This window comes from Callospermophilus lateralis, unplaced genomic scaffold (assembly GCF_048772815.1).
Source record: "Callospermophilus lateralis isolate mCalLat2 unplaced genomic scaffold, mCalLat2.hap1 Scaffold_83, whole genome shotgun sequence".
In the NCBI taxonomy this organism is placed as follows: Eukaryota; Metazoa; Chordata; class Mammalia; order Rodentia; family Sciuridae; genus Callospermophilus; species Callospermophilus lateralis.
The window spans coordinates 3,347,574-3,491,752 of NW_027516368.1; the positions used below are offsets into that span (position 1 = coordinate 3,347,574).

Genomic DNA, 144,179 nt, shown 5'->3' on the forward strand with positions numbered 1-144,179 from the left:
CGCTCTGCTGATTGTCCAGTCCCGCGCCCCGAAGGTAGGAAGTTGCGGGCACTGCGGTTGCAAGCCCCCGCTGGCCCTGAGGAGTCCCGGCGGGGAGCTCAGCGCAGCGGCCCCCGCCCCCGCGCGCCCCACAGCTGCCGGGCGCCCGCTCACCCTCCCTCCTTCACCGTCCCTCACTTTTCTCCTCAAGTCCTGAAGTTGAGTTTGCGAGGCGACACGGCGGTGGCGCCGCGCTGCTCCCGCTCCTCTGCCTCCCCATGGATATGCACTGCAAAGCAGACCCCTTCTCCGCGATGCACCGTGAGTACCGGCGCCCGGCTTCTGCTCGGGTTCCAACCCTGTCTAATCCCAACGCAGCCCGGCCCCTGCACTCAGGTCCCATCTCGGAGGCCACGCTGGCTTTTCCCGTTCTCTCTTTTCGTTCTACCTCTTTTCCTTTGCCCGGTGTTTCTAACGCCTTTAGCTTCTCTCCCTTCTTCCTTCTGTAACCCACGCTTATTCCTCTGCCTGCCTTCCTACCTTCCCTGGTACTCATCACCTGCTTTTGCTCCTTCCACCTGCTCCTTCTTAGGTCGTGGGACCCACAGCCCTAGGCGGGGGTTCCAGCTCCCTAGTCAGCCTCTTGCCCTAGACTGGAGGACTAATTGACAGGCACTTTTTAGGGTGTTGTGGTTTTTCTCCCTCTCTGTTTTCTCTCACTCTGTCACCCTCTCTCAGTTTGTCTTCTTCTCCCCACTCCCTCATCTCTACCTTTCTCAGACTTGGAGTTGTGGGTGTCAGGGAGGAGACTTCTAGCTTGGACAACCTGAGTGTTAGGACAGTTGGTCAGAAGAGAGTGGGGGTGGGGTGCCCCCTTCTGACCCTCCGCTTTCAGCATCTTTTTGGCCCTTCCAGCCTAGTCAAAACTTCTCCTGGGCTGATTTGAAATATTTCCTTCCTCTCTCTTTCCCATTTCCCTTCCATCTCCTTTCCCTTTGAGTTGAGAATCCAAGGTTGGCAGGACGTGGCATTGTCTTTCCCTACCTCTGCCCTGGGAGATGTTCTAAAACAAAAAGGGGTTAGAGGAGAAATCGAAGTCAAGAAGAGAGCAATCAGGGCAGCCGTCCAAGCTGGCCCCTGGGCAGAGTGCAGCTCTGCTCAGTTCTGAAGCCTTCTTGCCTGCCTCCCACTCCCTGTTAAGGATCTTTCAGTCAGTGTCCTGGGTAGGGGGTCAGCAAAGAAGGAAAAATGAGGGGGAAAGAACAAAAGGAAGGCAAATCCCCAAAACTGGGGGAAAATGAAAGAGAAGTCAAAACAAGGGAAAGGAAATCAAAGACAGAAAATTGAAAGGATGATACAGAAAAAAAAGAGAAAAGGAGAAAAGAAACAGGAAAAAGAATTGTTTTAATGAAATTTAAATTTATCTAATTCATATTATGTTTTTTAGCTTGGAAAACCATGAGATATTTAAGCAGACATTTAAAATAAAAAGATAAATAAGATTCTAAGTAGAAAACCCCTCCCCATCTGTAAATTAATAATTAAGATAATTTGCAACTTTTCACAAGGAAACTTTTTAGACCTGGCTTACCTCTGTGCTTAAGACAAGAAAGCCAAGAAGAAAGAGCTGTGTTTCTCTAGGCATATATTTAGCTTTTGGGGGGGGGGTCTTTGAAAACTACTCCTGGGATAAAATATATTTCCCTAAATAATTTCTGAGTACAGGAAACCCAAGCCGAGGGTTTCAGGCAGTTGCTTTTCGCTGCAAGCCGGGCCGGAAAGCCTTGCTCCTTTTCAGGAGTGGAATTAGGTCCTCACGCCGTCTTCACCCAGCCCGCCTGTCTCGCAGCCGGCTGCCACAGCTTTGGCTCTCTTCTCTGGAAGATTGCGCCTGGGCCGCGCACTGATAGCCACTTTGAAACCCAAAAGGGAGCAAGGACAGCAGAAGGTGGTCAGAAGAAAGGAGAGAGTCGCCGCGCAGCCGGCGGGCTGGCTGACTCGCCGGCCAGCAGCTACAGTCCGAGTCGTCACCGCCGGCAGTGGCGCATTCCAGGCCTGACTCAGCGCCAGCCCGGCAGACCTCCGGCCTCCGGTCGACCACCGGCCCGGACGTCTGCCGTGCCCCCTTCCCATCTCCACCCTTTAAATTGGGGCTGAGGGGCCAGGCCCGGAGCCCGGGGAGGCTGAATTATTCATCTTTAATCTGCCCGCAGCTGCCGCCTTTTCATGCTGGTAACGCGAGTTCTCCCGGGGCCTAAATTATTGATGGTTGGGGTTTGGAAGGAGGGAAGGGGTGAGGAGTGGGACTAGAGATAGGGAGATACAGGAATGGGGGCAAAATAAGAGGTTCTGGCCTCCCAAGAGCTACCTAATCAGAGGCCTCTTCCCAGGTATTTCACCCGATTTCTTTTGGTTTCCCCAGAAGGGGACGGGAGAAAAAGCGAAGGGGGCACAAGATGCCCCCCGCTTTTTCCGAACTCGCTTGAGGCCAGCATGGCAGGGGTTGCAGGTTGCTGGCCCAGTCTGGCCTAAGCTGCTACAAGTCTCTGAGCTTGGATTGCTTGCTAAATGCCGCTGCAGGTTGATCGCTCTAGGTGCAGGATTTCTAGTCTGTGGTAGGCCAGGGAGAATGGGGCACCAGGGCAGAACCCTCAAGTCTGGCACCCGGTGACCACCTTGCCTCTTGTATTGGAAACCCAGCTAATAGGACTGGAAACCCAGAATCCTCCTTTTGGCCAGAAGAGCAAACGCTCTTGTTGCTGGGTTCCCTGGGCTCTCTGGGCGGCTGGGCTCTAAGAGGTCAGAGGGACTGGTACTGGCTTGGGCTGGCTATAAAGGGTGCCGGGTGAGTCCTCAGCCGATAGGGCAGCCTGTGTTGTAAGACCTGGGTGAAATGGTTTGCACCAAGCCCGAAGCAGTTAGCGACTGACAGGCGAACCCAAACAGCCTGTGTTCTCGGCTGCAGCGGGGAACCGCGCAGCTCTCAGGCAGCTCTCAGGTCATCATCTTGTCTTTGACAGCATCACATGCCCGACCCCTGTCTCTTCCACTCTCCCTTCTTCAGCTGGTTTTCGTTCCACTTTAGACACTAGGGAGATGAGAAGGTAGATTTTCTCCCAAATATCTAAAGATAGAAAACATAAAGGGAAGAAAAACTCCCTGCCAAAAACACACCAAACAAAAAGCACAGGGAAAGAGGTAGTGCAATCCCGATTAAAAATAAATACAAAGGAAGAGGTAGAGAGGAAAGGTGTGTGTGTGTGTGTGTGTGTGTGTGTGTGTGTGTGTGTCTGTGTGTGTCTGTGTGTCCCTCTCTATGCTTGGGGTTCGGCTGAGCAGAGTTAAGCGGACCCGGACCTCCCATCCGCTTCCAAGCCTCGCACGCACTGAATCTGCCCCTTGCATGCGGCGAAGGCGGGATCCCTCTCCAGCTAGTTCCGTCTTACCAGGCACTTCATCTCCTCACTGTCCTGTATTTGTTCCCAACTGGCATTAATCCCTTTTACCTTATTTCTCCTCCTTCCCATTCTTTTTTCTCTCCTGACTTCTCCATTCCTTCCCTCACTTTCTCCTTCGCATAGACCTGGTCTGAGAGTCGCGTTCTGCCCAGCCCTCTGTCCAATGTCTGCGCTTTCCTCTCTAGGGCCCCTGGAGTTCCAACCCCTAATCCTCCGCATTGTGGTCAGTCCCCCCGCCCCTTCCTTCTCGAGTTCAGGAATATGCCCCACAGACCTACCTGCTCCTTTAGCAAGTCTGGGGCCACGGACCCTGACTAATGGTTGGTCCCTGCTGTGTGTGGGGTGTTGTGTTTTTTTCTTGTCTCTCCCCAGCAGGGCACGGGGGTATGAACCAGCTCAGGGGGGTGTTTGTGAACGGCCGGCCCCTACCCGATGTGGTGAGGCAGCGCATCGTGGAGCTGGCCCACCAGGGTGTGCGGCCTTGTGACATCTCCCGACAGCTGCAGGTCAGCCACAGCTGTGTCAGCAAAATCCTGGGCAGGTGAGGGCCGGAGCTATCCCTGGAGACGACCTCCTCCTTCCCTGGCCCTAGGACTTGGTTAAAAGTGGAGGATGCCAAACAGGAGAGGGAGACCCCCAGCTAGAAGGGATCTAAAGAGCTGTTTCATTTGGAAAGGGAAATCAAGTGGTGGCACAGCCCTAGGAGGAAGAGTGGAGCAGAGTCAACCCAGTGCCTGCCCTGCTTCAGGAACCTCCAAGGGGAGGAAGCTCCATTTGTGGCTTCAGAAAGGGAGGGACACTTTTCCCAGCCAGTTAATGTGAAAGATGTTGGAGGAATGGGGTGGGGAGCAAAATGGGTCCCCAAGAGGAGAAAAGACAGCATTCAGGAGTCAGGAGGGTCCTGGTTCCCATAGGGCATTGTGCTCAGTAGGAAAGGGCTGGAGGTGGTGCCTCAGCCCTGGCTTTACCTGAGGCCTCTCCTGGCTTGCTCTTCCCAAGTGAAAAGCTGAGCTTTCACTCCCCCGGTGCTTATTCTGACCAATATGCACCCTGGTGTGGCTGTCTCCTAGGAGAGAGCATTCCTTAGTCCTCTGCCTCTGCAGCATTTCTCACATTAGCCAAGTTTCCTCTGGAAGTCTCGACTCAGCCACAGTGGTCCATTTCCCTCCAAGCTGCTGCCTCAGGCGGGAGAGTGGCTCAGTGGCTTCAGAGCCTGCAGCCCCCCTGCCCCTGCTACCACCCTGCTTCTTGCTGACCCTGCCGGCCTTCCCGGTGCAGGTACTACGAGACGGGCAGCATCAAGCCTGGTGTGATCGGTGGTTCCAAGCCCAAGGTGGCAACGCCCAAAGTGGTGGACAAGATTGCTGAATACAAGCGACAGAACCCGACTATGTTCACCTGGGAGATCTGAGACCGCCTCCTGGCTGAGGGCATCTGCGACAACGACACAGTGCCCAGCGTCTCTTTCATCAACAGGTGAGCAAGCTCCCTGGTCTGCAGATGGGACTCCAGTTCCCAGTTTTTGCCTTCTGGGGTGTCTCCCTGAACCAGGTCTGTCCAGCCTCCACCCTGTCTTCCAGCTCCCAGCTTGAAGTCCTTTGAGTAGGGAGAGGATTCTTGGGAGACAGAGAGATAGACAAACAGACAGGGTTGTCTCCAGTTCAGAGCTGGGTATTCCCTGCCAGGCTTCTCCTGCCTGCGTCCTGGAAATGAATCCAAGTGTTTGTGGTAATTAAGACTCCAAGATTATGCGCCTCGGGATCTAGAGACAATCACAGCCCATAGCAAAGCCTTTAAAATGACCAGTGTCTATTCATTGCCTTCAACAGACTTCCCTTTCTAAAGGCATGCACTCTTTCCCAGGGGCAGCCACCAGTCCTGGCTCCCCTGCCCTCTTAGCCAACCCCCACAAAGCTTGCCTCCCAAGAGCCCAGGTTTTGCTAGCAAGCTCTGCACAAATTTCTGGCCTAGAAGTACTGGCATCCAGGTCTGCAGAGCAAATGCCAACCACCAGACAGTTATTGGCAGGATTGAGGATCTGGACAAGGAGTAGGATGCCACGCAGGGAGGGAGAAATCAGACCTTGAGACTGAAGCTTTGGAGATGCCCCAACCACCTAGGGTACATATCTCCAGGATGAAGTCTTTGCACTGATGACAGGTTCAAGAGTAGGGATGACACAAGCCAGAGTAAGCTTAACATGTAAGATAGTTAGAACTCTAATTCCCAAACTCCTTCAGTGTGTTCTCTGGGAGAATACATGGGCATGCTGCATGCATATATATCACAGCCAGTATGTCAGCATGCCTTTCTTGGGTGGCTGCAGAACACACAAGCAGCAGTTGGGCTTAGGAACCCCAGGACAGCTTCACCGTTGTGCAACTGTACAACCTGACAGTTATACACAGAGATCCTGCACAAGTCATTCACCAGTCAGAAGTAAGTTTCAGATAGCCTTGGACCTCCATTTTAAGGTTCTTCCCAAAAGAGAAGAGGGCTAAGAATTCCACACCCCATTATTCTTTGCACTCTTTTAAAGGCTCACTATCAAGGTGACTAATAATTCAGATGGTGCCTTTTTCTGAAACTGGCATCACCAATCACAGGGTTTTTATTAAAATATTTTGCAAATGATATGGAATTATCCCAAATCATCCTGAAAACAGCAGGTAGAATTAGCTGGTAGAATGTACCTTGGCTAAAGAAGATTCCCTCTGCCACACTCGTGCTGTAACGTACTGCAAGGCGACCCCAGAAATTATCCCAGTGTGTGCCATCTGTATTAAAATGGTTATTCAGTTATGAACAGGGTAACATAATACTGATCAGCTAATTATACACCCTCCGAAACCCTCCAGCTCCCTGGGTCTGGCTTAGCCAGGTATTGAAAATATGATGGTTTGACATTCAGATACCTTCCAAAGAAGCTGGAGAAAAAGGCTGGGTGGTTTGGGAGAGGAATAAGTCCTTTGCATTTGAAAGTCAGGAGGAGGCTAAGGAAGCTGAGGGCTGAGGCAAGAGTGCTGGTTAGGGAAAAAAGGGGACAAAGCATTGTTTTCTGAGCCATCTGAGACTGTCTCAGCTGGCTACTGGCCCTGACAGTGAGTTGGAACTGAGGTCTTAGGAGGAGAGCAGCTGGAGCCAAGAGTGACCCAGTAGAGGACCTGCGTTGCTGAACTAGGTGGTGACATCTGGGTAATATTTCATAGAAATGCTTGTTGTCAGTGATGGGATTTTCAAGCATTTGGAAGAACCCAAGATGTGTATAATTAAGGTGATTCGTTTCCTTGTGTGGCATGGAGGAGTGGAACAACAAAGTAGTTGTGGTGGCAGCCCTATCTAACACAAAAGATGTTTTTGGAAGCTGGCTTAGGCACAAGTGTGGGATGTTTCATCCTCAAAAGCCATAGAGTGTAGGCAACAGGTGACCTGAGAATCAAGCTCCGGAGACCTTGAGGTACACTCACCAGAACTGGGGGAAAAAGTAGACAAGCGAGCCATCTGTGAGATGCATGGCCTCACATGACATCTCTGACAGCCTCAGAAACTACCCAGCAAAGGGCCCTATCACCAGGGGGGCATAGAGGCTTCCTTGGGTGCAGAGAAATAGCTAGATTTTGCTGGAGATGGAGAGGGAATATGAGGAAGGAATGGGGAAGCCACTGGTAGCACGGTGGCAAGCCCTGGGTATAAAATTAGGCTTCATGGCTTCTTTTGTCAACAAGAAGCAGTCAGGTTATTCTTGATTTTGCTTTGGGCAGAATTCTCCCACAGTTCATATTTTGGAAAGAATTCTAGGAGCTGCTAGGATACCCCATCCTTAGCATCCTTCTGGTATGTGCTCTGCTCTTAAGGAGAGGGTTTTTTTGAGATGTGCTTCACCCTAACACTTGATAATGACAGGATGTTTCTACTGGTGCTTTTTTTTTAAACTTAGCTCTTTCTCAATTCTGAGAATTCTCAGTCTCTGTAGGAAGAACATAGAGATTTTCCTCTGTGCGGAGACTAGTGCATGGGAAAATGGGGAGTTTTAAGTTCAGAGATTTATTGTTGGAGAGTTGTCCACTTAACGGTCCTTTCAAACAGTTTTGAGTAAGGGTGGCAGGAGCCAGCATTGGCAAGAAAAGAAGTTCACACATGCTCACCCACCTGAGCCAAAGGTTTTTCACCTTCTCCTCCCCAAAACAGATGCTGTCGCCGCACTTGAAATATGCTGTTATGGCGATAAATTAAATTGCTTTTTGTGTTTAAAAATGGTTTTGGCATTCTCTGATCCTGTCGCGATAAAAGCTTAGTGTCCAATCTCCATTCTCCATCAGCAAATCCTCTTGGAATTGCCTTTTTGGGCCAAAGGAGTGTGCCAGGGAGGCCTCTGTACTCCCAGAGAACACTGTCCAAAACCTCAAGTTGACTGGGTCACTTAACACATGGAATTTATCCGAATCATTCTTAATATTGGGTTACTGATCGCTGACACAGAATTGCCAGCTCTTCAGCTTGTACGCCACTGCTGTGGAGGGCTGGTGTTTATAATCAGGTGACTTTGGATTGAAACCTGGCATGGGAAATTGCCTGGAGCAGGGAGAAATGGAGGGAGATCCCTGCTACCAAAGGAGGGAAAAGTCACTAAGTTACATGGCTGAGCAAATGACTAGGCGGAGAGGATTTCCCTGATTATGTGCCAGAGTCTTCTGGTTTGGCTGTTGCTCTGGTCAGGGAATACAGCTCCTTTGAAAGAATAACATGAACTCCAGATGAAGTCTAGGGTTACTGGAGATCCTCTGAGGGTGCATTCTTGGAGTGAAATGACAATAAGGGCACCACTTTCTAACTTTTTGAGGCTGTCCTACACTCTTTGGAACCAGTGACTCCTCACCCCTACATTTTTTGGAGTGGACCTTTCCAGAGTCTGCTCCTTACTGCCCACCAACCACTGGTGCTCTCCCTTAGCTTATTTGGTTCAAAATAAGCACGTTCCTTCTAGCTGTGGCAACGCTCGCTGCAACAAGGTGATAGCCCCAGCACACGTGTTAAAAAATTCCAGTCTGTCATTCAGGTGTTTTCTGATCCCTCCTAACACCACTGTGTCATTCTCAGGTCTTTATCAAAGGTCTGGCAGTGGGGGTGACAGTGGTCTACCAGTTGTCCTTTCAAGTAAGCTGGGAGTTAGTCATTCCAGGACCTGAAATGTTGAAGATGACTTCAGGGCTAGGGTCTGTTTCTCTTTCTCTGAAACTCACATTCCAAAACATTGCATGTTTGATTCTGGCTTAGCATGGTGGCATTGCCTGCCATATCTCCATATCCTCATAGCTGTTGGTGGTCAGTGCTTTTGGACTCAGGGCAAAAAGCCAGAGTGGATCAATGAGTTAAAAAAAAAAAGTCCACAGAGGAGTGAGAGAAATAAGGACAGAGAACCTGCTTTTGGGGCACTAGGCTTAGCACACTGGGGCCGCAAGTAACAGTTTATTCTCAGCAGTTTCTAAGAAGCCATGCCCACCCCAGAGGGTGTCTCCAGCTGTTAAGGTCTCCTATCCTTAGAACATGCGAAGCAGGCATGACTATCCATCCTATTCTTTAACTTGAGCTGGAGTTGACTCTTGAAAAGCCCATTTTGTTTCCTCAGTTGTTTTAGCCTGGACTTCTTGGCCAGCAGTTGTATTTGTCTGTCTCCCTATTGACTGGCTTGTGGATGTTCAGGCTACAATATCACCTCTGGTTGAGGGCAATGACTAGTCGCCTTGAGTTCTATGTCAGCTGGCAACTTTTAAGAAGAGGCACACAGGAAGGGTTATTCCTAACAAAAGCCCCAGGTGGGTTTTGGAGGATGATGCAAAAAAGAAAAGAGAGAGGGAGACCCTAAATAAGTAAATAAATAGTGTCCCAACTGTTCCGAGAACTCAATAAAACAATCACATCAAATATGAAGAGGCATAAATCTTGTGTCTGCACAGGTAACCTACTCAATTGCTTTTATTATCGCTCAGGCTGCCTCCATTTATTACCGTCCATGACCCCGGCAAAGGAGACTGCATGGAGGGTGGTCTCCAATGCAATCCTACACCCAGAGAGGCAACAATCAGCCCATACAGCCAGGTATTTCGATGGGAACCCAGGAAGGGCCCATCTGTCTGCATGAAAACCAATCAATAACTCTGTAACCAGAGCCCTTGTCACAGGGAAATGGATAACACAACAGTTCAATAGAAGGGCCACAAGGGGAATTAGCCAAGTGGAGATGGGGCAGGGCAGGAATGGCTCCTACAGAAGGGAAACAGGGGTGACCAGAGAAGAGAAGATTGGGGAGGCAGTGAGGATGAGGCAAGGGAGAGCAGTAGCCTCATATGTCTATTGACATAAGGTGGGGGCTTGTTGTGCAGAGTAGAGTCAGGGATAGAGAAGCAGCATTGGAAGTTGGGGTGGTGGGAACCTGTTTTGGAGGGCAGTTGGGAAATGGGTATTTTTGGGGGGCACACAGGATGGTGTAATTGTAAATGTGACAGGATATGCTCACGGGCTACATGATAGCTTCTAGACAAAGAGTAGCAATCATAGTAACTGGTGCAGAAGATTAATTACACTTCCCCCAAAGCCTGTATTCTGAAAAGGGGGCTTCTTATAAACCCATGTGGGATGGGGGTCCTGCTCCCTCGTCCTCTTAGCAAGGCTAATGAAGGAACACCTTAATCCAGGTGCCCGTTGTACATTCCCAGCTTCCTAGACCTGCATCTCTAGTTGCATCTCTAGCAGTTTTGCCTCTTGGTGCTCAGGTCTGGCATTACTGCTAACTAGGGCTGCAGTTCTTATATTAAGAGGAAAATTAATATACTAGAAAGAAGTCCTTCTTCACTTCCTGTTCCTTAAAAGAATGCAGTAAAGGATACTCACCTGACCTGCCAATTCTCTGGCTCCCTACTTGCTTTCTCATACCTTCTGACCAGCCAAGCCAGTGTCCAGAGCTCAGATTCCTGCAAGGGAGACAGCTGCAGGCACAGCTCACTCACTCTGGGTGCATCTGGAGAAGGCAGAGTGAGAACTGAGATCTGAGGAATGGGAAACAGTGTCTCCCAACCAATCTCCATAGCACAGGAGGCATACCAGGTGGGGAAAAGTGACATCACCTAGGATTATCTATCTACCACTGAACCTCTGGGTTGAGGTGTTTTCTCCTGTTGGTCATGTTTTCTGTTGTGGTACTACCACTGCACAGCTTGAATATATTCATGATGGATTATAGACATAAAGGTCAATGTCTTCTACGTGTGGGTCTTCTGTGTGCCCACCAGTGTCTGCTGTTAGGTGCAGACCTCTGAGGCCAAGAGGAGGAAAGGGAGGAAGGCCCACAGGACATGACCTATAGTCACAGGCAAAGGCCTGGTACCTTGTACTTGGGCCCAATAAGTCAGTGGGCTGTGGGCAAAGTGGTAGCAGTAATAAGGCTGAGCTAAGGATGCCTCATTTCAGAAAACTGGGACCAGATTTTTTTTAAAATTATTTGCATAGTAATACTCTATAGTTTAATTAGCTCCCAATCAGAGGGAATTTGCTGAACTAATGCCATATCACTGTCTGACATACAATTGTGTGACCAGCTGTCCATCATTGCTTCAACACTCCAGCCCCAGATCCATTGGCAATGCTAGTTAGGGACCAACCACATCAGCAACCAAGAAGACACTCTTCCAGTATAACTCTTCCTCCCAAGCTATGGTCCAGTGACTCACAAGCCAGGTCTTCCAACAGGAGGCATGGCACTGGGACATAGTCATGGGCAGAGCTCTCCCTAGGACAGGCCCAGGCCTAGTCTTCAAAGCCTCCCCCAATAATCCAGGTGCCAAGAAATGAGGAAGAGGCTCTGGGTCAGAAATGCATGATTGGACCTGGCTAAGAGGCCAGGCAGGGCATGGTGGCAGAGGCAGCTGCTTTGGGGCCTCCTGAGGAGGGCTGGGCACAGAGAGCTGATGAGCATATGGGAAATAAGAGGAAAATGGCCTTGCCTGGAGGAAAAGGAGCAGGCCCCACGTACCAGGGAATTTTCTGGTAAGAGAGGAAGGTGTGTAGGAGGCGGATGAGAGTGCTCATAGAGCTAGGATCACCTTATAACTTGTCCTCAATCATAAAAATAGCAGGACCCCTCCCTACATTTCTTGAGAGATGACACGATGAGAAGTTTTGTGTTTAAAGAGAGGAGCAGCACTGAGTCACTGGGCAGCATTCTATTCATTTTATTATCAGGATGTCGGGGAAGGAGGTTAGTGCCCACAAGTCCAGACTGTCAAGACTTTTATTTGCCAAAAGTGGTGAAGGGGCAGCTACTTACAACACAAATGTCTTCCAGATTCTGGCAAGGAGGGTACATGGCTCTGGGAGGATCCATGGCTTATGGGAGCCTGACCTGTAGGCATTGATATAGGAAAGCTTGAGGAGGGTGCTGGGGATGGAACCCAGGGCTTTGCATACATTAAGCAAGCTCTCTCCTGCTGAGCTACATCCCCAACCCAGGAAGACTCTTTTGATAACTCTGTGCTAGACATAGGGCTTGATTCATCCTGGCCCTAGATAGGCAGCCTCTGGTCTATGTAACTCAATGCACTGACTAGTCTTTCTGCTTTAGGCCAGAGCAGTAACCTCAGTGCAAGTGCTAGAGGATAGGACATTTTCTGAGCCCCTTAGTCCAGAAGGTCATGGGGAAGGGAGTATGGGAAGGAGAGGAGAAGAGACGTGAATGGGAAGGGGACAGGAGGTGAGGATGTGGACTGCAAGAGTGAGGAGGGAGGTGGGAAGCTGAAAGGTGAAAAAGAGCTGTCTGGGAGCTGCTTTGATCTGGCTGGGGTTCCTTAGGACAGGAGAATGTGGCAGGGTCAGAGAATGCATCCACAGAGCTTGAAAAGGAGAATTGGATCCTGCTCATCTGAGCCAGAGTCCTTGATATCCTTCAAGGTCTCTAAGGTGATTGAAGGGAGCAACAGCTCCAGGCAGCTGGTCCAGGCTGATGAGACATTGAGGAGCAGTTCAGAGGTGATAAAAGAGTAGAGGCCAAGGAAGAGAAAGTAGGAAAGTTTCTGAAAAGAGAGTGGAACAAAAGAAGTGACATTGGGGGGATAAACTTGCAGAGCTGGGAGTGGTGTAGTGCCTTCTGTGAGGGACTCACCGGAGCTCTGGAGGTGGATATTGCCCCCTGCCCCCTCGGCACACTGCACAACACCAACAGTATCCACGGGGCTGCTGCAGTGCAGGCGCTCCAGCCTGGTCCCTAGCAGGCTGAGAAGGAAGAGTGAGAGAAAGGCCCGGAAGAAGAGGGGGCAGCCTAGCTTCCTGGGGCTTCCACATTAGAGGCCCCTCAACTCAGAGCCTCTGGTAACTTCTCTCTGGACTTTTGCTCTGCCTGCTTTCAGTCCTGCTCCACTCATAGCCATCTCCTTTTGCAGCGATCAGGAACAGAGGAAGCCAGCTGATATGCTGGGCAGCTCCTGGAGGGAGGCAAGACAGGGCAGCAGGCTGAGAAGGGAAAAGTGGAGTTAAGAAATCAGAGAGGAAGGAGAAGAGAGAACTGGGAGAGAACGAAGGGGTAAAAAGGAAGAACAAAGAATCCCCAGAGCTCAAGCAAATAGAAGCAAGTGCTGGGGACAGCGCTCCATAATACTGGTGCTCCCTCTTGACCCTGGAGTCTTGGCTGGGCTCTGCTGCCCTGCCCGTGTCTGGTAGGTAAATGAAGGAAGCTGAAGAGGCCAGGAGCTTTATGGACAGTACTGGCCTGATGGACCATGGAGATGGTCAGGGAGGAGCCCCTCATTTGGCCCCTTATTCTGCCAGCTCTCATTATAATTCTAGAGGGTGAGCTCTGGTGTGTGCCTTAGTGTGTTACCCTGAAAGAAGCTGGTGAACATGTGGTGGGGGCCTCTGTGTAGCTCTGATTTAGAAAATGTATATGGGCTGGTGGCATCTAGCCAAGCTTGGCTTTTGTGCCCATGTCTAAATGGCCTAGCATTCCAGGGAGCTCCTGGAAGGAGTCACTCTGGTCAGCCCAAGTGGTCTACTATTCAGGTTTCCAGTTCATAGGATTATTTGGTCCCCAAACAAGAGTCCTTGCCATCACTTGGAGGGCCTGCTTGTTTGGGTGTTAGCAAATGCAATACAGAGAGCACAGGGTCAAAAGGACAGTAGACATCCTGATGGGTCAATAGGTAAGGGTCAGGGCAGGTCCACATAGGGTCCTGACACTGTTAGTCTGTGGACATGCACATGTCTGGGGGTGTCCACTGGTGAGCAGCATGTGTTTTCTTCATTGGAGGTGAGTGTCAAGTTGTGTATGACGGCTGGAGTGGTAAGTGTGTATAATATCCTGCTAGGTAAACTGGTAGCAGTTGTATTATTTTATCTGCCGTGTCACCTCAAAGGGAGACAGTGCTTTGGACAAGGGCTGGGATAGTTATCTCCTTCTAACATCAGCAGAGTGAACACCCCCTTTCCACAGTTCCTTCCCTCTCCTTCCTCTCTCTCCTTCTCTACACTCAGGAGCCAATCTCGGTAGATTCTAATTGAAGAGTGAGGAGAACTTGATAAGATAAGGAAGGCCATCCTTCCTCTAGGGACCAACAGAGGTTTCATGTTCCCTCTCCCCTCTGCTTCTCTAAGGGCAGACAGCCTTCCGACTGACTGTGACTGTCCGGCCTCGGGGAGAACCAGAGGGACAGAGGTATACTGAGGTTGGGGCTTGGCTTTCTGACCCCAATCACTGTGGTTCTTGGAAGGAAAGCCTAACAGGATCCTGAATAAGGGTTGGGGGAGGTAGAAGACAAACAGCAGAAGACAGGGAGAGAGAAGTGAGAGCCTGCTTGGAGCGACACTGACCAGCCACACTGTCAGTTTGGGCCACAAAAATAGACTGGGAAGGGGAAAGCATGCACACTCTGAAAGCTTTCACCTAGATTTCAGAACTAAGCACTCAGCTCCCTATAGAGGGGACAACCCCAGTTCAGGGCCAGCTGCTCCTTAGAACAGTGTTGGCCCTCACTCTCAGCCTCCTGCCTCCCACTCAGCAGATGACATCTGCCTCTTCCTCCACTCTCATCGCCCGTTAACTTGACTGTTAAGAGACAGCTCGGAAGGTCATGCGGACTCCTTAAGAGATGACCTCCCAGGGCAGGTACAAAAAAAGTTGAGAGAAATTCATTTCATGGCTAGTGGCTGCTTAGAAAAGGCGATTCCAGCAGACGAATGTGATAAATGTTAACTGAGCATTAATCGCATTAAAGAGGGCCCTATAAACTTTTCATTTCTAATTAAATTCGTCCAGTGCAAGCAAGTACTCTGGCCTTTGTTTATGTGGAAAATTAGAATGCAAATACAATGGGATTTATTTCCAGGAGTGGAGTGATGGGCTGGCCTCTCTGGCTACTGGTCTCCAGGCCTGTCAGGCCAGGTAACTGCTTCTCTGGAGGTATTGTGCCCCTTGTGACAGATTTTTGTGTGAAGGGAGAGACCAGAATCCAAGGTCAAATAGAGTTAGGAAAGGGGAAAAGGTGTAAAACGAATTAAAGAGAAGGAAAAAGGGCAATAAGTGGCCCAGGATAAAGAGAATCATGGTCCTGTTTTCCCTCCAACTCACACCTGTAGAATAAAATCCCAACACCTTGCTTGTGAATAATGTCATTGCAAGCCTTCTCTGAGATGAAGGAGTGCATGGGGGAATTTGGAGGAAGTGGCCCTATAAGCTATATGTGGATCCCCTCCTAAGAGGACTCAGTGGTCATCTATAGGATGGGCCCACCACCTGGATTTGTCTCTGGAATTTTGGGGCTGCTGTCTACATCATGGTTTTGCTGGGCTCTTCCTGCCAGTGCCAAGTGGCATTGACACGGAGCAGTGGAGCATAGAGGCACAAACTGAAGAGGACATTGTGCATGCACACTCGCACGCACTCAGCCTTCTTACACGTAGGGAGAGCCAGTTGCTCATGAGAATAAACAAATGTCCCTTGAAAGGAGTCTTTTAGTGCCCTAACCCCTTTGATAAAAGCAGTAACCCTAAATGTTATTGAATAGAACAATCTAAAGTTCCTATTTGCAAAAACATAAATTAAGTCCAGGGGAGAAAAAACCCGAGTAAGAAAAATCATTTGGCTGTATCAGAGATACTGAAAGATAGCTCTGCTGCTCTATGATTAGGGAAGTTGTAAACAGCATTAAAACACAGAGGAGAAGGAAATGGAGGTAGGAGAAGTGGGAAAAGGCAGAACACTAAATCACAAATAGAGGTACATATACAAAGTCACAAACCAGATTTACGCCAAGCTTTGCAAAATCTACAGCCTAGACTGCCAATGTGTAGAGACACCGAGTACACAGACACACAGGCATTTGGAGAAGAGGCAGTGTGGAGAGGGTGGATTGGTTGCACCGTGGGCAGGCTGCTTGCTGTGCTGGATGCTGGGATTGATCCATCAGCTTTGCTGTGCAGGGATCTGATTGATATGGTTCTTTAGACAGCCAAGGATACAGCTTTATGAGGTTTTTAAAGGTCTTTAAGCACATGAGTCTCTTGTGAGCTAGATCCATGTTCTAATGGATCTCCAAGGTAGCAACCCATTCCCACAATGCCATTTGCCTGACTGATTTTTCGAATAGCTGCTACCCCTGTCCTCTTTAGTCTGTTTTATTCTGGGTTATTCTTTTCCTCTTTAGTGTTCACTTACGTGTCTTGGAAATGCATGAGCACTTGCTGACAAACAGGTTAATGACTGTGGCAACTCCCAAACATCTGGATGAAAACAAAAAAACTTTAGTCAATCATCTATAAAGGTTGTCCATATGATGCCAAAGATCTGGTATATTAGAAATATTCACCTAATTGATTGGATTTCCCAGTTTTTATGCAGGCACAGAAACAACACATTGGGAAACACCTGTTTTCAGAGAAAAATGTTCTAGGAAACTAAGTGTTGTGGTTAGTTTTTCTCCCCCCAGTTCTGGGCATGGAATCCTAGGACTCAAGCATGCTACCCAAGAGCTCTACCACTGAGTTACACCCCAGGCTGATTTTATTTTATTTTGAGATTCAGTCTAAGTTTCTGAGGCTGGCCTCAAACTTGCTATCCTTCTGCCTAAGCCTCCTGAATAGCTGGGATTACAGATATGCCCCACTGTGCCCAGCTAGAAAGTATCTTTGCTGCATTTGGGTCTGATTTCTGGTTTGAAAGAAGGCTGGCATTTACTGGGTAGTGGAAGAAGTTAGTGGGGGCAGCTGAGAGGAACTTTGCTTCCCCAAATATTTTGGTCAGGAAGATCACTTTGTACACATAAGCTGAAGCTTATTTGTCATTCATCAGGGGGTCCACTTTGCCATCTTAAGGAGACAATCAGGTTTTTAATAGATTTGATTTTTTATTGATTTATTCTTTCATTTATACATTCAGAAAACCTTTGCTAAGCACCTACTATATGCTAGGCAATTCACATACAGTTGTGTGGCATAAAGTAAGAAAGGAAGCTCTGGGGAAAACTTTGAATCTAACTTCATTACTCCCTGGCTACATGGTTTTGAGCAATTTCATTTCCTCTCTAGACCTCAGCTTTCTCATTCATATATCATGGGTATAATCATGTAGGTCTCTCATAGGTTGTCATGAGGGTTAAATAAACTAATCTACATAAACCTGCTTAGACTTGCACTTGGCCGATATTAAGGGCTTGACAAATGTTATTCTTACTGTAGTAGTAATTGTTAAGTGTGTGTTTCTTTCCTTTTATTATAAGTTTTTTCTTTTCTTGGTACCAGGGATTGAACCCATGAGCACTTAACCACTGAGTCACATCCCCAGCCCATTTTATGTTTGTATTTTGAGACAGGGTCTTCTTGCTAAGTTTCTTAGGAACTTGCTAAGTTGCTGAGGCTAACCTTGAACTTATGATCCTCCCAAGTCAGCCTCCCAAGTTGCTAGGATTACAGGCATGTGCTGCCTCACCCAGCTAGTGTGTATTTCTTGTTATGTGTCTATATCAGTGTGTGTGCATTCTGGTTTGTGTTTGCATAAACACTGAAATCTTTTTAAAAAGAAAACTTGAAGAACCACAAGGATATTCTATGAATAGTGTTGTGTATCATAAAGGCCAGTGAGAATTATGGTATCCTGTGAGCCCAGTAGATTTAAGAAGCAGATCTGTTCTGTGTGCTTTTTAATGGCAGGAAGTGGGGGGGTCTCTGCAATTCAGTTCTCTGACCATTGAACAGAATTGGGCAGGTAATTGTCCCCTTTGTTCACTTTGTGAGCTCAACCTGTGTGTGTGTGTATGTGTGTGTGTGTGTGTGTGTGTGAGTGTGTACTGTGTATAAGTGCACACTCCTCCTCTGGATGAGCCTGCTGTGGCTTGAGGAGTTGAAGGTTGGCATTTTCCCAACTGCATGGCATTTTCATGGGTTGTGGTGTTTTGCATTTTGTAGGGTGTTTTTTTTTTCTTTTAAAGATAAAATGAAATGATAGTAGGAAAAAAATCCTCTTGTGATGGGTTTGAACGGTTTCTATGATTCTTAAATGTCACAGACAGGAGAGGAGAGGGAGGTAAACAGGAAGAGTAGGGGATTAGAGGGCCGAAATGGAGATAAGAGAAAGGATGAAAAGGGAGAGGAAGCAGCAAACAAATATTTGATGAATTCAAGCTAAATCTGTCAACGAGGGTCTTGCATATCTGGATATTCCCAGGGAGCGTGGGAATTTGATAATCATTGTAGTTATTTTCATTGCTAAGGAGTAAATAATTTTAAGAAAAAAAGTCAAGAGCCAGGTGCACCTATAATCACCTCAACTCAGGAAGCTGAGGCAAGAGGATTGCAAGTTCAAGGCCTGCCTCGGCAACTTAGTGAGAACCACAGCAACTTAGCAAGACCGTCTCAAAATAAAAAAAAAAAACAAGAAGAGCTTCAATGTAGCTCAATGGTAAAGTGTGCCTGGGTTCAATCCTCAGTACCACCACCAAAAAAAAAAAAAGAGTTCAAGAAACAAAATTTAATTTGGACTTAATCTATTTGCTACGCCTATTTACTCTGTGTCTGGCAAGAATAAAGATCAAAACAAAGGTTTCCCAAATACACAATGATGTTTCTTCCAGCTCCATGGGAAATTCTATAGAATGAGTCTGAGTTCTAGTTTCATTCTTGCCTGAAATTCTCCTTGCCCCTTTGGCTTAGTTAACCAAGTTCAACTTGGGGAACTTCCAAGGATCCTAACAGCTCTAATGGTCATTTGTCTGATGTCTTAATGGTTACTTTATTACCCTTTTATTTGTTGTCAAATTTAATACCTACATTCTACTATCTCTCATTTATACCCATTAACTGGTGAAAGTTCAGATTTTTTTAATTAGAAAAAATTTTAAATGAGCTGAATTGGAATTGTGAGAGCTGAATTATCCTCAAAGTATATTTTTTATACGTGTAAAATCTGCATGAGGGCTGTCATCTTCCTTTCAGCCTATTCATCACCAAAGGGCTGGCTGCCACCTCAAGACGGAGATGGGCAATGGTGGCCTCCACCAACCCCTAGCCCCTGCATTGCCCAAATAGACCAGAAACCAGAAAGGAGCTGCTTCCTTTTCCCATGCTACCTGACTGCTTTTTTATTGAACTTCTCTGCTTAAAACACACACACACACACACACACACACACACACACACACACACACACATTCTCTCTCTTTCTTCTTGATTTGCCTTAGGATCTTATGTACATCAACACACTTGTAAACCTCTTTGTATATGTGCATTGGCTAATCTTAGGGCTGATTTACTCAATTTACTCAAGCCCTAATATTGACTCTCCTCCTCCTCCTCACAGTCATAGCTAACCAGTGATTACTGCAGTAGGAACTGTTCTAACCATGTTGCTTGTATTAATTGATTTAAGCCTCATGAACAACCCCACAGGGCTTTGTGGGATTGTTTACAGATGATGTAACTGGAGAACAGAGAAGTTAATAACTTGCTGGAGGTCACCAGTTGCATAGCAGAACTAGGACTTGAACCCATGAAGTACTCATTTGTCTGCCATGTCACACTTCATATGCACTCAGAATAAATGGAAGTGCAGGCATGGGTAATTTCTTGGAAAGCTCTGTATATTTTGTATAATTTTGCAGTCTTTTTTTAATTTTTAGAAGTAGTTGGACACAATACCTTTATTTCATTTATTTATTTTTATGTGAGACTGAGGTTCAAACCAGGGCCTTGCACGTGCTAGATGAGTGCTCTACCGCTGAGCCACAACCCCAGTCCATATTTTTGTAGTCTTAAGTCCCATTCGTTCTTTTACTTACAAGCTCAGAACAAGGACCCTGTGCCCTATTAGAAGGTCACACCTACTATATGTACCTGTAACCTCCCTTTGTGTGCAAGCTGCTGCTAAGCCACATCATCTGGGGATACTAGGAAGGAAGAAGATGCTGCTGGCCATGGCCACAGAATGGAGAGGAATGGAGTTCTTGGAACTAGAATTCATGTTATCCTCATTAGGTCTGAAGAGTTGACTCCCATCCATTCTCCTCTAGCCCCCGCTGGGACTTAGACTTTGAACAGGCATAGGGGTTCACCTAAGGGCTTCGCTCTCCAATTTAGGCAGACATAGGGAGGGTGGCATCAGGACCTCAGCCTGTGGTAAAGTCAGACCTGTTCAGTGGAGCAGAAGCAGTTTGTTTCAAGAAGAACAGAACTTTATATTTGATCATCAAGAAGAGATTTGTGGCTGGGTGTGGTGGTGTTCACCTGTAATCCCAGAGGCTCAGGAGGCTGAGGCAGGAGGATCGTGAGTTCAAAGCTTCAGCAAAAGTAAGATGATAAGCAACTCAGTGAGACTCTCTCTCTAAATAAAATACAAAATAGGGCTGGGGATTTGGCTCAGTAGTTGAGTGCCTCTGAGTTCAATCCCCAGTACCCTCCCCCAAAAAGAGATTTTTTTTTTTCATTTCTAGAATCTTCCCTTTGGAAAGGAGCAGCACAAATGACCAGGCCTGAGTAGGCTAAAAAAGCCAAAGGATGGGCCCTTTCACCCACAACCACACCAAGAAGGCAATTAGAGCAATTACCTAATCATGTACCACCACCCAGCTCCAATATCATTACTCAACCCACATCACCAAGGAGACACCCATTAACCTAATCTCTGAGACATACTTTATGAATAAAAAGATGCAGATATGATCAATGAACACAATAATTCAAAACAGAAACACAGACACTGCCACCAAACAATACTCGAATTCCTTCGACTCAGTGTTACACAAAGTACAGTCACCTTGATACAACACCACGTAACGAACCTTCCACCACCTGCCAGAATGCGTCAACACAATTCAATACACAGTAACACACAGCACATTTCAAACTCTCAGTCCCACCCCACAGGCACTCTGTACACAAAAGCTAGAGTCAGGTGGCCACCAGAGCAATGGTAAACATTGGTCAGACATACACAGAGGAGAGCCAGCATTGCAACACCCAGCCCCTCTGCACACCCTGCAGAAAATGGTCACAGTTGCAGTCTTCTGAAGCTCGGGAGCAGCCTGCCAGAGAGCAGCAGCACCATCCTGTCTCTCCAGCAGGTGGATGTGTCTAGACCATCACCTCCAATAAGGCCTCCGGGCTCTCATTGCTAGTAAGAGAGTGAACTGTCCCCTGAGCCTCCTTCCTGAGACAGGACAAATCAGCTCTATCCTGGTTGGGGTTTAATAAGACTTGGCTGTTACTGAAAATGACAGAGCTCCAGGGATGGAGGGAAAGGTGGGGGTGGGGGTGGCTCGCCAAGCTGGGTGCAGGAATTCCCCTCTGACTCCTGCCTTCTGTGGCCATTCCAGAGCTGAAGCCCTCTTGCTGGGTGTTCACTGAGTATCGATTCAGTCTGCAAGCAATTTTAATATTTCTTCAGGGACTTTCCAGCAACAGCACAAATCATTAATTCACCCTCCCAAATTGCTTATTCAATAGCAGGAACATGGCTCCTGAATAAAGTCCCAGAATTTATGTGACTTGCACGAGTCAGGAGGTCAAACAACTGTTATGGAGCGAAGTTAAAAATCCAAATAAAATATTGACACTTTTTTGGGCGGGGGAGGGTTGAAGCCAAGGTATTTAAAATAGGTTTTTGTTGCAGTTCCCCCAGGATAAAGAATGGAAGGAGACTGAAGACAAGTTGGAGTTTATAAAATCAATGGCATTTATTGCACATCTACTTGGCATTTAATAATTCTCTCATTTCCACATCCCCCACCCCACCCCATCCTGGCCATAGACAGAGAGATACACAGGTATACAAATACACATTTATGCACGTCAATACCGATGCACAGACCAGTATAAAAACACAGTTGTGATGTGAGAATCTCAGATGCCCTGAGAAGAGAGCAGTGATGGGCGTGGAGTCTCACCATGGCTAACATATTTAACAGAAATAGACACAACTTGGCAGATATTCATGAAGTAGATTTTGATAAAGATATCTACTGTTATAAATCTTGGATCAATGCATTAGAGCCAACAGGAATATAAAGATACACTAATCATAGAAATAGTTTCTAAAAGCACAGAAACCAAGAAACACATCTATATGTGGTATTATGCAATCATATTAATGATTCATAAATTATGATTCATTTGTGACAAATGTGATTCTTATTGAATGAACTATGGCACACATAAAGGGCAAGCATGTTTAGAATCATAGCCAAATGCATCCGCTGCTAATTGTCTACAGATACATTTGCTTAGTTGTGCAGATCATGCATGTGGAAAGACTTAAAAAAATGTGTTTGTGCTCAAATAATTAATAAACACAAAAATTATTAACATGGAAATTTCCCAGAGGTCCTATCATTCAGCCTTCAGATACTAGAGACACAGACCTGAATCTAAAATCTGGCTACCATGCCATTAAGCATGTGACCTTGGGCAAGTTGCTTAGCTTCTCTGTTGTTGTAAAATAGAGAGCAGACCTATTTAAGAGAGTTGTGGTTAAACTGGGCATGGTGGTGCACACCTATAATCCCAGTAACTTCAGAGGCTGAGGCAGGAGGATTGCAAGTTCAAAGCTAGCCTTAGTGAGGCCCTAAGCAACTTAGAAAGACTCTATCTCAAAATTAAAAATAATAATAATAATAAAAAGATCTGGGGATATGGATCAGTGGTTAAGTGCCCCTGGTTTCAATCCCTGACACCAAAAAGAGAAGAAGAAAGTTGTATTACTTAAGATTTGAATGAGAAAATACACTGATAGCAATACCTATCAGATAGTGAATATGAATCAAGAATAGTTATTATTTTACCTTTATTATATGCACCTCTTCAGTGAGGCCTACTTTCTCATGAATTCTAGCATCTGTTCCTGATATGGCTGATTTATTCTACCTAGTGGTTAGTAGCACGAGTGCGGGAGAGATACACCTAGGTTTAAATTCTAGTTCTGGGCTGGGGATGTAATTCTGTAGTTGAGCACTTGCCTAGCATGCACAAAACCCTGAGTTTGATCCCCAACACAAATCTGGTTCTGTTATTTAACAGCTGTGTAGTGTTATGCAAATTACCTAACCTCTCTGAGCCTTAGTTTCCATGTCTATAGAACAGAGATAATAATCTCCATAGGTAATTGTGAAAATTAGTATCATTGTGTTTTGTACAGTGTTTAGCACAGTGCCTGGTACATGGTGAGATTATGTTAACTCACTATATCCCTTTAGATTCTATTATTGTTGTTATTGATATTAATAGCATCCATTTGTTATTCAACAAATAATTATTAAGTATTATGTTCAGTTGGGGCCTTGGTGCTAGGTGGGGACATCTGCCCTTGTAGAGCTCAGAGTCCAAGGGAGGACTTAATGTGAGCTGAGTAGGCAGGGCATCAGGACTCAGTTCTGTGTGGAGCCCAAGGGGAAGAGGGAAATAGGGAGAAATAGATGGGAAATCTCAGGGGAAGCCAGATTGGGGAATGTTTTGAAGACTAGATTGAGGAATTCTGAATTTATCCTGTAGGTAATAAGAAGCAATTGTGGGATTTAGCCACATCACTTTCTTTCAGAGGGAGTCAGAGAGGGGCTGATGGATTGCTTTTGAGTACCTGAGTAACAAGATGAGAGGTGAAAAGGGTTAGAGGCAGGGAGACCAGGCAGTCACTAGTGGGTCTATACCTACTGCTGCCAAGGTAAACACCCCTCCAGGTTTCCTTCTGCTTGCACATGGAGGTGGACTGGCTTGTGGAGAAGGATGGAGAGGAACAGAATGGGTGCCTATGCCCAGCAGCAGCCCCCACTCTCCATTATACTGTGGAGTCCTCAAGCCTCCTGAATCTTCCAAGCAGGACCATGGAGTGGACAGCCGGTAGACCCCAGCTCCAGCTAGAAGCCTTGACAGATGAGGGCAGGGCCTGTGGCCAGAGGAGCTAGTCTGGTCACGCTCTGGGCTTGGCATGCACCGCAGACTGGTTTCCAAATGGTTAGTTAAACACATTGCCCCTTAATTTTTAAACCTATGCATATCTTGAAGTTAAATCAATCCATATGCTTACCATTCATCATATAAACCATCACTATTGCCCCCTTGGGCCAGGCCCATGGCCCATCTAGCCCGGTAAATTGTCTCTGGCCTGGGCTCCAAGGGACACGTGGTAGAAGGATTATTGCCCTTAGTGCCAGTCTGAGAAGGCTAAGTTGATGCATAGAATATGCCTGGTATCAAGGAAACCACTGGGAATATATCATCCTGAAATGTACAAAAACTATTTTGAAATGATTTTTACTTTTGACCAATAGCTTAGTTTCCACAGAGGGCCTGGTAGTTTCTTGAATTTGGATGACAGCATCAGTCAGAGTCAGGTTTAACAAATGGTAAGAAATGTATATGGTAGGAGTATGGAACTTTCTTCACTCACTAAGATTTCCTCCTAACTCTCTCAAGGACCCCATGTAGAACCAGTAGGGTGGTTCCCTCACCCCCTGGATTAAGCTTGTCTCAAATATTAGAGTACATAAATTTGAATTCAGGCTGGGTGGGGTGGCCTGTAATCCCAGTTGCTCCAGAGACTGAGGCATGAGGATTGGGAGTTCAAAGCTAGCCTCAGCAATTTAACAAGGCCCTAAGCAACTTAGTGACATCCTGTCTCAAAATAAGATTTAAAAAAAAAAAAAAATGGCCGGGTGCAATGGCACACGCCTGTAATCCCAGCAGCTCCAGAGGCTGAGACAGGAGGATGATGAGTTCAAAGCCAGCCTCAGCAATGGTGAGGTGCTAAGCAATTCAGTGAGACTCTGTCTCTAAATGAAATATATAGGGCTGGGGATGTGGCTCAGTGGTCAGGTGCCCCTGGGTTCAATCCCTGGTTTAAAAAATAAAAATGATTGAAAAAAAAAAAAAAAGAAACTTGAATTCAGGATGTCAGAGGAGGGATCAGAGGTTTGTGTTTTAGTAAGTGTCCTAGGAGATTCTAATGCAGGTAGTTCAAGTTAATACTTTGAGGACACCCTTCTGCAAGCTTTTTGGTAGAGTTCTCATTTCTTGGAGTTTAATTTTGACTTCTGAGAGCTGATGAAAGTGGCAGAAGGTCTTGACACATTTGGGAGAAATCTTAGCAACCTGTGTATCCCAGCTGAGTCCTGCTACTGCCAGAAAATAAGGAGCCCAAAAGAAACTAAATTTCAGTTTTCAGTTTCTGGGATATGAAAAAAGGAATGTTCTCATTCCTTAGAGTTCTCTGAGCAGGGACCATTTTCAGGAGAGGTGAAAACTTCCTGGGTGATCTATGATATCTCCCTTGAGATTCTGCTATGAGAAGTCTCCAGCTGTTTGTGTTATTGACTTGCCTCAGGACCAGGCCTGAGATCCACGCCTGATACAGGCAGCTCTCAAAGACTCCAGTCCTAGCTATTATCAGCATTAGTCAGGCAAAATATCCTTTGCTGAAGTAAATGTAGTTTAGTTCTCTAGAACGATCCCGCTTACAATGCATACTCAGGCAACTTGAAGTCACTGACGGAAGCCTCACCAACAGCTTGTCTGGCTCAGTGGATAGTGGGGCCATCTAGCCTAAAACATTCTCTACCTTGGAGTTCCTCTGATTTACCAAATCAGGGAAAATTTTTCCCATACTAGGGTTTAAGTATTTTTTGCAGACTCTAAACTCCAGGACAATTTATGCTGATTCATACATGTATATAACACATGTATGTAGATAGCTGACATTTTGCTTCTAAGGCTCTTTGAACAAAAACCAATGATATGACCAGGCTTGAGACCAACCTACTGTTTCTCTAGAAAATATTTCCAAAGTTGGGACAGCAGACTGTTCTAAGTACCTGGACAAGATTTCATAGAGACATGTGGCAGATCCCATGTACACATATTTTCAGCGCTGGTTCCATTTTCTACTGAGGAATACTGAGGTTCAGAGGTGTCCCTTGCCTTCATTTCTTAGAACATGGGATTAGAAATAGAATCCAGGAGTTTGGATTCTGGGCTTTGGGATTCTTTTTCTGGAAGCAGTATAATTTAGTGGTGAAGATGTTAGGGTCCCTAAATTCAAATCCAAGATTTGCCACTTGTAAAATGAATGCCCTCAGGCAAGTTATAATATGCTGCATCTGAAAAATGGGTTGTTGTGAGGATTCAGAGACCCACTTGTTGGAAGCACTGAGAGCATTGCCTAGCACACAGTAAACATGCAGTAGACTGGTTTTATTACTGAAGTCCTGCTGAGGAAGCATCACTCCTAGAAATCTTGACCAACATAGTCCTGGAAATGCTGCCACCTCACTCCTGCCAAGGTGAGCTATCTGAGGTTGCCTCAATGCTAATAGGACCTCTTCCTGTCTCCACCTCAGGGGAAGTTTTTGCACACCATTTATTATCATATAATATAATGCAATATAATATCATACATAACATAACATAATATCATGGGTAGGTTAACTTGAAAACCCTGAGGCAGACTGTGGATGGATGGATAGATGAATAGATACATTTGTACTAAGTATACATACATTATATCATTCTATTGATTTGTAAAAAGTTCCCGGTCTGCCTGGCTGTAATGAGATTTTTGAACTTTGTGTGGCGATCAATGAGAGGAATATTATTGGCCTGGAGAATTGATATACCTGCTCTCAGTGGCTTGTTCTGCTCCCAGGCTGCCCCGGCCCCCCAGGTGTGTGATTCCAGCAGACACTTAACCTTTTTTACAGTGTCATCAGGCTAAAAGGAATCTAATAGTGACACAGGACTTGTGCTCAGCACTCTGCCACTATTGCTTTCCTGTCACAAATAATTTATAGCCTTCTATTTCCATCCCTGAGCCTGCACCCCAGCCCTGCCTCCTGCTTTTCCCCAGCTCCCAGGAATCAATAAACTCACATAGCCATAGTGGGACTTCAGGGTGCAAGGACTGGACAGATGGACAAAGAGAGGGAAAGTGAGAATGTGGCAGAGAAAGAGAGGGAAAGAGAGATAGAGAAGGAAATAGGAAGCAATGAGAGGAAGAAGAAGAGGGGGTAGAAGTAAAAGAGCATTGGGGGGGGTCTCCATATGCTTTCCTGGAGATGGAGGAGAGTGTCTCTCCTCATTCATGAGTCTAACAGACTGTTGCTGAAGACTCACTCATGGCTTCCATTCTGACTCACATAACCCATGCAAATTGTTTTGATCTCCAAGTAGTGGGAGGTGGAGGCCCCTGGGAACCAAAGAGAGAGTGACCTCACCACCTGCACCTGCCTCACCATCCTTTCCTCTAGAGCTCTGCCTCAAACCCCTATCATCTCTTTGGTCCTCTGTGGATCCCTCCTCGTATCCCCAAATGGGGCTTTATCTGGCCCCTACCCTGTCTGAAAGTCTTTCAGTGCAACATCTTTTGGGGTCAACCTGTGGCCTCAGCTGCTGCTGTTTCCTGTCTTCACAGTACTCTTTCCCAGTTCTTGTAGCTTGCAGCATTGACCAAACTGGAATATGTTGCATGGGAAGGTCTCCTGCCTGCAGCTGGCTCAGCCCCTAAATTGAAAGCAGCCAGGCCTAGGGGTCACCTATAGAAATAATAATACTATTGGGCACTATTGTCATGGCTATCATATATGGGGTCAGCCATCATATTAATCACTTTTCATAGATTATTCTTATTGTAGTTCCAGAAAGTGCCTAGTAGTATTATCTTATATTACTGATAAGTGAATAAAAAACAACTGAATTTTCCAGGCAATAAGTAATAGAGCTAGTATTCCACTTTAGGTAAACTAAGCTCATTGTGCAAATTCCCTTGCTCTACTTCCATCCTTGTGAGTGTGGGAGACTCTGAGTGCTCAGAAGCCCTGCACTAGGCACAAGCGAAAACCCTGGGAAAAGCAAGCCCTCATTTGAAATGGAAAGGAAAGAGCTTCCTATGGAGGAAAGCCTACTAGAAAAGGAAGTGGGGGACCATACCCTGTCTCTCCATGAAAATGGGAAATGACACCTCCTAGCTGTGCCTTTCAGGGTCCTGTCCACATCCTCCAAGGATCCATATCCTGGGACTTGACCTTTCTGGATAAACCTTCCTGGGGCCATTGAGGAGATTGGCATGTCTTGATGACTTGTGGAGCTAAGGATGGAAAAGAATTGGAGGAAGAGGAGGAGGCATGGGGAGGAGAAATGTCAGGCAGCCACCCTGCTTTACCTCTTGTTTTCAGCCCTAGTGCCATTCCTATGAGTTACTGGGTTGTATACAGGATACAGGAGTGCACTGGATGACCTTCAGATTTCCACTATTCTAATTCTTAAATTCCCTGTGATTAGCTCTGGGGACTGGCAAGGGCCTACTGCTTGGGGTCATAGATAGACACCAAGAACATTAGTAACTCGCAGCAGGCACCCTGCCTAAGTCCTCTCCCCTGCACCAAGCCACTGTCAGGGAGTAGTGATTTTCCATCACTTGCTGCCTCAGCTAAATCTGCACCAGTGCCCCAGGGGTCAGAGGCTCTGGGTAACAAAGACAGAAACTCCACAAGCCCATCCAGTTATCTGTCTCACCCGGCCCCAGCCCTGGGACTCCCTTAGTCCAGAGCCTATCAGTTCTCAAGTAGAGCCACTCACAGGATCCGGGAGGCTCTAGACACTTGTGCTGTAATGAATCTGCGGCAGCTTCTCTGAGCTGCTCAGCATCCTTCTAGACTTTTCTTGTTAGATCAGCCTATGCTGTCCTCACCTACTTTCTGATCTTTCCTATTGTGGTTAGGCTCCAAACCTTCTCCTAACTCTCAGCTTTGATGAGAAATAAAAGCCACCGAAGTTCATTTTTGAAGCTTTTGAGCCCACCTGGAAGAATGCTTTTTCTTGCTTACTCCTCCCTGTGCCCTTCACTCCATCTCTTCCTTGTTCTGCCTTGCCCTCTGTCATGCACAGTCTCTCTGGCAACTTCGGTCTCTCCCTCTTCACTTGTTCTTCTTCCTCAGCCCACAAACTTATTCAGGTATTTCCTACCCTGAAACCCTCTCCTTCCACTTGGTAGACAGTTCCATTCTCTGATTTCCACACAGGAGTCTCCTTTCACTGCCTCCCTCTCCTCCTGACCACTCCTCCATTCATTCTACCTGACTCTACTCCAGACACTATGCCGAGACTACTGTTCTCCCCAGGATCACTAATGGTCACCCAAACACCCAAATCCCCGTTTTATTCTATTTTTGGTGCTGGGGATAGAACCCAGCACCAAAAATAAAATAAAACCCAGCTACGCAAGTAATTTTCCAGGGAGCTACACCCCCAACCTAAATTATGTTATTCTTAAAACATTCTTCTCCGTGGGCTGCCTACAAGGCCCAGGTTCCACCTGTATCTATCCTGAGGCCTCTCCTTCCCCTCAGCACTCCTTTCCCCAACAGACTCCCCAATCCCTTTCTGCCACATCAGCAATGCATGGACGTGTGCACCTCACGTGCTGCATGTCTAGAGTAAACATCACCACTTTCCTCCAAAACCAGTTACCTCCCTGCAGCCTGTTTTTAACAATGACATGGACTACAGAGCTCCCAGTGGCATAGCACTGAGGTTTTAGAGCCATGGTTACCTCCAGTTAATTGCTAAATTCTGTCCACAGTGTCTTGCAAATCCTTGCCTCTCTTTCCTAAGACCAGCTCCTTATCACGTCATGCCCAGATGTCACCTTCCTGGGATTGTTTTTACATGCCATTTCTAGTTTGAGAAATTACTCATGGCTGGAGACCCTCTAAACCTGGCTCCCACATGTTGGAAGGATGGCAGAATAGCAAAAGACACAGGTTGGGGAGACTGAATTCAGACTCTGCTCTAGCTGACAGTGGTGTGATCTTAAGTAAGCTATGTAACCCTGATCAGCTTGGTTTTCAATCTGCAAAATGAGTATCCCAATATTGACTTCAGAGGTTGCTGTGAGACTTAACAGGTACATATAAGTAATGTAAATTGTGTAATATTAGCACATAATAGATGTTCAATAAGTGGGAAATAACTATTTTAATCATTGCATCCAAGTTTTCAGCCTTATTTCCTCTTGTCTCTTTTATGAATCCATAAATGGCGTCTGTCAGGTGTAGGCATTAACCCCTGAAGCCTCATGCTCCCCTGGCTTCCCTGCTATACTTCTGCCCTCCTCCAGCTCCTCATACAACACCCTTTCTTCTGCTTGTTGATTCATCTTAGAATTGTGTTATCTTTCCGGGAAAGAGATTGTAACAATCCTGTAGACCAGACCAGGCCATGGGGATAAGGCTCCTCCTCCTAATGCTAGAAAGTTGGGGAAGGAAGATTTATATTCAAAGAAAGTGAGTAGCCCAAGAGGATCAGGCAGTCAGTGCCAGAGGATGCAGAGCAAGAACAACCCCCTTATAGGTGAGGGAACTAGGGAAAAAGTGACAAGGTGATGGATTTCATGCATCCACAGGCCTTTCATTGGACCCACAGATGGAGTCCTCAGTCCTGGCCCCTGAGTTGGTCTTTTGTATCATTGAGCCCCAAGTTTTGTAGATCACCAAAAGGTAGGCTCATTCCAGCCCCTGATTGTTTGACTTGACCCTCTGCCCCCAGGGGTGTGTGGGGAGGGCAACAGTCTTCTCAGCCAGGCTGATAAAGAGGTGATGGAGCCAGTCAGCCAGGTGGAGGCAAGGCTCTGGCTGGTTTGAGAGCAGTGAGTGGGCTCAGGAAGAGGTTGTGAAGGCCTGACATCTGTCAAAGGGACCATGTGGTATCCTTGGAATTCTGGGGACAAAAGGGTTACCTGTTACCCAGCCATTTCCTGCCTGTTGCCTTACTTCAGGATATCGATAAAACATGCCACCTCACCTGGGCTCTGGAGGACTATGACATGCTCCCAGTAGGAAAGCCAGCTCCAAAATCTCTCCAGATTCAGGGGGTTCTGGTACTAGAAAGTGCACATATATGGTTGAGGAGGCAAAGGTAGAAAACCAGTCACCTGGCTCTGCCAACCCCCAGAAGAGAAGACTCTGTGCTCTAATCCTTGCTAGCAAAAATCAAGATACAATTCAGATGACGCTTGTGGCAGAACAGGAGCAGAGCCTCCATCCAGAGCTATAGTAGTAGTGATCCACAGAGCTGACAGGAGAGAAGACTCATGCAGTTGGTGAGAGCAGGAGAACAAGGAGCAGACAGGCAAGGACGGAGCTGAGGAGCTTGGGAGGGCCCCTCTGCCGGGCTGGACTGGTGCTGGTCAGAGCAAGATGGGCATAGGATTCATAATGCTGTTGTGATGCTGTTGCAGGATCATCCGGACCAAAGTTCAGCAACCTTTCCACCCAACGCCGGATGGGGCAGGGACAGGAGTGACCACCCCTGGCCATACCATTGGTAAGAGGGCTCAGGGAATGGGGGAAGCCTGCCCCCGACCCAGGAAAAGCCAGGAAACAAAGACCAGCCCTGGGAATTGCCCCCTCCAGTGAGGTTCAGGACCTGCCATGTTTCCCAAACCCTTCTCTTCTTCATCTCCTTGAGGCTCAGGGTCTCCTAAATATGATTAGTTCACTACACTTGGTCTCTGTTCCCACCTGGTACCCTGCCTCAGTCTGTCTATGTTCTCCTTTTCCTCCTTTCTCACTCTTAAGTCAGCATTTTTCTTCTAGCATTTCTTCTTCTTTTTCTTCTTCCTCTCTTCTTCTCTATCACCTTTTATTTATGTGACTCTATCTCCCTACCTGTCCCTCTTTCTTTCTTGTCTACGTTCTTATCCCATCTTTGTTTTTGCTTTTAATTTTCAAAATTATCCTTCTCTCTTCTCCTATTTTTTCCTCTCTCTGAGTTTTCCTTTCTCTCCTCTCCTTTCTTCTTCTGTGTTTAGCTCTGGATCTTTCCCTCTTCCTCACCTTCCCTCCTAATGGCCTCTTTTCTCTTCGCCTGTATCCCTGATCTCTGTCTCTATCTTATCTACTTTGTAGCTCTCTGCCTCTTTCCAACCTCCTCAGTTCTCTGCCTGTACTTAGGGTCTTTCATAGACATGGCCCAGGCCTACCAGAACACCTCCTGACACTCTCCTGTCCCCCGACACACGTAGACTGGCTCCTTTCTGGCCCATGGACAATTTGTGTTCTTGTGGCCATAGATGAGATCTGGGGTTCAAGGATATGGTTAAATTTTTCCTGCTGCCTCTTTGGCAGCTGTCCTTTTCTTGACCAGCAGGAAGTAGAAGAGGCTGATCTCAGCCCTCCTAGAGTTGGCAGGAACCCTTGTTTTCCAGACCTGGGTTACAACCTGTGCTAGGAGGGAGGGTGGGGCTGGGCTGGGCCTGAGCTGGTTACTGTGGAGTGAATGTGCTCACTAGTCTGTGCCTGAGGGGAAACTGAGGAACTTCTCAAGTGATTTTAACACCAAAGTAACTGGGAAAAAGAACTGAGTACTCCTGGGAACCTCAAGACCATCCTGTATCTCCACAGAATCACAGTGCTCTTAGAAAGCCCCAGGCTGTAAATCACAGTTAGTAAAGACTGCCCTGGAGACTAAGGAAAATGAGATGGGGTTTGTCTGGAAGGATTTGCCCAGCTCTGGGGATTGGTCGAGCTGTGCCAGAAGGCACCCCAGGAGCTGTGCTTTCTGGAGGGCTACAAGGTACCTTGTAGAGAAGTCAGCCTTGGTGATTCCTGGGCCTGTCACCATCCATCCATGGTGGAAAGAGTTTGAAGCACCCACTGAAACCCACAGGTCTGCAGAGAAGGCCTAGGTTGACTGCTCATCACTAAAGCTGGACAGAAGTAATAACAGCCTGAACTGTATGTGTAACACATTTCCCCCCTTAAACCTCAGAGGAAGAGAGGAATATGGGCTCCTCATCCCTCCTTCTGTCCTCTGCTTCTCTCTGCCCCCAGCCTTGGGGCTTTGGCCTACGATCACGACTGCTATCCTGATGGCATTTCCTCCTTACTCTCGCCCAGTTCCCAGCACGGCCTCCCCTCCTGTTTCCAGCGCCTCCAATGACCCAGTGGGATCCTACTCCATCAATGGGATCCTGGGGATTCCTCACTCCAATGGTGAGAAGAGGAAACGTGATGAAGGTAGGGAGGAGGGAAGAGGTTTGGCTTCCCCTTCGCATGCTTTGTCCTTGGACTCAGATCTCCGGTTTCTGCCTGGCCTTGCAGCTGCTCTGCTGTGAGATCAGTTTTAGTAGCAAAACCCAGGTCCCCCCACTGCCCTGCTGGCTCCTGGAGAGAGGGAGGGAGGTTACTGGTGGGGCCACCAGCTTAACCATCTGCTCAGCCCTGACTGCCTCACCTTCAGCTGAGACTCACCCCAGCTGTCCCTGTGGGGTTTCAGGAAAGGCATGAACCATTTACCTAGGGAAGGTTTTGGAGGTATGGGGAACAGTTGGTCTCTGACCCAAAGATGAAAGGTGAGCCTACTTTATTCTCACTTGATCCCAACCCATAAGAAGGTATGGGTGATGGCAGGTGCAGCTGACCCTGGTGTCCTTTCTCTGTAACACAAGGACATTGCCTCATTAAAACCACTTGTGTCACTGGACATGGGATCTTTCTTCTTCTCCATGGGAGAAAACACCACTCCACTTTCTTGTTGGCTCTTCCCCTCATGCCCCCGGAGCACTCCAGAAATAGCCAGACCGTCAGGTTGGGAAGAGTTCAAGGGAAGGGGAATAAAGAGAAACAGCGGGGGAAGGAAGGAAGGAAAGAAAGAAGGAAGGAAGGGACGGAGGGAGGGACAGAGTGGTAGGGGTGAGCTTGAAATGAAGTGGCAATAGGGTTCCTTTGGTGACCATCTGGTTTTGTTCTGAAGCACAAGGCCAGGGCACAGGACTGACAGGTCCAGACAAACAGAGAGCCCAGTGTCTCAGGCCTGCTTCCTGCCCCAATTTTCTCATGGTCCTAGCTGGGGAAGTGGCTTTGGTAGAAGGCAGTAGTTAAAGGAATCTCCCATGAAATTCTGAGACAGAATCCTCCAAAGATGAGCATAAAGGGTGACCATATATATTCCATTAGCCCAAGAAGTTCCAAATTTATGTCTTTGTCTCTTCATCTTGACCCAGCAACACCTCCCTTTCTCTCAAGAATGCACTGTTTGGACAGTTTGTCCTGTGGTTACCCCAAGCATAGACAAGCCCTTGAGCAAGTGAAGAATAGAGAAGAGGGACAAAGCTGATATTCCATGGGCCACAGCCTGGATTTCCTGAGCCCAGGCAGAGGGAAGAAAGAGTGTGAGGACGGGCCTCTAGCAGACGGGATGGAGTGTAGGAGAGGCCTAGGTCTGGCAAGACAGTGATGACCTGGTGCTGGCCTCTTTCCAGAAGCCGTAATAGCCTCGTTTCACAGGGAAACAGCTTGTCTGGCTCTATTTCTCCTTCTTCCAAAATATCCAAACCCATTTGGCTGCCACGGCCTTTGCCACTCACTAAATTTCATTGTGGTTGTTTTGGCGGCAGCCCCTGATGGGCAGTGGGAGGCAGCGTGAAAGGCCCTAAGTCCCAGCTCTCCCTGGGACTTCCCATACTCAGGCCTTAGCCAAGCTCCCTGGCACCCTGAGTGCTTTGGTAGAATCTGCCTCTCAAACCCTAAGCGTTTCTCTTTAGCTACCAACCCCTGTGTTATTCAGAGTGTGAGATGTCCAGGGGCCAGGGAGGCACCACTTCTGTCCACCCTACCCCGTTACCCCCTTGGCCTGAGGTTGGGGGCATGCATGCCCTCTGCGGACATCCCATGAAGGGAGGCTGGGGTAGGAAGGCACTGGCCTGAGGCTTTAGCCACCCAGGGCTAGGCCTGGCAGGCCCAGGACAGAGTGCTGTCCTCTCAGAGCAGTTGCGCACATTCATTGTTCTGAGTTAATTTAATTCAGTGAAACTTCCTGCACATCAGCTGCAAGAAAAGCTTGGTGCAGAGGATCCCCAAGTAAAAGAAGATATGATTCTTGTCCTTAAAGAGCTTATTTTCCAGTGGGGCATATAAACACTGAGTCCAAAGAACAGAAAGGTCCATCAGATATGGTGCATGTTAGAGGTCTGGCCACCTGGGAGCTGGGAGTGAGAAGGAGGTGGGGAGGGAGGTCACTGCCAGGTAGGGCTGCTCTTTGAGGAGAGGCCTTGACCATGGCTGAGGAAGATGTTACATACAATGGCAGCCTGAAATCCTATCTAATAGAGCAAACCTTGTCACCAGCAAATGCAGGGCAGCTTTGGCAGGAATGAACAGGCATGAAGGGAAATTGTGCAAGGTAAGGCTCAGTAGGTGGGTTCAGGTAGCAGGAGAGCAGGGCAAGCCTGAGCTGTGTAAGGAGGGAGGACCTTTCTCCTGAAAGCAGGAGTAGCCACTGAAGGTGTCTGGGCAGGAAGGACAGAAGCACAGCTGGATTTGAGAAACTCCTCTTCCCAGCAATGTGACAGTGATGGTGGCAGGAAGACAGTGAGGAAGCAGTTGAAATCTTCAGGTGAGAGATAATGGGGACCTTGAAGTTTCCTCTTAAACACTTACCTAGCCAGTAAGGAGGAGCAGAGGCCCTGTCCTTTTTTAGCAGGGGGTTCTTTTGTCCTGAATCCCTCTTCTCTTGACCAACCTCAGGCCAGATACAGCTGTCCTTTCCCTGGAGGCCAGGACTGTGGGGGAGGCCAGGTTCTCCTGACCACTGCCCTGCTCTTGATCCATGGGACCCAGGTGGGAAGGGAGAGGAGGGAGAGAAGAGCAAAGGTAGATCTGTGGCAGCCCTCCTCCCCCTCCCCCACTCCTGATGCCTCCAAGCAGCCAGACCCAGTTTGCATTAGGGAGCAGCTCAGATGATTAAGAATAGGGGAGATAATTATGTGTCAAGATGATGTAGCCCAACTCTGCAGTCAGGCCAAGGTAGCAAAGCAGCTGGCAGGCCGGTCGCAGGAGGAAGCCTCGGGCACAGGCTGCGCAGACACCCAGTATGTCCTTCAGCTCTTGGGCCACTACTGCAGGCGAAAGAGAAACTGACTTGGGGGCCCTGAGGAATGTTGGGATGGGACTGAGGATTCATGTCCAGAGACTAGACCCTAGAGGGAATGGAAGGCCAGGCACATCTCCCTCCAGGAGGACCTTGGATGCCCCTTGCCAAACTGGTTCTCCTTTGGCCTCAGGCACTGTGGCATCTCCCTGAAAGTGGCATATCCTGAGGGCAAGCTGGGTACTTCTCTGCCCTCCAGGAAGCTGCTCCGGTTCCTGCCTCTGGGTACAGTGCGGCCCATTCTTCAGCTCTAACAATGTCACGGTGGTGGGCATTAGCGAGGACAATGACTGCAGCATGTGCTGGCATTAGTGGAGACAATCTCAGCAGTAGTTACTGGTGTTCACAGTGATAATACCCAGAGCGTTACTGGCACTGGCACTCAGAATATGGACAGCATTATTAGTATCTGCAGCAATCATATCCATGGGGATATTAGTAAAGGGCCGATCAGCTGTGACTCTGGGGAAAAGCTGATGGTGACTGTGGGCTGCTTGAGACTTCTTGCCATGTCCTGGCCTGTGGGAGTGTGGAAAACCCAAGATTTTCCCTTGGGAAATATGCCACTTTAGAAGCTGTGACTCTCCTTCAGGAGTCCAGAAACTCCCAGGAGATAGACAGACCAGCGATAGATGAGAAAGTCATGTCATGAAGTCCCCAGAAGACAGGCTATGCTTCAGTCTAAGAAGGAAGAATCATCATTCAGTACCCTGCTAAATTCCTTCCTTCTTAACTAAAATTATGGGTGGGTGCATTAGGTCTGGATTCCCTGGAACTTTGAAGGGACATTGATCTTCAGAAGGTTGAAGCTGGAATACAGAGATTTGAACTTTCCTATCCTTAATCAGCCTAAAACCGACGTATGGGCTAGGACTGTAGCTCAGCGGTAGAGTGTTTACCTAGCAAGCATGAGGACCTGAGTTCCAACCTCAGCACTGCGGGGGGGGGGGGACCTGATGCCCTTTGCTTTCTGCTGTGGCCCAGAGCATTGCTGTCCATCGGCAGCCATGTTGAAGCATAGAGCAGTTACATAACTTGTCCAAAAATCCAAATAAAGTCATGGCGAGTCTGTTGATTGGTGTAAGGGAGGTGTGTTGGTGTCATCCTTTGATGTGTGGGATTGCAGAGAGGCTGTGGGTTTGCATTCCATTAATTAGATGCACAATGATTTGTGCAGCTAAGTGGTGCCAAGCTGGTACAGTTGTGCATTTTTAGACAGGGCAAGTTGTGTGACTACAAATGGCCTAGTCCTGTGACTGCCTTTAATAACTCCCTTCTGATTTGGATGAAGCTGTAAGTGAAAGAAGCAGTTTATTTCCTTAGTTAGTTTCCCTCCTATAAGTCCCAAAGAGTGTTGCTCAGGTTAGTCTTGGAACAAAGAAGGGGAATAAGTTGTGGAAATGAGCAGCACCTACCCTTGTCTAGGAGCCCTGGATGGAGGCAAGAGAAAGCTGCAAAGATCCACTAGGAAAGAGGGTGCAGGGTGGAGGTCAGCATGCAGCCCAGGAGCTTAGCATGGATGGGCAGAGTGCTCAGGGGGGACAATGTGAGCTCTGGGGCGAGCATAGCTTGGCATGAATTTTAGCGCCCCTTACTATCAGTGTGACCTTGGGCAAGTCACTTAACATGCATCACCTCAGTTTTCTCCTCTATAAAATGGACATGGTAACAATTCTTTCTTCACAAGTACTATGGAGAAGATTCCATGAGATCATGGATATAGAGTGTTGCACCAACTCCATATTGGAAGATGGATTGATTTGCATCTGGGAAAGAAAGCCTCGTTATGGGTTTTGATTTCATGGGGAAATGAAGTTGTGTCAGAAAGAAACTGATTTGGACACAGGCTCCATAACCTTGGTGTAGCTTCTTATTACTACGGCAGCCTCTGGCTGATGCTGGATAAGCTAACCTGGATGTGACCAGTGCAGTTGGCCTCACCTGTGTAACTGGGATAACCTTTGTCCATCTCTACCTATTCATTTGCTCTATGGTTACCTGTTGGTGTTTTCTATGTATATAAATAAAGACCCTTTTCCCCCTTAATATGAGGGCATCACTCCCTCTATCCATCTAATATATTTCTGCTCCTACATGCAAATAGATTTATTTACCTTGGAAAAATGTATGCTTGTTTTAGAGACCATATGTAATTTTCCCCACAGTTCATGCAAGTATGAGTCTCTGTGTGTGTGTGTTCTACCTCCTCTGAGATCTTTGGGTGTAAGGAGATATGATATGTCACGTGTTGGAAAGGTATTCAGTTTTCTAGGTAGTGTGCATGCTTAGAGAGAGTACCAGTATAACCATATGTGTGTCTACCAGCACCAATGACTGAGGAGAGCTCTAAGCTAGGCCTGAATTAGTTGAGTGTCCATGGTCCTGGGTACAGACATGCAAATAGAGTTTGGCCCATAGAACCTTCTCTACATCTGTTGGCAAATGGATGGGATGTCTTGAGTTTGCCTCCAGGGATGGCTGGGGCCAACCCTAGGGAGACTGAAGCTGGGAACCCTCACTCGCTCAGGCTGTGTGGGAGTTGCAGCTCAGAACCCTTGCAGCCCTTTGAAGAGGAGTCTGGTCTTCCAGTCTCAGGGAATGGCCCCCAATCTTCTACCTGCCTGTCTTTCAAGATCTCTCAGTGTTTGTCTCTTATTTGCTCTAGTCGAGGTATACACTGATCCTGCCCACATTAGAGGAGGTGGAGGTTTGCATCTGGTCTGGACTTTAAGAGGTATGAGGGCCAGAGGGATCATGGTGTGGGGGTCAAGGGAAATAGCTAAGGGTGGTGGTTAGAGAACATTGAAAAAGTGGGTTCCTAAGGACAGAAAACAGAAAAGAGGCAGCTGTTCAGGCTTCCACTGGGCACCTAAGAGGCTAACAGAGTCTCAGGGCCTGGATCGGCTTCCACCGTGGGCCACTGAGGGGGTGTAGGACTGAGGCCCTGGTGGCCTGGAGGGTCAGGCACTCAGTGCATGGGGGGCAGTTTTTCCAGCCCTTGGAAAAACAAAGAGCAGATCGGGTAGTAAAACAAAAGCAAAGGAGACCTGGAAGCACCTGACAGCCCTAATTCATCACGGCCCAAGTTTTTTCCTGTGTTCCCATTATATTTGTTTGTAAAAGTGGAAATCAATTTTGAAGGTAATTTTCTGGAAAGAATGGAAGGGAGGTGGGAGGGCCGGATAAGGCAGAGATGGTAAAAGGAAAAATTTAGGCCAGGCACAGCCCAGGGGCAGCTCTTGGCAAGGTGAAAGAAAATTGCATATTCAATCTCCATCCATGAATCTCCCTCACTGCTGCCCGCCTCCTGCTTGAAAACAATGAAGGCTTTTTCCCAACGCTGGGCAGGGCCTCAGTATCAGCCTCACTTTAACTTTAGGGTCATTAATTCCCTGATTATTGAAGGAGAAGAGAGGGTTGCAGCATTGTCAATTCCAAAGGCACCCCCCCATGTGATCAGGCACTGGCTGGGTGGGGTGGGGGCCAGCCAGGGTGAGGTGAGGTGTTGTCTCAGAAGGGGTTGGGGAGAGAGGAAATGGGGGAGCCACCTGGACTGGGGGGCAGGAAGCCAGGAGGAGGGTGGAAGCAGGCAGTCATTACTGCATACCTCTGTTGTGTTGTTATTGTAAATTAAAAATAGCATGTTCCACTCCACAGCTATCTTTGGGGAGGGAGGGGCACCAAGGGAGGTGGGGGATCTTATCATTGCTTCTTCAGCAGACCAGCCATGGTGTCACCGTGTGAGGTGACATTTGAATTTACAATTCCGCTGAGAAAAGCCATTAATTCACAAATTAACATTTCTCCCTCTCCCTCTCTCTTTAACACTCTCTCCCTCTCTCACATGGATGTGCAAGCAATTGAAAAGACAAAGGAAATAGCCTTAAGGAAGAGACTTTACTGCTAGTCTGTCTGTGCTGAGATTGCTCCCCCTGCTTCCAGATAGATAAACCAATTACCTGAGCAGCTCGGCTCCTGGCCGCCCGATCGCCTCCTTTTGTAGGCTGCCTCCATGGCTGGCTTGCGCTCCGTGTATCTCATTAATGGAAACCAGGCATGCCCTGGTCACCAAGCTGTCTTCCCGGCTCTCCCTTGGAGGAGCAGTGGGAGGAGAGTCAGTATCAGAAAAGGCAGGTGAGGAGACCCCAGGGAAGAGGAAAATCTGCCACTGCCCTGCCACCTGGGGGGCCCTGGGTCTGGGTCTTTGGGCGCAGCTTGCTGTGTTGGCCAAGGCTGGTGGGGGAAGTGTGCAGGTGAGCCCTGCTTGGTAGGTGAGCCTGCTCTGAACTGAGAGGGAAAGGGCATGGAGTGGGCATTTAGAAACAGAGGCTACAACACTAACCTAAACTCCTGGTGGCCTTTGGTCCCAGTGCAGGGAGCTGGTGGAACCAGAGAGGGACCTAAGCTCACCCTGAATGAGAAGAGCGTGGGGAAGTTTTGCTGAGTCTGCACTATTTTAGTGGGATGGGATTCAGCTTGAAGGAGCTGAGAGGTTGCTAAGGAGGGCCCAGGAGACATGATGAGGTTGCACTGTATTGGGTAAACAAAATGAGGTTTCACTGATTTCTTAAACTAAACCCAGCACTTGGACACGAATATGTCTGTTTACTGCCTAATACACACACACACACACACACACACACACACACACACACACACACCACTCTGATTTCCTTCTTAGAGAACACAGCAGCCCCCCTTTATCCACTAGATATGTTTCAGGATCCACAGTGAGTACTTGAAACCAAGGTTAGTACCCAGTCCTACACATACTTTGTTTTTTCTCTATATATACACAGGACAAAGTTTAATTTATAGATAAGGCTCAATAAGAGATTAACGACAACTAATAATAAGATAGAATAATTGTAGCCATACATTGATACCATGACAGTTAATCTGATAATTGAGATGGCTACTAAGTGACTAACAGGTACAGCATAGATATGCCAAACAAAAGGATGATTCACATACCAGGTGGGACAGAGGGGGCTGCTCAATATTTCATCATGCTACTCAGAAAGGCATGCAATTTAAAACTTATGAATTGTGTATTTCTGGAATTTTCCATTTAATAGACTATACTTGACTGTAGGTAACTGAAACCTTGAAAAGTAAAATTTGGATAAGTAGGGACTAAGGTGCCTTATGAATTACTGTTAGGATTATATGTCTTCACATGTTCTATACTGCCTAGCACATGTCACAGACCCTGCCCCTATGTGACAGGTCCTATGAAAGGCCAGAAAGGAAAGCTACACAAAGGGAACCATCTATCTAAACAAGCTCCTGAATTTAACTGCATTAACAAAGCTCAGCCTGTGTTCATTTTCCAACTAATATTATAAACCTAGCTAACATCTACTCCAGTTCAAGAAAAAGTTAAGGTTCAAAGGTCAACATTCACTAAGACACCAGAAAAAAAACCCACTTATGAACACATTTGTGGTCATGAGTATATCTTTATAGTAACCAGGGAAATTCGACTGGTCATACCTGAGAGGGGAATTTTCCTAGTTGAATCACATATTTTAGCCAAACTCTCTGGGTAATATTGGCCATGAGCCTGTTGAACACACTATGTCACTCTACAGAGGTAGATGTAGAATGCTTTTGGAGGTTATGTTGATGTTCTATTAAGACTTTTACTGAGGGCCCTGCATGCAGGTGACTGTATTTTTCTGTGGGTAAGTACCCAGGTTTATCCATGGCTGTGTGAGACTGACAGGCTCATGAATTTATCTATAAAACCGTGCATTTGTACCAGAGATCAATCAAATTATTAACTACCTTTGTTTCCCAACTAGTTCATACTACTATGGATAAAGAGTAGATTGTTTGAGGAAGTATTTTGAGGTTTAGTACAAATGAGCATATATTTTTTCATATAGTGTCAGAAGCCAGAATAGATAGATGGACCATCCCTAGGAAAAAATGCACAGATTTGTTGTAGAGGGGGGTACATGTGTCCCTCCACCCCCAGATATTTGGGTAGGTTCAACACAGGTATTACAAATCCCTCAGCAAAGGCCAGGAGGTTCTCCACCCCGCTGCCCTATTTTCACCCTCTCATGAGCACTCATCGTGTTAGAATCCATCTTCACCTCTTGGTCATCCCTGGGCAACTGTCTTCCAGCACTGCAGGTAGGCATCATTCTCCTTTCCCTTCCTGGCAAGGGCACCAAGCAAGAAATCCGCTGCCTCAGCTCTGCCCTTCTCCCCCAGAGCAGGCTGTGCACACAGGAGGGAGGAGCCAGGCCCAGGGCTGTCCCCCAGGCCCTGCTGCTTGTGGGCTTGCCTCCCAGAGCACCTCCTCCTCTGCGGACCAGTGGGCAGTGAGAAGGGCAGACAGCTGGCATGAGGACCCCTTGGAAAATGGGTTTGGAGATATTAAAGGGGAAGGGAGAACCCGGGATCATGCCCACCAAAGAATGGGTCCTGGCAGGCTCCTGAACCACTGAGCCCAGAGAAGGACCCCTTCCCACCCTGCCTTTCTCAGGCCTTCAGGCTCTTTGGGACCCTCTCACTCTGCCTGTGGGGGTAGAAAGGCCAGGAGGGTTGGGGGAGGGTGGGGCCTGGTGCAGGGGCTGGAAGATAGTCACGAGCCTCACAGCCGGAGTTGCAGCAGAGCCAGTAATTCAAACCATCCTGACCCTTCGGTGAACCCGAACCTGCTGACCTTGACAGCAGCAGACAAGAGAGGCCTCACAAACCTCAAACTGGCAGAGGCCCTGCCTTATCTCCCTTCCTTTCTTGAAAGCCTGTGGCCCAGCCTCCAGGTGGCTCCTCATTTGGCCATCCCCAAGAAATGTCAGCATCCCCTCCCTCCCTGAGGCTGCCTGCTTGCTTCAAAGCACCCTTTGTGCTCATCTCCACTGGAGACAGGGTGTAGGCATCTCCTGGGGCCTGTCCAGGACTGCCGTGAGAGTTCTCCTATGAGTGGAGCTCATACTCATACCCCTTCTCTGCCCCAGGCTTCGTCTTTTCAAGAGGTCTGGCTATAGCATGTAATCTGGGTGCACACGGGATTGGGGATAGAATGTGATGGAGATGTAGTAGACGGGGAGGGAAAACAAGCTGGAGGAAAGCAGCCTCAGGAACCTGCATTAAAGTAAATGCAGTTTATGAAGTTTATGCCTTCTTCCTCAGGAGAACTGGATTCCTTCCAGTAGCCTCTCCGAGGCTGCCAAACAGCTCCTGAAGCAGAAAGTGTGGGCAGGAGAGCAAGCAAGCCAGTGACATAGGGAGAGATGTGTGGACACCAGCAAGCACACACACATATACATCACCCTAGGCCACAGCAGCCTGAGAAGCCTGGGATGGGAGAATGCAGATGGTGTGTTTAGGAGGAGTGGCTCCAGGAGCTACTTTCCCCCTTCTTCCCTGCCCACCTGCCATCTCTACCCACTCAGGCAGTGTGGCCATCAGTATGAGTGCTGGGAAGACTGGTGGTATAGTAAAGCTAAGCTGGGGGCCGTGTGAACTGCCTGGGGTAGCCGGATCATGGAAGCTGCTCTGGGTGAGAGATGGTATGGGTGGTCTTGGGGCAATGGGTACAAGCCCCTATGTAGGAAAAGGAATCAGAATACTGTACCATTGAAATCAAGTGTGGTGGCACACACGTGTAATCTCAGCTACTTAGGAGCCTGAGGCAGAAAGATTACAAGTTCAAGGGTAGGCGGCAGCTTCATAAGACCCTGTCTTGACATAAAATAAAAAGGTCTGGGGATGTAACCCAGTGGTAGAGTCCTTCCCTAGCATGATCCAGGCCCTGGGTTCCAACCCCCAGTACCACAAAAAACAAAACCAGAATGTGGTACTCTTGGATCTTCCAGGAACCTCTCTTTTCTCTTAATACTGATCAAGTGGATATTGTGGCTACTGACCAAGTGGGTATTGTGGCTGCTGAGGACAGCCATTGGAGTTTCTTTTAAAGAGAAATAACTTGAGACCTTTTTCCTTTTTCTGAGAATTCAAGGGAAATAAATGACCAACAGGGCTATAGCATGGGAACTCTCAGAGGGACTTGTAAGCAAGTTGGAGGATCTTCCTTTCCAGACTCTTCTTCCTGTGCATGAGAATATGGGTGTGTGCATGTATGCACCGGTAATGTGTAAGTGGGCCAGGATCCTTGGCTTTTGAGGAATGGGAATGTGGAAGAGAGAATGACCCAAAGTGAAGTGTGCAGCAAGAGCTTTCTCTTAGTATGGCAGCATCTGTCTCTTGTCCCTGTGGCTTCTGTGAAATGCCTCATCTGGGAACAGACAGTAAGGAGAAGTCTGTCTCCTGCTTCTTCCTGGAGACTTCATGTCTTTCTCTGTTCAGGAGCTGGGACAAAAGACTACAGACAGAGAATGAAGGGAAGTGGGAGAGTGAAGGGTGGGCAGAAATTGCTGATCATGGAGAATGCCCTGGGCAGCCAGGAGATACTAGGCACAGAGGAAGGCAGAAACTGGTGGAGGATAGCCTTGGCCCTTTCTGTCCCCTGCTCTCTCCTCTGCCCTCCCTCCCTCTGCCCTCCCCTCTTCCCTCCACACATCTTTATTGGTTCTGGTAATAGCGTTGATTTGCATGTCAGGCAAAGCCTTGCTACACACACACAAAAGAAAACCCTAGCCGTGGCGGTGTGGCAGTGTCAGCTCTCGCTGTTGTTTGACAGTGTAAAATTAAATTAATAAAGCCCCCAACACAGGAAAACATAACAGGAAATTAATGGCCTTTACTGTCGCTCTGATGCAGTCATTTGCAACCCTGCTTTCCGCACCAAAGACTTCATAAATGCAAGCAGTTTCTCTAAACAAGCATACTTAGGGCGGCCTGGTATGTAATTTTTCACCTTGCTTGTGTCCTTTGAGCTAACAAAGCCCCCTTCCCTCCTGGCTCCAGAGAGGTTTCTAACTGTTTCTGGCCTGGGCTGGAGCCCAGCTTTGAGGGGGGCAGTGCAGGACCAGGTAGAAAGCCCCACCCCCTACTTGCCAGCCCAAGGAGGGCAAAAGGAGATCTGGGGACTCTGCAGACTTTCAGTGAGCCCTCCTTGCCCTCCAGCTTTGTGGGCATGCCTGCAGGACTGCACATAGGGTGCTCCCAAGCAGGGAACTTGATCACCCAGGGACTCCCCTCCCTTTCCTCCCATGAGTCTCTTTTCTCTCTCCCACCACCCCTGGGTTCCCTTTCCATTGCCTCTGGCCTTTGTCTCCTCCTCCCCCATCTCTGCTCTCAGCACCTTCCACTATTCCACACATAGGTCACACAATAGGACTGGCTATGCCTCAGCAGGGGGTAACCTGGGGGCTTTGGGGGAGAGAGAGAGCTAACTTATTCAAAATGGGAAAGTAACTCTGCTGGTAAATTTCCTGGACTCTCCCTCTTCCCTACATGAGGGCCCTAATAGTCATTCAGGCCATTCTTCTGTCCTCAAGTGCATTTCAGACTGAGAACCTTGACTTTGGAGTGTAAGCTGGTGGAATGTTAAGAACATGTAGCTTTCCTCTCGGGATCTTTGTGTCAGTGTGGGCCTGAGCACCCACTGTGTTTGACTGTGTGCAGGGATCTCAGGAGCTTCCAGTCTACTGGGGACGGGAACTGGCTAGAATAGACAGCAAGAAATGGACTTCAGCCTGGTGGGGGGCGCTGCTAAGATGGGGAGGAACCATCTCCAGGGATACCTCCTGGATGGAAAGAGACCAGGGGCTGGCCTGAGAGTGGAAACGAGGCACAGTCTCAGATTCTTGAGGGTCATCAGATCTTACCTGCTCCTTACCATGGAACTCTCCTTTCCGGTAGTTCTGCCTAATAGGCACAGCTCCTGCCTGGATATAAAGCGTAAATGGACAGTTGCTATTGTTTGTAGCTTTGCTGTTATACTGAGCCACTGTGGGATTGAGGGAAGAGCACAGGGGTTGGAGTCCAAATGGACTCCACTTCCACTTCCTGTTTGCTTTGGGAACTTTAGCTAATTATATAATCTCAAAATCTCAATTTCCTCAAGTACATATAGACCATGAAGTTTGCCACTGAAGTGATAGATGGTGGTCAAGATCTCCATTTGACTTCCCCCATCCTTCCTTTCTTTCCATTCATTCAACTCTATTTACTGACCACTTTGCTAAGTCCTGTATGGATTTTAGCTTCTCACATGACGTGTTCCTGCCCTTGCTGGAGTTCCTTCACCATCCTAGTTACCCATCTTGGAATTTATTCTTGAAGGTTAAAGTCACTCTTGAAGGAACACTGAACCCTAGAGACAGTTTAGCCAATGCCAAGTACAGTGGAACCATTGCCCCTCTCCGTCTGGAGACTCTACATCCATAATGTAGCCTAAGATTACATTCGATTTTTTAGCAGCCGTGTCAGACTCGAGCTCATATTGAGTTCGTGGTCAACTAAAACCTCGAGATCTTTTTCACATCAATTGCTATCAAGCCAGGCCTACCCCATTCTGCCTTGTGGAATTGATTTTTTTTAACCTAAACATAGGGCATTCCATTTATCCCTGTTGAATTTCATCTTGTTGGTTTGGGTTCTTAATTCTACCCGATTAAGGTCATAAGGATGTCTTCTATATCATCACCCAAGTAGCTCCTTTTCTTTTCCTTTAGCTATTTTTCCTTGAAAATAAGGGAAAGTGCATGGCCAACCAGTAGATACCTCCCTCCTGGTTGCAATAAACGAATGCTTTAGGTATTATTGAGCCTACCCAATAGCCATTAACCATTTCACTTCTCTTCACCTCGCCCATAAAACTAAGAAAGAGATTCTTTGCCAGATGTTAACATTTACTACACCCTCAGAATTTCCTTAATCAATCAATAAGAATCAATTTAAGTTGATGAGCAAATGGCCTGCTTTGTAAATCAGTTTACAAAGGTAAAATAGAACAGTCTTTGACCTCAAGAAGCTTGTAATCTAGGGAAGAGATGTGTACTTCATTATACCAGCAGAATGTGCTCAATGCTCTGATTAAGGCTTGAGAGACTGTGATAAATGTTGAGAGAAGGGTGAGGGGAGAAAGAGAGAAAGAAAAAAAAAAACAGTTGCTTCCAATTTTGGGAAAGTCTCAAGGTAGCATTTGATCTTAGCATTGATACTGAGTTACTGTGCCACAACTTAGTGAGTGTGCGCAGGCTCTGGAGTACCAAGTTTTCTTCTTTAGTGTCCACAAATTAGCTGTATAATAATTTCTTCTAAAAGATATTCAGAGCCTGATACTGAATTTATTGTAGTGTAGTTTGCCTACCCTTACCTTTCCCCATTTTCTGCAAGGCAGGATGGCATTGGGTTTGTCACTGCTTCACTCTTTCCTTATCATTTCTTGGCTCAAGTATTATCAACAGCAGGGTCCTGACATACAAATGATCTGGGGAAGTTAACTCAATTGGCATGGCTCAGGGTTACCTGCCAGGCCCTCCCACCAGGGCACCAGGACCTTCCTGCTGACTGCCTTTTGAAGATTCAGCCTTTGGTGCAGAAGACAAAGGCAAGCTAGAGATCTAGAAATTCTGCCTCCTCCCTGTCCTCTCTCAGTATTGCCTCTTCCCAAGGACTGAACTTAAACTCATCTTCTTTTTTTGTTCTTTGCCCCATACATAGCAACAAAGGTCCTTTTTTGTTGTCTCATCTTATTCCAAGTCTTTGTCTTCCTGACAGGTGCATGCTACTTTCATGCCATCTTTAGTTTGGTCTCTCCTTTCATCTGTTCTTTTTTTGTCTTTTCTTTTTTTTTAGTACCAGGGATTAAATCCAGGGGTGCTTAACTACTGAGCCACTTCCACAGCCCCTTTTTAAAATATCTTATTTAGAGACAGGGTCTCGCTGAGTTGCCTAGGGCCTCACTAAGTTGCTGAAGCTGGCTTTGAACTTGCAATCCTGCTGCCTCAGCCTCAAAGCTGCTGGGATTACAGGCATGTGCCATCACACCCAGCTGTTCTGTCTTTTATAAGAGAAAAAAAAATACATAGCTTTTGTTTGTTCATAAGTGCAATACATATTCATTGTAAAATGTTTGGAAAAAACAATAAAGCTCTAAAGAAAATCAACCATGATCTCATCACTAAGTGATAACTACTGTTAGAATTTGATACATTTTTCCAGGCTTTTTTTCCTGTGCATATTTAACTTTATACATATATATCATTATTAATCAAAATTAAAATGGTACTGTATACACAGCCTTATGTCTTGCTATTTTCACTTAACTTTATATAGGAGCATTTTCACATATCATTGCATATTCTTTGAAAACATGATTTTTTAATGGCTGCATAATCTTCCACTGTTCAATGTACATGTCCTTTTAAAATCTAAGCTCATCATTTTTTAAAGCTTAGTCGTGTGCAACAGTGGTGATTTTCCTTAAATGTCCTTCTCTTTCCACCCCTCCCCCATTCTTACTCTCTTTACTTCGTCAGGTTGATTGTTTGAGCTTATGAAAGCAGACTTTCATTTTTAGAGCATCCTGTCCTTATGGAGTTATATTCTCTTTTAGACTCTCTTGCTGTGGGGTCCCTTGCCTATTCTTTTCCTCTACATAGAGCAGTTTGCTTTCCTCAGATTGGATTCTGCCAGTGCCCCTTTCCTTTACTACTGTCAACTCTAGACATGGTTGCTTTGCCCCCAGATACCCACCACTTCCCTTTTATCCATTTTTCTTCTTTGGTCAGAATTAAGTGACCTGAAATAGTAAAAAGGACCTTGGGTTAGGAGTTCTAATTCTAGCAATGCCTAGCTCTGTGACATGGGAGCATTATGTACCCTCTCTGAGCCTGCTTTTGTTGTTTCGTGTTTTTTTTGTTTGTTTGTTTGTTTGTTGTTGTTGTTGTTGTTGTTGTTGTTTTCTGTTTGGTTTAAATTTTAAATCTCTAAGAGGGAATCAGATTAAATTATCTGCATGAAACTTTCCAACTATAAAATGTGAATGACACGGAATCCAGAGCAGTAGTTTCTCTTCTTTCTTTTTCCTTCTGAAAGGTAAAACATTGAGAAAGTCAAGTTAAGAATTCATCAGGCTTTTGTTTTTAGAAATCTATTCAACGAATTGGCCAATGTTTGTGATCACCTATCATGTATCAGGCTCCATGCTGTTCTTAAAGATGAAAAATATGGTGTCCTTGCCTTCAAAATTCACAGTTTAATGAAGAAACAAGCATTTTTAAAAAATATGGCACATATAGAATTTACTTTTGGCTGTGCCACTTATTTGCTGTAGGAAGTTATTTCTCCTCATGAGCCTTCACTTTCTCAGGAGTGCACTCAGCTGCAGGAAGCTGATTGCCTGGCCTTCCTCTGTCACTCCTTAATTGTGCCTGTGTGACCTTGGGAACGTTCCATAACCTCTGCACTTTCATTTCTGAGATAAGAAGCTTCCTGCTTAAGTTTTTCTTGTGAAAATTAGATGAGTTGATTTGTAAAAAATTCTTAGACAAGTGCCTGGTGTGTGGTAAACAATAAATGTTAGTTGCTGTTATTCTAAGAATTAAATCAGTGCTATAATAGGGTCTGGTACCGTAATAGGAACTGGATTTGCTTTAGTCATTATTGTTATTATTTCTGCAGTATAGGTTTGAAGAGATGGCTATTGGACACAGAGAAAGGAAAAATTAATATTGCTGAGGGAGGCTCTAGCATCTCTTGTGTATATCTAAGGACACTCAGTCCAGAGAAGCCCACAGGGCTTGTCCAAGGTCACACAGCAAGTGAGCAACAAACTAGGATTCAACCCAGGAGATGTTACTCTTAGTCCAGCCTTATGTTAGGTCCCTAAAGCAGTTACTGCCCCCAGAGGCAAGTGGTTGTGAATGGGCACAGCAAGCTTGAGGTCAGACTGGCTGCAGCCACCCCCAGCCTCTCACCCTAGCAGTGAACATTTAGAAGCTGGGCTTGGTGAAGGATAGCAGGTGGTTTGCCAAGGTTAGTGGAATGGGCAGACCTGGTCTTGCCCCGAGCCAAAGATTTGAGCCAGATTTCTGAGGGCTTCTTCATGCCTGCCAAGGTTGGCTTGGGGTTCATGGTCAGGCCAGACTCATAGGTTGTCCAGTTTATCTGGGAGGCAATGGGGGTATGTCATCTATCTCCTAGGACAAGCGGCATTCCACAACTCTTTCCTCAGCCTGGCCCTCTGGGCCCCCTTTCAGAATGCTGTGGCATCTTAGCACCCCTTCCCTCCTCTCTCGCCCTTACTCCCCCCTCATCCTTCCCCTACCCTGCCCCATCTTCCCTTCATCTTTTTTTCAGTCTCCCTCCCTCTCTCCTCATTCCCTCATGCTCCTTCCCTTCATTTTTCTTCCCTCCTCCATCCTCTCTTCTGCCCCCTCCTCTTCCCATTCCATCAATCCCTGTCTGGAAGGCACCCCAGCTCTGGGGAGTAGCCCCATTCCTCAGCGTCCTAAACCTCACTCCCTGTTCCCAATCAGATGGGAGGCCCCGGGTGGCAGCTCAGACCTCCGGGTCCTGCCTTGCTGCTCCTGTGGGGGTGGGGCTGGGGCTGCACAGGCGGGCTGCCCTGAATGACAAGTGGGCATATTGATCGCATTCTGAACTCAGCCCAGCCGATAGAAGGTAATTAATGACTCCATTTGCCTCAGTACCGGGGAGAACAATTGAGTTTGAAACTGCAACAACTGGCAGCTGGGGAGACTGGGGGTCAGCACTGGGGTGACCCCCTCCGAGGGAGAAGGTAGTGTGGAGAGGTGCCTAGGTGGAGAGGCCACCGCCCACCTACTGCTTCCACTTCCTCCGTGATTTTTTTTTTCTTCCCAAGCCACTTTTTGAGGTCATTTTCTGCCTGTGGATGAAGATTTACTTTCCCCGAGATCGTGTCTTGTCAGCTGCGGGATCTTGCGCATATTTTGGACCCTTCCTGAGTGTGTTTCCTCATTTGTAAAATTGAGCGAATGGCATCTTTTTTGTAAGTGCTCTGTGAGTTCTAAGGGTAATGTGTGTGAAGTACCTCAAGCCTGCCTGGACACAGGAAGTGTGCAATAAATGATGGCCACATGGTGAAGACATGGGAGGAAGGCAAATTTGACCAAATAGAGAGCGCTTTGGAGTCAGACATACTGTATTAGTTATAGGATGTCACGCAAATCATTTTATTTCTCTGAGACTGTTACTTCAACTGAAAAAAAATTTGTTAAATAATAAGTGCCTCATAAAGTTGAACAGGTTTAATGAATATAGGTGAAAGCCCAGATAGTGTTAATTTCCCCATAGACTAGTAGATATTTGTATTTGGGCTTAGAAAACTGAAGTTAGAATGTGTTTTGTTTTGTTTTGCTTTGTTTTGAGCTACCAGGGATTGAACTCAGGGGCACTCGAGCACTGAGCTACATACCAGCCCTATTCTGTATTTTATTTAGAGATAGGGTCTCACTAGGGCCTCCGCTAAGTTGCTGAGGCTGGCTTTGAACTCATGATCCTTCTGCCTCAGCCTCCCAAGCAGCTGGGATTATAGGTATATAGCACCACACCTGACAGTATGGTTTTTTGGTATACTTTTTAAAAGTTCTTCTCAAATGCCTAATCATACTTCCTGGGATTCAGTGGGCAGGCCCTGCTCATCTCATCCAGATTTTTTAAACATTGAGGGGTCCTCATGCTTTCTGAATAAGGAAATAGCATCATTTCATTCCGTGTATTCCCACCACTCTACCTACCTTTTGGCCAGTGCTTGATCCCTATCTGTACCTCTCTCTCTCTCTTTCTTTCTCTCTCTTTCTCTGTACTAGGAATCGAACCTGGGGGCTCTCTACCACTGAGTTACATCCGTGGCTCCTTTTTATTTTTATTTTGAGATAGGGTCTCACTAAATTGCTGATGCTGGCTGACCTTGAACTTGTGATCCTTCTACCCCAGCTCCCAAATCACTGGGATTAGAGGTGTGCACCACCATGCCCAACCCCATCTATCTCTTCACCTTTGCAGTGATCACTTTGGAAATCCACAGAAGATGTAAATGCACAAGAAATAATACTTATGTCCCTTTTCCTTAGCCTTAGACCAAGACATGGTGTTCAGTGACTACCCTTTTCCCTGAGCTGCTGAGACCTCTCTAGACAACCCCATTTATGATTGGCCAGTGCAAGGGTTCTGGCCTAGAGTGAAAGGTGTGAAGAGGGTTCTGCTCCAGGGCAACCCAGGAACAGATGGGGGGGGTAACTGAGAAGATCATATCTTTTTATCAACATTAAAAGACATTTTCTTTTCTTGGTGCTGGGAATTGAACCCAAGGCTTTTAGTATGCTAAGCACATACTCGTGACTGAACTACACCCCCAGCCCCAAGACATTTTTAATAAACGATTCTAGAAGTAGTACATGCTTATTGAACAAAGTCTGGACAACATGGAAAACTTAGACAAGAAGAGAATAAAAATTGCTTATGGAATCAGAGTACTTAACTCATAGGGTTGTTGGAAGGATTCAATGAGCTCTGAAGTCTGGCCATGGCATGTAAGAGGCTCTTGATACTTGTGTGCTGCTAGTGTAGATGGGCAGAGGGCAGAAGGAAGTAACCACAGTCACCATGTTGGTGGTAGTTCTTTCAGTCAAGATGATCTTTGGTCTTATGTTCTTTTTGTTTGCATGAAGTCTGGGGCCCCACTGCTGGGAGCCCCGGCTCTGGATATTGCTGTGTGGGCAGTGCTGTTGTCCACCAGTTCAGCCCACAGCTGTTTACCAAGCACCTTTCCTGTGTCAGGCTCCCTAGCAGATATGCCCTCGAGTCAGACATTTACCCTCACCTAATCTGCACCTCAGGTATTCTGAGTCTTAGTTTCCTCACCATAAAAAAGGAATTTTAATTCCTACTTACTTTGAAGAATGGTTGGGACCAAATAAGATAAGATCTATGAAGACTGCATTAAGTACTAAGTGAATATGAAGTGGTCAGAGAAGAAAATGTGAGCTTTAACTCAGCAGTTTTTTTAATTTAATTAATTTAATGTAATTATATCCTGTCAATGTTCCAAAAAGGACTTGTGGTAGCTCACCCTCCTTGAGTGGGCTCACACTGGTGTGGACAGAGCACCTAGACTGGGCTCCAGTCCCGAGTGTCCTGCTACCCAGTTGTGTGACCTTGGATAAGTGGCCCACCCACCTCACACTCACCTAGTTAGTTTTCTTTACTATAGCATGAAGAATTTGAGCCAGATGTCCCCTAATCATCTGGGCAGTCTGTACTCAGCCAGCACACATGCCACAGGTTTCAGCCTCAGTATAGGGAGGTGGCCAGACAGAGAACTGGGGATGCCATGAGGAAGGCTGTGCCCAGATAAGGCCAGTGGCCCTCAGCCGTGGCCCTGAGTTTGACAGCAGCAGCAGCAGCAGAGCACAGTAATTTAGAAGGCAGGCTCTGGAATCGAACAGATCAGGATTCAAATCCTAGCTATCATTTACTAGCTCCGTGGCCTTAGACAAGCTACTTAACCTCTCTGTGCCTAAGTTTCCTTATCTTTAAAATGGGTATCAGAGTACTTATCTCATAGGGTTGTTGGAAGGATTAAATGAGTTCTGATATCTGGCCATGGCATGTAAGAGGCTCTTGATACTTGGGTGCTGCTAGTGTAGATGGGCAGGGGGCAGAAGGAGAGCAGAGCCGAGTCCTCCACGGCTGGAGACAGTTATTCCAGCACATGGTCTCTTCCTAGCTCTATGGGGTCTTTCTAAACCTATAGCAGCCACATTTTCTGACCGCAACTTGAAAATATGGCCTAAGAGTAGGAAACAGTATCAGAAATAGGAATTGTTCCAGACAGGAACATATGGCCACCTTACTCTAGCCCTCTTGGTGTAGGGAGTACAAATATAGAGGGCTTCTCAGGGCCCTTTCCTTAAGCAGCCTCTGCCACCCACTTTGGTTGGCAGCTCTGATGCTCCAAGGCTAAGTTCTGCTCCTGAGAGCATAATGTTCTTTGTCCATTGGCTTGAGGCACCATAGGTGGGCCAGATGGTGTTGTTCAGAGTGAGAAGGGCCTCCAGGGGACCCGAGTTGATGCTGTTTTAGGCTAACAGGCAGTGGGATGAGTGCAAAAGAGGAACAAGTCTACCAGGGACCTGATGCAGGAACTTCTGCATCCCCTGAAAGCCAGGGATGCATGGAACTTGCCTGACAAATGACCGAGTATCCTAGATGCCACAAGTCGGAAGGCCAGTTCTGAAACCTTCTTCCAGGTTCTGGTTATGAATGCCACTCAGGAAAGTCTCATTCATTCAATCAATCATTTATTGAAGACCAACCATGTGCCATGTCTGGCACTGGAGCTATAGAAATGCATTAGTGATGATCCCTGCTCGCCAGCAGCTCACAGCCTGGCTCCTCAGCACTGAGGCTGTCAGGTGAGGAATCTTTCGGAGTGGATGTTATCTACTCCCACACATTCCCTCCCTGCCCACTCTGAAACCCAGATCCAGACCTCCATTTGCCTGCGCCTTTATTTTATCCCAACTCTGCCAGAGAGCCCTTCAACATCTGGGGCTAGCACCGTCTCTTCCTCTCCCTTACTGTCCCTCTGAAAGTGCCACTCTGAGCTCTTTCTCCATCATCCTGGGAAGACCTGCCAGGTGGTCAGCACTGTCAACTGCTTCATTTTGTTTTCCTTTTCTGTTCTTTCTGTCCTTGTTTTCTTTCTTTCCTTATCCTTCCCTGCTCCTGTCTTCTCCTTTTCCTCCTCCAACCTGTACCTCCCAACCCACCCTGTCCAGGCCCCAGGCTGCCCTCTGTAGCTGAACACCAGGCGTCAGCACAAGCAGGGCCAGCTGGTGTCATTCCTGCGCCAAGTGTCCTCACCCAACCAGTGCCTCCTCAGCTTCTGGTGTGGAAGCCTTCTTTCTTCTCCTCTCCTTTCTCCTGCTCTTCCTCTGCTTTGGACCTTCTCCTCCCAGAGCTTCAGCTCCTGGCACCTCTGACCCAGGGCCTCTCCCTCCCTCCCCCTGCCCTTCCTACCCTCTCCCCTCACCTTACTTCCTTCCTCCTCTCCCTATCTGAGGATAGGGCATCACCCCCTCCTCTAGAGAAAGCCCCTGACAGCCTGTGGGACCTGTGGCTGAGTGGGGGGCTGAGTCCCTGTCCCCCACCAGTAGTGCCACTGCCCTCTCCTCACCCTGGGGCTCACCTCCTTGTCCCCCCATAACTTTCTTTGTGCTCCTTCCCCATTCATCATGACTGCTGCCTTCCCCCTTGGGAGTTTCTAGGCCTCCTCTAGCCTCTGCGCAGATTCTCTGCAGGCTTTCATCAGCCACTTTGTTGTTGTGCTCTCTAGCACCTTCTCGCTACCCACCACCCCCCACCTTCCTTCTCCTCTTCTTCCTGCCTCCGCCTCCCAGGGCCACCTCTTCCTTCTGCTTCCCCTCCTGCCCTCCCCTTCCCTGCACTGCCGCCTCTGTAACCTGTCTTACCACCAGGGCCTGAGTGCACAAAAAAATAAATAAATAAAAAGGTCAGTGAGTGGAGGGAGCAGCAATAACCCCTAAAACAGTACTATCAGTGGAACATGATTGATCAATTGAATTCCATAGCGGCTGAAAAATGTGGGATTAAGTAGTGTATTATACGCACAATGAGTTGAGGCATGATGTTCATTTCAAGTTCATTTCGCCGGCCTCTGCCACCAGATCAGGCAATCAATAGGGGCAGCAGATATCATATATCACCTCTCTGCGGGCTGGGGAGAGAGCACCATAATCTCTCGCAAATTTAGAGTGACAGATTTGTCAAGATCTGAAGGGCCCCTGAATAAATGAAGGCAAAGAGACTCCTCCAGACAATGACCTGAGGACAAAGCTTCAGTTCAGCCCTTTACACACACACACACACACACACACACATACATACACACACACACACAGGCATGGGGTGAGACAAGCTACACTCAGGCATGTACGCAAACCTCAGAGAGGCAGGAATTGAATCCTGCCACACATGTACATAGAAACACCCCCACACATAATGCATAAACAGGCTCACAGACAAATGCTCATTCTACTCCCTAGGATGCAGTTGGTGACACTGCACTCACCAATACACAAAGACCCTCAAAGCCTCCCTTGGCCTTGGCAGCAGGGCTTCCCCAAAAGGTAGGAGGGCTCCGGGAAGAGAGAATTAGACACAATGGAACATGCAAATAGCTACAGTGAGTCAAATTAGGGTGATGCACATCCTGGTGGAAGAAGCAGTCACAGGAGAAAAGGGCAATATGAGCTCCCGCTCCCATGCAGTCACATACATCCTTTCAAAAGGGTTCTTATTCTGTCACTTAAACGCAAAGAGACCCTTATTTATCCAGATGTTTATTATATACAAGTGCACACATGGCAAATACTCACAAGAGGGAAAAATAAATATTTTCCGTACCCCAACTCACAGAAATGCCTACACCCTCGAAGACTGAAAACTATTCCAGAACTACACACAGAAAAAGCACAACTACCAGATTTTGTGTCCACAGGGAACATAGGCAGACTATCAAAGCTGCCTCTGCCTGCCTCCGACTTGATCTTGGTCTTGCTTTCTCATATTTCTCTCCCTCTCTCTTACCTGCCCCGCCCCTCACATACACACACTTTCTTTGCTTTCCCATCTTCTCCAGAGTAGAGTGTGGAGGGAAGATAGGAGATCCCTTTAGGAAAGCAGAGCCCCAAGCTCCATCTGGAAGGCCAGCCAGGGAGGATGGCTGCAGGTTGAGGTTAATCAATATGTAATATTTTCTATGGTCTCCCAAATGATACTGTACGGTGTTACTGTATATAATGCAATATTGATTATATCATATCATATAATCACCTATAAACTGATATATATAACAGTCCCAGAGGAATAACCTGGGGACTACAGCATGGGCTGGCTCCAGGCTCAAGGCTTATCAGCTGGTCTTGGGCTAAGGAAGCCAAGGAGTGACTGGGGAGTTTCTGGGTCAGGATTCAGGAAGAGGCATTTGGTCCACATACACTTTAAAAGCTCCAAGAGACCTGGAAGGAAGGGACAGAGGAGGCATGGATAACAGCGTGGTGATAATAGCGTGGTGATAACACCAGGTAGAGTTTGACACAGAGACAGGACTGACCTGTGGCCCCTAGGGAGCAGACACCAGTGGGACACCACCAGCCCTTCTTTCATGGAATAGATCTCAGCTCCCTGTGGAAACCCACAGCAAGTACCAGGTGACCCAGGAGCTGGCTCCTGATGGAGGCCAGAACCAGAATTCTCTAGGGGAAAGTGGCCAGGGCACAGCAGCAACCACATAATCTCTGTGGTCTACCCACGTGATTGCTCTGAAGCCCACATGTCTCCTCTTTCCTCCTGCTTGGTCTCCAGCCCTGCCCAACCCAACCTGAGCCAAGTACCTTAGCTTTGCTCTCAGAGCCCCTCCTCCCTCAGGGGGCAGTTAATTACTTCACCCAGTCTCCGCGTTACACTCGGCCTGAGAGATTTGATGATTTTCAACCCTTGGAATCAGTGGAACTGAAATTCATCTTGGAGCCGAGTTCAATTCTCCACAGGCTCAGTAACACGGATCTGAGAGCCAGCTCCTCCCCTACGCTCTCCCAGGCTGGGGAACAGAGGGGGGGCCCAGGAAAACATACCCTGGGAGACAGCCCTCTCTTGCTCCACCTCTACCCAGTCCTCCTGCCTCCCTTTCTCTTCCCAGCTTCTTTAGGTTCTGGCTTCCTTAGCCAGACCTCTGAGGCAGCCCCTTTCAATCTATAAGCTGGAAGTAAGGGGTTCTGGCAGAGATGCAGAGCCCTGAGGGCCAGAGCCAGGTACCCACCCATTTTTTCCCCTCTTCCTGGGCTTCTGCTGGCCTGATGCTAATGCCCTGAGTATCCCTGTGTTTCTCAGATGTTTCTGAGGGCTCGGTCCCCAATGGAGACTCCCAGAGTGGTGTGGACAGTTTGCAGAAGCACTTGCGAGCTGACACCTTCACCCAGCAGCAGCTGGAGGCTTTGGATCGAGTCTTTGAGCGTCCTTCCTACCCTGACGTCTTCCAGGTATCAGAGCACATCAAATCAGAACAGGCGAGGAAGGCGCTTCCTGCTTGCAGAAGTGGAAGGGAACTGAGCAGAACAGGGCCTCCCAAGAACTCACACCGAACACCCAGCACTGCATGTGCTCATGGGAGGCACCGTGTGTGTGCTGCATAAAATGCTCACACAAGGACACCGGGATATAGTTAAGAAAAATCATTGTGGTATGCAGTAAATAGAAATGATAAGTTCTGGGTGCAAGAGTACCCAGAAAATCTTCTCCCTTTTTTGCGCCTCAGTTTCCCCATCTATGTAGGGGGAAGGGCTTCAGTGTATGGTCTATCAGGTCCCTTCCAGCTCTACCATTCTGTGGTCCTGGCCCAGGCACCCAGGAATGCCCTCTTGCCATGTCCTTTGCCTGTCTCCTCCAAGGGTCCTACAGAAAGTCTGTGCAAATCTGTGGAGCTCCTCTTTCCCAGGATCAGGAAGAGAGCCCACCTGTGCCTGGCTCCTGTTTCCAGCCATTCAGTGTGATTCCTGCCCTGACACCTGACACCTCCTACAGAGAGCAGACCAAAACCCAGCGTGGGATGCAACATAAACACATTAGCCAAACACACCACACCGAAACATATTTCTAACTCTTCACATTTTACAGTTGCTTACCCACCACGACTGTCCACTTGTTCCCTTTCCCCCAGAGCCCACAGTCCTTATCCATAACCCCAGCAGCCCCATGAAGCCACGTTTAGCACACACCTCCGCCCACATACCAGTGTATCCCCTAGTGCAATCACCCACACACAAGGCACACAACCATCCCTCCCATACATGGCCTAGGCCAGACTCACGCCTGCAACACAGTATAGCCTGCCATGCTTGCACATGTACACGCACACACATGTGCATGTACACCCATACACATGTACATCCACGAAGACTCACAGTCTCCACACAGCACAGTTCTACTCTAAGACTCCAACAGCTCCTAGCCACTCACCTTTCTCCCCGCCTGTCCTTTCATCCCATAAGCTGTTTGTCTTCATAAAACAAAAATCAAAAGTCTTTTTAAGGTGCCCTGAGCCATAAACCAACAAAGGAGGAGCCGGTCGAGGCGGGCGGCTTGGTGCACCCTCCCTGAGTCCCCGGCTGTATTACAATGAATAACCTTTATTTACTTTCATTAGACTATTAAACACCAGCACAGTCATTTTTCCCCCTGAAACTCGGAGCAGGGCCCATAAAGCAAATCCGAAGCCTAATTGAGTTCATTTTAATTTCTCTCCGATCACAGCGAATTACTCTGGTGATAAATCAGGGGGCAGCTTCACCCCCAGTAGAAGGCCTAATTTGCAGCTAATTACAAAACTGATTTCTACAGGAAGATCAATACGAGAAGGAATTGGAAATGACGAGGCAATCCCGTCCAGCCTGGGAGGGGAGGGGGTCCTCTGGGGGGGCCAGGAAGCGGAAGGGAAAAAAACGGACCCGAAAGAGCAGAAAATCAGTTTTAATTTAACGTAATATTAATCAGAGCAACTTTTCCTGCTTTGTGCAGGCTCCTGGTCTGCCCAGCTCCAGGGTCTGGCTTGGCGGTGGCTGCAATAAAAAGGCAATTACCCGAGTGTTTCGGGCAGGACACCCTTTCAGAGTCAATGACTGGCCCCCTCCCACCCTTCTGTTAGCCATGTGGACTCTCCCCCTCCCCAATTTCATACCCCAGTGCACAGGCAGAGAGCGAGGGGCCTGTGGGGCTGCCTTTGTTTGTTTTTAAAAAAGGGGCACCCATACCCTATCAGCCAGCCCACCAGTGCCAGGCTGGAGGTCCCACTAGGCCCTTCCCCAGCTGCTGCCTCTGCCGTCATGTCAACTTCTTATAGGTTGGACACAGGTGTACCAGGACACTCCTTCAGTAAGGCCTGGGAAAGCTAATAACAGGAGGCTGGGTGGCTACTCCAAACCCATATCAACCTGAGCCAAGCTCAGATCAGCTCTAAGTCACAACCAGGCCCTGTCCTGGAGCAGGGCCACCCCCGCTCCCTGTCTTTGCTACAGAGGGCTCATGCTGAAGGCCAGTTAATATAGGCTATGTCCTGACTCAGCTGGCACAGCTAAGGTCCTCATTCCCAAAAGTCACCTCTGCAGCACTTCAAGAACTCAGCCACTGAGCCCAACTTGGGAGCTCTCTGACCCACTGAATTTTCTGACCCAGGCCAGACCACCTTTTTGGTCAGTGGTCACTTCCCAAAGGTGGCCCACTCCAGGCAATTGGTGAAAGAGTGTGCAAGAAACTTTTCTCTAATCCCAGCACACTTCCCTATGCTCAAGGCAACAGTCTAAAAGGCAGGGACTTCCTAGGAGGGTAAAGATGTGGATCCTCAGGGCAAGGGCTCCTGCCGCAGGGGACACTGGGACTGGTACAGAAAAGTGCCTCCACCTTGAGCAGCCCCCACCCGCCTCCCCCCCATGGCCCTGGAACAGTCCCAGCTCAGCCTGGGAACATCTCCGGCTGATCCATCTGGATCCAAGTGTGAGAAAAGTTCATTTCAGACCCAGCTTGACATTCCCAGGTGGCAAGTTAGCACTAACATCTCAATCTGTATGCGACATTTCAATCAAGCGAGGAGTAACAAAAGCAGAACCATTAACATTCGGAGCTGTTCATCAGTGGTAATGACGGGGAAACTCGCTCAGAAACTGGAAATTACCAAAAAGAGAAAAGTGTGTGGAAGGGTGGGGGAGGGGAGGTGGAGTTGGGGGCAGGGAATGATTTTTTTCACACTTAGGCCAAGATCCAATGTTTGGATTAATAGTGCCATTACCCGAGAAAGGGCTGCAGATTATGCTCATTCTTAAAATGCTTTTGCTGGCAATTAAATGACTGCAGCTATTGATCTTTGTTGATTTTATGTCCTCCTAATTTGCATAATCTATTAAAGATGAATGATTCATGATGTGTTTATTATGGGGACAAACAGAATTTGCTGGAAGTACTGTCAAGGTGAGAAACTGGGCATTGCCCAGGGACTTGATAGGCCATCTCAGAGTGGCTTTCAGGCAGGACTCTGTGGGTAGCAATGAGCAATAATGCAAGGACACCCAGGAGAGGTAGACTTTAGGTGAGTTCTTCTAGAATGATTTCATTGGCATCTGTGAGAACTAGGCTCCAAACAGGGCTGGGGTGTGGGAGAGGTTCTTGGTGTATTTTTAGAATTTCCCCTCAAAGATTCTTTAAAAACTTATTTTATAGGAGAAAGTACTAAGGACTTCAGTGGTGGAAGGGAAAGGGAGGCCCTTTCTGGTAGGCAGGTGATTGTGGGCAGGTGGGTGCTGAGGTAAGGAAGCAGCAAGATCATCCTGTGCCCACAGCCTGGCTTGGATGTGCCAAGGTATTCAAGGAGCCCTCTTTATCCCCAACATCACAGCTCTCAGCTCATCTTTCTCCCCGAGCACAGCCAGCAGAGGCCGCAAACCTCTGGGGATGGGTCCTGAGGGAAATGGCCCAGGAAGGCCTTGGCCCAACCTGAAAAGCAGACCTTATTGATATTCCTGCTGCCTCCTGGCACTGGAGGCTGATTTCAAACTTCACCAGCCACTTGATGCAGCTGTTCCACAAGGTCAGGACTGAGAGGAGAGAGGAGCCTGCACTATTGTGTGGAGGGGAGAGTGGGGCCCAGTGGGCCAGGACAGAGCTAATCACATTGCAAGCAAGGGTGGCTGCCAGAGGCTAGGGCTCAGTCCGATAGCCTCCCCCACCCGCTCTTGCATCATGGAACCAAGGCGAGAGACTGATTTTACAGAGTGGTGTTTGCAAGTTCTGCCGAGATTTTAATTTCACTGCATCACAACTCAGCAAGCTGCCAAGTCAAGCTGGTTAGTTAAATTTATCACCCACTCTTCCTTCCGCCGCTGGGCTGCTTTAGCTCGGCGGCATCTCTTCTCTTCAGCCCACTGCTCTAGGCTGCTGGTCTGGAACAGAGCCGAGTCTCTCCTAAGTGATAAGGAAGAAGAGACCTGCTAGATGAGAGAATGGGCCGGGGGCACTCTGGCCCAGGCTTCCTCAAGTTGGCAGCCTGCTGCTGCCTTCCACCACCTTCCTACTCTTGCAAGAGACCCTGCAGGGGACTGCCACTAACCCCTCAGCAGTTCCAGGACCCTTTGGGTCAGGGCCTCTACAGTGAGAACTGTGGCTGCAACTTAAAATATCCCATCACTAGTAAAAATGAGAGCCCATCTTCCACACGATTTTCTCACCTTACCCTCACCCTACCTGGGCCTGGCCAGGGCTGTAGTGATGGAGAGCCTACAGAGAGACCCTGGCAGTAATGTTGATCTGAGTAAAGATGAAAACTAGTTTTAGAATTCCCAAAGTTCCTGGAGATGTTTTGGAGCATTTAGACTCCTTTGGCTTGGGGAAGTACAGCTGGGAGGAGAGACCAGGCTTCCTACTTTGGACCCGTATGAGCCAAGAGGGTGCTAAGGGAAGTCAGTGATTGTACAGCTCCATGCTCATTCTTTTTTTTTTTTAATAGTTTTTTTTTTTAGTTGTTGATAGACCTTTATTTTATTTATGTATATGTGGTGCTGAGAATCAAACCCAGGGCCTCACACACACCAGGAAAGTGAGTTACTGCTGAGCCCCAGCCCCAGCCCTCTATGCTCATTCTTGAAGCTGAGGAACACACCTGTCCCGAGCTGCTGCACAGAGTGGGCTTCACTGGCCTCTAGTGGGCATTGCTGCCAAGCATTGGGAGAGCCTTGTATAGTGTAGGTTTCACCTCCCTCATTTTAGTGGCATAGAGGTAATGGAAGAATGAGGTAGATGTCCAGAAGCCATCCACCAAGGCAAGCTAACCTTGGCCAAACATGGCTGGGTAAAACATAACACAAAATCTGTTAATACACAGCCAAACCTCACTTTCTGGTGCCAGAAAAGTCAATGCCAGAGCAATATGTGGGAGACTGCTGGTATCATGCTGGAGGGAGACCCTAATTAGGGGAAGTTGTGTTTGTAACACACTTGATGGGAAACATGACCTTGGGCTCAAGAGAAGCAGGAAGCTAGAAACTGAGTATTACCCTGTATAAAGTCAGAGACAGAAGAGAAACAACTCTGTCCAGGAAAGTACAGACCAATGGCCCAGGGAAGCAAGGGATGGAGGGGGTTGCGGGGGAGATGTCACCATAAGAAATAAAGACCCCAGGCCTGAGCCTGGATCAGAATCCACATTTATGCAATGAGTGTGTTGCAGGAACCCCAAGCCAAGAACTTATATTAAAAATTTTCCAGGATAGTAACCCACTCGGAAATCCCAGCAGAAATGATGCTGGCAAACCTTTATCGGGCTGGGGACGTGGCTCAAGCGGTAGCGCACTCGCCTGGCATGTGTGCAGCCCGGGTTCGATCCTCAGCACCAAATACAAACAAAGATGTTGTGTCCCCTGAGAACTAAAAAAAAAAAAAAAAAAAAACCTTCTTTATCAGGACCTTCTACAATCCAGGGCACAAGGAACTCCCACAAAGAAAAAAAATAATTACAATTAAAGATGAGCTCACCATAAAAAATTACACATCCCATGTGAATGCCAACTATCATAAGTGAAAGTTAGCCAAAGCAATACATAGGAGAAATATTACCCCCAAGAACTGGAGATCATAGAATTATCCAAAAGCAACTATAAATTAAGCATGTTTCATATTCTAGAAAGGATCAAAAGAGGTATAAGTTTTGCCTTTATTACAGAACCAGGGTCCCTTCCTCACCACTGCCCAACAAGTTGTGTGATAATGGAGATCAAAAAGGACCAAGAATGAAGGCCACACCTATAGCTCATTATTTTGGGGTCTTGGAGGAACTGAGAGAGTTGAGTCTCAGGCATCTCTGAGAGTAGAGCCTGTTTTCTGTCTTATCCAAGCTCCTAGACTGCTAGTCCTCAGCAGAGAATCTTAACTTTTCTTTGGGAAAATGTCTGAACATTGAAGAGTTAGGGACAAGGACAGTGTTTTCTTCCCAGTGTGTGGTGATTTTTTTTGGGGGGGGACAGTTTACACCCCCACCATGGCAGGAGGAAGGTGGTTTGGTTCAAGAGCTAGGGAGAAACTTCTCTTAATGCCTAGAGACTGCAACTCTGATGGAAGCTCTAAGGTCCAGGGGGATCTGTGGATTCTGTGCAGGAGGGAAATGCCCAAGGCAGGGAGAACAGCAGAAGTGCTGGTCTCCTGGAACCGGCAAGTTTAAGCAGAGGTAGGGAGGCGGGTGAGCCAAAGTTCAAAGTTGAGCAGCACCATTGGCCCCCTGTATCCTGGAGGCCAGGGAAAGGGATATAGGCTCAGCTTTAGAGAGAGGGTGTCAACTCTCAGCAGCCCCAGCTCAGACTTCTTGCCCCCATCTGCAATGAGCAGCAAAGTGGCCTTTTAGTAGATAGAGGTGTGGACCCTGGGAAACCTCCTCCTCCTGCTCAGGGAGTCCTGAGGACCTCCAGGAACTGCCTCTTTTCTGTAGTTAACAACCCCCTTCCAATGCAACTGCATTTCCCTCCATAAAACACTTAGCCCTTGGCCAGCCCCTCAGGGGAGGAGAGGGCAATAAAGGCCAAGAAGTGTTTCTGAAGGAGGCTGGGAGTCTCCTAGTCTTGTCTGTCAGCTCAAAGCCCCTGATTAGCTGGAGGAATTTAGGGCACACACATCAGAGTTCCTCTCCAACCTTGAAAGGAGAGGGTGAGGGCAACTTGGGACATGTGGCAAGTCAGAGAGCCCTTACTGCAGAGGCCAAACCAAGATAGAGGGCTTCTCCTCTGCACCCATAGGCCCCAGGTCCTTCATTTAGGCTAAGAATACCCAAAGAGAAGAGGCTGTCTTCCTCCAGACATCCCCGAGGCCTCCAGACACATCCCCAAGGACCTACAGCCCCCAGATCTCACTCTGATTTAATTATAGGGGCATTTCCATAGCAATGAGACATTGACAGATATTGCGGGTGCCCTGGGCCTGCAGCCTAGGGAGTTATTGGATTAGGCCCTTTTCTCTCCTCCTTTATCCAGTCCACCTATAGAGAGAAAGGATGTTGAAAAGAAGAGGCACCAACCCATTCTAGAACTATGGACAGCAGTCAACTTTGAGCAGAATGAAAACTGTACCACCCCTACCTCCAGCCCCCATCCCACCCCACATCCCTATGTGTGTCTACTAGCTAGCCCAGCAATGACCAACTGCCCTTCCCAGTGTAGAGCAGCATGCAGGCTGATAATGGGGTTACCCAGAGGAGGAAAGTCACAGGGAGGATGAGGAAGGGATGAAAGTTTGGGGGCCTTTTAGTAAAGATGCAGTTCTGTGGTCTTCTTTTTTTTTTAAAGAGAGAGAGTGAGAGAGGAGAGAGAGAGAGAGAGAGAGAGAGAGAGAGAGAGCATTTTTTTAATATTTATTTTTTAGTTATCGGCGGACACAACATCTTTGTACGTGGTGCTGAGAATCGAACCCAGGCCGCACGCATGCCAGGCAAGCGTGCTACCACTTGAGCCACATCCCCAGCCCCTGGTCTTCTAAGCCCAAATTTGTACCATATCCTGGTCCTTTCTTCTACTTCCTCCCTTCATCTTTCCTCCTGCCACCTCATCCATGAGACCCTAGAGGCAGAGCACTCCAAATGGACTGCTTTTTTCTTCACAGTAGTCTTAATTCATTTAGAGGTCAGGGAGAGAGACCAGTCTGAATTTGATCAAAATATTTTCATTCAACAATGTCCAGCACCACAAAATTTTTTAATAATTAATAATCTTTAGTGTCTATAATAGCCAACTCAGGCTAAAAAAGGGTAGTGTCTGAGCACACTGGACACTGCTTTTGTGATTTGCTAGGTGAGAAGGAACTTCTCAGCTGCTATAGATGCTGTTTAGACATGCTTGGGGTGTCCCAAAGAGTCCTGCAAAATGGGGATCCTCCAGCACAAGACCATTTACTCCATTATTTGACATGTTCTAAGAAGAAAAGGAAAGTAAGATCCACTACCAACCCAATCTTTTCTGAATTACCAGAAATTCTCAATAGTGGTGTCAGAATGAATGTTACAGGTATAAACTGGGAACAAGGACTCAGAAATGTCTTGGTAGCCTCAAAGCCATCTAAGCAAGACCCCCAGAGAGCCAGCCACCCCCAGGTGACAGGAAGACCCCTCCTCCTCCTTCCCCAGGGTTCTCAGAATCCCTTCTTCCCCCACTCTTAGCTGTAGCCTCAGGACAAACGAGCCAGTGCTTTTTTAACCCTGAGCTTTGGAAGGCAGCTCTGCCACTATTGTCACTTCTGAGAGGGCTTTGCATGCCTTCAGCCTGGAATCCTCCCCTCTTCTCCCCGGTGGCAGCTGGGCTGGCAGGCAGGGAGGGAGGAAATCCTGCAGTGGCTCTGAGAGCAGACTAATGCTCCAGCAGCTTAAGTGGCCGTTTTTTTTGGGATTAGGGTTTCACTTACACAGAGCGCCTGAAAAACACTGCGCTTTCAGAAGGATTAGAGCTGAAAATTCAGTGCTCTCAGAGAACAAAATAAAGCCAGAGAGGAACTGGGAGACCTGGAGTATCAGGAGACTGTGCAAACAGGCTTAACCTCTGCCCACCCAGCATGAGGGTCTCTTATGTGCTGAGCCCATCTGTGAGCCTGGGCCCAATCGCCTAGGTACCAGCACCTGCCCAGCTCTACTCTTCACTTGTGACTTGCTGATGGAGCCAGAGAAGGCAGCATCAGGAAGTGAATGGAGGACAGCACTGGAGATTTCTTCTCCCTCCCTGAGCCTAGTTTCCTCTTCTGTAAATCAGGGAGTTGGCCTAGGGGATGGATAGTTAAGTTCCCTTTGAGCCCTTTGAAATCGTCCTCTTTCCATTGCTCCCTAGTCTTATCCCAGGATCTTGAGATCACAGCACCATCCTTGGTCCAGCTGAGTTAGAAGGAAAAATCTCCCATGAGGCCCTGGACCAGTCACCTCAACAGCTGTGTGCTAAGGGAAACAGGGTTGGGAACAGGATGACTGGTTGTGTCCAGCTGTTTGGTGGTCAAGGATCAGACCTCACTTAGCCCATGCAGATCCAGGCAGCATCCCCATCTAGGACACCCCAGGGACTAAAGGTCCAACTGTCAGTGGGCTTCAAGATCAGCCAGAGCAGCTACCCTGAGCTGTGGGCACAGCCCCCTCTGCTGGAACTTTGAGCCTCCTGTTTAATGTGGGACCAAAACAGAGCCAGGGCCAGGGATCTTCACTCTGGCAGCTGTGTCCCAGGGGACAATACTTGGGAGGATTTGGAAATGAGAAATAAAAATAAAAAACATGAAATATGTAAAAACCCTTTCCCTTTCCTCTTAAAGCACCTTTTACAGATTCAAATTGTTACTTTAGTGTATTATATATAACTTGGATTGGTCATAAAGGGCCATAATGATATAGCAAATATAAAGGTAGGGGATATTTAGGCAGTAATTACAAATTTAATAACTGTATTATTGTAAGTATTATAAATGTTTGTGTCAGATGCAGGCACAGATTGCCAACCTCGAAGAAATCTAATGTCTTCATTTTTGCCACCTTATGAGAAGGAGACAAAACTTGAGGATAGGATAGTAAAACAAGAGTTATGTTTTCTGGCCTTAGGGTCCTCCACAGTGTCAAGTGGATAGCAAAAGTGCTCATTTTCAGAGAAAGATGCTGAGGAAACGCATCTCTAAACGCATGGGATATAACTTTTGCTGTATAAATCTGTGTCTAATAAGTCTTGTTGCCAAAGCCATCACGAGCAGCAGTTTCTGCTTCTTGGGCAGCTTTCTCTTTATTATTTCCTCTGTCTTCTGAGTGCTGACATTTGCTAGGACTTGAGATAAGCCTCCCTGCTACTCCACATTTTGCTGTTTTCTTGTAGTTGCTGTTTGTTGTTTGCTGGGGATTGAACCCATGTCCTTGTATATGATAGGCAAGTGCTCTACCACTAAGATACATTGCCAGCCCACACTGTGCTGTTTTCTGTATGATCTTGTTTATTGCTATCATTCAAGCAATTGCAAGCAAACCAGCTTCACCAGAGGTTCTCTTGATTTTTTTTATAAATGCTGATTATTAATCTTTGAATCAGGAATACATCTGAACTATCTACCTAGAAAGATATGCATGTAGAATGTCTATAACATTTTATAAATAGCTTTCTATAGCCCCCTGAAATGCATCTATGGGTCATTTCAGGCCATGAGCCCCAATTGAAAGCCCCCACTGTTAAAAAAATGAAAGAAGCTTAGACATGAAAGAAACAAGCAATGGCGGGATGTTCTCATCTAGGAAGGATGAGTTTGGCATGATCCTAGGTTACTTTCCTGGACTAAATACCTAGGTCTACAGTATTTGAGAATATCATTCCAAAATTAGTTCCCAAGTGTACATACAGTTTGCTTTGTAGTCTAGGTTCTACTGTCTACTAACTGTGAATCTTGGACATATCTCCTCTGGGTTTCAATTTCTCATCTATTAAGTAGGGATTAAAAACAGGTCATCATAGGTTTTATATAAGGATCAAATGAGATAATATAAAATATCAAGGACGGAACTTAGCATATTGTAGGTGCTCAGTGAATGCTATGGAACCTAGGTACAAGGAAAAATATAACTCTAGCCTTGGATCTTATACTTGACAAAGTAGCAAATTATCTGATAACTAAAAATTTCCAATTTCTTAATAAAGTCTCTCGCTTTGCTTTTCTCTGTATTTGTAAGAGAGGCTGCTCTTAGATTCTCCAAAACAGTTGATTTGCTCTGGCCCATTTGCTAAGGAATGTCTGACAAAAGCGCACTGTCTGATTCAGATGTGGTGATTGTTGTAGAAATTGGCTTTAGAATCTTCAGGGACTCTGCAGTTGAACTGAGAAGGCATCCTCATCCAGTACAGTGCATCTAACAGTTTTGAGTACTTTAAAATTCTCAACTACTACTGTTTCTTGAAGAGCCTCTTTGTTTTTTTCAGAAAACTCTCAAAGGAGATTAATACTACACCCCATGGAGTTTTATTACAGACCTTTCATGTCAGTTATTTATTCTTTGTGTCCCTTTTTTTTTCCTGTCTCATCTTAATGACAGCATGATGGTATGAGACTTGCCTGTCAGGTGACTTCTTTTCCTTTTCTTTGGCTCTTTGGGGGATTATCTGGCTGCATGTTGTCATTAAAAGCAGTGTGGCATAGATATGGCTTCAAACTTTGGCTCCACCATTTACTAGCTATGTAACTGGAGGAAAGTCATTGTGCCTCTCTGTGCCTCCATTTTCTCACCTTTAAAACAAGGCTGTTAAACTAATCATCTGGAAGGTTCTTGTCTTTAAAAGCTTAGAAAGCAAGCAGCAACATGAAAGCCCCATTCTCTCTTAGTAACATGTGAGTTTTTATCCATTTGTGATTCCTGGTGCTGTTTTCATATTACTGGCATTGTCAGTGAGCAAAGCAAATACTTTACTGCTTCCTGTCTCCTGTTGGATAGCACATATTTTATAACCATTCCATTCTGCAGTGTAGCCATTTTCTCCTATTTCTCAGTTTTTGTTTGTTTGTGTAAAGGAGGTGGCTGTGCTGTCTTATAGAGGGTTTTGGTTTTGTTTGTTTATTTGTTTGTTTGTGGTACTGAAGATTGAACCCAGGGGCACTCTACCACCAAGCTATATCCCCAGCCCTTTTTATTTTTTATTTGGAGACATGGTCTCTCTAAGTTACCCAGGCTGGCCTCAATCTCATGATCCTCCTACCTTGAGGCAATCTCAAGTTTCTGGGATTACCTGTGTGCACCACTGTACCCAGCCCATCTACAGTTTTAGAGTCTGTCTTCACTCCTGTCTGTCCATCATTCTAGTACTGCATCATTGTAGTACTGCAATACCAGGTGCTCGGTGGATTCCTCCTTGCACAGGTTCCATTACTCACTTATATTCCCTCACTAAAGGAGACTTTCTCAGAGAATGCTGCTGGGCAAATGGTATGATGATCTTAATAATTTGAAAACTTCCTGCAATATGTGTTTTTCATTATTGACAATGGTGTTCCAGAGGAATATATGGCTCTGGGAAGAGTTTGGTCAATTTTTTCCTGCTCTTCAGGTGTCACCTGTGTACTAATGAAGCCATTGAAAGTGCTTTGTATGCAGCGGCTTGCACTTTTGTTGGCTCAGGGGTCCTGAACAGACACCTCTTTGTAGTGACAATGTGTGACAGAATGGAGCACAGCTGTATGCCAAACGCTAGGAAGCTGGAATGCTTTTTCCATTGTGGGCCTCTTCTCTCACATTTTAAAAACTGCTGCCTGGTGCTTCCCAAATTCAGTTTTTTAAAACAGAATTTGGAAATGTGCCTTATAATTAATAGTTTAGTATGTGACTTTCAGCAAGCTAGCTGTACCACTTTTTCTTTTGGGGAGAGGGGCAGTGCTGAAGATTGAACCCAGGGCCTTGTACATGCAAGGCAAGTACTCTACCAACTGAGCTATATCCCAAGCCCAATTTTTCACTTTTTTTTAAAGAATTTAACCTTTATTTTATGTATTTGTTGTTGTTTATTTGTTTGTATGTGGTACTGAGGATTGAACCCAGAGCCTCACCCATCCTAGGCAATTGTTCTACCACTGAGCTATACCCCCAGCCCCTGGCTGTACCACTTTGCAAAAGAGAAAAAGGAATAAACTTTGCAATTGAAGTGCCTCTGGGTTAGTTGGGGACAGCTTTCAAGTCACCCAGCTTTTCTTCTCTCTCCTGAAGCTTGGGAGGAGATTTTCTGACAAAACCTTAGATTTTGAGCAATTCATCTGCAACAGGTTGTGAGAACCATGCAGTTGAAAACCCAGAACTCAGATACATTTAAATTTCTGTTTGTTAACATGAAGCCTTACTCCTTTTTCTGGCTGCTTTGTAGACATGCACATCATAGGGACAGGAGGAATTTGTTTCCTATGACTACCTAGCTTCAAAACCTCCACATCTTCCCTAGTTCTCTTCTATTTCAGGCTTTTTGTGACCAGTAAGTTCCATATTATTAATCTCTTTACAAAGTGAATGTTGCTGTCATTGTCCACTTCAGGTCTACTCACTGAAATATGGTCAAGAGATATATACTTTTTATTGACAATCAAAGTGAATAAAAGAAAATCCAAAACAAAAGCAAACACAGATTCTTCTACCTCCCTGGGAGTCATAAGTGATCTCTTGTTTGGCAGTTCTTCTCTATTTGTTCTTGAATTTTAAGAAATGTGAGATATCAGTTATATTAGGTAGGGATATAGGAAAAACATTCTATGACATGATAAAATTGAATCACAACAGATGAGCCTCTCCCTACAAATCTTTCACCATCCTATAAGAATTCATAAACAATTGTTTAAATTGTCTTTAAAGAAAAAAAGATAAAAACATTACATTTTGCCCAGCTTTACCCCTTTGTAGGAGATTAATATATTTGAAACAGTTTTAAAACAATCATAACCTTATTAGGAATTGGCTATAAATGCAATGGAAAGACAGAGAACTAAAAAACAATTATTCATTGAGTATTTACCATGTTCCCAACTATGTAGGAGAGAGCAGAAGACAGGTCCTGCCCTTGGGTTGCATATGATCTATTTGAAGAAACAAACCAGGATATGTAATAACAGGGATGACACATTTATATAATGTAATGATGTGGTAAACCATGGAAAGAAATGGTTCCTTGATGAGTAGAATAGTAGGAATTTTGAGGCTTCAGCAGGAAGAAGAGGGAAACCGTGAATGAGGAAGAAGAAAAGGGGATGGCAAAAGCACAGAGGTTTCATAGCACACAATGAAAACAGTCCAACTAAAACGGTAGTTTTAGAGTCAGAGCTGAGAGAGTTGGGTGGAGAGAGTTCCTGGGAGGCTCTGACAGTCTGCAGAGGTTCCATTCCAATTGTAGCCTACGGGAATCAATGATGGCTTTTACAGGGGAAGTGGTGTGATGAAAGCAACATTTCATGAGGGCTGGCCAAGAAGCCACATGTGGGGTGGCTAGGAGGGATAAGAATATAGAGACAAGGGATACAAGCAAAGGAAAACCACTGGGCAAGTGCAAACCAAAATCAAGTGCTTAGCTGAGTTTTAAAAGTGGTAGAGGAAATGGAAATGGGCAAATGTAACAAACTTGGCTAAGGAAAATCAACCACACCTGGTATCTGACTTCATGTAGAGAGGGCAAGAAGAAGGCTATGTCAATGACCCCAGAGTTGCTGGTCTTCAAAAGGATTTGAATAAGTTCAAGGCCAGCCTGGGAAAATTGCAAGTCAATTCTCAAAATAAAAAGGGCTGGGGATGTAGAGCACCCTTGGGTTTAATTCCTAGTATTACAAAAAATAAAAGGGTTGGTAGAACTGATTGGGGATAATATGAATCAGCCTTGATTCCTGTTAGATTTGAGGTAACAGTGGGACAGCTACTGAAAATGTTCAGTAGGAAGCTGGAAATTAAAAATCCTGAGCTGTAACTCTGTTCTTAGAGAAGAATGAATCACTTAGTTGTGTCAAGGTAGGGGCAGGAAAACACACACCTCAGCAACACAGGAGGTGAGGTCATCTTCAAGGGGACAGTAGCAAAGAAAGATGCTTTGACTCTGCTTTAATATTTCTTCCCCCTGTGATGCCTCACACATGCCAGGCAGATGTTCTACACTGAACTACATTCCCAGCCCCAGAAATATGCTTTAGAATAGCCATGGTAAGGATGACAACTAAGGCCCAACTGAGGGAAAGAAAGTGAACTGGGAGAAGTACATGCCTTGCCTTCCAAGGTCTGGACAGAGGCATGAGGCACTGGATGGTGAGGATAAGGAGAATCTGCAGGGGACAAATGAACCCCAGGAGAGCATAGAGCAGTCTGGCATGTGGGAGTATGGGGGAGGGAAGAAGCAAATATTGTCATTAATGATTGGAACACATTAAGTTGCCTTGAGTGCAGCATTACCTTCATAGCAATGGAGGAGGAAAACCAGTCCATGCAGCCATGTTCCAGGGGAACCGTCTATGGACCAGAGATGTTTCCCTAACATTGACTCACTTTACCTCCACACCAGGACACTGGCAAGGAAAGTCCTGCTTCCCATTCTCCAGGCCCTAGCTAATAGAGGACTCTAGGGAAGAAGTCCAAGAAGCCCAGCAGTTGGTAGGGAAGCAGATTTTGCTCATTGGAACTTGATCTGATCCACTTGCACTATTGACTCAAAGCTCTTGATCCAAATTGGGATAATTTTCTCTCATTTAACTGCCATAAACAATAACAGCAAAATAACTCACTTGCTGGTCCTGGGCCCTCCATACCTGTCAGATCCAGCACCTGCAGCCCCATTTGTAGAAGACAAGGAAGGTCCATCAGCCCCTGTAAGGTTGGTCATGGGATGTCCTCAAAACCTGAAGGAAAGATGGTGTGTTAGGGAAAGGAGATAGAAGACATTTGGCTACTGGAGAGACCACAACTTAATATCTTGCAGAGAAGGAGGAGTAAAACCAGGTCATCTCCTCCCATCTCCATCTGGGTTTGGAACACAGAGACACAGGCAAAGGCAGACACACAAATGCATAGAGAAAGACACAAAGAGCTACACAGAGGTGTACACCTGGCCGCTTGTACATACACACACCCATTCAAAGGCACTCCGGTACCTGCACATTCAGGTGCATGTTTGCACAGAGGTCCTTCCTCTCCAGGAGTTCTTCTTCCTGGAGTGCCTGGGTGCAAGCAGAGGCAGGCCCCTTTCTTCCAGGCCTCACCCCTTCCCCTTTGTGTTTTTCCAGGTCGTGACATGGCGAGCACCACTCTGCCTGGTTATCCCCCTCACGTGCCCCCCACTGGCCAGGGAAGCTACCCCACCTCCACCCTGGCAGGAATGGTGCCTGGTAGGTGACAATACTGCAGCTGCCTAATCTAGGTGAGGGTAATTAAATTGTGAGTGAGCTGCTGAGTGGTCTATAGTCTGAGACTGGGGGTGAGGTAAGACCCAAGATCCCCTCCCTGCAAATCACTGTTATTCTGTTCCCCTCTCTCCCTAGAGGGTGCAGTTGGCACCTCATCCTCCCTCATGAGTGACCCAGGGAGGAAGCTTGCAAAAATTCCCCCTTCGTGCACCCCACTTTATGTCATGGCCCCTCCTCAGCACCCACCCATCTGAGCCTGTGCCCCAGGAGCACTCAGTCTCAGCTTTTCCCTCAGTGCCCCAGCCAGCTGATACTGCTTGGAAGAGCCTGTCCTGGTTTCCATGGAAACTTGGAGCCAAGAACCATTTCCAGGGGCATGTCAGTCATTCAGACAAAGCCACCCTGGTCTACACCAAACCACAGGGTAAGACCATGAGGAGAACCAACCCAAACCAGAGGAAGGAGGGATATAGTCCCTAAGAGGGACAGAGGACAGGAACAAATGACTTTGGCTTTGGAGAGGCAAGCTAGATACCACCACATCTCTTCAAGAACCCAGGTCCTTATTGTTCCAGGGCTGATCTACCCCTTGCCGGAGAGGCATCAGGTTCAGCTTTGTGGATCAGGGAGGCAAAGGCTGTATTTAGGGCTAGGGCCAAGACTACAGCTGGAGGTCATGCTGTTCAGACCCCTCACCCCAGATTGGGAGCAGGGCTTGAAGCCAAAGAGAGTAGAAGTTCCTATCTGCAGAAACACCAAAAAAAAAACCTCTTAAAGAGAGAAATCCTTACCCAGGCCTGTAATCCACTGCCTCTAGCAACTCTCTTGTGTGCCCTGTCCCTGAAGTTCAACTCTTGCTGGTAGGGGGAGAGGGAGAGGATAGAAGAGGGTGATTGACCTCAGCATTTCAGGGGTAGCCCTGGGTAAGCAGAGTTTAGGGTGGGGGTAAGGCAAAGGGAGATTGTTGCTGCAGAGTGTTACAGAATAGACAGGAGTAGGAGTGTGGGTGAAGGTATTCCTGCCCAGATTTTGGAAAGTAGAAGTATTGCTGGGGAAAAGAAAATTTGGGGGGCAAGGTGCTAGCAAAAAGCAGGTGGAGGCTGGAGGAGGTCTTAGAGAGGTGGGGTGAAGAAAGAGTGGGGAGATGGAGGTGGGGAGTCTGCAGGGAGGTGGGGATGAGGGGAGCCCAGCAGCAGAGAGCTCATGGTGGCAAGGGGGGAGTCGTTAAACAGAATCTAGTGCTGATGAGGAAATTACACTTGTTTCATTAGCGATGGGGAAGGAGATAGCTCAGTTCCTCTTGGTCACAGTTGAGCTCAGAAGCTCATTATCCTGCTGCACGCATGCTTTCCCTCCTGGTCAATAAACAGGCTTTCCAGTGGCTGCATCCCCCACCCCCACCCCAGCTCCCTCTCAGAGAGGGGCCCCTTCTCCTCTACTTAACCCGCGGTTAGGGATCACTGTAAACAGTCTGGGGTCATCACACAGGAGAAAGGGCGAGGGGGAAACCCAGAGGCCTGGCCTTTCTTCCCCAGAGGGAGGGAGGAAGCTTCCGATGGCTCCCAGCCCACGGGGACCTACGCTCACTGCTCTTGGACCAGTGGGCAGCCCACCTGCTCCTACAGTGTCCTTCCCCTGCCGCTTGGCCCATATATAGAACCTCTATAGGCAAAGGAAGCAAGCGCACGCGCGAACACACGCACGCTCACACACACCACCTTGCACTGGCACATGCTGAGATGCCTTTCTTAGGACTTGCTGGGACAAAATGTCCCAGTGGCCTTTCTTCACCACTCTCCTGTACTCTTCTAACCTCTGGGACTATGGCTCCTAGAACCGGAGTGTCCACTTGAAAAGCGCTTGACCCCCCAAGTTAGTCGCATGAGCTCTCCCGAGGCCAGAACAAGCCTTTCCTGGATGTCCCGAAGCGCCTGGGCTGGAGAGCATGGGTACTTCCCGCCTCCTCTAGCCCCACGCGGACCCAGTGGATTGTCCCGCCTCCGACCGGCCTGCACCAGCCATTGCCTTGCCTGCCACACCTGCGGCCCAGAACTGGGGGGAAGGGCAAAAACACCTGCAGGGCTCGTCGGGGGTCCACCCCAGCGTGCTCGAGTCTGACCCCCACTCCCCCGACCTCCCGCAGGGAGCGAGTTCTCCGGCAACCCGTACAGCCACCCCCAATACACCGCCTACAACGAGGCTTGGAGATTCAGCAACCCTGCCTTACTAAGTGAGTACCTCACCTAGCTGGCCGGCGGCTCTGAGCTTCCACCTGCCCGCCCGCCAGCTCCGCAGGGTCGCTTCGGGACTCGGGTCCCACTCCCGGCAACCCAACCTCCGGGTGCTGGGTTGCCAAGGGGACAGGCTCGTTAGTGCAACACTAACTCCCTGGGATCCCTCAAGGACGCCAGCGCCTCCTGCATCTTCCCTTCCTCCCCCTCCCTCCCGGGTCACTAGAAGGCTATGCGCCAACGTCACTCTCCCTGGAGGGTCCTCAGCCTGGCGTCACCTCTCCCGACCAGTGAACGCAGCTTTCCTCAAGGCCGTGCAGCCCAGCCATGGTCTCCCAGCCCTGATCCAGCTGGACCCCAGCTCGGGGAAATCTTTGCTTTGCTTTTCTTTCCTTTTTTGTTCTCCTGTTTGTCCTCTCACCCAGCTCATTCTTCTCCTGTGTTAACTTCCAGGTTCCCCTTATTATTATAGTGCCGCCCCCCCCCCGGGGCTCCGCCCCTGCCGCTGCTGCCGCTGCCTATGACCGCCACTAGGTACCGCGGGGACCACATCAAGCTTCAGGCCGACAGCTTCGGCCTCTGCTTCGGCCTCCACATCGTCCCGTTCTGACCACCCACCCTGGAGGGAGGGAGGACCGACGCAACGCGATGCCTCTCTCTCGGCTACCATTCCAACCCCACCCCAAGATCCCCGCAGCCCTTCACGTCACCCCGTCGAAGACCGGACAGGACGAGTGAAGCCGTGGGCGGGACCCTCAGGCCCGGGTCCGCCGCCCCCAACCCCGCCCGCCGCCCCTCCCCGCCTGCCTGGACTGTGCAGCGCCTTGAGGTGGGTCGGGCCCAGCTCGCTTGGGTTTCGCCCAGCGGTCTCAGAGCCGGCCTGCCATCCCGCAGGTTCTGGCCCGGTCCGCCGCCACACACGCCGGATAAATTTCTGTGACACACAATCAGCGCGGACTGCAGCGTGGCCCAGCCCCGGAGCAGCCTGTCTCAGACGCTTGGTCGCCAGGAGGCTTGGCTGGAGGGGCTGGGCAAAAGAAATAATGAACAAAACGGATTTTCTGCAAAAGAAGGGAAAACCGCCTGCCGAACCCTGGGAGAAAATTCCTTACCCCCTGAGCCAGCCGGACTGCCCCCTGCTTTCTGGGTGTGCTTAGCCCTAGAAGGTGGAAAAGGGGGCGTGAGGGGGCTCTAGGAATGGCGCTTGGGGGTGTCAAGTCTTCCAAGACTGGGATCCAAGGCATGCAGCCCCAGCGGCCTGCGCCAACCAAGCCCCACTCTAGGATGCGCTTCCTCTACCTGGACTGCCTGCTTCCCCAGGGCCCAGGCATCTCCTGCTACGTGACTCGACTCGGCCCCGCCTTGCCCCTACCTCAGCGTCACTTCCATCTCACATCCTCCCAATTTTCCCTCCTGAGGTTCCTTTGCCCATCCCTCAACGTCCTGAGGTCCCTGGTCCCCAACTTGCCGCCCTGTGGGACGCTCTCCCGACCCGCCGCGGGACCAGTTTCCATCGGCAGCGGGCACTGGTCTTCCCGAGCAGTCTTTTAGTGACCCCCGACCCCGACACAGACTCCCAATCTGCCGGCGGCAGGAGCCGGTTCTGAGCTGAAGTCCGAGCTGCCGTGGAGTGGAAGTGGGGGGGGGCTGCCTACTCCCCACCCCGCCCCTAGCCTCCTTTCCCACAAGAACTGAACAGAACCGCAAAAGTCTACAATTATTTAATATGATCTTTGCAAAAAGGAACAAAACAAAAATACCAACAGGCTGCTGCTTTGTAGAAAGATGGTGTGTGTCGCGTGAAGGCGAACCCCGGTGTATATAACCCCTCCCCCTCCGTCCCGCCCCGTAGAGTTCCTGTCGCCCGCCCTGCCTGTAGATACGCCCTGCTGTCTGTGCTGTGAGAGTCGCCGCTCGCTGGGGGGAGGGGGGACACAGCTACACGCCCACTAAAGCACAGCACGTCCAGGAAGGGGGGCATTTTTATGTTACAAAAAAAAAAAATTACGAAAGAAAAGAAATCTCTATGCAAAATGACGAACATGGTCCCGTGGACTCCTCTCGCCTGTTTTGTTGGCTATTTCTCTGTAATTCCGTGTTTTCGCTTTCAACCCCAGTGCATCTCTCCCCTCTCTTCACCACCTTCCTCTTTCTGCTTTTCTCCCCTCGTCTCTGTCTCTGTCTGTCCTTGCCTCACTTGTCTCCGTCTCTGCCCCTCCCTGGGCTCTCTCCCCAGCCCAGCCCCGGCAGTCCTGCCCTCGCAGGCTAGATCAGAGGTGGCAGCCCCAGTCCCCCCCCTCCCCCCCCTGGCCCCTTGCGGCTGGGCCGGGCCGGACTGGGCCGCCCCGCCCCGCCCTGTAGTGCTCTCTCAGTAGCAGCGATGTGCCCTGCATGTCTCCTCACCCGTGGATCATGACAACTCGAAATAACAGAAACAAAAGTCAATAAAAGTGAAAATAAATAAATAAATAAAAATCCTTGAACAAATCCGAAAAGGCTTGGAGTCCTCGCCCAGATCTCTCTCCCCTTCGAGCCTTTCTATTTGAAAGGGAAAGCGAGAAAAGAAAATAATTTAAGGGAATTGCTGGCGCCCAGAGAAGGTGGCCCGAGAAGGACGGTGAGGGCGCCCAGGTCCCAACTCCGAGGTCCAGCCCATCCCAGTCCTTGTAAGGCTGGCCGGGCAGAAGCTCCCGGGACTAAGGACCAGGCTTAATCTTTCAAAGGTCCCCCGAAGGTTCTGGTCTCCTTGGCCACTTTCAATGCGTCGGTTCGTTTTGATTATTTTTTTCTTTTTTTCCCTTTACTTTCTTTTTCTTTCTTTCTTTTCTCTTTTTTTTTTTGTGCACATGAGAAATAAATAAAATTTTGTATGCAATTCCCCATGGCTCCAGGTTTCTCTCTCCCTGTCTCTGGGACCAGCCTCCCCTCGCCTAGGTTGATCCCCAATAATCCTCTCAATGATCCCCGCAACTCCTCTCTGTGACTCCAACCAAACTATTGGCTCCTCTAGGCGACAGCTGAGAGCAGGCTGGCCAAGACAAGCCTGCCCCTCACCATCTGCACTCCTCCACCCACCCAGGCCCTCAGGTCAAGGAGTGTTTCTGAAACTTCAGAGATAACTTGGAAGTTGTGCATCTGTACCAGGCCAACTCTGTGCTCCTGCCACTGTCCCTGCATCCGGAACTAGGGTGCAGGATCTCCGAACGCTACATCTGAGGCCCTCAAAACGTGGGCGGGGGTAGTCTTGGGTGCTGTGTGTCTCCTCTCTCCGCTCCTCAGCCGGCGCAATTGCTGCCGCAGAGCCGCAATTCTATCCCGGTAGTCTGCGTGGAGACCGCGGAGACCCGGTTCTCCTGCCTCTCTCTGCATTCACTTCTACACCAGGAGAGCGCCAGCCGGGCGGAGAACCCCGGAGCCTCCTAACGGACCTTGTGCGACCCCAGTGTCTTGCCGAGTCTCAGGCCCTGGCGAGCAACCTCTGGGAGTGGTGGTCCTGTATTGAGGTCTGGGTGTGTCCCTGAGAGCATGTACAGACGCCTGTGTCGGGTAGGAGGGTGGTGGTGGGTGATGAGTGGATGTCTTACTGCATGTGAATAGATTTTTGTTTGTCCCTGTGGACCTATGAGTCCCTGGGGTGGATCTGAGGTTGTCGTAGGAGGAGACTGTCTTTTTAGACACCTTGTTCTTGTGCCAGATGACAGTGAAGGATCTGTATGTCTGTCCTTGTGTCTATTCCTGTTTGGGAAAAGGATGTCACGATTGTCCAAGATTGTCCTGTTGCAACAAAGATTTCTTAGAGGCCCTTCAGCAACCTCTCAGATCTATCCTACCCCATTCTTGCCAACACAGAGGCCCCAGCTTTCATCTGCTCTCCACACTGGGAGACTTTCCTTCTTCACCCCAAGAGATCTCCCCAGCAGTTTCCCTCTCAGTCTCCTTCCACTTGAAACATTCTTGAAACTCTGAGCTGCCAGGTTAAAGGGCTGTAAGCAGGGCCTCTGCTGGACAGGTTCAGGAGTGACCTTCCTTCTTGCCTGGGGCAGTGACTCCCAGATGCCTCCTTCCCACCAAGATGCAGAAGCCTTGTTTTTCCCAAACTTACCCATGTCACCTCAGGAATATGCAGAACAAATCAGCAGAAACTCAACCTCTTCCTTCTCCCTCCTCATTTGTGACTCCTCTTTATTCTCCCTCTCAGCAAATGGCAGCCCCACCTTCCACCCTCTTTACCAAAGAGGGGTCTTATATCTGCAATAAAATTCTTTTCATGTCGTTCCAATATATATTTACTCATTCACACATTCCATAAATGTACTAGACAAACACATTAGGAATTTTGTAAAACATAAAAATAGAAATAGAGGTTCTAGGGGCTGGAGTGGTGGCTCAGTGGTAGAGTGCTCACCTAGCATGCATGAGGCACTGGGTTCGATCCTTGGCACCACATAAAACTAATGTAACCACCTAAAACTAAAGATACATAAATAAATAAATATTTTTGAAAAAGAAATAGAGGTTCTAATATATTTTTCTCACACCCAGTTGGATTTTCTTGCATCCCTGAAAGGCATGCACTCTACTTTGGAGAACCTCCTCAGAACTCAGCTCACAAAAACCCAGCATGACTCCCATTGCTTGGTGTGCATCAAGAGAATTCCCAGAAGTTCCAGGGCACTGGGTTAGGCCAGAGTAGCCCATTGAACACCACCTTCATGATATGTAGCAGGCATCTGGTCTCCAGCACCTGACTTTGCCTCCAGGTCTCCCCAGACAGGTAGCTCTGCCCTGCCCAATCCAGCAAACTGGGACCCAAAGGTACTTTTGTGGGTCCCCTGGGAACCTCTTCTTCTGTGTCACTTCTGGTCTCCCTCCTACCTGGGAGAAAACTAAAACATAAACAGAACCACACACAAGTATAACATCATCTTTGGCACATGGGTATTTCAGAAATGGACTTTGTATGGTATTGGCCGAAAGATAATGGGTTTTCTCAGGTCAGATTTGGGACAATTTTTGACTTTTTATTTGTAATTTATATTTTAGTTAATATTTTTAAATTTTTTTAGTTGTAGATGGACATAATACCTTTATTTTATTTATTTTATTTTTATGTGGTGCTGAGGATCAAACCCAGTGTCTCACACATTCAGGACTAGTATGCTACCACTGAGCCACAACTCCAGCCCACTTTGGTGAATTTTTTGATGGTAAATGTGACTCATTTTTACAAAAAAAAAAAGTAATTTAAAAGAAAAGGACCCACGATGAAATGGAACATTTTTTTTTTCTTGTTTTCTCTCTTTTTTCAATAGGGCATTTTGGTTCTACATAATCATGGAGTTCATTTTGGCATACTGGAAAATGCACATAACATCATTTGCTCTTTTTCAATTCCCAGTACTATCATCTTTCCCTTACTCCCCCTGATCGCTCCCCTTGGCTCTACTGCTCTTCTTTTTATTAATTTATTTATTAAATGGTGCATTATAGTCATACATAGAAGTGGAGTTCATTGTGATATAGTCATACATGCACATACTTCAGTGATTTTTATTCTACATTTCCTCTCCTTTCCCATTCCTCCCCTTTCCCACCTGATTTCCTTTCTCTCCTCCACTATTCTCCCTTCTATTTCCCTGAGATTCCCCTTTTTAACTTCTTTATTTCCCTCTTAGCTTCTACCTAGGAAAGCGAACAGTCAACCCTGACCTTTTGAGTCTGGCCTATTTGCCTCAGCATAATGTTCTACAGTTCCATCCACTTAACAGAAAATGAATTCCATCTTTCTTTATAGGCTAAAACTCTACCATGTCTATATACCACATTTTCTTTATCCATTCACCTGCTTAGGAACACCTAGTCTGGATCCATCATTTGGCTGTTATGAATTACAGTCTTAAACATTGGTATGTACGCATGTATCACTGTAGTATGTGGATGTTAGTTCTTTTGAATAAATACTGAGGAATAGGATAGCTGTCTCATATGGTACTTTCATTTGGGTCTTTTGAGGAATATCCATACTGCTTCCCAGAGTGGTTGCACTAATTTGCAGTCCCATCACCAATGCATGAATTACCTTTCTCCATACAGCCTCACCAGCAATTATGGTTATCTGTATTCTTTTTTTAAAATATACCTTCATTGTATTTATTTATTTTTATGTGGTGTTGAGGATTGAACCCAGGGTCTTGCCTGTGCTAGGTGAGCACTCTGTCACTGAGCCACAACCCCAGCCCCACTATTTGTGTTCTTGATGGTGCCATCCTAATGGGAGTGAGATGAAATATCAGTGAAGTTTTCATTTGATATGTTTTTTGTATTCAATTTGCCAAAATTTTATTGAGAATTTTTGCATCTGTGTTCATTAGAGATATTGATCAGAAGTTTTCTTTCTTTGATGTGTCTTTGCCTGGTTTTAAAATCAGGGTGATATTGGCCTCGTAGAATGAGTTTGGAAGTGCTGCCTCTTTTTCTATTTCCTGAAACAAATGGAAGAGTATTGGTATTAGTTCTTCCTTAAAGGTCTTGTAGTACTTGGCTGTGTGTCCATCAAGTCCTGGGGTTTTCTTGGTTGGTAGACTTTTGATGGTGTTTTCTATTTTATACTTGAAATTGATCTGTTTAAATTGTGTATGTCATCCTGATTCAATTTGGGCAAATTATATGACTCTAGAAATTTTTCAATGCCTTCAATATCTTCTATTTTATTGGAGGACAAGTTTTCAAAGTAATTTCTAATTATCTTCTGTATTTATCTAGTGTCTGTCGTGATATTTCCTTTTTCATCACGTATGTTAGTGATTTGAGTTTTCTCTCTCCTTCTCTTCCTTAGCATGACTAAGGGTCTGTCAATTTTATTTATTTTTTCAAAAGAACCAACTTTTTGTTCTGTCAATTTTTTCAATTGTTTCTTTTGTTTCAATTTCATTAATTTCAGCTCTAATTTTAATTATTTCCTGTCTTCTACTGCTTTTGCTGTTGATTTGTTCTTTTTCTAGGGCTTTGAGTTGTAATGTTAAGTCATTTATTTGTTTACTTTTTCTTTTTTTAAGGAATTAACTCCATTAAATGAACTTTCCTCTTAGAACTGCCTTCATAATGTCCAAAAGATATTGATATGTTGTATCTGTGTTCTCATTCACCTCTAAAAAATTTTTAATCTCCTCCTTGATGTGTTCTGCAACTCATTGTTCTTTCAGTAGCATATTATTTAGCTTTTATTTCTTATTTTATCATTGGTTTCTAATTTCATTCCATTATGATCTGATAGAATGCAGGGTAGTATCTCTACATTTTTATATTTGCTAAGAGTTGCTTTTGGCATAATATATGGTCTATTTTAGAGAAGGATCCATGTGCTGCTGAGAGGAAAGTGTATTCTCTAGTCAAAGGATGAAACATTCTATATATGTTAGTTAAGTTTAAGTTGTTAATTGTATTATTGAGTTCTGTAGTTTCTTTGTTCAGTTTCTTTTGTTTGGAAGATCTATCTAGTAGTGAAAGAGGTGTGTTGAAGTCACAAACAATTATTGTGTTGTGGTCTATTTGACTCTTTAACTTGAGAAGAGTTTATAGGATGAACATAGATGCTCCATTGTGTGGGGCATATATATTTATAATTGTTAAGATTTGTTGGTATATGGTTCCCTTGAGAAATATATAGTGTCCTTCTTTATCCTTTTTAATTGATTTTAGCTTGAAGTCTACTTTATTTGATATGAAGATGGAAACCCCTGCTTGCTTCTACAGTCCATGTGAATGGTATGATTTTTCCTAACCCTTCACCTTCAGTCTGTGGATGTCTTTTCCTATGAGATGAGTCTCTTGGAGGAAGCATGTTGTTGGTTTTTCTTCTGTTTGTTTCTTTGTTTGTTTATCTAATCTGCTAGTCTATGTCTTTTGATTGGTGAGCCTAGGCTATCAACATTCAGGGTTATTATTGAAACATGATTTGTGTTCCCAGCAATTTTTGTTTATTTTTGGTATTTAAAGTGACTTGGTTTCTCTTCTGATTAGATTTTCCTTTAGTGTAATACCTCCCTCTGATGATTTTCATCATTGTTTTTCATTTCCTTTTTTTGAAATATTTTGCTGAGGATGTTCTGTAGTGCCGGCTTTCTAGTTATAAATTCTTTTAACTTTTGTTTATCATAGAAGGTATTTATTTCATTATCACATCTAAAGCTTAGTTTTGCTGAATATAAGATTCTTGGTTGGCATCCATTTTCTTCAGAGCTTGGTATATGTTGTTCCAGGATCTTTTGGCTTTGAGAGTATGGTTTGAAAAATCTGCTGAGATACGAATTGGTCTCCCCCTATATGTGATTTGATTCCTCTCTCTTGAGGCTTTTAAGATTCTATCCTTATTCTGTAGCTAGGCATTTATTTTCATTATAACGTGCCTTGGTGTGATCTGTTGTAATTTTGTATATTTGGTGTCCTGTAAGCCTCTTGTATTTGGTTTTCCAATTTGTTCTTCATGCTTGGGAAGTTTTCTGATATTATCTCATTGAGGAGATTGTGCATTCCTTTGGTTTGAAACTCGGTGCCTTCCTCTATCCCAATAACTCTTAGATTTGTCCTTTTGATGCTGTCCCATAATTCTTGAATGTTCATGGTTTCTTACTATCTTCACTGTGTGATCAACTTTATTTTCCAGATTGTATCCTTTGACTCCGTTATTTGACGTTCTTTCTTCCAAGTTTTCTAGTCTTTTGGTGACGCTTTCTATTGAGTTTTTTATTTGGTTTATTGTATCCTTCATTTCAAGGATTTCTGTGTGAAAGTTTTTTGTTTGTTTTTTGAGAGTATCTCTCTCTTGAAGTAATCTTTTGCTACCTGTATTTGCTCTCTTATCTCTTTGCCTGTATTTGCTCATTTAGGTCATTCTTTAATTCATAGATCATCTTATTTATGAACCTTCTTAACTCCTTCTCTGACATTTCATCAACTTCACAGTCCATGGGTTCTATTATTATAGTGTCTTGGTTTGTTTGGGGCACTTTCCTCCCTTGTGTTTTCATGTTGTCTATGTGTCTTCCTTTCTTGAAGCATGGATCTGAGATATTATAGTTTTTTCCCTGTGTTCTTGTAGTACCTGTGCAGATTGTCTGTACCTCACCTTGATGTTGGGCTTCCGGACCCTGCTGGTGTCCCTCAATGTATGCTACTGCATCTAAATGTGGTGATGGCAATAGCTGAGGTAACTCAAAGTAATATTTAAGGTGCCCCAAGATGGAAGCAATGTCTTACAGAGATGGGGCTGAAAGGGTGGGCCTCACACTCTTTGGGATGCCTGCTCTCAGATGCATCTGCTTCTAGGCCCTGTCTGGGGTCAAAAAGTTAGGGTCTACTGCATGGGGAAGGCTATGGCAATGACTGCCATGTTCCAAGATGGAAGTGGGTTAGGCTTAGATTCCCAGGTGAGGGGGAGGGGTGAACTTGAACCTACCCTGGACCTGGGTCCTGTACAAGTTGGTGTGGGCAGATCTGGGCTGGGCCTGGGCTCCTGCAATAGTCTGCTGGTGGTGAGAGGCAGTCCTGTGCCCGAGGCTGGGCTCCAGTGGGTGTCTGCCCCATCAGTAAAGGGGTAGACCCAGGCCTACTGTGAGCCTGGGTTCCGCACAGGCTGCTGTGGGTGGATCTGCAACATTAGTTCTTCTTTAAAGGTCTGATAAAACTCGGCTGATCATCCATCTGGTCCTGGGCTTTTCTTTGTTGGAAGGCTTTTAATTGTCACTTCAATCTCATTGCTTGATATTGGTCTGTTTAAGATTTCCATATCCTATTGGTTCAATTTGGGCAAGTCATGTGTGTCTATAAATCTGTCAATATTCCCTAGATTTTCCAACTTACTGGAATGTAAGTTTTCAAAATGAGTTCCTAAAGACCTTCTGGATTCCAGCAATGTTTATGGTGTTATCTCCTGTTTTATCTCTAATTATGTTGATTTGGGACTTCTCTTTTTCTTTGGATTTGGTTGGCTAAGATTTGTTTATCTTTTCAAAGAACCAATTCTGTTGCATTGATCCTTTATATTTTTTTTATTCTCAATTTTATTAAATTTGCCTCTAATCTTAATTCTTTTCGGACTTCTTTAATTATTTCCTGGTTCTGATTTTAATTATTTCCTTTTGGAATTGGTTTGTTCTTGCTTTCCTAGGACCTTAAGATGTAACAACTGTAATCTCAGAAACCCCGGAAGCTGAGGCAGGATGATCACATGTTTAATACCAGCCTCAGCATCTTAGTGAGTCCCTAAGCAACTTAGTGAGACTCTGTCCCCAAAATAAAAAATAGAACAGATCTGGGATGTAGCTTAGTTGTAAAGGAGCCCTGCATTCAAATACTGCCCCCCCACCCCCGCAAAGTGTATCATTCAAGCTCCATGTGTTAAAACATTTTCTGTTATAATTTCATTTCTTTATGGCTTGATAAAATGCAAGAAATTATTTCAATAATTTGTATTTCCTAAAACTTGTTTTGTGTCCTAAAATATGGTCTATTTTGGAGAAGGTTCCATGTATAGCTGAGAAGATAGTAAATTCATTTGTCAATGGATGAAATATTCTATACATGTCTGTTAGGTTCATTTGACTGACAGTATTTTTCAGATCTGAAAACTCTTTACTTAGTTTATATCTGAATGATCTATGACCTATCTATTAGTGAGAGGGGGTGTGTTGAACTCACTCAATATTATTTTATCAGAGTCTATCTGGGAGTTTATGTCAAGTAATGTTGGTTTTATGTAATTAGGTGCAACAATATTTGGGGTACAAACATTTGTAATCATTACATCTTCTTGTTGATAGAACCCTTTATCACTATGACTTTCCTTGTCTCTTCTGATCGATTTTGGCTTGTGGACTCCTTTGTCAGATCTGAGAATAGCTACTCTGGCTTGTTTTCAGTCTTTGTTTTATGGTATATCTTTTCCAACCTTTCATCTCCAGTCTGTGAATGTGTTTTCCTGTTATGTGAGTCTCTTGTGAACACCATATTTTTGGGTCCTGTTTTTTAATCCATTCTGCCAGTCTCTTTTAAATGGAGTGTTTAGACTATTTACATTCAGTAGAAAGAGATGATTATTATTTCCTGACATTTTGATTTATTTCTAATGTTTTATTCAGACTTGGCTCTCCTTTTCTAAGCTACTCTTCTAGTGAGATTCATTCATTTGCTGGCTCTGAAGTTTGACTTACATTACCTCTACATAAAATATTTCTTTAAATATTTACTGTAGTGCTTGTTTAGTAGTCATGAATTATTTTAGCTTATGCTTATATGGGAAGGTTTCTATTTTATCTTCAATTCTGAAGGATAGCTTTGTTGGATGAAGCAATCTTTGTTAGCAAACATTATCTTTCATAGCTTGGTATATATTATTCTAAGACTTTCTGGCTTTTAAAAAATCTGGTCTGAGATATCAATGGTGATTCATATTGGCTTACTTGTAAATGTGACCAGTTGTTTTCCTCTTGAACATCTAAAAATACTACTACCCTTATTCCATATATTAGACATTTAATTATAAAGTGTAGATGTCATAGAGATTACCTTTTTTGATCTTGTCTATTTGGAGTTCTGAATGTCTCCTGTATTTGAATATACATCTCAATCCCAAGATCTGGAAATTTTTCTGATTTAATTTCAATGAAAAGGATATACATGTTCTTGGTTTTTAATCTTACTGTTTTCTTCAATGCCAATGATCCTTATATTTTGTCTCTTCATGTAGTCCTGGATTTCTTGAATATTTTGGTCATGGTCTCTTATCGTTTTTATTGTTAAGTTTTCAAGATTGTATGTCTTGTCTTCAAGATGTGAAAATTTGTCTTCTACATGTTCTTTTTTTTAATTGATTTTTAAAAATAAAGTGAAATGCATGACAGTGAAATGCATTGCAATTCTTATTACACATATATGCTACAATTTTTCATATACCTATTTGATCTACTAGTGATACTTTCCACTGAATTTTTACTATGACTTATTGATTTATTTAGTTCCAGGATATCTGTTTAGTTCTCTTTCAGGATATCTATGTCTTTATTGAAATTATCTTTTACCTTCTGTATTATCTCTCTTAGTTCATTATATCTTTTAGTTTGTTGTTCATTTTAACCATCAACTTTTTAAATCCTTTCCTAGCATTTCATCTACTTTGATATCTGAGGATTCAATTGTTCCTGGGTTATAGACTTTTGGAGGCATTTTATTTCCTTGATTTCTCAAGTTTTCTGTATATCTAAGTTAAGATTTGCCAAATCTTCTGGGATAGATCATTCTCCCACTGTTAACTAGAGGACTCTCTAGTAGGATGCTTTTACTTTATTATGTGTTACTAGTCAGGCAAATAAAGTCTGTCAAAGGGTCCAATGTGTTCTCAGTATTTAATCAATCACCCCATTTTAAGGAGAGCTAATAATCATCTATAAATACAACTACAGAGTTTTTTTTCTTCTTCTTGGAAATGCCTAGGGCACTTCAGAAGCCTAGATTCAGGGCCAAAGATCCAATCCCAGAGCCTGCAGAAAAGTGATGTGGCAACTGCAGGGTCTGGGTTTTCTGAGTGGAAGATGGCAGAATTAAAATGGCACTTTATGAGTGAATCTAATTTGAGTAGTAAAATTTAACCCCACTCTATAGCCTTTGGAAGTCATTATAGGAAGAAAGGCACCTCTTCCATAAACCTGGACAAATTCACAACTCCCTGCTTCTTATTCTTAATTATTCTGTCAGTGAAGTCCAAGAACATGCAAAAGCATAAAGGCCAAGGGTCTTTTTAGATCACCTGACCCAATGGGCAGACTATAGGAGGAGGGTACACAGGAGGAAGTATTTTGAGAAACACTATTTGCCAAAGAGAGAAATGTCTGCTAGCAAGTACTAGCTTGTGGCTCCAACCGGCCTGAAAGTGTCCCTTCACTTGATAGTCATTGAAGCTGATGGAATGATGTCTTCTTAGAGGAAATAATTCACCTCTACTACAGAGAATGTGCAGAGGAAGGTGCATGCAATGAAACTCTCCCAGACACAGATCCCTAGAAGAATATATGCTGATATAAAACAAAAGCTTTCCCAGAACCAAGGCAAAAGGATGAAGTAGATTGAGAAACTGAACACTTAAATTTCTTCCTGATTTTGGCACTTAGACAATGTGTGATCCAGGGAGCCGCTGTCAGGTTTAATTAGCAATATGGCTGTGTATGTTGGAAACATGATCACCTTGCTCTTATTAAAATTTTACAAGGTTAGATTTTAACTCTTGTTAAAGTTCTTAATACCTTGCAAAAGCATATGGTTCATCTCTAGAGATGAGACAAACATATGAGGAGAGTGCCTTTATTCTTTAAAATGTCAATCCTAGCTTTCCCTGCTTTCAACATAAACAGGCCATGTTTCAAAAATAGAATCTCAAATCTTCAAGTGTCCACAAGTCAGTGAAATGAAATTTGCACATTATATGTCTTAATTCATCCATTCAAGAAATAGGCATTGCCTGTCCATGCTCCGTGTATCCATTCTCTGTATATAGAAGATAGAAGATTAATTCTATAACAAAGACTCAGAAATAGATTAGGCATAAACCAACCACTTGAGTAATAAGGGCCCCATCAGATAGGGGAGCTGAAACATAGTTTTGGGGCACTGAGTGATTATTGCAAATGTGATGAGATCAAGAACACAAGTTTCATAGGAGTCCAGGTAGAAAACAATGTATGGGACTGGAAAGGATTACCTAATGAACTTCTTTGTGTGCTCTGTGAATCTCACAAAGACATAGCCAAAATGTCTGCTTCCTATGAAGGGTAGATTTGAGGAGCTCAAAGTGTGATTTTTGCCAACTGGACCATATACATTTTGGGGCTAGCACTTAGACAACAAAGATTAAGTTGGGGGTTGTCACTAGTGTGGATCTTTCTTCATCCTTACCCCATGCACAGCTCAAACTCTAAATGAACAAATACTCAAGTACATTTGTTAAAGAAGCATCAAGTTGTTAGCCTGAAACAGACACTCCCAGGTCTTGTTAAGGTATCAACAGTCTCTTTGGTCACATTCCTGAAGTCCCAAGAACCCTAAGAGAACCACAGCCCATTCTCCCAGTCATTGAATCCTCCCCATGTTCTCTGCCCTTCTCTTAGACCACCTGGGACAGGACCAATGTCACATGACAACATGTGGAAAACAAGAACGCTAAAGAGACTTTGGGTTCTTTTTCTACTTTGTTCTCCTAATTTGTTTTCAATTAAAGAATTACATGCAACTTTTTATTAATTTATTATTTTAATCAGGTAGATATGATAGCAGAATGCATTTCAATTCATTGTACACAATTGCAGCACAACTTTTCATTTCTCTGGTTGTGTACCATGTAGCAATATAGTGTCACACCATATGTGCAGTCATTCATGTACCTGGGGTAATGATGTCCATCTTATTCTACCTGATCCCGTGCACCCTCCCCATCCCTTTCTCCCCTTTGCTCAACCAAAGGTCTTCCATTTTTCCCATGCCCTCCACCCCCATTATGGATCACCATCCATTTATCAGGGAGAACATTCAGCCTTTGGTTTTTTGGGATTGGCTTAGTTTGCTTAGCATGATATTCTCCAACTCCATTTATTTACCTGCAAATGCCATAATTTTAGTCTCTTTTAATGCTGACTAATATTCCATTGTGTATATATACCACAATTTCTTTATCCATTCATCTATTAAAGGGCATCTAGGTTGCTTCCACAGTTTAGCGATGTCGAATTGAGCTGCTATGAACATTGATGTAGCTATGTGCTGTGACCAGTGCAGCCAAACTAGCAGGTTCCAGTGAGAGGTGGTGGGAGATTGGAAAAATAAAGACTAACATAATCAAATCTGTTTAGCTGGGATCGGGTGGAGTGTTGCTCTCTGATGAAGCAGTGGATCTAAAGAATTATGCCAGCAATATTTATCACATATGTCTCATTAATTAGATTAAAGACTATGCAAGCATTATTCTCTGTCTTTGTGAAAGTTACAGGGTTAGCAACATTATGTAGCTTATTCCCCAGTTACATTCTACAGTTGCAATGTACAATGTTAGGAGCATTGTGTAGTTCTCAAGAAAGCCCATTGTTTAAAATTACTATTATGGGGGCAGGTTCAGGAACAGCAGAGCCAGTGAAACATTGTGGTTGTCTTAGCAAGAGAATTCCTTCATTCCCAGGAGCTGTGTGCCTGAGAACAAGGTCAAGGCTGATAAGACTCTAGCACAGAGCCTCCTCATGGAGGGCATTACCATAGCAACCAGGCATCCTGCATCTTTGCACAGAAATTTTCCCAGACACCAAGCATGCCACAGCCATGAAAACATTAGGGACCCCAATCTTAGACACTGATCTCCCAATCACTGTCACTGCTCTCCACAGCTACATTACTATAGTATGCTGACATGCAACTGTTTTAATATAAAGCCCCAAAGAGGATAAAAATATTATTTTTAGACAGTGAATTGTATGTCTTTCTTACAGAAAAAGAAAATGCTCCAAAAATGCTCCATCAGTGATATTGATACCAATCATTCCTTCCCTCCTCTTTCTCTCTCTCCAAACAAACAAATATACAGACTACAGGATCTAACACAAAAAGTACATACAATTGAAACTTGCAAGCATCTGAGGTAAAGTTCAGTCCTGAGAAACAATCAGTGTATCCCCTGGTGCAAGTTAACGCCTATTGCCTCCAACAAGATCCACAACTCAATGAGGCTGAGGTTTTAAACACCAAGAACACAGGAACAAGGGTCATTAAACAACCTAAGCTGATTAGGCAAAATGTACATCACTGAACCCGTGATATTTAAAACACTAAAACAATAGCTCTGCCATGTGTATACAACCCAGAATCAGAAGGAAGTACAATTCTCTTCATTAAACTAGAGTACACAAAAACCTGTAACAAAGAAACCAAAAGAATCCCCCAAATCACACTTACTATTTAAGCTTCTTCTGCACCTCGTTCAGGTCCTCTGTGCCCTTGGAAAGTCAATTCACCTCTCTGGATCTCATTTTCCTCTATGAAATTAAGAGGTTAGATTAGATAATATTTACAATGCCAAACAGCTGCAAAATACAACACAAGAGACTTAGTCGCCCTGGCCTCTACACCTGCTCTGTCATGAATGGCTAGGAAAGTCATTTAACCTTCCCTGAGCCCCAGAATTCCTCATCTATTAAACGGAGACAAAATCACCTTCTCTGCTTTTTTATGGGCTAAACACCATCATATTGAAAGTGGCTAGAGAACTATCAGATTGAAAGTGGTCAGATAAATATATGAACAAGAATTATTGTGATTGGGATATTAGAATTAAATAGAAAAGATCATATCTGCCCCCCCCCTTAATTTCCAATGGGAAATCACAAGGTGACGAATGGTTGATGAAGTTACTGGAGAGCCAAAGTAGGGTAGTGAGAATCAGGAGACAACTTCCAATAGATGCTCCAATAGCAACTTTCCAATAGCAACTTTCCAATAGACTTCCAACTTCCAATAGACTTTCTGTGTGACCTCAGGCAAGGCACTCCGTCTGATGACCTCAGCTTCCTCATCTCACTGATACGGAGCTGGGCAAATTATGATTGAGAAGCTTCACTGAAAGCTTACAAGGGACCATGCTCTGCTTTCCCAGGCCTTCACTCAGTCACATCTCTAGGAGTCACAGCTCGAGGAGGCAGGAAAGATAACTACTCCTGCTTCACAGGTGACGTATCTGGCATTGCACAGGTATCTATCTTGATGAAGTCACCCGATGCTCAGTGACAAGCAGTAGGTCTGATTCTGTGCCCATGTGCTCCACCTCTAATCAGCAATTCTCAAATATGTTGGCCTGAGGACTCCTAAAAATCATTGAGGACACTAAAGATCCTTGGCTTAGAGTTACACCTCCTGATACTTATTATATTAGAAATAAAAATTTTAAAAATCAAATACTGAATTCATTTAAAAACAATAATAAACCATTATCTGGATTATTACTCAGCCATGAAGAAGAATGAAATTATGGCATTTGCCAATAAATGGATGGAACTAGAGAATATTGTGCTAAGTGAAATAAGCCAATCCCCAAAAACCAGATGCCAAATGTTCTCTCTGATATGTGGATGTTAGCCCACAATGAGGGAGGGTAAGGAGGGGAAGAATAAAAGTCCATTGTATTAGACAAAAGGTTAATGAAGGGAAGGGAGAGGGTAATTAATCAGACATAAATCTCCTACATTCATATATGAATACACAACCAGTGTAACTCCACACCCTGTACAACTACAAGAATGCAAAATACATTATGCTGTAATATATAACTAAAAAAAACCCAAATTTTTAAAAATTCTTTTAACATTAACAACATGTTTTTTGGGAAAAAACTATATTTTTCTCAAAAGTAATATAGTCTTTACAATGTCGTTATTTTGGTTTTACAACCCTCTTTAATGTCCAGCTTTATACAATGTAATGAGAGCATACAATGTACAGTTATTTCCCCACCCCATCCCCCAAATCCAATAAAAACAAATATGATATAAGGAAACTAGAAAAAAAGACAATTACAATTATACCAGCACCATTTTAACATTTATCTAATAAGCATCTTAAATTTCTAAATTAGAAGGTCACCATGTTTAGTGAGTGAAATGGAATACTAATCATAATGGGATTCTAAATTGCATTTTATACTTCAGTGATAATCCCAGACAAATCAACCGTTACTGGCAATTACTGATCATTAATTTTTTGTTAACAGCTTGAAAAAGTTTCTAAAGGGGAATTAATGATCAGGAGCTTGACTCAGGGGAAAAAATGCATATGCCTCTCTGATTCTAAGAAGGTGGAAAACAAATCTTCCTAAGCAGAAGTAAGACCTCAGGGAGAAAAGTGATGACTGAATTGGATAGACCAGCCCGCAGGGTTTGGTTTGGCTTCTAGGTGACCTTTGAACTCAGTATTAGGTACGGGTCTCCCTGAACACCTGTGGCTGACTCCCATCACTTCCTCCCTAAGCCTGTGCCAGACCTCCCTTCTTCTCATCTCTTCATTCCATACTCCATCCTCAGGCAGAATAAGTCTGCTTTTTTTTGGGGGGGGTGTTTTATTTTCTTAAATTTATTTGTTCCTTTTAGAGATACATGACAATAGAGTGCATTTTGACATATTATACGTGCATGGAGTATCACTTATTCTAATTAGGATGCCATTCTTGTGGCTGTACATGATATGGAGTTACCCTGGTTGTGTCATACGTGAACATACAAAAATCAGGGGCAATTCATTCTACTGTCTCCCTATTCCCATCCACCTCACTCCCCTTTATTCTCCTTTCTTTAATCCAATGAACTTCTATTCTTCCCTCCCCACCCTTTATTTTGTGATAGCATCCACACAGAGAAAACATATGGCCTTTGATTTGGGGGGGGGATTGGCTTATTTCACTTAGCATGATACTCTGTAGTTCCATTCATTTAATGGCAAAGGACCACATGTCATTCTTCTTTTTGGCTGAGTAATATTCCATCGTGTGTAATTACCACATTCTCTTTATCCATTCATCTGTTGAAGGGCTTCTAGGTTGGTTCCATCGTTTGGCTATTGTGAATTGAGTTGCTATAAACACTAATGTGACTGTGTCACTGTAGTATGCTGATTTTAAGTCCTTTGGGTGTAAACCAAGGAGTAGGGATAACTGGGTCAAACGGTGGTTCCACTTCAAGTTTTCTAAGGAATCTCCATACTGCTTTCCAGGTAGTTGCCCCAATTTTCATTCCCAACAGCAATATGAGTGAACCTATTTCCCCCTACATCCTTATCAACATTGTTACTTGTATTCTTCATAATTGCCATTCTGACTGGAGTGAGATCAAATCTCATTGTAGTTTTAATTTGCATTTCTCTAAAGACAAGAGATGTTGAACATTTTTTTTCCATATATTTGTTGACCATTTTGCTTTTTGCAGCACCATGAAATTGACATTGAACCTCAGGGAACAGGCAAAAATAATATTCTAATTTCCTTTCCCTCTGAGATCCACGTTCACTGAAAGAGCATTTATTCACCCAACAAATGTTTTCTGAACAACTATCAAGTATTTTTATCTCCTCCAGGTCTTATGCAAATATCACTTATTAAGCAAGGTCCAGAGTCATGCGTTGATCACTGTGAACACCACCCACATCACACTTCCCTATTAATTCCCCCTTTCTTTTTGCTATAATATTTACTGATGGATCTGGTCTGTTCTGCTCTACCTCCTCTCTTGGTGGAGAGTAGTTAACTTTTCCTTAGTGAAGAGAATTTGACAAGAGAGTCTTCAACTTAGCTAACCATGCAGACTCCCAGCCTGACTCCAATCTGAAAGAGACTGGTGCAGGGGAAAATGAGAACATACAATGTACAGTCAAGAGCTTTATGTTCAAGTTGTAGGACCCGTCCAGAACTCTAGTTAAATGTGTGTCTCACGGGATGGGGCAGAATGTCAATTAAAAAGAGAACACAATTCAAGTCTAGAGTGAGTCAAGAAGTGGACTACTAAAATCATGCACATCAGGCCACTGATGTTAAGTTGATAAACTTTATGACACAAGTGGCCAAATGAGTGGATATAGAATAAGATATGGCTGATATAATCCTGGAAGAAATAATCAGGAAGTAAATTTGGGCCTATGCCTTCAAATTCTTCCATGAATAAGCCAAGATTTAGAGATAGATATTGATGAACATAGGCAGTACTTTGCAATTTCATAGCTTGGTTTCTGGCTCTGATTCTGTCATCCAAAATTGTACTCCTTGGATAAGTTACTACTGAGTCTGTACATTTCCTCTGTGTAGAACAGAGATATTATGGATTTCTTTGTCAGATGCCAATCACGGTGATTAAACTAAATTAGATTGAACAAGGTGATACCTAACACATAGCAAGTTTTCAATAAGTGTGTGCCCAAATTGATATCTGTTAAGAATTTATTATATACTAATTAATACTTGTTAAGAATTTATTATATACTAATCACTCTTAGGCCCAATAAAAGAGTGCAAAAAAAAAAAAAAAGTCCCTGGCCTCAAGAAATTCTCAACGTGGAAGAGAAGCAGACTAGTCAATAATTCACTGGGATACATATAGTACCAGAACTTTACAAACACAGAGAGCAAATTGCTAAGAGTGGTTGAAGAAAGAATAATGAAAAAAATTGCAAAGATAGCAAGTAATATTATGATAAATCTAAAGGAATGAGTTAGAATATGCAATATTAATAAAAAGAAGTTCTCTAAGCAGAATGAATATCACATGCAAAAGTATGGATATTTAAGGAACAATCTGGGAATTGCATAGTTCAGTGGTAGACGGAGTATAGACTATAAAGGGAAAAAAAAAACAGCAGAAGAAATAAATGGCTGGAAAAGTAAGAAAGAACCAGATTTTGAACTTCATTATCTCCTCCTCCTCCTCCTCCTCCTCCTCCTCCTCCTCCTCCTCCTCCTTTTCCCCCTCCTCTTCCTCGGTCCTTCATCTTCTTTTTCCCCCCTTTGCTGTACTGGTGATTAAACTCACAGCCTAAAACATGCTTAGCAAGTAGTAAGTGCTCTGCCACTGAGCTATATCTCTACCCTAAAGAACTTGGTTTTTCACATAAGAGAATCAGATGAAGACAATTAATTCTAAAGAAGAGGAAAAAATTTCAAAAGGTTGAATTTATAAATTATAAATTATATTCTGTTAATTAAGTGGCCTTCAATGCCAGTTCAAGGAGTTCGAATTTCACCACAGGGGCTATTGCAAAGGTTACTTGGCTCTAAAATAGGGGAAAAAAAATTGAAATTCCACTGCAGGTAAAGTGGGCAGGTATAGGTTCAAAATGGGAATTGAGAAGAAATTCAAAACAAGGTAAAGAGCTATGAAGCTAGTGTACATCCAAGAAGAACAGAGTAAAGCCTTGGGCCTGAATTGTGACCACAGGAATGAAGAAGACACAAATCCAATAGACACCTGAACAGATCTGATATTGAAAATAAATAAGAAAGAGAGAAAATTGCCTGTAGGACATAAGGTTTATGAAAGATGTGTGATGATGAGATCACATTGAGGGTAGACCATTTGTTAAGGGGGAAAAAACAGTAGAGTTGAGAAGGGTACCAGACTTTTGGTGCTGAGATTTTTATTCATCCATTCACTCAAACAACAGTATTCATTTGTACTCACCATGACAGGCTAATATGAAAGGGTGCTATAGACAGACAGACAGAGGGTATAAATACAGATCATGAGTCTGAACTTGGAGCCTAATGGGGGGGATACAGGAGGTACCTAAGTAATTATTAAGACAAAGTAGAACATTATACATTTAATAAAAGAGATTTCCATGTTGTGAAAAAAAATGGCTTCCAACTGGGAAAATCAGAAAGGCATTATGGAAAAGTTATGATGTAAGCTGGGCTCTGAGGTTCATCAGACTTGGGGTGACTCTATGCCCTACTTTATCCAATGCAGTCCCAATTATGCCTTTTGTCAAGCATAATGATCAAAAGCACCCCCCCCCCCTTTTCACTCTCTAAATTGTGGTTAGTTTAAATAATAGATTATGTGGTTGCCGTAGGCATAGTTAAGGGGTACCAGCCTGTGGTCCTAATAAATGTCAATCAGGTTGAAAACTAAACTCAAAAGTTTGTTAGCAACATATTGTCTACAGCTAGGGAGATAATGGCACTTCTTGGTCCTGTTATCTACGATTTCTCTGTTCTCCTGTAGGATAGGGAACTAGATTCAAAGAGAGATCAAGTTATGAGCTGACTCCAAGCTGGGTTAATGCTCATTTCAACCCAGAACCCTACTTTGAGAAAGCATCCGTAGAACCAATGGTCTACAGAACACACTTCAAGAAACACAGGACCTCATAACCAACTGACAGTTGGGGTGTGTACGTATGTGTGTGCACATGTGTGTGATGAGGTATTGATCATTAGTAAGGTGGTTCTATGTATAACAGGGTCTAGGTTAATTCTGTATCACCCACCATGTAAAGTACTTATGTGAGCTAAATCTGTCTAAAAAGCAAGTCTTAATACTTTCTTGGTTCCTCGATGAAATAGGTATGGAATCAAAACTGTAAGATTTTATACAGCCTCTAGTGTATCTACGGTCCTAAACTCTACATTTAAAACTCTAAAATGGCTTAAAAAATCCTGACCATGGGATACCATAAGTAATGGAACAAATAGTGTTCTGCTTTCTGGTTGAAAAAGATTATTGTCCAACCCGTGTCTATGAATGTAAATGCCAGAAATCTCAGCAGCTATAGAAAACCTAGTGCCTTTGAAAGTTTTCTTTTGAAAGCTCTGAAGAATGAGATTGATGGTAGAATCTCTAATGTCTCTCTCTCTCTCTCTCTCTTACTCTTTTTTTTTAAAGTCACACCATACAAGATTTAAGAGCTAAGCCAGAAAACATCAAACGACATGTTCAGAATTGTTCAAGGAGAAACACTGATTGTATTTCTTTTGCCACCAACAAGAAACACTAAAATTTTTACAAAAGGTAAAATGAGATATGACTAGCAGAACATCTGCTAAAACATGCTGTTATACCAACTGCCATAAGCAGATCAATAAAAAACAAATTCGTATTCCTGACTGGCTGGAAAGAAAAAGACCCTCACAAATCCATAGCACATGAAAGGAAAATAGTTTTAGCAAATAATGAATATAAAACTGGATCCCAGTTACCTCTGAGCCTATAAAAATCAAACACATTTTTATATAACCATTATTTCTTAGTGGAGCTGGTAGTAGGTGACTCTGGTATTCACTGAACAAAAAGATAGCAAGATATTCTTTTATCACTTTAAGACTCGACTTGCCAATACAGATATCTTTTGTGGTAACAGAATTTTCAGTCTTTAAAAGGGGAAACTACCTCACCATCAGCAACTACCACTGCTAAGCATATAAATGTATTGGGGATTCTATTGTTCACATTGCAAAGGCACAGCCCACCTTTCATGGGAACGTGTTATCTTAGATTTGTAATGTTCTTATGATCTTCTAAGCGAATTCATTGGCATTATTACATTGGAGCTTCTCAGAAAGCTTGTGAGGTAGTCACGGCTCAGGAGACAAGAGCCACATCAGAGAAGAAGCCATGCAAGACCAACTCAATCCCATGCCTGAGAATGGACAGCAGGTGCAGTCAGGATGGCCACTCAGGGCCCCTAATTCCCCATCAGAGTCTTTCTCCAACACGAAAGCCACCAAGCAACCAAGTTCTCTACACTTTCTCCCCAGTACCAAAATTGCTGCCTGCCTCTGTCATAATAAGTTCTAAAATGAATAACATTTAAAGGATTATCTTCACCTCATCCAACACTGGGTGAAAGTAGAGATGGGCAGCTTTTTGTAGGTCTCTGATACCAATGTAGCAAACACCAGTGTCTGGGCTGAGTCTTCACACAGTCAGATACATGCAGCTTGTCTGTGTACTGTTAGATCAAGACCCAAGAACTAGGCCTCAGAATACAAAGAATCCAGATATTAGGCTACCGTGAGAGCCAAGGTCATCAGGAAGCCACATGGCCACATGAGAAAGATGGGTAAATGCTATAAAGATTAGACCACAGGAAAAACTCTGGAGGTATCTCAGCTGAGGGAGGGATCACTGGTAGGAAGTGTCTACAGAGACCAGGCAGCTAAGCTAGTGAGAGAAGCAGACTGGCTTGTCACTCATAGTGAACCAAGCAGCTCCAGCTAAGTGTTGCCATGCAAGATCCCGGGCTTCCTGCTGCCAAACCTTCCCCACCATTTTTTTAAGAGAAACTAGATTATTAGGAGGAATTTGATTTACAAATATTAGCAACTAACTTTTAAAAAATTAACACAGCATAGACCACACTAAACGTGCTGTTGATTGAATCTGGCCTGTGCGTCAGACTCAGCCTGTGGACTGACAATTTTCAACTTCAAGTTTCAGTTTAAAGCTTCTGTTTTAATCAACAAAACATCCTTAATCTCTTTTGGGTTCATGCTGGATTATATCTAATTGCTCAAAAATGTTCAATGCAGGGCTGATAAATGCACACTACAGCTTTTACCTGTTCACTGGGATGGGGGGATAGGGGAGGCAGCAGGAATCTATCTACTAGAAATTAATTTTTTCTTTAAAATACCTGAATTTATATTTAAAGTTCACACAGTTTTTGCCTTCTATTTCACAATGCCTTGTTGATCCTTTTAGCTTCAAGGAAGACCGTTTTCACCCCAAATCTTCTAGTAAAATTGACTACTAAGAAAAATGTGCCACATTTATTTTATGGGTACCCAAACCTCTGTTTTCAGAAAAAACAGCCCTAGATTAAACCAGAATTCTCTCAAAAGTGCCACCCTTCCCCACCTCCAGCTGTCTTTGCACCTACAGCGTTAGCTCCAGCTATCCATCAGAGTGACAACAAGGCCCAGGGGCTGATGTGGCATACACAAAGACAGACACATTCCCAAGCATTCTCAGGGCTCACTCAAAATGCAGCCTGCTGGCCTTGCTTTATCTGATCAACACCCCTGCTGTTGTCAGAAACAATGACCATGATTTTTCAGGCCTTGGCTGGCCTCTTGCCTTTCAAAACAATGCCACTGCCAAAACAAAGTCTGGAAGAATAACTCCTCTTGGCCCCAGGGTTCAGATTACAAAACTTCCTTTCTCTCACGTGGCCTCACACCACTTTGATCTTTAATGCTGATGTTCGCCAGGAAGTGGACTTTGGAATAACTCAGTGGGAGAGTGTCAGATGGAAGGTGAGGCTCGCCCCCCCCCAACAGTGTCCCTCAGGGCAGGTGCTGAGGGATGGCCCTTGCCAAGCCACACTTGGAGTCCTCTGGTCAGAGGAGCAAGAGAATTAGGAAATATCCTAAATACTTAAAAGCCCTGTCACTCCTAAATCAGCTGATGCCTCTAACAAGGTAAATTATGGACCAGCATACACACACATGTCAAGGCGCCAGACATACACGAACACACAACATGCTACATTCAAATCTGGCACGCCTGAAATATTATTTGTCTGCTCCACTTAAACTTTGCTTTTCAGTCTTCTACTTCTGAGCAGATTCTTTAAAATATTCCCCTTGTTATTCTCTATCTCCTAACACCAGAAATGCCCTTTGTGTGGCAATGACTGATGAATCCCAAAAGCAAAGAAACCTGTCTCCTAGGAAAGCTTTCTGGGCTATTATTATTATTATTATTATTATTATTATTATTATTATTATTATTATTTTTAATGCACAGTATTCTTTACCCTTGGAAGTTGCATGATCATGCTAGCTATATGTTGGTACAGAATTTTTACTTTGAGACCTTTGGGATGCTTCCCCTCCATCTGCCAAAAGCATTCAGCAGATAATTTATCCTTCATGGTTTCAAACCAAAAGAAAACAAAATTATATATTAGAGATTAAAAGTGCCAGAAAAACAGAGTTAACTTACCTCCATTCACAGGCTAGAGGGGAAACCACAAAGGAATTTCTGACAATTGCAATGTGTCTTAAATATGCCAATACACTGTTCACATTCAAGACTCATTAAGCAGATTTGTAGCATTCACTTCACATCTGATGTACTAGAATTCGAGAAAATAGATTTTTTCACCCATTTGTGACAATGAAGCAGACTTCAACCATTGCAGACCTGGGCAAAAAGAAAATCAAGCCTATTCTCTAGGAGTCTGGAGGCAATGTAAGAAGAGATGAGAATCCGTCCTGATATAGTATCCAGGTAATAGTGACTAGAATTTCTGCTTCCCAATCAGGAGATAGATGAAAACAGATAATTGAAGACCTTAAACACCTCCTTATTATACATTTCCCCACCCCTTCCCCCAGTAAGATAATTGTAAGAGGTGGTAGGGGATGCTAATCTGTGATTTGGAGTCAAAGACTAGATTCTGTACTGATATCATATGGGGGGAGTTACTTTACTTCTCTGGGCTTAAATTTTTTCACCTTTAGAAGGAACATAATATTACACACTTTGTAGGATTGTTATGAAGATAAAATAAGATGGTGTACAATTAGCATCTGACATGTAGTAAATGCCCTGCAAATGTTTTTGTTATTGTGTGTGTTAACGGAGGGTTACTGAGGTTCAAATGCTCTTCCAGGCTCCTAGGAACAATCTAGCTCTCTTCTGCAGCCTTCTCTCAAAAGTCTAACCAGGAGCCTCCTGTCCACATTTTTCTGATTTGAGGGAATATCAGTATTGTGCTAGGAGCCAATAAATGGACATTAAATCCTTTAGTGACCCTGTTAGATACTGCTTGGGTCACGTGAACAACCTGTGCCTGTGTTGCACAGGTGAGAAGTAAAAGAAAGTGCATCTTACACACTTTCATCTTCTTCTACTATCTTTTCTTTCACTCCCAGCCAAACTTCTCAGGAGTTGCTCATATTCATAACTTGTCCTCATTTCTCAACCAACTGCTACTTAAGGTGGAACTGTCTCAATAATCAACTAGAGGCCATTACGTGTGTGAGTCGACACACAGAAAGTGCATAAATGTCGATGACTGATATCACTCACAGGCAGAAAGAAACCACTTTATAAATTATGGACAACAACACAGGATCCACCCTTCCTCCATTCATGGTTGCAGACATGTTTTATGCTGAGTATTACATGCCGTTTTTCAAGTAGGCCTCAGGATATTTTCCAGAAAGTGTTGACTGCTATTTTCTCCTCTGTTCTCTGATTTCCTTTGATACTGCTTCATTGGCTAATTATTTTCTACCTATAATAACCATATCAGTACTGTTCAACACATAACCAACCACATGACTCTCTCCCATGTTTTTTGAATCCATAGAACTTTGATACAGATTTTTTTTCAGAGAGAAGTGGAAAATATGGCCAGGTGTGATGGCACAAGCTAGTAATCCCAGCAGCTTGGGAGGCTGAGGCAGGAGGATCGTGAATTCAAAGCCAGCCTTAGCCAAAATGAGGTGCTAAGCAACTCAGTGAGACCCTGTCTCTAAATAAAATACAAAATAGGGCTGGGGATGTGGCTCAGTGGTCAAGTGCCCCTGAATTCAATCCCCAGTACCAAAATAAAATTAAAAAGAAGTGGAAAAATATGGGTTTTTCTGGAAAATTGAGTTTTACTTAAGATGTGTCTTGCATATCATCATTTCTGGTCTGTGCATCTTTTTTTTTTTTGCAGCAGGAAGATTCTTTTATGATGGCGAATTTGATAATACACAGTTCAAGTAGGGCCTCAGTCGCTGGTCCACAGGAGACAGGAAGGCGCAGGTCTGAGACTAACTCACTCTGGGGCTCATATCCCACAGATACTCAAGCCAGGAATGGCCGCCCAATGCACCTCCCCAAAGCTCCACCCACCAGCCAGCTCAGTCAGGAACTATGTTGCTTTAATTCTTTTTTTGGCCACTGAAGATAAACTCCGCCCGATGACAGGATTTCGGCACAACAGTCTCTTTCCAGTCATGATAGGTATAAATGTCCAAGCTCTTGATGAGAAACATTCATTTGACTTCCCTTGCATGGACCAAAGACATATAATTTTTCTTTTATGATCTGTTGAAATATTTATATATACTTTTAAAAAAACAACTAACAGTCCATTCTGTGCTCTGTTTCCCTGGAAGGTTACTCATGATTACCCCTCCAATAGCTAGAGGGGTTGTGTGTCTGAAAACAAAGAATTAAGACACTTTATGCAATAAAAATTCTAGTGCGAAACTCAGAAGCAGACGATAGGCACAAGGGGGAGGAGGGTAGCAGGTGCTTTGATTTAGGAGCAAAAGTGCGGCCTTCCAGAATAGCCTAGTGGAAACAGAAGCATTAAGGAGCAGGAAAGGCTGCTGGGGAAGACCCAAGTCCTTTGGGACTCTCCCCAACTACAAGGGACAACAGAGCACCTGAACTTGACTTCTCAGGACTGAAGACCCAATTTCTGACCTTCCATACACCCCTAAGACCCGCACAATAAGCTGGTTGGTCTATAAAACAGGCTTAACAGGCTTAATCCAAGAATTGGGATTCAGCTCCCTGAGGGCCCAAGCAGAATTCCCATCAGGCTGCCTCAAGTAGGCATTGCTGGGAGACCCACCAACCAGGCAGCTGGGGGGCCGGAAGGGAAAAGTCAGGAAAGGGAGGCTGCCAAGGCTTGCAGAGAAGCAGCAAAAGGCGACCAGCAACGCAGTGGCTCTGGACCTGGCTTGGCTTTGTGGGGAAGACCTGCTGCCACTGCCATCCCGTCCCTGTAGTGGGGACAGACTGGGGTAAGTCTTCACAGCCAGCAGCAGCCTCAATACACTCCCAAGTTCCTTTCATATGTATATGTCTATATATATATATATATATATATATATATATATATAGAGAGAGAGAGAGAGAGAGAGAGAGAGAGACATATACATATATATACATATGTCTATATATATATATATATATATATATATATATATATATATATTATTTTTAGCTGAAATAAATGCAACAGATTTGGGTTCACCACCCTTTGCTTAGAGCTGCTCGGTCCCTTGCCCTGAGGGGTTTATGCCTTCGGGCCTGCCGTCAGGCTCACCCCCACAGAGGGAAAGTGGCCCAAAGAGGAGAGGAGAGAACACATACCACAACAGGTGACTGGGAGGAGGGCCTACCTCAATGAGACTTTTGTTTCTAACCCTGAGAACCTAAGGAATTGTGAAGGACTTGGAAAGAGGGAGCTGGGGTTAAAGGTCACCGGGCTTTTTATTGCAGTTGAAGCAGACTCGGACAGGATGGTCCCAGCCACGAGAGGGAACAGCCCAGCTTTCATGGAAGCACTCATCACAGAAGCCCTGTCCGCAGGCGCGGCAGTGGTGCTTGGAGAGCTTGATGCTGAACTCCTTGCGGCAGTTGTGGCAGTGCAGGATCTCATGATCGGGCACCCAGTAGGCAGGCCTGGCCGCATCTTTCACCAGGCCTAGTGGTATGTCAATGGCTGTCACCATGGCTCCCAAGGTGTTCTGCACAGCCTCTCCCACCTTCTGAGCAATGAGTGTTCCGCCTTCATCGTCTACCTGTGCCTCAGTAACATCTAACTGGACATTCCTGGAATCGTAGCAGTTGTCACACACCCTCATGGGTGCAGGCCCCCAGCCCCGCTCGGGCACTGGCCGGGTCTTAGATTAACAGCTGTCGCAGAAGCCCTTCCCACAGGCCCGGCAGTGATGCTTAGTGTCATTGTCTTTAAAGGATGTCGCACACTTGTTGCAGCTCAGGATTTGGGAATTGGGCCTCCAGTAGGCAGGGGCAATCTGGTCTGTCAGCCAGGAAGTCATAGCTTTGGTGGGCCCAAGACTTAGCTCAGACACAGACTGAGCCATGAAGTTCATCCCATCCAACAAGCTCTGGGCAGCATTGTTGTTGTCCCTCAGAAACCCATCAGTTCCAGGCCACACATGCACAATCTCTGTTCGCACCACTGTATCCACAGGATCTTGGTTCCCAAACCAGTACTGCCGGCTACGATAGACCACGCCACAGTTTGGACACTCGATCACATATCCAGACCAGGCATATTTTGCAAGACCCATCCAGGGAGAGTCGGTGGAGGCAGATGTTTTGGGCACTACGCTGACTTCCTTGCCTCTCTCATAGCAGGCCTTGCAGGTATAAACTCGGTTGTCATACTGGTGAGAATACCTTCAACGGCTCTTGGCTTCGTGAGGCACTCCTTCCTTCCCATGGTTCATGCTGTTCTTACATCCAACCCCACAGCTGAGGCACAAGGAGGAGCAGGTGAAGTACTCATCTGGAAAAAAGGAGCTGTGTGCCATCTGGTCATCAGGGATCTCACCGCTGAAACGGTCACTCAGTGCCTTCAGGGCTTTGAAGATGACCCCAGGATGTCGGGGTGAACGGGTGGTGTTGTTCTCTAGCTGCTGCTCCAAAGCACGACGAAGCCCAGAAAAGTCTGTGGGGGGATTGTAAGTCCTCGTTCCCTTGTAGTGAATGGAGCTAAAAGCTTCAGGGAAGAGACCCAGCTTCCGGAACCAGTCCTGGATGAGCTTCTCTGGCACCTCTGACAGGTGATACTATAAAAGTCATAGCCAGGCACACTGGTGCAAATCTGTAATCCCAACAACTCTGGAGGCTAAGGCAGGAGCATCACAAGTTCAAAGCCAGTCTTAGCAGCTTTCTAAAAAGAAAAATCTAGCCAGGGATGTTGGCAAATGCCCAAAATTCCAGCTATTCAGGAGGCTGAAGAAGGAGGATTATCGGGCTGGGGATGTGGCTCAAGCGGTAGCACGCTCGACTGGCATGCGTGCGGCCTGGGTTCGATCCTCAGCACCACATACAAAGATGTTGTGTCCGCCGAAAACTAAAAATAAAATGGTCTGTGCATCTTAATGTCATTAAATCTATGCAAAGACATTCACTGGTGCCAGGCTGTCATTCCAAACTTGATTCTGAAAGACCAGGTGCTTGTCAGAAACATCAATGAATTATGTTAGAAAGAGCTTCATACTTGTAGGTGTTGATCTGGAAAGCTGTGATAAACAGCTCAGGGCGGAGATGTCTTCAAGAAACCCTTAACTGAAGTAAGATTCTCCAGACTGACCTTTTGCAGGTTATGGAAACCTCACAGTGGTAATAGCAGAGTCCAGCCTTCCCTTTGCCTACGTGGCCCACTCCCACCATAGTAAGAAGTGAGGGTGAATTCTTAATTTCTAGTCATTCATAAAAGTCCTCCTTGATAAGGTCTTGCTCCTTCTTCAAAGTTCATCTCACTCAAGTCTAAATAAGAAGAGGACTTAAACTATGGTTTTCTAATAGTTCTCACTATGTTCTCTATTGTGCAGCGTCATTGATGGTGTACTTACCATTATGGTTAGCATGTTTATCTGCCCGACCTTTGCAACTCTACCTTAAACTCTGGGAGGTTAGAGTTCACGTGCTGTCCATCCATGTGCACTCAGCACAGGATCTGGTAAATCCTCAATAAATTAATGTGGCTTAACTGATACAGTAAAGAAAGGAAGTAGGGGAGAAGAAGACAGCAAGGAAGGAAAGAAAGCAGAATGGGAGGAATGGAGGGAGAAAGGGACAGAAGGAAAAATGGATTAACATGCAATTCTAAGAATTTTTCAGAAAATTTTGTCTGTCCTCTGAAAGTACGTGACCTAGTTGAGTAAAGAGTAATATGTCTCTATAACAGAAGCCTCATACAAGGTGATATATAATCACACAGTCTAGTGTCTGGTCTCTAAGAGGAGTGAAGGTGAAGGTCTATGGGGCTGCAGAACTCAAAGAAGACTTTATAAAAAGAAGATAATTTTTTGCCAAACTTGAAAGAAGTGGAGAATGTCAAGTTCTACAATGCTCCTTGACTCTCTACCTCACCTCTTGTATAAGACATTAATAATTAATGACTGTTAATTCATGTGCTATAAATGAAAAGCATGGTAACTGCGGTTTGGTTTTCCTGGACTTGAAGAATAACTTTCAACATGATAGAGAATACACTCTAACTTTTAATGGATATGCTTATGACATGTCATGCTCTGTGCTGGAGGTTGAACAAGAATAATGTAATCTCATCCATAGACAAACGATGATGATCATGTCTACTCTACAGGTAAGAAAATTGAACAGAGAGGCTAAGTACTTTGCTCCAGATCACATCACTGGAAACAGTTGATGTAAGAATAAACTCCTGATGCTTGGAAAATCTGAAAAAACAGAACCAGATCCTCCACTCTCCTCACACATTTTTTCATTCCAGTGATGAGAAGATGAGAGAGGGCGCCAGTATTTCCATTAAGGCCTCCAGATCCACTCTCCACTCTTTGTGTTGCTCTGTACCCCAGCACCTGACCTATGGAAAGTGCAGCTCTGTACCTGCTTTTGGCTTCTCGTTGTATCATCCAGTAGAATGCATGGACAGAGGATTGGACAAAAGAGAGGCCAGGATGTGCATTCCCCAGGTCCCTGGGCATCCTCTACTAAGGTACAGAATTCTGCTAGTCTCTCTATATATATACAGCTCTCTTTCTCCCTCCCAACATGGCCTTACTCCCTGTTTCCCATGTCTCCCTGCTTTTACAATGCTCAAATGTTTACTAAGAGTCCATTAATACCATTATGATCCAGCAATCCCACTTCTGTGTAAACATCCAAAGGAAGTGAAATGAGTATACCAAAGAGATCCCTACACCCGTGTTCACTGTGGCAGACTGCAAAAGGCAAGATATGGAAACCACCTAAGAATCCACCAGATGGATAAAAGAATAAGGAAAATGTGGCCCACATACACGATGGATCATTCAGCTTTAAGAACGAAAGTAAATACAATTATTTGTGACTACATGGAAGTCATTATGCTGGGTGAAATAAGCCAGACACAGACAGACAAATTTGGCACCATCTTAATTGTGTGTACAATTCAAAACAGTCAAACTCATAGAAGCAGAGGGTAGGATGGTGATTAACAGAGATGGGGGTGGAGGGGATCAAAGGGTACAAAGCTTCTACTAGTAGGAATAAGTTTTTGAGGTCTGTTGCACAGCACAATCACTATAGTTTATAACAAGGTAAGGTGTACTTCTTTAAAAAAAATCCCTTTATTATGCTTCCTCAGTTACACAACTTAAGTGTGCCATCGTTTTTTAGGGACCCTGACTGATATGGGTGATGATATAGGAATTGAAATATTAATTTCCAGATTTGGGACACATTTTAAAAGATGTGACACACCAAGAGTAAAGGCTGACATAGAAAAGAGAATAACATTTTTTTAAAAAGGTCATTCTGAGATTTTCAGGCCTAGATAATCTGAAAAATGATGATATTGACAGAAATAGTGGCATTTTCAATGGGGGTTAGTAATTTCTAGGATACTGTGACTATTTGTCTTTTCATTTGAATGTTTGTTTCAGAACTACAATTCTTCTGTTAAAAAGAAATATAATAATGCAGAAAATAATTGAAATATCCACATTCTAGTTCTATAGAAGGTTTTTATTTTATTATCAAATCTAAAGCTTAATTTTGCTGGATACAAGATTTTTGGTTGTCATCCATTTTCTTTCAGAGCTTGATACATGTTGATCTAGGATCTTCTAGCTTTCAGGGCCTGGTTTGAAAAATCTGCATATATCCCAATTGTTTTCCCCATATATGCAATCTGATTCCTTTCCTGTGTGGCTTTTAATATTCTCTCCTTATTCTGTATATTAGGCATTTTCATTATAATGGGACTTGGTGTGAATCTGTTGTGATTTTGTACATTTGGTATCCTGTAAGCCTCTTAAAGTTGGTTTTCCCATTCATTCTTTGTGTTGGGGAAATTATCTGACATTATTTCTTTGAATAAAATGTCATTCCTTTGGTTTGGAACTATATGCCTTCCTCTATCTCAATAATTTTTTTATTTGGTCTTTTTATGCTCTCCCATATTTCTTGAATATTCTGCTCATGGTTTCTTAGCATTTGCACTGTGTGATCTACATTCTTTTCAAGATAATATATTTTGTCTTCATTGTCTGATATCCTGTCTTCACAGTGGTCTAATCTGTTGGTGGTGCTTTCAATTGAACTTTTAATTTGGTTTATTGTTTCTTTCTTTTCAAGGATTTCTGGTTGTTTTTTTTTAAACTGTCATCTCCCTATTGAAGTCATCTTTTGCTTCCTATATTTGTTTACATAGCTTTGTTGAAACAATTTTTGCTGCCTGTATTTGCTCTCTTACATCATCCTTTAAATCACAGAACATTTTAATTATGTACATCTTGACCTCCTTCTCTGTAATTTCTTCTGCTGCTCTGGCCAATGATTCTAATAATGTGGTGTCTTGATTTGTTTGGGTCACTTTCCTCCCTTGTCTTTCATGTTGCTTATATGTCTTCCCTTCTAGAACTGTGGATCCAAGGATTCTGTTTTTACCCTGTAGGCTTATAGAGTCCCTGTAGGGTTCCACTACCTCTCCTTTGAGGGTAAGGACAATGTTAACAGATCCCAACATAAACAATATACAACCTTAAAAACAATTAGTTGCTATTAAGGTGTTTACACTTTGGTCACAATGTAAAGCAATGGTTAATTTAATTATTATCTACAATATAATTAATAAACTATAAAAGGGTTTATAGTTTCTGATGGTGGACAAAGAACCGAGAGTAAGGTATAGGATGATATGCTGAGCGGGTAGGAGGTGAGGATATAGAGTTATTATATCTTAGGAAGTGTGGAAGAGAAATCTAAAGAAGAAGGTTAGTAGCAGGAGAATAGAGAGGAAGTATTTTGGGTAGACAGGTAAATGGGAGGGCAGTAGAGTACATAAAACAAACACACATGTATATTAAGAAAAATAAAAAATGTTAAAATAGCAAAAATTGGAGGGAAAAAAAAGAATATACAACATAACTATAATCCCATTTTTGTGTAATCCCTTTTGTGTCCCAGTTCTCAAAATCCTAATTCACGCAAAGTACTTAGTTTTGCATATGTTGGGGATGTAGGTGTGGGAGAATAGGGAAGAAGAAGAAGAAAAAAAATCTTAAAACAAGGATTGTTTTGGTTGAAGAACAGTATCTTTCCTGCTTCCCTTCTCATTCAATAGATGGGATTGTCTGTTGTTAGCTGCTATCTCTGCCCTCTGGATGGTGAAGGTAATCAGAGTGTCACTGTGCTGGGTTAGTGGCTAATGGGGAAAGGCAGGAGTTAAAAACTGGGTACCTGGCCAGCCAGAATTCCAAAGTGGGAATTGCCCCACTAAAGATGGTGATGAAGGTGGCCCAAGATGGAGGTGTCTGCTTTCAGTGGTGGGGTGTTGGGTCAGGTGGAGGGAGCCAGGTGATGGTGTTGGATGTGGATGATGTGTTCAGAGACAACTCTGTGGCATGCAGTGTGTGGTTTTGGCTGTGTGAAGTTCTCAGATTAAGGCAGGCTAACACCCATAGGGGACTATCTTTGTTGCTGCAGAGTCCCAAGATGGAGGCAACAAGGGTAGCCCCACGTTGGTAGATGGAGGTCCACACAGGAGTGGGGCCAGAGTTCCTGAATGTGGGTAGCTGCTGTGTGTCCTGCGTGGAAGCAGCACCTGGGATTTTTGCTCAGGTGGGTGGCCAAAAGCTCTGCATGAGTGCTGATGCTGATGCTCCTACTTGGGCACCCAGTAGTGCTGCATGGGCGAGTAGTTGAGAGACCTACTCTGATGCTGAGGCCTAGAGCTCTGCATGGGCACAGTGGCTGTAATTCCTGTGCGGGAGCAGGAATATCACTTGCAGAGAAGCAATAGTCTCACTACTTGAGTCCCAGGTCATGGAGTGACACAGAATGCTGCCTCCCTCTGGCCCGCCATCTTGGATCCCCTCTCCACATTCTAGTTCTATTCTACCCACCTCTTTTACCAAAGAAACATCTATCATGAATTTAACATATATCCTTAAAGTCTTTTTTTTTTAAAGAGAGAGTGTGTGTGAGAGAGAGAGAGAGAGAGAATTTTTTAATATTTATTTTTTAGTTATCGGCGGACACAACATCTTTGTTTGTACGTGGTGCTGAGAATCGAACCCAGGCCGCACACATGCCAGGCATGGGCGCACTACCACTTGAGCCACATCCCCAGCCCAATCCTTAAAGTCTTTTAATTCTTTATATAAATACATGTATGCTAGTTCAATATTATTACTCATAATAATATGATTATAAAAACTTATGCATTAGATTAATATATGGGTAAATTACTATTTCTGTAATTTGAAAACTTGAGATTTTCACTTAAAATTGTGTGTTAGAGCTCTAGTCAAGTGAACATATACATTTATTTCCTTTCTTTTAACAGTTATGCAATAATCCAATATGAGTGTCATGTTTTCCTTGCTCTTCCACAGACTGATTTTTCACTTCAAAAAACAATACTTCACAAGCTGGCATTGTGGCTCAGTTAGCAGAGCACTTGCCTGGCACATGTGAGGCACTGAGTTCAATTGTTGGCACCACAAAAAAATGAAAATAAAGGCATTAGGTCCGTCTACTAGGAAAAAAAATTAAAAATTTAGTGAACCTCCTTGAAATAAGTTTCCTCAGGAAAATTTCTCCAGAGTTCTTGAGTCATTGTTGTACCAAAAGGTACAAAATAAGTTTAGAAATCTTGATTTTGAGGTGCTATACTCTTAGGCATCAAAATGGGATTTAAAAAGTAATTAGAAGATATCAGTTCCCCAGAAGATAAAAGGACAAAGAACAGAAGATAAGGGTATTTGTCTTTGTAGTAATATTTTTTTCCAACCAATGGATCAGAATATCTCTTTATCAGGTGGTAAACTTGGACCCTTACAATTATTATCTCATTTAATCCTCATCTCTACCCTTCATGAGATAACTGGAATTCACTAATGCCTTATTATAAATAATAGTCACTACTCCACTACAATTTTCATTTTTATCAGAAAAATCAGGTAGGAAATTCCAAATGTTTGCAGTGAATTCTTTTACAAAATCATCTTCTGCATTGTAAACACAAAGTAAAGCCAATGATAAATAAATAAATAACAAGTGAGATGTAATATGTGGAAAAAGTAAAAGCTAGATAACTCACAAACTAGTCAATCCCAGGAAAGATCAGATATTGACTGTACTTGAACTTTTAACATTAATTTGTCCTCACAATGAGAGTTTCCTGATCTGAAGCAAAAATGTCTTTTCCACCATTGACCATAGATGTCAACTTTCATCAGAAACCCTCAATAACTCCAAACAGTGAAATAAATCAAAATTACCCTAGGTAAACACGGGCCACATGTATTAGAATCCCAACAATAATGCTACATTTTCCCAGAACATGATAGTTTTAGGACAAATGCAAAATATTAAAAAAAAAATACACACATGTCCCTCCAATGCATTCAGAAAGAAGGTCAATATTACTTAGAGGGGCTTTATGAGTTTTCATTTGCTTTCTGATGAATTATTTCTTCAGTTCATTCTTCTGCCAGTTCTTAGCTTGGCACCCCAGTGGGGGGAACAAAAGAGCATCACCTTAGGACCACCAGCATCAGCCAATGCCTCAGGAGTTGGGAATCATTCCCAGTCTGTGAACATGGAGAAAGCTGTAAAGGAGCTATGATTTGCCCAATTTTTCTCTCCTGCCCCAAGGACTACATGGGGAAGAGAATTTTCCTTAGGAGAGCGGTGTCCAGACTTAGCCTTAAGGATAGAGGCAGTGATAATAAAGCAATAACTAACATTTTTCAGTGGGTTATTACTTTATTTACTACTCACAGCAGCCCAGGGAGGGAGCTATCATTGAGGTTCGTGGAGCTGCCCAAGGATGCAAAACCAGCAAATATCAAAGTTGAGATTGACACCGAGGGCTGTGACTCTGATCCTTCTCACATAACACTTTCCTGCCCAGCCAGCCATTATGAGGTGTCTGGTAGATGTCTGTAAAAATAGGTCTTTCTGTATTGAAAATCTACCTGACTCCTACCCACCCATATGAACTGCTTGCATTCTGTGATTAGCCATTCAGCCCTCTCATGGAAGAAATACTCTCTACTCAACTGCACAAATAAAGGGCCCATACTTGAAAAAAAAATCTTCAACCTAGTAATTCCATTCTTAGGATTATTTAAATAAACAATAATGAGATATTTGGTGTAACATTTGTAGCACTATGTTCTGTAATAACAAAAAGAAGAGCCAGGAACACACTGGGAAGGCCAGGAATGGGATGAAAGGAAGAAGAAACAACTGCTGGAAATAACCCAAATGCCCAACAAGAGGGGATGGACTTCAGTATAGCAAAAGATAGAACAGTATTCTCCAAGCCACAAGTTATAATTCATAAGGGGTGAAAATATTACGGTGGGTCAAACTCAGAAGGGTTTTTTTTCTTCACAAAAGAAAATAGTATGAAATAGGAAAAAAAACAGAAGAGAAAATAATCAAAGTGCATCACACCTTGTGAGGTAAGAATTATCTCAAGAATCCTCTCTCTTTGTAAATACACCTGTGCATGTATACATCAACAACTTTGTGGGTAAACATCAATAACTCTTCGTGTCTAAGAACACACATTGTTCTCACTTTACGGAATAGTGGGCTGGAGGGAATGAGAAGACATCTCAAGTTCACTCTTCTCTTTCTCCAGATGTTTCTATTCATGCTCATGGGACTGTTACCTCCTGCCCCCTTTTGTTTCTTCCTTTCACTGTCAAACCCCCCAAGTTTAGCTTCTTCTTACCCAAAGTAACTCAGACTAGCTAAGGTGACTTCATGAAGTGTGTTCACTTGACATGGGTCTCATCCATCTTTATGTGGGTCACTTAAGGTGTTCTCCATGAAGCACAGCCAATTTTAAGCAAAATCATGGAGGGAAAATTCTAAATTATAAAACCAAGTACAATATAATATATATATATATATATATATATATATATATATATATATATATATATATATATAAATATATATAATATAACTAAATATATATATATATTATATAAATATATAATATATATAAATATATATATTTATATATATTATATATATATATAATATATATATATATATATATATATATATATATATATATATATATATATATTTAGTGTGGGACACAGGCAAAAAAAACAACTAAATATGTTGGCCTAGGTTGTTATTCATTCATTAAAATTTACTTGCAAGAAATCCTGGAGGATGTATAACAATCTTAAGGAAAAAGTAGGTCACCATGTGGTACAAATATTACAATGGGAATTATTTAAAATATGAATGTATGTAGGTAGGTAGATGGGAGGAAAGGCATAAGCAAACAGAAAACTGCAGCTGTCCTGAAGAGACGTATGTGAGTATTACCCCTGGTTGTATATTTTATTTCTAACTTGAGACCAATAGATCTTCCCATAATTAACTCCAGTTCAAATTTGCCTTAGACTCTGTCAATAATTCTAGAAAATACAACAAATCAGAATGCACTCCAAGCAGACCAAGAGCCAATCTGCTTAAGGAAACTTACATATGGAACTGGAATGCTAAAAACATAAAATCTGCTTGGTGGATGAAACATAACATTTCTAGAAGCAACAACATGTTTCTGTTCAAACATACAGCTCTGGACATATGCAAATGCTGGGAGAGAGGACCAGTGGAGCTATCCATTGTTCATTTACACTTTAGTATGAGCTAGTGTACCTGGTCCCTTCCAATAAAAAATGTTAGCATGCGTCAAGAATGGATGAAACTTCTAACGGCTCCTAAAATAGTGAAAAGAAATTGTGAAAACAGGCACTGGAAGGTACTGAGATGTTTGTTTTCAGTGTCTACTCCTCCTTCTTTTCATTTTATAATTTTTCCTCCATGATTTTTTTTTGCTTAAAATTGGCTGTGCTTCATGGAGAACACCTTAAGTGACCCACATAAAGATGAATGAGACCCATGTCAAGTGAACACACTTCATGAAGTCACCTTAGCTAGTCTGGAGTTACTTTGGGTAAAAAGAAGCTAAACTTTGGGGGTCTGACGGTGAAAGGAAGAAACAAAAGGGGGCAGGAAGTAACAGGCCCATGAGCAGCATGAGTAGAAACATCTGGAGAAAGAGAAGAGTGAACTTGAAATGTCTTCTGATTCCCTCCACCTGACTACTCAATAAACTGAGAACGATAATAGTTACTGATGTTTCCTAGGAAGCGGTTGATGTTTACCATGAACTCAAGTCATTGTAAGACTGTTATGGTTCTTGCTACCCCACAGGATCTGGGTGAATCTTCTTATCAAGCAACTGAACACCAACCTGCAGAGTTCCAATAGCTAATGTACGCGGCAGGATGAGGTCTTCCAGCCTCACATCCACTTATTTCCTTCTGGTCCTCATCACTGATGAAGAAGATATAATTTAGTAAAGCTGATTAAAAAGGAAGAATTCTGAAAAAGGGCCAATAACTAAGAGAAGACATGAAAGGCTGGTTTGGAAGATGTGCCACTCTGAAAACAACATGGAGTCAGTAGTCTCTCTTCATGTGGGACAATTAAATCTACCCCCATTCCTGGATCAGGATGGGGGGGGGAGGGAAAGGTCATCATGACCTTGATTTAGGGTGGGAGGATGGGAAAAAGCCACTGAAAACTACTTCAAGATTCAAACACCTCCCCCAAAGCTAAGGTAACATACAAAACATATTTTCCTTCTCTAAATTTTCTTTAGACATGTGCAATATGGATGTTTTAAAAGTAACATATATATATATATATATATATATATATATATATATATATATATATATATATACAAACATTAAAGGTCATCCTTGTATAAAAGCTACTATTAAAAAATGCTAAATGTACTTTTCCAGATCCAACCTCATCTGTTGATTCTTGGTGGAAAGTTTATAAGCTGAATTTCTTGGGTGGAGACGGGGAGACGTCCCTGATTTAAATTGAGGAACTAAATATCTGAATTCAAGGCCTAGCTTTCCTTGTTACACCTTGAACTTCTTGATCTAGGACAGATACTACCAATGAATAAAGAGAAAATTACATTGGGGAAGGGCATTAAGTCTTTTGAGTGAGTGAGGTACCATGCAGAGATCTCAAAGGCAGAATCAAGGCTTTTATATTCTCTGTCGCACCCTATGTCACCTATAGTACAAACCCCTGGTGCAAAAAGAAAGAGGAAATGAGCCTAGATGCTCATGAAATGAAAGTACCTTTAAATTCTAAGTGTAATTTCCCACAGTTTAAGAAAGATGATTTTTAAAAAATTTAGTTTTGATGGAAGTGTACGTGTTCATGTGATCTCACCATCCTTAAGGAACAGCCCTCAGTGACCAAGACACCAACTAGTCAATGTAAACTGCTGTTTACATTTTATAATACCTTACATTTTAGAAATATATTAAATGACCATCATAAAGATTAATAAGACCCCTATCAAGCTAAACCACCTGATGAAGCTACGTCAGCCGGTCTGGAGTTACTTTGGAAAAGAAGAGGCTGAATAGAGGAGGAGGGGCTGGAAGAAGTGTTTAACTTCTTGGTTAATATACATGACACAGAAATATTAAAGAAATCATGTGCATTAATCACACACAGACACATGTGCATTATACACACACAGTCACACACACTCACACACGTTTAGTTCATAAAAATATCAACCGCTTCTAAAATATTTTCCACCTATTTTAAAATATGTAGCCTTTGTTTATGGAAATAATCTAGTCCTTGGACTAGCTGAGCAGAATGTTCATTTACTTCTTGCCAATTTTTTTTTATGTTTTAGCTAACTACATTCTTTCCATTTTTGAGACCATTTTTGAATGAAATGGTCTTATGTTTTACTATAAATACCTTGATGCTATAAATTTTCTAGACATGAAACTATATTTAAAAAAAAACACTGAAAATCCATTTTTTAGACAAATAACTAAATCTGGAGAGATTTACCATTTGGGCTGGCAGATCTTCAATTGCAGAGCTCCAGCATGGAAAACAGTTTCTGGTGTTTAAATATTGAATTTGGTGAACAAGAGACACTGGCATTTATCGGTTTGAGTGGAAACAAAAGAAGGTTATTGTTATTTTTCACAATCGCCTCATCTTCAGAGCTCTCAAAGTCTTTCCAAACCCCTTATAGCATTACGTCATTTGATTCTCAACTTTTGTCCATAATGTAGGTCAAGCAAGGGTTAGCATCATTTCCAATTTATACATGAAGATACTGAAATACCAAGAGGATAGGTGACCCATACAAGGTCACACAGAAATTCAGAGAAAGGATCAAGCCAGCTCCCCTGGTTACTAATTTAATTGGTCTTCTATTACATTGCTTCCTTTCTCCCACATCAAGGACTACCTCTCTTAAACGTACTTAAGAAATGTAAGTAAGAACAGTGATTATCATTCCCCTGGATTCATCCTTCTCCTTTGCTCAGAATAAGTAATTTCCAGCTACTAACAGGCCTGCAAATTTTCCCACGGATGCCCTGAAATTTTCAAAAGAGATATCCATTGCACAGGGAGGCCTGAGGATGCTTTTGATTTTATCTTCCCATGTCCTCGTTTGATCTATTAAATTTTGAACTCAATGTGTCTCTCAAGGTGTTTAAGATTCAGTGCTCAAATCCCAAATTTCTCAAGGGTCAGTGAGTCAAATTCATTTACACTTTATCCCTGAGTTTCTTTCCTTTTTATTTCCACTTTTATATGAAAAGCAATAAACCAGTGACCCATGCTTTTCACTCAGAGACACTTTGGTCTGTACTTTAATCATTCCTTATCCGGTGCTTCACTGTAGGGCATCGTGCTGGAAATAAGTATTACACAACTATTTACTTCTCTCTGGACTATTCCAGAAATTTCTATCAAGTCAGCTCAATACTAAGGTAGTTGGCAGTTATGAAATCATGAATCCAAATCTGCTACCACTTGGAAGGCAAATAAGGTCAAATATGCAGGATCGCAAAGGACAAAACAAAATCTACTTGGGGTTTTGTATAAAACAAAGTTTAGGAACACCTAATAAATGCTGGGTGAGAAAAAAAAAACTTATATGATTCTATATTTATGATTCTATATTTAGAATCATAAAATGGAAAAGTCTACAGTCATTAGAAAGAAAGATATGAATCTAAGTTTACTGACCCAGAGGGTTGACAACTTTACAAAACTGCATATAGTGACTTCATCTTAAATGTTACCGTGCCTAAAAGAAAAATCTGGAATTTTTAATCCTCTCCTAGTAGGGGTAGTATGGATTGCTTTTATATGTTTAAATTGTTATTTATACTTTCTAGTTCTTCTCTAATGAATTTATTCTTTATTAGTTTGTAAAAATGGGAAGATCAAAGCCAAGCTCTGGAAATTTAACTAAATCAAAGGTGAACCGGGACATGGACTTCCCTTCCCCATCTTTCAGACATGGGAAGAGTTACAGACCAAAACAGATGTACAGGGAATGATTTCATAGCACAAAATAAAAACTTATTGCTGGGGAGCAATTTTAATTTCTGATCCATGCTAATTAACACTCAAGAAAGTATAAATAAGTGAGCAGGAAGTTAAGGGGAGCTTCTTCCTTATCTTTTCTGCAACTTATTTTCTTGGTCATTTCTTGATCTACTTTAGGAGCAAAGAGGTGGCTCAACAGACAGAGCTCTGGACATGGATTCAGAAGGCCTTTGTCACTCTATCAGCCTCTCTTCTTCGTTGGGGAAACACTTACTACCTCTCTGAGTTTTTATTTCTTTATCAAGAATGAGGACAATAACACCTAATTCTTGAAACTTATATAAGAACTCCCTGAGAAAACATGAGAAATTTCAGAACATGTAGCTAGAACTCCAAAGTGTAACTTACAGCTGGGTGCAGTGGCACATGCCTGTAATCCCAGCAGCTCACGAGGCCGAGGTAGGAGGATCACAAGTTCAAAGTCAGCCTCAGCAACTTAGTGAGGCTCTAAGAAACTCAGAAAGATCCTATCTCTAAATAAGACATTTAAAAGGGCGGGGGTGGCTGGGGATATGGCAAAGTGGTTAAGCACCCCTGGTATCAATCCCCAGTATCAAAAAAAAGTAATGATTAGATATGTTTCTTTCTCCCGATTTTACTTTAGTTTTCTGCTCTGTGTGAAACAGAAATTAAGATATCAAGCCATGACTATTATTAAATACATCAATTCTTTCTCAGTTTCTAGGAGAGCATTGTCCTCTACTTCTCTTGGAGTTCAACACCAACATCTCCACTGCTGGCTTTTCTTCTATATTACATTAAACTTTGATGTTCCCTCTTCAGTTATTCTCTTTTTACTCCTCGTCTTCTTGATGGATGACCTTGCTCCCAAGTTTCAGCTGCCACTCTGTGAGCCAATGACTGCCAAATCTCCATCCTGTGAGCTACAGTTCCATTTGTTCCTATCTTCATCCAAAATCCTATAAACACCTCAAACTAAGCACCTGCAAAATTCTACTCATTATTTGCATATTACCCTCCACCCCCAAATCCAATCAGTCTCCTACATTTTTCATCCAACATAATGACTGACAGCCCAGCTAGAATCCATGGGATCACTGTCAACTCTTTCCTCGACCTCCAGATCAGACAGAGCTTTCGACCCAGCCTGCCCTCTCTGCCGTAGCTTAGACCTGTCTATTTTCTTCCCATGCTATTCTCTTCCTCCCCAATCCATCCTCTGCATTGCTGCCTGCAATCCCTCTAACAGTCAAATCTCATCTCATTCTCTCCTGCCTAAAACTATTCATTGGCTCCTTATCGGTACAATTTTCTTCTCTGGCCTTCATCATCTGATTCTAACCTATATTCCACACAATCTCTCCCAGGCACAATGGATGTGTTGGGCCTTTTTATCACTCTCTTCTGGTTACACTGCCTAGAATTCTCCCCTCCGACTTCTACAACTACAAACTATTTCATCGAGGCCTGGATGAGATGTTATTTATTCTATAAAGTCATGCAAAGAACATCCCCCATGGCCCTGTGTCCTCATTCCCTGCAGGACAGGCTCTGGATCCGTGGGCTGAGCCCTACCACCACACACACCATTAATTTCTCAAAGTATTAGGTAATGGCTAAATACAGAACTTAACAGAAGTGGCTACACAAAAAAGGAACCCATTCAGCATATTCTCAAACAGTTCTCCCTTGTTGCTGACTTCCCACAGGTTGTACAGCTATATCCTGATGCTACATCCTCTCGGGGAGTTGTATTCTAGAAAGAAGCTGCCATCTTGCCACATGGTCGCCGTCCTATACTTGGGCTGACATCACCATCTAGCTATGAGCAGGATCTTCTGGTTCACAAACCAAACAGCCCCTGGGTAGGCATGTCCTCAAGAAGGGAGAACGCTGAGTCAGGGAGCAATGCTCCTGAGTAATGTCTCGCCTTCAGATTTCCAGTCACAAAAAGTCCATTTTCCGATACCACTCATATAAAGTTGCCAGTTTTGTATCATAACATATATTTATATCTGTCTTTGCCACTGAACTGTGAGCTTTCTGAAATCAAAGGGCATCTATTATTCATATTGGCACACTCTGGGACAAGCCCAGCATTTGGCACCTAGTAGGACACAATAAATTTTGTTGGAAGAGCAAACCTCATCATACACACTCCTTTCTGGAAAATGTGTTAGGTCTCAAAGTCTATTTGTAATTCTAGCTTTCTATAATTCGGTGAAGGATATAGGCTTAGAAAAAGGTATTTCAAAGAGATAATCTTAGGCAGCTAAAATTACAGGATACTTGTGATGGTCTTGCACCGCCCGGGGCCTGGAATACCATCTTATGTGTGTTTCCTAGTGGGAAAATAATCATGATACTGCCTGGCCACCTGGAGTCACAATTACACCTGTGGGACACTCAGGTGAAAGAGCCAGTCAAAGAAGGCAAGGGTCCCTCTCCCACAGCAGGTTTTGGGTGGAGATGTCTATAGGAGGGAATTTCCAGGATGCTCTAAGGAGGATGTTTGGGCAAGGTGAGTCTGAAGAGGTCACTCTAGCTGGGCTCTCTGGGCTGCTGGCCCTATACTCAGGCCTCAAACCTGTGACATCAGGAATAGTCACAGTTTGAAGTCAGACATTTTTGGGTTCTAATTTTGGTTCCATTTACTAAGGATATGACAAGGGCACTCTGCCAAAAATCTGTGAACTTCTATATTTTTTTAATTAGGAAAATGCAGAATTATTATGAGGTCACGAGATGAAGAATCTTACACACCTAGCATTTATTGGGTAATCAGTAGATGATAACGTAAGAAATATCTGAACTAGAAGAAGAACATATGTTATGGAAAAACACTGGAACAGACTTCAGACCCAGGTTACATACAGGAACACTGTGACCCTGGGCCTCTCACAAGATCATGAAGCAGGTGGCTCTCTCAACTGTATATTCAAGACATTAGTCTTGACTATTAAGGTTTGTGTTCCATCCATCACCTAGCATTATAGATTCCATATATTTAATTTTCTTTCTAATTTCATAAAGAACATAATTTTTAACAATGAAACAACTGAGGTCAGAATGATTAACTGACTTAGCCAAGCTCAAACAGCTAGGGAATTCCAAAAGATGGGAAGTAACATCAATTAATCTTTACAACGCACTAGGTTCCATGCACAATTCTTGGATCCCAATGGTCTCAAAATGGGAATTGTAGTCTGTTTCATTTTGTTTTTAGTAAAAGTAACTACCTTTCAGAAATGGTCGTGTATATGTTGAGCTGATATTTAGTGGAGACCCTCATCTTCAGAGCCAGGACGGGGTGCAGAAGTGATACCACACTATAGCAGAGACTATATTAATAGAGGCACGCTATCCCATTACTCCTAGCTCCCTGAAAAGCTAAGTTCCGTATTCCGCATTCAGTGGCCACTGAATATATATTGCTGATGATCAGACAAAGATGGAGGATTTAAATGGCATCCAAAAGTTTTGCTAAATTCGGTTTTGCCTTTTTTTAAATTTTTGTTTCCAGTCTTATCTGTAGAAGCAAGGCATTGGCCATAAAACATCCTTTCTGTTTCTCAGCTATAACTGCCGATAGGCTTGAAATGAAACACCTGTATAGTAGTTGTTGTATTGATCAAAGAGCTGGAAGGAAGAATTAAAGCATTTTCAAACTTTTGTGGTAAGCAGAAGTAGGAAAATAGCAGAGCGGAGGGGAAACACCCCTGAACTGGCCCTTATGAGACCGCCATTCTGGTCCCACCCTTGTCCTAACATTCTGTACAAATGTGGGGAAGTCACCGCCACTGTTCGCACCTCAGTTTTCTCTGTACACTGTGGAAATGGACTACAGGCTCTCTGAGGGCTTTTTCTGGTTTGTGGTGTACAAGGGATAGAAGAGGCTGGGATCCGAGTGGGAGTTTCAGCCACACAGCAGACATGCATCAGACATGGGGGACACAGCCAATGGCTGACCATGTGGTGATGGTTTCTCTGGGATCTAGACCTGCTTTCCCCATTTTTACATCCATGCTGGCACTTTTCAGATTCTGTTCCTTTTCTAGAAGATATGATTTTCTCATTTATTCAAGGGAATGATTAAGACTCCTGCTGATATATTAAATAAGAAACTTTGGATTAAACAATAACCCCTCATAAACCACATTAATTTCTCTTTTTCCCCCCCTTTTCATTCTGAAAAATAAAAATCCCACTTCTGATCACATTAGCTTTACAGATCGCCTCCCTTGCACTTACGGAGACAGAATAAACAGATTTTTCTTTAAAACAGCATCAAGACTGTACAATTCCACCCTTAAGAAATTCATAAAAGCATGCATATGCCTGTTTAATTCCACGCTAGAAGGAGGATTTTTGCCTATGTCTTGAGAAGTAGGAGAAGATAATGAGTTCAGTTTGGTACAAATAACATTTGAAACACACTGTTGTTCTCCTTCCTATAAATACAGATTGCAAATCTCATTAATCAGATTTCATTTCCTCCCTTTGTGAATCTAAGATTTTAATTGTTCTAATCCCTTCCCTGTTGATTTCTTGCTGTAATTTTATGCAGCAGCAGGTCACCTCTTTCTTTTTTTCAGAAATACATTAACACTGTGCCGGAGTCCTAAATAATATATTTTTTTAATTGGATGGAGAAAACAGAAAAAAAGAAAAAAAAGAGGAAATCAACTCTGAAGTTCAGGGACCTAAAAATAGGCTTATCCAAAAGGATACACGTTTATTCATTGAGAACTGATGTTAATTAGCTTTGGCCTTGACAACCAAAAAGAAAACCTCAAGATTCCATATTTATGAATATCTCTCCACAAAGAATCACTGTATTAAAAATTCTACATCTGTTTATTTTGTATCCAAAAATATGAGAACAATGCTTAGTGTTTGTCTAATGGAAGGTAATACCTTTTACCCACTCATATACCCATAAAGGGTTATTCTGTATAATAAGGAATACATGAAAATTGCATTGACTGGAATTCCAACAACCATAATTTTCAGTTCTTATTCTGCTGATAACTGTGTGATGCTGAACAAATCATTCAGTTCCTTTAGGCCTCATTTTTCTCATCTGTAAATAGCTATAAAGCAGTAAAAGATCATCTTAGTAAACAATTTTATGATTTTCTCAAATGCGACTTTAAATACCTCTTAGCAAAATAGATGCTTTCCGTGTGTGTCGTGAAAAAAATTGGAGACGGTACAAAGTTATGCTAGACAACAGTCACAGCCATCTGAGGCTATTTAAGCTTAAAAAGATTAAAAAGAAAACAGAATAAATTCAGTGCCTCTGAGGTACTCACCACATTTCATGTGCTTGGATAACTGCCGGTGATCAGTGAACAGAGCAGATGTTGAACATGTCCATCACTGCAGATAGCTCCATTGGACAGCGGCTGGTATGAAATGACAGAGAAGGTACTGGGCTTTATTATCTTTACACAATCCTGGAAGAAATGCTTCTTTCAGTCCTTCAACTGAGTATTCCAATAGACATTAATCCACTGATGAATACCCACTTGGACATTGGACCAGTTACACATCTGCCCAAACTTTACTTCTAATCTGCCAGCTTCCTCCTTCATATTCTTCAGAATGTCGTGAGAGATATTATCAAATCCCCTCTTGAAATTCAAGTGCCCAATGTATGTTGTCAAAGGCTTTTGTAACTCTATTTTAAAAAATAAATAAATACAGAGTCTCTTCTGCACTTATTATGAAGCTATTCCAGGGTCTCACGCCCAACTTCTATGAAGGCACAAACCATCCCTAGAACTAGTTCTCCCACTGTCTTCCTCTGGTGAATACCGTGCTGACCAAATGTCTTTCAAAACTGTTTTTAAATCTGAACTATAAATACGTCTATTCCCTTTCCAGTTTCCCTCGTGTCCCAGGGCTCCTCACTGACAATCGTCCAGCCATTCCTTTGTACCCAGAGACATGATTTGTTGATTCTAGACCATTTTAAACTCAGTTAAAATTATGTGCGCCTTTGTGGATTTCAGCTATTTCTTCTCCATGACTGTTCAAGTTTGAAAATAATATTCCTTCACATTTATTTTCTCTTCCCCATTAGTTTAGGTTTTCCTAAATTTTTCTGTTACTGATGTACAGTGATTCCCTTCCTTACTCTTCTCCCTCTAAATACAAGGATAAATAGGATTTTATTTTATTCTTATCCTTAGAACGCTTTGCAAATCTTGGTAAGTCTCAGCCTCGAACCCATCTGCCAGATTTCTTAGGTTCAATTCTTTGTTAATAAGCCTGTGTTTGTTAAAATCGTGGTTGCAAAAAATAGATGTTCACTTGAGCTATCTTTCACAACAAGATTGTAAGAATAAGGAACAAACACTTCACAGGAGAAGAAATACAAATGGTCAAAAAATATATAAAACAGTTCAACTACTTAAAACAAATTTTTTTAAAAAAAGCAATGGCCAAAATAATAATCTTCAACATTTCTGGCAATTAAAGAAATGCAAACTAATACTATACTGAGATTTCATCTCACTCTAGTCAGAATGGCAATTATCAAGAATATAAGTAAAAATAAATGTTGGTGAGGATGTAGGGAAAAAAAGTCTACTCATACATTGGGACTGCAAATTAGTGCAATCACTCTGGAAAGTAGTCTGGAGATTCCTGAGAATATTTGAAATGGAACCACTATTTGACCCAGTGATCCTACTCCTCAGTCTATACACAAAAGACTTAAAAACCAGCATACTACAGTGACACAGACACATCAATGTTTATAATGTTTATAACAGCTTAACTCACAATAGCCAAGCTATGGAACCTAGGTGTCCTTAAACAGATGAATGGATAAAGAAAGTGTGGTACATATACACAATGGAACATTACTCAGCCATAAAGAAGAATGAGATTATGGTATTTGCCAGTAAATGATGGAACTGGAGGCTATTATGCTAAGTGAAATAAGCCACTCCAAAAAAAAAAAAAAAAAAAAAACAAAGGCTGAATGTTCTCTCTGATTTGTGGATGCTAACCCAAAACAAGGGAGGTTGGGTAGAGGAATAATAGAAATCCACTGGACTAGACAAAGGGAAATGAAGGGAAGGGAGGGGGAGGGGAATAGGAAAGACAGTAGAATTAATGGGATATAATTTTGGAGCCTTGTATTTGAATACATGAGCAGGGCAACTCCACATCATGTACAGCCACAAGAGTGTGAACCTAAATAGAATAAGTTATATTCTATGTATGCATAATTTGCCAAAATACATTCCACTGTTATGTATAACTAAAAAGAAATAATAAATATAAGAATGTAGGAATACATGGATATTTCCCCCTCCACCTCCTAATAAGGCGAAGAATACAACTACTTCTCAGGGAGGACAAAAACAGATGAATAGGGGTCAGATTTCAAAAAGGGCAAAAAGTCCTGCTTGTTTAAAGTACAATATAAAGAATATAAGAGACAAGTTAAATTAAAACTCTGAATTCATCATCATTAAAAGAAATATTTTTTTCAGTCCTGTCAATATCAAAAGTGACTCACCAGCCCAGCATGGTGGCACGTACCTAAAATTCCAGCTGCTGGGGAGGCTGAGGCAGGAGGACAGCAGTTCAAAGTCAGCCTCAGCAATTTAGCAAGTTCCTGAGCAACTTAGCAAGACTCTGTCTCAAAATTTAAAAAATTAAAAAGAAGGGTTAGAGATATAACTCAGTGGTAAAGTGCCTATGGGTTAAGTACCCAGCACCAAAAAATATAGTGACTCACCAAAAGTGGCAGTACTCTGACCCCTTAAGGTCCCATGTGTACTCACACTTTTATCTCTGGTATTCCTCCCTTGGAGATGAAAGGTCACCAACACTTACAAGAGGCTAATTGATTCCACATCTTAAGGAAGACCAAAGTTATAATTAGTTTGGAAATACACTGTTACAGAAGTGTAAGAATTCCTTTCAAGAATTCCAGAGGGCAAAGGAGCCAATTTTAAGAGGCTTATTACTGAAAATTTTGAATACATAATAATAATAACTAATTGAAACAGGTTGGGAGGTATAAAGGGCCTTGAGGTGGATTTGTCAAAGGCCTTTCCTGCATCTATCGAGATGATCATTTGATTCTTGTCCTTGATTCTGTTTTATGTAGTGAAATACATTTACTGATTTGCATATGTTGAACCAAACTTAGCTCCTTGCAATAAAACCCACTTGACCATCTTGTACTCTTTTCTTCAGAAAAATGTGGCTAAGATTTTATCTTTAAAAAAAATTGGTATCAGAGATTATTCAACCCCGGGGTGCTTAACCACTGAGTCTTATCCCCAGCCCTTTTTATATTTTATTTAGAGACACAGTATCACTGCGTTGCTTGGGCCTCACTAAGTTGCTGAGGCTGGCTTTGAACTCGTGATCCTCCTGCCTCAGCCTCCTGAGTCACTGGAATTACAGGTGTGAGCCACTTCCCCCAGCTTATTAAGGATTTTTACAACTATCCATCAGGAATTCTGGTCTGTAACTTTGTTTCCTTGATGTGTCTGTTTCTGGTTTTGTCATCTGGGTGGCCCTGGCTTTTCTAGAATGTACTTGGGAGTGTTCCTTGCCTTTCAACTCCATGGTGAGGAAGATGCCATGGTGTTAGTCTTTTAAAGGTCTGGTGGAATTCTAGCTGAGACTCCCTCTGGTCCTGGGCTTTTCTTTGTTGAAAAGCTTTTAGTTGTTGCATCAATCTCACTGCTGGATATTGGTCTGCTTAGGTTTTCTCTATCTTCCAGGTTTAATTCGGACGGGTGACATGTACCTAGAAATCTGTCAATGTCGTCTAGATTTTGCAGTTTATTGGAGTATAATTTTCAAAATACTTTCCACTGATTCTCTGGATTTCTGAAGTGTCTGCGGTGATGTCTCCTTGTTCATCTCCCAATTTTGTTGATTTGAGTCTTCTCTCTCTCTCTCTCTCTCTCTTTCTCTCTCTCTTTCTCTCTCTATCCCCCTCTCTCTCTCTGTAAGTCGACTAAGGGTTCATCAATCTTGTTTATCTTTCAAAGATATATCAAGAAATATAACCAAGAATCAATAAGTGGAACAACATCAACAACTCTTTGCTGCATTGATCCTTTGTACATTTTCTTTTATTCTCAGTTTCATTAATTTTGTTTCTGATCTTATTTATTCATTTTTTCTACTGATTCCACAGAGACAAACTAACATAGTTAAAGTCATATGATACTTGACAAAAGTGTCAAAAATATATGTTGGAGGGAAGATAGCTTTTTTAACAAATGGTGCTGAGAAAACCAGATATTCATATGTGGAAGAGTGAAACTAGGTCCCTGTTTCTCACCCTGAACAAAAGTCAACTCAAGGTGGATCAAAGACTTAGGAAATAGACCAGAAACTTTTCAACTACTGGAAAAAAAACAGGGTCAACCATCCAACATAGTGGTATAGGCACTAACTTTCTGAACAAGATCTCTAATGCTCAAGAAATATAACCAAGAATCAATAAGTGGGACAGCATCAAATTTAAAAGCTTCTATATAAAAAAGGAAACAATTAAGAACACGAAAAGAACCTACAGAATGGGAGGAAATCTTTGCCAGCTACTCTTCCAACAGAGGAAGAGAATATTTAAAGAACTCAATAATAGGGGCTCGGGTTGTGGCTCAGTGGTAGAGTGCTTGCCTAGCACATGTGAGACACTGGGTTCTATCCTCAGCACCACATAAAAATAAATAAATAAAATATTGGTATTGTGTTCATCTACAACTGAAAAAAAAAAACCTCAAAAATATCCAGAATTTTTAAAGAACTCAAAAACATAAAATTAAGTAACCCAGTCAATAAGTGGGCAAAAGAGCTAAATGACATTTCTTAAAATAAATACAAATGGCCAACTAATACATGAAAAAATGTTCAGCTGGGCATGGTTGTGCATGCCTGTAATCCCAGCAGCTTAGGATACTGAGGCTGGATCACAAGTTCACGGCCAGTCTCAGCAATGTAGAGTTGCCTTAAGCAACCTAGTGAGGCCCTATCACAAAATAAAAGGTAAAAAAGGGCTGGACATGTGGCTCAATTGGTAAAAGCACCTCAGGTTCAAATACCACTACCAAAAAGAAAAAAGAAAAAATGCTCAATATCTTTAGCAAATCAAAACTACAGAGATTCCATCTCATCCCTGTTGGGATGGCAATCATCAATAATACAAATAATAATAAATGTTGGCAAGGATGTTGGGGAAAAGTCCACTCATACATTGTTGGTATAATTGCAAATCAGTACAACCATTTTGGAAAGTGGTATGTAGATTCTTCAAAAGACCAGAAATAGAAGTACCATATGGCCCAGGTATACCACTCCTCAGTATTTATCCGAAAGAACTAAAATCAGCAAACTATAGTGATACAGACACATCAATATTTATACCAGCACAATTCACAACGCCAAATTATGGAACCAGCCCGGGTGCCCATCAACAGATGAATACATTAAGAAAATGTGGTGTATATACACAATGGAGATCTACTCAGCCGTGAGAAGAAAAAAGTTATGGCATTTGCTAGTAAATTGATGGAAGTGGAGAACATCATGCCAAGTGAAATAAGCCAGGCTCAAGAAGTCAAAGTTGAATGTTTTCTCTCATATGTGAAGGCTAGAGTAAAGTAAGGGGGGAAAGGGGGTGACTTCTAGCTCACAAAAATAAAAAAATTAAAAGATCAGTGGAGTACAGAAAGAAGATTGAGGGGGAAGGAAGAGGGGCAAGAAAAGGGAAGAGATGAAGAATGAACTTGACAAAATAACACTATGCACATGTAGAAATATACTGCAGTGAATTTCACCTTTATACATATACACATGTGTGAATGTACACACACACACACACGTATGGTACCAATTTAAAACACAATAAATAGAAGGAAGACCAGTAAAGTAGGGGAAGGGAAATAGTCCCAGAGGGTAGAGGTCAGGGGAAGAGGAAACCCTGGAATTGGAATGGAAGAAATGAAATTCCTTGCACGTAGGACTGTGTCAGATGAAACCCACTATTATGTATCCCTATAATGCACTAATAAAAGCATTTTTAAAAAAGAATGAAAAGACAAAAAAAGGCCATGGGTACATAATGATGCTCAAGCAATAAAAATTAAGGTAAATAATGCAAAAACGGGGCTGGGGTTGTGGCTCAGTAGCAGAGCACTTGCCTGGCAGGTATGAGGCACTGGGTTGGATTCTCAGCACCACATATCAATAAACATTTTTTTAAAAAAATGCAAAAACATAGTGATACAAATCTAGAGGGCTAGTTCCTGTTTGTGGAGGGAGAAGGCGGTATTTCCGGCTAGGGGGTGGGAGGGGGCGGCAAGTGGGGGCTGGGGGGAGGGGGCGGGGGGCCGCGCCGCGCGAGCCGTTGGGCCTGGCTCGGGGAAGGCGTCGCCTCTGCCGCTGCCGCTGCCGCTGCCGCTGCCAGAAAACACAAGGAGCTGTAGCTAGCTCAGCGTGGCGATGGGCGGTGGTAGAGCCCCGCCGGAGAGGCTGGGCGGCCGCCGGTGACAGACTATATCCACAGCACCTCCTGCATGTCCTGCTGCCCTGATCTGTCCCAAGCTAGGTGACAGCGTGTCACGCTGCCACCATGAATGAAGTGTCTGTCATCAAAGAAGGCTGGCTGCACAAACGTGGTGAATACATCAAGACATGGAGGCCCCGGTACTTCCTTCTGAAGAGCGATGGCTCCTTCATTGGGTATAAGGAGAGGCCAGAGGCTCCTGACCAGACTTCACCCCCCTTAAACAACTTCTCTGTAGCAGAATGTCAGCTGATGAAGACCGAGAGGCCAAGGCCCAACACCTTCGTCATTCGCTGTCTGCAGTGGACCACTGTCATCGAGAGGACCTTCCATGTGGACTCTCCAGATGAGAGGGAGGAGTGGATGCGGGCCATCCAAATGGTCGCCAACAGCCTCAAGCAGCGGGGCCCTGGCGAGGACCCCATGGACTACAAGTGTGGTTCCCCCAGTGACTCTTCCACAGCCGAGGAGATGGAAGTGGCTGTCAGCAAAGCACGGGCCAAAGTGACCATGAATGACTTCGACTATCTCAAACTCCTAGGCAAGGGCACTGTTGGCAAAGTCATCCTTGTGCGGGAGAAGGCTACTTACTGGCCGCTACTACGCCATGAAGATCCTGCGGAAGGAGGTCATCATTGCCCAGGATGAAGTCGCTCATACCGTCACTGAGAGCCGGGTCCTCCAGAACACCAGGCACCCCTTCCTCACTGCGCTGAAGTACGCCTTCCAGACCCACGACCGCCTGTGCTTTGTCATGGAGTACGCCAACGGGGGTGAGCTGTTCTTCCACTTATCCCGGGAGCGTGTCTTCACAGAGGAGCGGGCCCGGTTTTATGGTGCAGAGATCGTCTCAGCTCTCGAGTACTTGCACTCACGGGATGTGGTGTACCGTGACATCAAGCTGGAAAACCTCATGCTGGACAAAGATGGCCACATCAAGATCACCGACTTTGGCCTCTGCAAAGAGGGCATCAGTGACGGTGCCACCATGAAAACCTTCTGTGGGACCCCGGAGTACCTGGCACCTGAGGTGCTGGAGGACAATGACTACGGCCGGGCTGTGGACTGGTGGGGGCTGGGCGTGGTCATGTACGAGATGATGTGCGGCCGCCTGCCCTTCTACAACCAGGACCATGAGCGCCTCTTTGAGCTCATCCTCATGGAGGAGATCCGCTTCCCACGCACGCTTGGTCCCGAGGCCAAGTCCCTGCTGGCTGGGCTGCTGAAAAAGGACCCTAAGCAGAGGCTCGGTGGGGGGCCCAGCGATGCCAAGGAGGTCATGGAGCACAGGTTCTTCCTCAGCATCAACTGGCAGGATGTGGTGCAAAAGAAGCTCCTGCCACCCTTCAAGCCTCAGGTCACATCTGAGGTTGACACAAGGTACTTTGATGACGAGTTCACCGCCCAGTCCATCACAATCACACCCCCGGACCGCTATGACAGCCTGGGTTCTCTGGAGCTGGACCAGCGGACGCACTTCCCTCAGTTCTCCTACTCAGCCAGCATCCGGGAGTGAGCAGCCCATTGCCACCACAGGATACCTGCATGGCCGCCATCCACCAACTGGGTGGTTTTTAAAAAGACTTTTTATTTTGCCTTTTTGGTTTGGGTCCCCATCCCTCACTCTCTCCCCCCATTTCCAGTTCCTTCTTCAGTCCTCCTCCAAATTCACCTCAGTGGTCCCCGCAGCCTTGGCCTCTAACCTCCCCTTTGTGTGGAGGGACTGTCCACCTCCCACCCCAGCATGGGCTGCTGGGAGGATGGATTCAGGTTTTTAATCAAAAACAGGCCCCAGTGAGGGTGAAGCATGAAAAAAAAAAAAAAAAAAACAAATCTAGAGGGCTGAGATGGATGCCAATCAAAACCAGAATTTCACCCACAGAGTGGCTGATTTCAAGGTAAATGGAATATCTGACCTCACAGGATGCCCACTTCTATAGTGAGAGCATTAGTTCAGAAGCAGTGAGATCCTGAAATTGGAATGGGAACATATGGGAGGACCCTGATGAAACCGGGGACATTGAACCCTAAGCTCTTCATCACTAGTAGAAATAGTCTCTGCACAACTCTCTCTCTCTCTCTCTCTCTCTCTCTCTCTCTCTCTCTCTCTCTCTCACACACACACACACACACACACACACCTATTCTGAGGAGATTAACCATACATTGTCCAACAAAACTTAAAGGCCTCTCCCAAGGAAGTCAAATTGCAAGACAGGGCTAATTCTCCCCTGGATCCAGACCCACCACTCTTCTCAGTTTCTAAATCTATAACTAGACTCAAGACCCAGGAGATCCCTAAAGAAGATGTACAGAGCAGACATGGTGGTGCATACCTGTAATCCCAAGGAATTGGGAGCCTGAGGCAGAAGAATCATGAATTCGGGGCATCAACAATTTAGCAAGACCCTTTCTCAACATTTAAAAAGCTGGGGGGCGAGGGATGTGGCTCAAGTGGTAGTGTGCTGGCCTGGCATGTGCGAGGCACTGGGTTCGATCCTCAGCACCACATAAAAATAAATAAAGATACTGTGTACCTAATTCAAAAAAATAAATATATTTTTTAAAAAGCTGGGGATGTAGCTCAGCTCAGTTGTAGAGTACCCATGGATTCAATCTCCAGTACCAAAAAAGAGAGAGAGAGAAAGAGAGAGAGCGTGCAAAGTGTGACCATCTATTAATATAAGGCCACCAAGCAGATATTCTGCATTTAATGTTGCAGCTCAGGGAATCAGAAAGGATAGTGAACGACTGGTCAATTGGCTAAAACCTGGACCAAAGTGTGCTCCATGTCAATGAATTTGAAATGTCAGGGCTGCCTAGGACGAGAGGAAGAGATTCTAAGGCTTAGAAAGATTAGACTGGTGGAGTGCATTTGTCTGTAAAGATCTACTCACTCACTCTGAGAGGGTCCAGGGGACACATGCTTCATCAATACTTTGAGAGAAAATTTGTGAGGGGAGCCCCAACATCCAGGAAGAACTTTATGATTCTCTTCCATGGAGGCCAAAGCTTACAGCAGACATTTCTGCCACTGAATTAGGAAACCTAAGTATCATGTGAATAACTGGGTCCCAGGGTGGGAAGGACCACATAATGGCACTCCCTTTCAAAGGTAAGGTAGGCATGGTTATTGTAATAGACGACAGGGTCAAAAGAGCAATCAGCCTCGTCTGACCTATGGTGTTGGCTGAGTTGGTCCCTGTGTTCCTAGAAGTGAAATAGATGGGAATCTGGAAGCACATGTTGTAGATGGCTTCGCCAAACTCCCTGTTCCAGATTCTCTCACAGATCATTGTCTAGGGGAAAAGATTCTCACAGATTGGCTCAGATCGCCTTCTCTGTTCCAACTTGCCAGGCCCACAAAACAGAACCACTGAGGAATGAAATCGACAAATTATTCTACATGCGTGTATAGATGTATCACAGTGAATCCCACAATTATGTAGAATCACAATGCATCAATAAAAAAAGAAAAAGAAAAAAAACAGAATCACATGTATAAAGAGTGTTGCTAGGAAGCCATGTCCATAGTTTTGAGAAAAAGTTAAGGGCTTCAGAATAAGGATAGGTACCCTCTCACAATACAGCTACTTTCTCTGTACGAGCCTAAATTACTAAAAGTATTCCACGCAGTTTGCCTCTTTCCTTTAGATACTGAGACCACTATATTATAATTACAAGCTGTCTTTGAGAACTGTCATCCCTCTTGAGCCATTGTTTAGCATCTCAAAATTCTTTTACCAAGGATTCTTTATATCGGACTTCTTAAATTCTGGGGTTCAAATCTGGCTCTGACTAAACTCCTCTTGTCTATGGTAAACTCAAAGGAGGGTGAATAGATTTTTCCCAAGGATTCTGCTCTGTGCCTAAAAGGCAACTTAATTTCAATAAGAATATAAAACCAGCAAATATGTCAATAACTGAACAACACTTGGAAAACTAGATGATGGAGATATAAAGCCCAAATGCCTTTGTTTAACTAATTCACATCATTAAATTGATGGCATAATAAAACCTAGCAACAGAAAACAGTTAAGTACAAGTGGAGACCATAAATGACACAGTCCAACGTTAGCAATGCCTTTCCCCCCATGTCCCATGGAAATAATAGGGTTAGCCATTGTAGAGTTCCATTAATGTATTTTGATTTTGTGACAGAGTGTGATATTCAAACTTACTTTTTCTGCAAATGTTTTAAGTTGATTAAACTTCTTAAAGATGATTGGGATAAAGGAAAGCAGAAAACATCTTTTTCTTATTGTTTATGTGGTTTTTACTGAGACCTTTCTACCAGATATAGTATTGATGCTTTTATTGTTATTAGTAGGTATCACTCTGCGGTTACTATTTTTTATAAGCACAGAAACTTCCTTGATCAAAACAGACAGGTGTTCATCAAAAGTATTTTTGCAAATTAAATTGAGTTGAGGGGCTGGAGATATGGCTCAAGCGGTAGCATGCTCACCTGGAATGTGTGCAGCCCAGGTTCGATCCTTAGCACCACATACAAAGATGTGGTGTCTGCCAAAAACTGAAAAATAAATACTAAAAATTCTCTCTCAAAAAAATATTGAGTTAAGACAGCCAGGATTCTAGGTACTGAATCAGTTTATTTTACCTAGCATCTCACTAAAATTACAAAATTGATATAGTTGACACTTGAAAATTTTTAGTCTCAGAGTAACCTACCTACTTAACATAACATAACATGTTGTCAAAATTTATGTTATAAGTGGGTTTTGCTATGGAAATGAATTTTTTGTAGTCATGTCATTTTAAAGGAACTTGTTAGCAATTATAGTCATGTTATTCCTCATTCAGTTGGCATCTAGAAGACTTTGTTTGCCCTAGTTGAAGATGGTACACTGCTGTAAAAGAAAAGAACCATCTTGACAGTGGTGTGCCAGAGCTTGAATGTACTGTCTCAACAGGGACAATGGTTACATTTCTAGGAATTTTGAAAGACTGATGTCAAACACAACTATTATTAAAACAAACAAGAAATAGAACTTCCTCAATTTGATAAAGGACATATCCATAAAAACTGCACATTCTTACTCCAAAAAATATCATCCTTATTTAAAGAATGAAATTTGCCCCCTAACATCAAAAATAAGACAAAATGTTCACTTTCCCTTAACTGCTTCTATTCAACATTGTACTAGAAGTTCTATCCAGGACAATTTGGCAAGAAAAAGACATAAAAGGATTCAGATTATAAAGAAAGAAGTAAAACTATCTCTATTTGCAAACAATATGATTCTGCACATAGAAAATCCTAGGAAATACACACATACACAAAATTAGAACTAATAAGCAAATTCAGTTCTATACACAGAAACTAATTGTATGTCAGTACACTAGCAATGAACAATCCCAACACAGAATTGAGAAAACTTCTTACTTCAAATAGCATCAAAAAGAATAAATACTTAACCTATTTTGTCTCATCATCCCAGATGTAGAATATCTATAAAAACTTAATTTGAGCAACAAATATACCACTTACGGTAAATTCGAAGTACTTGAGTATTTATAATGCTTGCAGAACTGAAAAAGTGGGTCTTGATGAGTTAAGAATAAATCTTTGGCACATGTCTATAATCCCAGCAACTGGAGAGGCTGAGGCAGGAGGATTGTGGAGGCCAGCCTAGACAACTTAACGAGACCATCTCAAAATAAAAATTTTTATAAAGTTCTGGAGACATAGCTCAGCAGTAGAGTGCCCCTGGGGTTTAATCCCAAGTATCACAAAATAAACAAACAAACAAACTTTAAAATTTTTTAAGTCTTTGCAATGAAACATGTTAGAAAGAAATTAAAGACCTAATATATGGAAAAATGCCCTGTTTTCGTTAATCAGAAGATTTAATATTATTAAGATACTAGTACTACCTAAAGTGACCTACAGTTTCAACATAATCTCTACCAAAATCTGCGTGGTAAGAAGTTAACTTTATTCACAAAAAGGTCTAAGCTTTATCCTCGGGTACAGGAAGTTCATCTTTATACGTCTGGAATGTTCTACCTATTAGGAGCATCTCTGTTTGCCTGGGGTTTGACTAATGGGCTGTCTGTTATTGTGATTTGTGGTGGGGATATACTATTATCGGTTCCAAACAACAGAGAAAATGGAGACTAAAGGTGTCGGCCTGAACCTCCAGAAGGGGCTGCAGAACAGAAGTTAACAAAAGCATGTGATCAAGCCCCAGTAAAAACTCTGGACACCAAAGACTCAGTGATGAGCTTCATCGGTGGCAAGACCCTCTGAACACTGCATTCATACATTGTAGTGGGAAGAAAGTAATGCTCTCTGAGACTCTAGAGGGAGAAGATGGCAAGAGATTTCATATGTGCACTCCTCCTAGATTACTCATCTCTTCCTTTGGCTGGTCCTAGTTTTTATCTTTTTGCTATAATAAAATGTAACCATAAGAACTTTCCTAAGTTCTATGGATCATTATTGAATTATAAAATCTGAGGCAGATATAGAAAACCCTAAACTTTTAGCCAGCTTGTGTGCTATTCTTAAGGCTCTTTATGTGCATTGTTTGGCATGTTGGGTTTATTATGTCATGGTATGATAACGAATACCTCTTCCCAACCTCTGTGTTGGTTAATTTTCTTTTATTACTTGAAATTGACTGTATATTTATATTACAGAAATCAGCAAATGGCATGAATTTGATCTTAATTTTTTTGCTGATAGTGAAGCCATTAACAATACAAATTATACATAAAATCTTAGTTCATGTTTGGTATCGACTATAATGATACAGATCATTACATCTGTGAATAGCATCAAAAGTCAGGAAATTCTCTTATTTTTTTTAATTTTTTTATTGGTTGTTCAAAACCTTACAAAGCTCTTGACATATCATATTTCATACATTAGCATACATTAGCTTCAAGTGAGTTATGAACTCCCATTTTTACCCCAAATACAGATTGCAGAATCACATGGGTTACACATCCACATTTTTACATAATGCCATACTAGTAACTGTTGTATTCTGCTACCTTTCCTATCCTCTACTATCCCCCCTCCCCTCCCCTCCCATCTTCTCTCTCTACCCCATCTACTGTAATTCATTTCTCACCTTGTTTATTTTCCCATTCCACTTACAACCTCTTATATATAATTTAGTATAACAATGAGGGTCTCCCTCCGTTTCCATGCAATTCCCCTTTTCTCTCCCTTTCCCTCCCACCCCATGTCTCTCTTTAATGTTAATCTCTTCTTCCTGCTCTTCCTCCCTGCTCTATTCTTAGTTGAAAAAAAAAGAGAGACAAACAATCAAACATGGCTGGAAGTACAAACCATATAGCAATATTAACTCTAAACGTTAATGGTTTAAACTCTCCAATAAAGCGACATAGACTGGTAACATGGATTAAAAAAACAAATCCAACAATATGCTGCCTCCAGGAGACACATCTGACTGGAAAAGACATACACAGGCTGAAGGTGAAAGGTTGGGAAAAAATATACCATGCACACGGTCCTCGCAAGCAAGCAGGGGTGGCCATCCTCATATCGAATAAAATCGACTTCAAGACTAAGTTAATCCAAAGGGATAAGGAAGGACATTATATACTGTTAAAAGGAACCACTCACCAACAAGATATAACAATTATCAATATTTATGCACCAAATAATGGTGCTGCAACATTCATAAAACAAATTCTCCTCAAGTTCAAGAATCAAATAGACCACAACACAATAATTATGGGTGACTTCAACACACCTCTCTCACCATTGGACAGATCCTCCAAACAAAAGTTGCATAAAGAAACTATAGATCTCAATATCACAATCAATAACCTAGACTTAACTGACATATATAGAATATATCAACCATCATCAAGTGGATATACTTTTTTCTCAGCAGCACATGGATCCTTCTCAAAAATAGACCATATATAATGCCATAGGGCAACCCTCAGTAAATATAAAGGAGTGGAGATAATACCATGCATTTTATCTGATCATAATGGAAGGAAATTCTCTTATTGACATTCAAAAATTATTATCCACAAAGGGGAATGAAGGAAAAGGAGGGAGGATGAGTTTAGGAAAGACTGTAAAATGAATGGAACCTAACTGTCCTATGACCATAAATGAATACACGACCAGTGAAACTCCACGTCATGTACAACCACAAGAATGGGTTCAAATTAAAATAACTCACACTCTATGTATGTGTGTCAGAATATACTCTACTGTCGTGTATATCTAAAAAGAATGAATTAAAAAAATTAATTATTATCGAATTCAAGCAAAGAAATCACTGACATCATGACAAAAGAATAAATTTCAAACATTTCACTGTTTAAATTTCACATTACTCATTATTGTAAATGAAAATATCAACCAATGTTCAAGTCAGAACTGCACTCATTCATCAACTGCAATCATAGCTTTGATTCAGAAAAAATCAACAACAGCATTCTGTGAGAATCAATTGGCTATATAAAATATATAGTAGAGTATTATACATCTTATTATTAACTGTAAATTATATTCTGCACATATTTTATGTTAGCAAAATGCAAAGTAATTTTACATATGTGCATATACATTTAATACACACATGCACACACACATAATTTTGGGGGAGAGAGTCAGTTGTTAATCGTTTACCAGCATATTTTAGTGTTATTTTCCTGGAGGAAATAGGTCTAGTCGTTTGATAAACAATTGCACAATAAGTTTAATTGCACAATTGCCTTTAATAATTTTAAGATGTAGAAGACAGACTGACAAGTAAAACATTCACCCTTGATGTCTCCAAGTTCTCCAACTTTTCTGAAAGATGATGATAGACTAGTTCTGCAATGACTTCAGCCTGCTTTTTAGACAGACTATAGAATTTATTGAATTATCTGAACTTGTTCATGTGGTATATGTACTTCAAAAACAAGAAATATTCTGTCTCTTTTAGCCACTCAGACATATCCCCTTTGCAGGAGTCAAAGATAACTGAGTCATAAATGACCTAAGGCATTTCTGAAATTTCTCAATTCATTTTTCTCTCACCTCTTGCTAGGCCACTATTTTTACCTACTTTAAAACTCTTGGCTCTATGTCTTAATTTTAGCCTGATTCCAGTCCTTGGGCTGAAATTCATCCTAATTGAGATGGTTAGCAATCTGTAAAGACTAAAGTCAAAAACCATATTAGGAGTAGTGGAGAGGGGAAAAAATCCAAACCCTAGAAAACAGAAAACTTGCATTTCTTGAATTTTCTTTTTACCTGATAAGCAAATAAGGGACTATTTTAATACATTCTCCTGCTGACCTTTAAAACCATCCATCCTTATGTATGGTATTAGAAGCACATAATGAGATTAGTATTTAGAGATTTATGAGAATAGGTCAAGTTAGTCACAAGCACATTTTCATTTTGTTTCACTGTATTTTCCGCCTTGGCATTTTGCAAAGCAAAATCTGTGTACTGGTTTCAAAGAAATGCAGCAGTGAGAGTATTGTGCTGACCTTTTATCTCATTTTTCCCCTAGTGTGGAGGTAACCATCAATAAGCATTGTATATATTGGAATTAGGCATGTGTGTAAACAAAAGGTCTCCTGAAATGGCCAAGAGGGAGAAGAAATTGAAATCCAATTCAGATGGTCTTTAAGATGACCCTCCTGAAAAGCAACCAGGATTATGACCTTGCCACTTCCCAGAGGAAAACTGACCACAATGGAAGACGGCCACCCAGGACAGGAAGAACAGGATGTGCCTCATCTGACTCTTCATCAAGGGTTACTTAAATGCCAACTCAATTCAGGAAGTTGACATTGATGATGGCAGCTGAAGAGATCTCTCCTTCCTTGGAACATACTATCCTGCTTCTAGGGCACTTGGGGCACCAAAGGCCAAAAGTGTTTGGGTGACAGGAAAAGTCCCCCCGTTTTTTTTTTTTTTTTAATTTGAGGGTATTTGCAAATTAAACCATGCAGAAGTCTACCTTAAGTAACCACTAGAGTGGTTTTTCTCAAAAAACTTCCGACTCTAAATAAAGATCCACAATCTCAAACAAGGGAGGCTATTCCTTAGCCAATATCAAGTCCTAAGAACGCAGAGATTCAACCAGTAAAAATGTGAAAGACAGTCACCTCTTGCTCTGATAAACTTGGGGACTCTGGAGGTAAGGGCATCTCTGCACAGAGGTTATTTGTGTCCCTGAGCCTAGATCAGCTGTTTGTGCAAGGCTGGTAGAAGGGGGAATCATGTTTGCCTCAGGAGTTTATTGCAGGCAAATTATCCCTGGAAAAGACTGTGAGGAAAAGTGCTGACCAAACAACATCTATATTTACACAGTTAGATATTCATTAAAGCAGAAAATGCCCACTAAATTTAGAGAGATGCTAAGTGCCAGATTCAAGAACACACCAGTGCAGAAAAGTTGGCTCAAATTTGCCCCCAGAGTGTACCAGGGATGAATAAGTCAGGTTGCATGGCAATAACTTTTCCCAGGTGACCCTGACTACAAGATTGTCAAATGTACCTTGCAGAAAACAAGCTTTGTTTTTTTCCCAAGGAACATAATGACGTCAGATAGTAGGATTTTAGGCAAGGGTAGTACCAATTATGTCTGAACTGCTGCTATTTCGATGGGTGGGCCTCGACGAGAGTAATCTTCTAGTATCTGATATTCTCAATTATTTTGACATATTATGTGGCCAAATGGTATTTGCAAGCCCTTTCTATGAAAGAAGCAGTCATTTTGTGTATGTAGACTAGCTGAATCTTAGATTTGAGAACATGCAGAGAAAAGAAGCACTGATGTGTCTTCTTCCTTCTACATAAGAGAAAACTAGGCCCAGGGAGGTAGGTAATTTCCCCAAGATCATAAAGTGAGAGTGTTCACAATTCCTCAACCGTCAAACTCTTTCTACTTAATTTATGATTCACGAAGCAGTAGCAGCTGTATATGGGAGCTTGTTTATAATGCAGGATTTCACGTCCCACCCCAAACCTGCTGAATATTTAATCCACAGCCTAAAGAGAGCCACAGTGATGTGCACATACAATAAAGCTCAAGACGCATCAGACCAAGCTGTATTGCCTCTTTCATGTGAACCCTGCTCTTACTATGTTGATAGTTTGGGAATCAGGTCCAAAGAAAAGAATGTTTGTGTTGAAGATGAGAGGCAATAGAAATAGAAGACTCTGGAGATCCTGAGACACTTTAGAAAGGTAAAGAAAGATAAAAGATAAAGAGAACCATGGGAAATATGGGCCCTGAGGGCACCATCACATTTTAAATCCTATAAGAGAAGAAAATTCTAGATCTGGGCAAAGAAGGTAAAAATGGAATAAAGGGACCAGAGATAAATTTTCTCTTCTTTTTCAATTTTTTTCTACAGGCCTTATCATTAAAAATACAACTGTATTTCCATATTAAACCTTAAGAAAAACTAATGAGATCGGCAAATGCCTACTTCTCTCTAAGCCACTTGAGGCCATAACCAGCCAGCTTTCTTCTGAGTTTTATAACTGATATTTAGAATGATGATTCTATAGCGTGCAAAATCTACAAAGTCATCTGGCCATTATGTTTAGTATAATTCAATTATAAGTAAGTTTTGTTTTAATTCTAGAAAATCAGATATGTGTGACAGCTTCATTTATTTTCAGCTAATTAAAATCCCTGTTCCAAAAAACCTAACAAACCATGGAATTTTTTTTTTTTTTTGGTACTTATGATTGAATCGAAGAATGATTTACCATTGAGCTACATCCTCTCCCCTCCCCCTCCCTCCCTCTCTCTTAATTTTGAGACAGGGTCTTCGTAAGTTGCTGAGACTGACCTCAAACTTGCAATCCTCCTGCCTCAGCCTCCTAAGTCACTGGGATTAAAGGCATATGTCACCATGCCTGGCCATGGAATGATATGAGCAATCTTAAAAGACATTGATTATAGTCCCACATGTGATACCCGAATCCTCCAGACACATGTTCATTGCCGGGCCTCAGAACAGGAGAGTGCTTGACATTTAATGGGTACTCAGTAAGTATTAGCTGAGTGAATGAATAAATCCCTCGAAGCTATCTTCCTCCCAGCTTCCCCTGAAATTGAAACTACATGATTCTGATACTTTGTGGGGAAAATCTGCTTATCAGAAATTCCTCCTTGACATTCTGAAAATTCCTTCCTTCTTGCAGCTCATCTCTAATCACTCTGGTTCTGGACAGAACAAATCTGTTCCCTTGCCTATGTGACTACCTTGGGCTATATGCAATTACAATGCCTGCCCAATCCACACCTAGACCACTTTTGGGTTACTTCCGTCTCTGTGTATCATGCACGGTTGACTCTTGATAGATATGAGGTTCATGGTCAATTTTTGCCTCAAGTCTTCTATGATTTCTTCATCCATGCACCAAAAACTAATGGAATATATTCAAACCTGGATCCAGGAGTTTTGGAGTTTTGGGTCTCTTGATGAATGGTTTCTGGTTGTTCCATATACAATATGGACAGAGGACAAGCATGAATCAGCAGGGGAGAAATATTTTAAGATCCTTCCCTTAAAAGGCTGCCCAGCCCCATTCATCTCTCCCTTTTTCCCCTTCTGCAGCATTAGGCACAGTTACAAAGAACCTCACTGATTCCAATTCCCTGAGTTCCATTTTCAGGAAGGCATACTATGATTGATCTCACTGTGGCTAACTGAGAGGGAAAATCCACTGGGTCTCCCTGGGCTGCCAATTGGGTCTCACTGTGAAGCCCTATTATTTCAGCAGACAGGTACTTGACCTTCCCAGGTCCTGAGACTGTCTAGCATTCTGCCTGAAACCACAAAGGTATTTCACCTGAGGACCTCAGCACGGCTGAGAGAAAACAAAGTCATACGTGAACTCTGGGAGGGTTTTTAAACAAACTAGAGGAAAAGAAACAGAGCAAATGAAAGAGAGGAAAGAAACAAGAAAGGAAGACCACGGTGGAAACACACAGAGAATGAAGGGAGAGAGAAAATGAAGGGGGAGCAAAAATTGAAGGAACCCTTAGGGGAAGGAACAAGAGAGAGATGGGAGCTACAGTCTAAGAGGGAGAGTGACAGTATCTCCAATGGAGAGAGGGGTGGGGAAAAGACACACAGTAGAAGTCTAGCATTTTCCAGCCTTTGCAATGGAATCAACATGTCAGCATATGAAAAATTGGCCTAGAAAATTTGATAGTTGTAAATAGCGCCCAGGCTCTTGGGAGATCAGAAATCAAGACCCACATAAATCATCTGCCTAATCTCTTACTTTATAGGCAAGGAATCTTGAGACGTAGACAAAGGAAGTCCCTTAACTCAGCCAGCAGCTGCTTGGTATCAGCACAGACATAATAAATGACTCACCTAAAAAATTGCTTGTGGCCAGAATTTATAGCCTTTTCCTAGCCTTTCTGAACATGACCAGAGCTATGTGCCAAGGCTACCCAGAAATTATTTTAGAAAATAAACTACAGCCACATAGAGTGACTAACTTACTGCTGTGTGGAACCAGATGCTTCCTGATTATGGTCGTGATATAGGATGTAGATAAAAAGAACCACCATTACCTCTTTTTCCTGTGCTCTGAAGCCAGCAGAATGATCACACCAATAAGGGCTCGAATCAGAGATGGAAATAGTCCTATAATAAGCAATGATTTCCCCTCCCCTGA

The 144,179-nt window shown here is 44.0% G+C and overlaps 3 pseudogenes; 2 read left to right on the plus strand and 1 right to left on the minus strand.

Annotated features, from left to right (window-relative positions):
* The first annotated feature begins 257 nt into the window (after positions 1-257).
* LOC143641039 (paired box protein Pax-2-like) lies at positions 258-76,498 on the plus strand (annotated as a pseudogene).
* Positions 76,499-104,618: 28,120 nt separating this feature from the next.
* LOC143641056 (zinc finger FYVE domain-containing protein 1 pseudogene) lies at positions 104,619-106,008 on the minus strand (annotated as a pseudogene).
* A 24,413-nt stretch (positions 106,009-130,421) lies between these two features.
* On the plus strand, positions 130,422-132,092 carry LOC143641050 (RAC-beta serine/threonine-protein kinase pseudogene; annotated as a pseudogene).
* Positions 132,093-144,179: the final 12,087 nt, after the last annotated feature.